The 144,179-nt window shown below is 39.3% G+C and overlaps 4 protein-coding genes across 5 annotated transcripts in view; all 4 read left to right on the top strand.

The window, feature by feature from the left end:
• The window catches only part of LOC127444715 (glucagon receptor-like), a 46,873-nt gene extending 26,845 nt beyond the window's left edge, over positions 1-20,028 (top strand). Inside the window, exons 2-14 of one of the 2 annotated variants that reach the window (XM_051704267.1) lie at positions 16-106; positions 302-398; positions 672-779; positions 2,171-2,265; positions 2,357-2,463; positions 2,633-2,780; positions 10,845-11,004; positions 11,293-11,353; positions 12,839-12,908; positions 13,420-13,508; positions 13,621-13,765; positions 13,987-14,028; positions 15,522-20,028. In XM_051704267.1, coding sequence (XP_051560227.1) covers positions 56-106; positions 302-398; positions 672-779; positions 2,171-2,265; positions 2,357-2,463; positions 2,633-2,780; positions 10,845-11,004; positions 11,293-11,353; positions 12,839-12,908; positions 13,420-13,508; positions 13,621-13,765; positions 13,987-14,028; positions 15,522-15,887 — 1,539 coding nt within the window. In that variant the 5' untranslated portion in view covers positions 16-55 and the 3' untranslated portion in view covers positions 15,888-20,028. Of the gene's footprint in view, positions 1-15; positions 107-301; positions 399-671; positions 780-2,170; positions 2,266-2,356; positions 2,464-2,632; positions 2,793-10,844; positions 11,005-11,292; positions 11,354-12,838; positions 12,909-13,419; positions 13,509-13,620; positions 13,766-13,986; positions 14,029-15,521 lie in introns of both variants that reach the window. The other variant, XM_051704266.1, reaches the window with a different exon arrangement.
• A 51,601-nt stretch (positions 20,029-71,629) lies between these two features.
• LOC127444716 (tubulin beta-4B chain-like) lies at positions 71,630-75,284 on the top strand. Its single transcript, XM_051704268.1, has 4 exons — positions 71,630-71,826; positions 72,647-72,755; positions 73,121-73,231; positions 73,946-75,284. Exons 1-4 carry the CDS (start codon positions 71,770-71,772, stop codon positions 75,001-75,003), a joined length of 1,335 nt encoding a protein of 444 aa, XP_051560228.1. The 5' UTR covers positions 71,630-71,769; the 3' UTR covers positions 75,004-75,284.
• Positions 75,285-75,435: 151 nt separating this feature from the next.
• On the top strand, positions 75,436-100,331 carry LOC127444709 (DENN domain-containing protein 1B-like). The gene is made up of 22 exons (XM_051704256.1): positions 75,436-76,740; positions 79,549-79,613; positions 80,011-80,054; positions 82,696-82,745; positions 82,828-82,947; positions 83,046-83,115; positions 83,208-83,288; positions 83,839-83,892; positions 84,315-84,425; positions 88,164-88,264; positions 89,183-89,228; positions 89,316-89,417; positions 89,513-89,638; positions 89,726-89,827; positions 90,244-90,334; positions 93,085-93,122; positions 93,204-93,254; positions 93,395-93,442; positions 93,551-93,670; positions 95,184-95,278; positions 95,424-95,646; positions 97,724-100,331. The coding sequence occupies exons 1-22, from the start codon at positions 76,724-76,726 to the stop codon at positions 98,588-98,590; spliced, it is 2,622 nt and encodes an 873-aa protein (XP_051560216.1). The 5' UTR covers positions 75,436-76,723; the 3' UTR covers positions 98,591-100,331.
• A 13,391-nt stretch (positions 100,332-113,722) lies between these two features.
• On the top strand, positions 113,723-143,784 carry LOC127444706 (complement C3-like). The gene is made up of 41 exons (XM_051704253.1): positions 113,723-113,875; positions 114,018-114,213; positions 114,358-114,526; positions 114,874-114,947; positions 115,030-115,118; positions 115,359-115,441; positions 115,559-115,646; positions 117,311-117,413; positions 117,558-117,678; positions 117,803-117,918; positions 118,050-118,196; positions 118,359-118,562; positions 118,784-118,972; positions 119,141-119,293; positions 119,403-119,532; positions 119,716-119,787; positions 123,948-124,142; positions 124,751-124,865; positions 126,932-127,023; positions 127,135-127,274; positions 127,654-127,866; positions 128,005-128,065; positions 128,372-128,464; positions 130,537-130,740; positions 131,187-131,262; positions 131,400-131,559; positions 131,685-131,780; positions 131,870-132,026; positions 132,264-132,424; positions 134,412-134,570; positions 134,657-134,716; positions 134,805-134,895; positions 135,034-135,082; positions 137,637-137,727; positions 138,325-138,414; positions 139,146-139,251; positions 139,406-139,498; positions 140,944-141,024; positions 141,179-141,262; positions 143,203-143,338; positions 143,483-143,784. Exons 1-41 carry the CDS (start codon positions 113,805-113,807, stop codon positions 143,622-143,624), a joined length of 4,950 nt encoding a protein of 1,649 aa, XP_051560213.1. The 5' UTR covers positions 113,723-113,804; the 3' UTR covers positions 143,625-143,784.
• The last annotated feature ends 395 nt before the right edge of the window (positions 143,785-144,179 follow it).

Below are 144,179 nucleotides of genomic sequence, written 5' to 3'. Positions count from 1 at the left end.
GTCTCTCTGTTGTAGGTGGTGTGATGAAGAGTGAGTAATGAGCTGCCTGTGAGGAATGTCCTTCTGTCTGCTACTGGCCCTCTTCACACTGACCACGCACACACAGGTGATGCAACCTATAAACACTTGATATCACCAGAAGGTTTGATCAGGTTTTGCTTGTATTCTGGGGACATAAACTCTCTGCTTTGCCCCTGTTGAAGTATCATAAACAAACTGCTTTTTTGTTTAAGGAAACCTAATAAAATGAATCATTGTCAATGTTTAGTATGAGAATATGTTTTTTGTGTAATATTTGTAGGTGACCTCTGGAAAATCTCTGAAACTGCTTCAGGAACAATGGAGGACATACACCAATGACTGCATTCAGAGCTTCATCAGCACACCACCAGCATCAGGTAACACACATTTTCTGTTTGCATAGAGTATGTGGATGACCTATTACATTTGCAAAAATGTGCATTATGCAACAGAGCACACTACACTGGGTACTATATCCCACAATACAATGCTCTTGATATTTTTTTTAATTTTTTTTTTTTTAGTTTCTAGTGTGACAGTTCTGGCCCAGAATTGATATCAACTGCAATATATACTGTGCATAACTGTATGCAGTAAGTAGTAGTATTCTAGGATTGCATTGCAAACATCCCCCCCTCTCTCTCTTTCAGGTTTGGTGTGTAACAGGACGTTTGATCAGTATGTGTGCTGGACCGATGGATCCCCAGGCACCACAGTTAATGTGTCCTGCCCGTGGTATCTGCCCTGGTACCAGAAAGGTAGTCGACTCATTGACAATATTTTCCTCTTACTGAACATACTCAGTATGTGAAGTTGTAAAACACAGCTGCCTGACAGTTCAAGACCTGAAGCCATTAAACTCATGTCAGTGCAAAGATTTTTGTACAATAATAGTAAATGTATGGTTATTCTTTGGAAATGGTGCCAATTGTGTGCTATATGTGTACCAGTGATTTACTACTGATATAATTACCATTATAATGAACTCAGTCACATTATTTAGAAAAATAAATAAATATACAAAAAGTGTATTCTGTATAATGCAAAACACATTAATTTTGTTATCAAATGTTTATTTGGTAACACTTTACAATAAGATTGTATTTGTTAACATAAGTAAATGCATTAAGTATCATGAACTAAAAATGAACAGTACATTTTGTTTACAATTTATGTGATTCATCATATTATTCTGCTTCTACTTTTGAAGTCTGTGGCAACCCATGGAACCATTTAGCGCCACCAACAGTTCAAAGTTTCACTTACGTTTTGGCTTACAACTTTTGAACCGTTTGTCCTATAAACAAAATTATTTTCCACTGATTCCTTGGGTCATGCTAAGTCCCAATAGTTTGAATTGTTTTAAAGTGCCGTCCACTAGATTTTCTGACAATTTTTAATTTTCCGAAAAGGCTATTTTTTTAAACTACTCCTAGACCCATTGAGATCGAGAACCACTAATCGCGACCGCAAGGAGGTTACCCCATGTGACTCTACGCTCCCTAGCAACTGGGCAAATTTGGTTGCTTAGGAGACCAGTCTGGAGTCACTCAGCACACCCTGGATTCGAACTCACGACTCCAGGGGTGGTAGTCAGCGTCAGTTCTCGCTGAATGCCACATAGTTGAATGATACCCAGTTTGCCATGGTCGGCCATACTTTCTGTCCGGCATTTTGAATTTCATTGAAAACATTCTTTTTCAAACTTCTCCTAGGCCGTAAGTCCATTTTGGATGCAATTTGGCATGTATCATCTAGGGACAATCATGACAAAAAGTTAAGAAAAGATTTTTGATTGACCAAACCGTTCTCGTGTAATGCATAAACTAATTATACGGCAAGATGCCAATAAGGATCTGAGGCTGTATCTCATTAACGCATTGACGTATTGACATGAAACTTCAAATGTGGCATTGTGACCAAGCCCTGACAATACCATATTCTTTTGGTGACAGCGCCACCTATTGGCCAAAAGTTCTAAGCATTTATTACACTATAAGTCATTAAAAGTCTTTTTTCACTACTCTGCTCAATATCATCACCGGAATTCTGAATTCAATCAAACTGTTTGCCATTGGTGTGCTTGGCCCCGTAATTGCTGCTTGCTAACTTCATAATTACTAACTGTCATTTCTGTGTTTTTGAGCAGTTCAGCAGGGGTTGGTGTATCGTGTTTGTGGTGCTGATGGTAAATGGGCTCAAAGTAAAAACACCAGCGAGTGTGAACAGGACGAGCCTGGACAGGTGAGAGCATTTCATTTGTTGTGTTTAATGGCTGGTTTTTGAACACTGATATGCTAATGGAACACTAAACGTCCTCTCTCTGTTTCTATAGAAGCAATATGGTCAGATCCTCAGTAAATTCAGAGCCATGTACACCATCGGTTACTCCCTCTCTCTCGGAGCACTAATTCTTGCCCTGGGCATTCTAGTGACCTTCCGGTAACTAGCTACTAGTCTTAACACACATGTTCCAGCTCACACACACATAATGGGCGAATTCCAAATGTCATTTTAGTGCCCTTAAACGGAACGCTATTCATTGGTTGAATGCTTACTTTGTAGGGCATATTGTTGCTCACTTAACAATAAAAGTAATGTGCCTCTGCAGGAAGTTGCATTGCATGAGGAACAACATCCACATGAATTTGTTCGGCTCCTTCATCCTGCGAGCGCTCTTCATCCTCATCAAAGACGCACTGTTGGACAAAATGAACAGCGCTCAAACCGGATCGCATCACTTTCAGGGTCAGCACTGGGTCAGTGTGCAGGTACACACACTCACTAATGTGTTTCAGATGACTGTGATCACACTAGGTTAAACAGCCTTGTCTAGAGTTCTCTCGGAATTCTGAACTGAAGCAACATATTTGCTAGATGTTTGATTATCATCATAAAGACTGGCCCACTTTGCACCTTATTTTGGCAAAGAGCTGCCCATTTAGGCAGGAAAGGTCCATTTGAACAAAATAAAAAGTACAATAGCATGATAACGAGTGGGATATTGCTTTTTTACAATAAAAAGTAGGTTAATATCGAGTAATTTACATTTCAGAAACAATGCTGCATGGTCAGTTATTTTGTTTATTTTTGCCCCGACTTTGGTTACAATGTTGCAAACCGTAGAATTGAAATTCTATATAAAAAAATAGTTCCCTATCTGTCACTCACTCGACGTTGTGTCGATGTAGTGACACTAGGGGTCACTCTTGGGAGCCCGAGACACCTCTGGTCATTGATAAAAGGCCAATGAAAATTGGTGAGTGGTATTTGCATGCCACTCCCCCGGACATACGGTTATAAAAGGAGCTGGTATGCAACCACTCATTCAGATTTTCTCTTCAGAGCCGAACGGTCATGCTCACTGAGCTGAATTCCCACGACTGTTCATTCACCTCTGCTGGATCTGACGGCACATTTCAGCGGCTTCTCCCTCCTCTGCACTGGTGCACTGCAGAGAATGCCCCTGGGCGCTTCGGCAGAAATAAGAGCATATTTCTCTAAAAGAATATATTTCTCTAAAAGAGCGGCACACACGGAACGTCTTTTTAAAGACGCGTCTTTTAAAAGATGCCTTTCCGATTGTGTGTTATTCCTGGTTGCACTCGTTATCTCTCGCCTTCTGTCGGTCAGATCACTGTCTTTCGTGTCTGGGCACTGCTCACGTGGAGACAGCGTTCGTGGATGGTCATGTACTCATTGCGAGGACATGTCCATGGAAACTATGCAGTCGCAGCTCGCCTTCATAAGAAAGCAAGCCACCCCAGAGGCTCCCTGCCTGGTTCTTTTACCCACGGGTTTGAGGCCAGCGCGGCTAGCACTGGGGGTGATTTAGGGACCCCAATGGGACCGCCTCCGCCGGGTATCCCCCCGTGGACCTCCCATTCCCAACACGCTCGTCTGCCCCGATCGGGCTTCCGGATGAGTCTGCCGGCTCGTCTCACGGCGAGTTCAACCTCTTATTAGGAGCCCGCGAAAGTGATGAGCTCTCGAGCGCAGCATCGGAGAGCGGGCTCGTCCAGTCGGACGCGGAAGCCTCAGCTGGGCTCCTCCCTTCAGGGACGATTGCCCAGTCCCAGGCTGACACGGAGATGACGACATGCTTTCCCAGACAGCCGCGAACGTCGGCTAGAGTGGAACCCTCCACCCTGCCCCCGTTCCTTTCTTCCCAGAAGTGCACGAAGAGCGTACAAGGTCGTGGAAGGCACTTTTTACTGCCCAGTCCCGATCTTTTCAGCTTCCCCGCCCTCACTACCCTCGATGGTGGGGCGGCCAAGGGCTATTCGGCAATCCCCCAGTGGATAAAGGTGCTCGCGATGCACCTATGCCCGCAGAGCGCCGCCACCTGGCACGGGTGCCCAAAGCCCCCATCCAAGGCCTGTAGGTTTACGTCGTCTCTGACGGCCAAGGCCTACGGTGCCGCTGGACAAGCCACCTCCGCCCTGCACACCATGGCTCTCCTGCAAGTCTGCCAAGGCGCTAAAGGAACTGCACGAGGGTAGTTCTTCCCCAGGATTGATGCAGGAACTGCGCTCGGCGACCGACCACGCTCTCCGAGCAACGGAGGTCAAGGCGCGGTCTCTCGGATGGACGATGTCCACATTAGTGGTCCAGGAGCGCCACCTTTGGCTAAACCTGATCGAGATGGGCGAGGCCGACAGGACACGGTTCCTTGCTGCCCCATCTCCCAGGCTGGCCTATTCGGCGACACTGTCAAGGACTTTGCCCAGCAATTCTCGATGGTGGAGCAGTAGACGGAGGCTATCCGGCATATCCTGCCCCGGCACGCTCAAGATCCCACCAAGGGCGTCCCCCTGTGGTGACTGCACCAGCTCCACCGCAGCCCGCCCCTTCGGCCCGGCCCCAGCGTGGAGCCCACCGCAGGAAGCAGATGCCACCCATCTTGCGGCCGCCCAGAACCCATGAAAGGCTTCAAAGCGCCCTTGAGACAGGCAACCCAGGGATGACGAAACCAGCTGCTCTGGAGCTGGTAAGCAGACATCTCCATCTTTTTGTTACCTTTGCATTTAATTGTGCTGCATGCCCAAGTGGCTGCATTACTCAAGAGTTCAGCAAGAGCGGTTTCCTTGTTCCCTGGGTCACGTATCCGGTGTGCACGGCCGTCATCACGACCACCGTCCACCACCCTATTGGCAGGTTTGCCCACCCCTGAGCACCCAGCTGTGGCACAAATCTGCCCCCAATGTGACAGTCTCCAAGGGTCATGAGGACAGGCCTCTTCCTCCCCCATCCCATGCTGTTTCAGGGGTGGTCACAAGGAACCAGTTAAGTGCTTCGATGTCCCTAGACTCAGCACGGCTACGACATGGTGTGGCAGCTTGAGCTCCACCCTGCCGCGAGGCCCCACCTGCCGGTACGTCCAATGACATTGTCCCTTTGGTCCCCCTGCGCAGAACTTGGACGCGTGGCTTGCGCTTTCCAATTCGTCGCGATGGCTAGTCCGGACCGTCCGACTCGGCTACGCGATTCAGTTTGCCAGGCATCTGCCCAGGTTCAGCGGTGTCCACTTCACCTTGGTGAAGGACAAAAACGCTGCTACCTTGCACGCGGAGATCGCTACCCTCCTATGAAAGGGTGCGATAGAATCTGTCCCTCCGGCCGAGATGAAGAAGGGGTTTTACAGCCCCTACTTCATCGTACCGAAAAAAGGCGGTGGGTTGTGGCCAATCTTGGACCTGCGAGTACTGAACCGGGCTTTACACAGACTCCCGTTCAAGATGCGGATGCAAAAAGATGCGTCCGGTTGGTTCGTGGCGGTAGACCTGAAGGATGCGTACTTCCACGTCTCGATCCTTCCTCGACACAGACCCTTCCTTTGGAGTTGGACTCAGTCTCTTTGACAGCGCGCCTCACGAACGAGCGCGCCCAGTCAGTGTTGGCCTGTTTGAAGGCGTTCAAACAGGAAACAGCGGTTCCACTGAAATTTTTTCAGAGGCTCCTGGGGCATATGGCATCCTCAGCGGTGGCCACCCTGCTCGGGTTGATGCATATGAGACCGCTTCAGCACTGGCTTCAGACTCCAGTCTCGAGATGGGCATGGCACCGCGGGACACATCGTGTGGTCATCACGCCGGTCTGTCACCGTCTTTTCAGCCCTTGGACCTACCTCTCGTTTCTACGGGCAGATGTTCCCCTAGAACTGTTCTCCAGGTGCGTTGTGGTCACGATGGACGCCTCCAAAATGGGCTGGGGCGCTGTTTGCAACGGGCACACAGCCGCCGGCTTGTGGATGGGCCCATGACTGCATTGGCACATCAACTGCCTTGAGTTGTTGGCAATTCTGCTCGCCCTGCGGAGGTTTCGGCCGGTGATCCAGGGCAAGCACGTGTTAGTTCAGACAGACAACACGGCAATGGTAGCATATGTCAACCGCCAAGGCGGTCTGCGCTCTCATTGTATGTCACAACTCACCTCCTCTGGAGTCAGCAGCACTTCAAGTCGCTGCAAGCCACTCACATCCCGGGCAACACGATCACTCAGGCTAGGGCCCCCTCTACGAGGTGCCTGTATGCCTTTTAAGTGGCGTCTGTTCGCTAAGTGGTGGTCTTCCCGATGGGAAAAGATGCACAGTTGGATCAGTGCTTTCCTTCCTGCAGGAGAGGTTGGAAGGGAGACTGTCCCCTTCCACCTTGAAGGTGTATGTTGCCGCCATAGCAGCACACCACAACGCAGTCGACGGTAAGTCCTTAGGGAAGCACGACCTGATCATCAGGTTCCTAAGAGGCGACAGGAGGCTGAATCCCCCCAGACCGCACCTCGTTCCCTCATTGGACCTCTCTGTAGTTCTTCAGGGTCTATAGAGAGCCCCCTTTGAGCCTTTGCAGTCAGCCGAGCTTAAGACACTCTCCTTGAAGACTGCCCTCCTGACTGCGCTCACTTCCATCAAGAGGGTAGGAGACCTGCAAGTGTTCTCTGTCAGCAAAACGTGCCTGGAGTTCGGTCCGGGTTACTCTCACGTGATCCTGAGATCCCGACCGGGCAATGTGCCCAAGGTTCCCACGACCCCTTTTAGGGACCAGGTGGTGAACCTGCAAGCGCTGCCCCAGAAGGAGGCAGACCCAGCCCTGTCATTGCTGTGCCCGGTGCGTGCTTTACGCATCTATTTGGATCACACACAGAGCTTTAGGATCTCTGAGCAGCTCTTTGTCTGCTTTGGTGCACAGCGGAAAGGAAGCGCTGTCTCAAAGCAGAGGATCGCCCACTGGCTCATTGATGCCATAACTATGGCATATCACGTGCAGGACATGCCACCCCCGGTAGGGCTACAAGCCCATTCTACCAGGGGTGTAGCGGCCTCCTGGGCCCTGGCCAGGGGTGCCTCTCTAACAGACATTTGCAGAGCAGCAGGCTGGACAACACCCAACACCTTTGCAAGGTTCTACAACCTCCGGGTGGAACCGGTTTCGTCCCAAGTAGTGGCACGCAATACAAGTGGATAAGCCCAGGATAGCCGGCCGGGAGTATCACTTGCACATAGCGCCTTCCACCTCCTTTTGAGCTGAAGACGTGCACCATTAATTCCCAGTAGTGTTCACAAGCTTTGTTCCCTGGTTGACCTCCTCCGAGCCCTGTGGCAATCGAGTTGTCGGAGAGACTCGCTGCCGGCCCAGTACACATGCTAACTAAGAGTCCTGTTCTGGGGTAGGTGCTCTGCATGTGGCAGTTCCCTGTAAGGCTAACCCCATGCGATATACACTATATTGCCAAAAGTATTCGCTCACCCATCCAAATAATTGAATTCAGGTGTTCCAATCACTTCCATGGCCACAGGTGTATAAAATGAAGCACCTAGGCATGCAGACTGCTTCTACAAACATTTGTGAAAGAATGGGCCGCTCTCAGGAGCTCAGTGAATTCCAGCGTGGTACTGTGATAGGATGCCACCTGTGCAACAAGTCCAGTCGTGAAATTTCCTCGCTACTAAATATTCCATAGTTAACTGTCAGTGGTATTATAACAAAGTGGAAGCGATTGGGAATGACAGCAACTCAGCCACGAAGTGGTAGGCCACGTAAAATGACAGAGTGGGGTCAGCGGATGCTGAGGCGCATAGTGCGCAGAGGTCGCCAACTTTCTGCAGAGTCAATCGCTACAGACCTCCAAAGTTCATGTGGCCTTCAGATTAGCTCAAGAACAGTGCGTAGAGAGCTTCATGGAATGGGTTTCCATGGCCGAGCAGCTGCATCCAAGCCATACATCACCAAGTGCAATGCAAAGCGTCGGATGCAGTGGTGTAAAGCACGCCGCCACTGGACTCTAGAGCAGTGGAGACGCGTTCTCTGGAGTGACGAATCACGCTTCTCCATCTGGCAATCTGATGGACGAGTCTGGGTTTGGCGGTTGCCAGGAGAACGGTACTTGTCTGACTGCATTGTGCCAACTGTGAAGTTTGGTGGAGGGGGGGATTATGGTGTGGTGTTGTTTTTCAGGAGCTGGGCTTGGCCCCTTAGTTCCAGTGAAAGGAACTCTGAATGCCTCAGCATACCAAGAGATTTTGGACAATTCCATGCTCCCAAATTTGTGGGAACAGTTTGGGGAAGGCCCCTTCCTGTTCCAACATGACTGCGCACCAGTGCACAAAGCAAGGTCCATAAAGACAAGGATGAGCGAGTTTGGTGTGGAAGAACTTGACTGGCCTACACAGAGTCCTGACCTCAACCCGATAGAGCACCTTTGGGATGAATTAGAGCGAAGACTGCGAGCCAGGCCTTCTCGTCCAACATCAGTGTCTGACCTCACAAATGCACTTCTGGAAGAATGGTCAAAAATTCCCATAAACACACTCCTAAACCTTGTGGAAAGCCTTCCCATAAGAGTTGAAGCTGTTATAGCTGCAAAGGGTGGGCCGACGTCATATTAAACCCTATGGATTAAGAATGGGATGTCACTTAACTTCATATGCGTCTAAAGGCAGATGAGCGAATACTTTTGGCAATATAGTGTATATCTTCCTCTAGTTCATTTCCCTGTTGGCAAACTGCGTCTTCCTTGGGCAGAGCCCCTCTGCCCCAGTCTCTATGTTTGTAGCAACTCCTCCCCCGTTGGGTAAGATCTACCTTGAAAACTCTCCACATGGTCGGAAAGACCTGGCGGCCCAGTCAGATAATCCCCCTTCTTTTTTCGGGAGTGGAAAAAAAGAAGGGGAAAAGAAGCCACGACGGGGTTAGCCTGTCTCTATCTTTTGGGTAGTCGACTTGTCCCCAAAGGCCGTTCGACACTCATAACTATGTTGGGGGAGGTTACGTGTCAACCTGGTGTGCTGGCTATAAGGCACACAGTAGTCTGCCCACCACACACCACCAGTTCATGTAACACAGTTCAGCCAGTTGTGGCGTTTCGTATAGGGACCCCTAGTGTCACTACATCGACACCAACGTCGAGTGAGTGACAGATAGGGAACGTCATGGTTACTTGTGTAACCTCCGTTCCCTGATGGAGGGAACGAGACGTCATGTCCCTCCTGCCACAACGCTGAACTATCCGCTGAAATGGCCGGACCTTATATTGGCTCCTCAGCATAAAACCTGAATGAGTGGTTGCATACCAGCTCCTTTTATACCCGTATGTCCAGGGGAGTGGCATGCAAATACCACTTGCCAATTTTCATTGGCCTTTTATCAAAGACCAGAGGTGTCTCGGGCTCCCAAGAGTGACCCCTAGCGTCACTACATCGACACAATGTCTCGTTCCCTCCATCAGGGAACGGAGGTTACACAAGTAACCATGACATTTAGTTCAGTGATACAAACAGTAAAACTTTCAAGTTAAACAAGAAATCAGCTATCGACATAGTTTTCCATGAACTTACTGTTGTATGCAGTTTACTTGCGAGTAAGTGTTTAAAATAAAACTCTAAAATAACTTTTAAAGATTCAATGAGTGTGTTTACGCTTAATTAAATTAATAAAATGTAAAATATTTACTTTAAAATTACTCATTTAAATTTAGTGGAATTTTGTCATGAAACTGAAAAACGTACGTTTTTCAGTGTACATGGACGTTCTTACACCGATTATGCATAAAAACCTGACAACGTGTGTGATCATGTAAACAAGATTTCTTTTATCATGGTAAGGTTGCAAATAATTTAAGAATAAACCAACTGGGGGGCCTGGGTAGCTCAGCAAGTATTGACGCTAACTACCACCCCTGGAGTCACGAGTTCGAATCCCAGGGTGTGCTGAGTGACTCCAGCCAGGTCTCCTAAGCAACCAAATTGGCCCGGTTGCTAGGGAGGGTAGAGTCACATGGAGTAACCTCCTCGTGGTCACGATTAGTGGTTCTCGCTCTCAGTGGGGTGCATGGTGAGTTGTGCGTGGATCGCAGAGTGTAGCATGAGCCTCCACATGCTGTGAGTCCCCACGGTGTCATGCACAACGAGCCACATGAAAAAATGCACGGACTGATGGTCTCAGAAGCAGGGGCAACTGTGACTTGTCTTCCATCAACCGGATTGAGGTGAGTAACCACGCCACCACGAGGACCTAGCAGTTAGTGTGAATTAGGCATTCCAAAAAAAAAAGAAGAAACCGACTGGCACACGACTATTTTTGCACAATACCCAGCTGTCGCGTTGTATGTAAACACCTTTACTGGCGTTCTTACCTGCTCTCATCCACTGTGCGCAAGTGCTGTACTCATGACTGGTTGTGTTTTGACGTCAAAAGAATGTCAAAGAATAATCCGATGATTTCAAGTCTCATATTTTTAAATTTTTTGTGAAATATGCATCAGACTGTCCATAATTGAGTCTTTTGAGTCTCAAACTACATAGTTGCCATCTATTTGTTGTACCTGTTCAGACTACCGCTGGATGCCGTGCTGCCATGGTGATGATGCAGTACAGCGTCATGGCAAACAACTATTGGCTGCTGGTAGAGGGCTTGTATCTGCACAGTCTCCTGGTCACCACCGTCTTCTCTGAGAGGAATTACTTCTACATTTACCTGTTCATCGGCTGGGGTGTGTGAGCGAGAGAGAGAGAGTATCAGACTTAACATTCACTTTTTACTGACAGTTGTTTGAGAATTTTGCAGCTTAACTTGAGCTGAGCTACTGTATTTCTGAAGTTGCATTTCAGAGGTACAAAGTGGCTGACTTTTGAAGAAGTTATAAGTGGTTTAATCAGGAGAACAAGCTTGTCAAAAGCCAGACAACAAGGGCACATCAGACTAGTAATTGGCTGACGGATGAAGTGTTTGATTGGTTCAGACTGAAAGTGATGTAACTTTGTGTCTCTTTATATTGCAGGTGCACCGCTGATATTTGTGCTGCCTTGGGTCACAGTCAAATACCTGTATGAAAATGAAGAGTACGTCTACTTGAGTTTAGGTTTTACGTAAGGTGGCCTTCAGAAGTATTTGGACACTGAAGTCACACTTAAAAATATTTGCTTTGACATTCTGTCATAATGACAGTGGCATCTGCAAAACAAAGGCTGCTCAAGCTTTTCTCATAACTAATTTCACTTTTCTGAGGCATTTTGCTCAATGGCTTTTAATCAACTGGTGTCAATGTGATTTTTTTTATTTTGAATATATATATATATATATTTTTTTTTCTCCCCTTTTCTCCCCAATTTGGAATGCCCAATTCCCAATGCGCTCTAAGTCCTCGTGGTGGCGTAGTTACTCCCCGTGGGTGGCGGAGGACGAATCTCAGCTGCCTCCGTGTCTGAGACGGTCAATCCGTGCATCTTATCACGTGGCTTGTTGAGCGCATTACCGCAGAGACCTAGCGCTTGTGGAGACTTCACACTATTCTCTGCGGAATCCACGCACAACTCACCACGCGCCCCACCAAGAGCGAACCACATTATAGCGACCACGAGGAGTTTAACCCAATGTGACTCTACCCGTCATGTTAACATGCATATTGTTTGTCATGTGGCTTTACTTTTAAAATAATGAGTATTTTAATGGTAATGGATTGGCCCCATTCACGTCCATTGAAAGTGTCTCACTGCAACACAGATTTTTTTTCTGGTAATCAACATTATGCCACAAATGCTGTTGATTGAGCTCAACTTGTATTGAACAAGGAATACTCCTTTAAGAAACCTCCTATGCATTAAATTCCCGCCTGTCATTTTATTGTACATCAAAGCTCTCTAAAACAGATATGGTACATTAAATCCTGATACAGCTGTAGAGTAAATCCTAAAACCGTGAAGTATATGGAATGAGATTGTGTGGGAGACAGAGACAGTGTGTAATATCTACTAAGTCTTTATGACCCGTTCACTTGATTGATCTCCCCAAACAATCATGTTCCCATTTCGTTTGAAAGCAGGTGAAAATACTCAGACAGGCCCAATCCACTTAAATACAGTAGACACAGATATGAGAATGTCCTCACATGTGTTTGAACAGATTTCAGTCTTTCTCTTTTGTTTAGTGTCTCACTGAAATAATTAATTTAGAAAAACCCACTCTATTACAATAAGAATGAATCTGATCATTGCCATGTTAACATTGATACCACATTCACACCTCATACGTTTTGCATTAACCCTCTCATCCGCACTAGAGCGGCGTTTCCCTCCACTGAAACGTAACATTTTGAAAACTCTCTCTAGTATCGCATACTTTGATAAACGATGAAGTTAGGAAACTGAAAATGGATTTGATTTACATGCAAGCCTTTCAATTTCTGTTGGTCACATTTTTATTGACTTTACACTGGTTTGCATGTCAATTCAATCCGTTTGATTTAGAATCAGTTTCATGTGAAGTGTTTATATGGTTTCTAACTCATTAGGATTATGATTTTTCTCTGTACTTTGCACCACATGCAGATGCTGGGAAAGGAATATCAACATGGGCTACTGGTGGATAATCCGTTCCCCCATTCTATTTGCATATCTGGTAAGACTTATCTCTCACAAAGACTCAAAACTGATCTCATTCAGCCTGTTTGAAGCAAAATGAGTCACAGTCTCGCATGACAAGAACATCATCCATTCTACATCATTCACTTATCTATGCAGATGTGTTGTACATGGATTGGCTGAATTATTGCATTTTGAAATAGTCTCTAGCATCGTTTCATGGTCACACACACATACACTCATCCTGATTTGATCTGAGGACAGATTCTGTGAACGCCTCGAGGACAAGAATGCTTTATGAACTCTTATCAAGAGATATAATTATAGCACTGGAGCTTTACAGAGTAATACATTTTTTTCAAAAATATATTCAGTATATATATTGGTATACATTTAAACTAAATTATGTCATTTCTGCAAATATGTCCCATTTGTGTCGATAACGACAATAATTAAATTATATATATATATATATATATATATTGAACTGAGTCACTAAAGAACAGCTTTGCACATTAATGGACTTTCTTTTTCTCTCTCTGCAATAGATTAATTTCTTTATATTCATTCGCATAATAAAGATTCTGATGTCCAAACTAAAGGCCCATCAGATGAGATACACGGACTATAAATTCAGGTAAAACCTTTCATCTTAATGTCCCTGTGCTTCTTATTTCATACAAGAAAGACAGTGTGCATAAAATAATGAAATAAATAAATCAATCTTTAAATATCTTTCCTCTTTATAGATTGGCTAAGTCAACTCTCACACTGATCCCGTTGTTGGGAATTCATGCTATCCTCTTCACCTTCGTCATCGATGAGTCCGTGCCTAAACAATCTCTTCTGAGGCTCATCCGCCTCTTCTATGACCTCCTCTTCAGCTCCTTCCAGGTCAGAGAGCAAAGGTCACCCGCCCACCGACTCTGCATTAGCATTCAGATTATTTTACATATTCTAACTTGTTCACTGCTGTAAGAGTGACTCTGTGTGATTGATTTTAAGAGGTTTCATTGGCTAGTACCTTTATAATCTGATGGGAGATTGTAGCAAATGGATCAGGCTAGCATTGCTAGCATTCTTAAAGTCTTGTGTTTTGTTGTTTGTAATTGTAGGGTCTGCTTGTTGCCATTCTGTACTGCTTTGTGAACAAAGAGGTGAGATATTTGTCTTTTTCCAGCCTGCATTATAAGAAAACCAATTTGTTACTTAAAATCACCACTACAATGCTCTAAAGACCTGTTCACACTGAGTGCGGATTTTCGCTGCAAATCTTTGGCGGTACAAGTCTACACACACTAACACCTTGTCTAAAGTGACTGTTGCTGCAATGCGTTGCTCTGTGACAGCTCGAGTCAGTCAGCTTACATCACCTCAATGGAGCTACCAGCTGTGAGCTCAAGCCTAGACTTCATCCACTGTTAAATGATAATAAAATAATCCAACTTCTATAGAAATCCATTGGGATTGAAAGGGACTCTGTGTAACCAGTCCTGCTCGACCCGCTCTGAGCGGGATTCGAACCGGCGTCAGCCGGCATGGGAGGCAGGTGCTAACGAGGAGGCTAAAGGCTACAGCCTCTAACGTCGGTTGCTAGTGCACCTCTTGAGGCCTGGGGAGTGAGGTTTACACATACTGCACAGCCATCACGGACCAGCTGGCTCCTGTTACACTCACCCCCTTAAACCTCACTCCCATCTGGGTCATGGCACCTTTGTAACCCGTCCTGCTCGACCCGCTTAGAGCAGGATTTGAACCGGCGTCAGCCGGCATGGGAAGCGGGCATGCTAACAAGGAGGCTAAAGGATACAGCCTCTAGCGTCAGTCGCTAGTGCACCTCTTGAGGCCAGGGGAGTGAGGTTTACACATATCGCACAGCCATCACGTACCAGCTGGCTCCCGATACATCTGCATGGGTAGAAAATTGAAACTGTCTATCGGGCTGTCAATCGATTAAAAACATTAATACAATAAATAACAAGATGTGCTGATTAATTAATCGCATATTTCAATATTTACTGAAAAGTTGTGCTTACTTCCCCCTGCTTACTGTCACTTGCAAAAATATTAAAGTTGGTACTTCAAGCTGGGACAGGGTGGTAGGAAAATTCCTTTTTAGGGAATTTATGCAAGGACATGGGGCATGATTAATTGCATAATTTGTAATTATTCACACTAAATTATCACGATTAAAAATCAACAGGCCTAAATTATACTTCTATATATAATGGTAGTAATTGTTATAAATTCATTGCTGTGTGACAAAATGAGGCTTCCAGTGAATAAAGCTCTGTTTGTTTATAATGGGAGTGATCGGTTTGTTGCGTCGTGACGAGCTAGCAAGCATGTAGTGCAAGAATGGTGTAGGTGCAAACATTTACGCTGCAACGAAGCGATGTTTATTTGTTCACCATACTGCTTAAAAATACTTATTTGAGCTTTTGGATTTTGCTTCTAGAACTTGTTGTTTTTGCTTGTGATTTGCGCTGCTTGATCACACAGCTCTTGATGTAAATAGGACTTTTTCCTGTAGTGTTTCTGTAGCTCAGCTGGTAACTGGTAATAATGAACATATTGATTAAATGTAAAGTTTGAAGTTGCATATAAAATTGTCTGCCAAATGCATAGATGTAAATCTCTGTCTCTGTAGGTCCAAAGCGAGATGTTCAAGAAGTGGAAGAGGTGGAAACTTGGGAAGGACATTGACGAGGAATACCGTCACACCTACAGCCAAACGGCCCATGCCAAGAGTGCTAGTATCGCCTTGGTGATGACCCACGAATGCCCTGAGACCCCCGAACCGCCGGACTCAGCCCCACCCTCTGTAGAATCCCGCCATCTGGTGAGTGGCTTTCAGAATGGTGTGAGCCGAAACAGGGGCAAAGCGAGGCTGCAGTTGACTTCCGAGCCACAAGAAGGCGCCAGTAACTGCAGCTCCCTGACAGAAGACATTTGTTTCGAGGAGCGGCAGCTAAGCAGTGAGTGTTCAGCAGTGGTAACAGAAAGCAACGTTTGAGAGAACTCCCACTTATAGGCGTCTTCAAGTGTCTTGAAGATAAAGGATGACTATTCTGTTCAAGAGACTGAAGTTGTAGAATTGACAGCATAAAAATAAATGCTAACTAGTGGAGACAACATGACATTCCAAATTCAGTCATCTCATTGCCAAACATGGACTCAATTATGACAAAGCAGGGAGCTGCACCGAGGATCTAGTAACCTTTAAGCCCGAGTCATACTCTATGCAAGTATGTGAATGCAGCTACTCAAGCTCAGTTTCATGCATCGTTGCATTCCATGTGTCAGACCGCAATTTATAACATAGTGCACGTTGCATTCTCAACATTGCCACAAGAGGTGCTACAGTGGACATTAGTGTGAACTGTCCGCTTCTATGCGACTTTATGAAGTCAGCTACTGTCATGGTGGAGCAACGGTTTGAAGAGAATATCACTGAGAAAGTATGTTAAAATAAATATATTTATAGATTAATGGTGCAGATTACCTGAATAATAACATATCCAGTTTAATGGCACAGATTTTTGAAGGTAACTCTATCGCCCCCTTGAGTACAGAGATTCTTTACCACCATAGTAACACAAGGATGCATGTTTAGGATGTTCAACCAGACTGCACATTGACCAAGTGCTCCCATCTGCGTCCGCGTACTTGCGTAAAGTATGCTTCTGGCCTTAAAGACGTTAAAGTCTCCTGAGTTGGTAAATTCCCAGTAGTATTATTAATTATTGGTGAGGTTTCTTCTAAACCCTGAACCCTAAGTATTAAACTGTAACTCGTCCCGTGCGCCATTTGTGCTGCAGACATGAATGATACCTCAAATCGTACGGCTTGTTGAGGAGAGGTGCACTATTACTTTTTGAAGCATCCAGACTTTAAATTTACACTGTTGGATGATTAAATTAATGAACAAAATGCATAGAATTACATTGAAGGAAGGATCCAAGCCTTACCTAGAGACCATTATATCATAGAACTTTGAGGTGAGCTCTTTTGAATTGGGGAAACGTCAATATTTTGGCAGTGATTTTTATAGCCTGATCTCATGAAAATTACGTAACCGTGGTGACATTTTTGCTAAATAATATTATGTGGTTCCTTAAATGTATCACAGCAGTTCTGAGGTGAAATGTCCACTGTGTGGTGCTAAAAGAGAGTAAAATGCTCTCCCAAACAGATGAGGATTTTAAGGTTAATGCTGTATTGAATTTTAAATCAACAAAACTGACCTCCCTACCCCAAACCTTAAACCTAAACCTAAGGTGTCAGAAAAAGCTAATATGAGATGAAAAACACAATTGCTGAAGCAACCATGTCATATTGTTGTGCTTCTATGCCACTTTTTTTTTGCATGCACTTAATCCTTCGAGATCTCTTCGATCCTCAGATCAGAGGTTGGTGATGGTTCCTTGCTTTTGTGATAGCTGCCCCGAAACTGGAACAGTCTACCTATCTACATCAGAACTACTTTAAAATCTACGTTAAAAACGTACTTCTTCTCCATGGCTTTTAATCAACCTTAGAAGTTGTATTTTGTATTTGTGCTCTTAATTTTTATTTGATCGTATGTTTTTCAAATGTTTCTTTTTCTGTACATGTGTTACTGTACAGTACATTGGTCAACTTCTGATGTTTCTAATTATGCTTTATAAATTAATTGACATTGACTTTCGGTTCACGTGTCACGTGCACTTCAGGACTCGTACCCGGGTCCTTTGCATTGCAAATGCAATTCTTTATCAGCTGAGCTTCTGCACAATTTAATCACACTGGAATAAGCTCATAAATGGAACTGGTTATGTAATGCAAATCTTAAACTGTATCGCCGTGCAAGGCATGTCCTATAGTAAAAGGTTTTTGATGTCATAAGATAGCATCATTTGAGCAACAGGGCGAAAAGTAAATGTTTAAAAGCCTCTAGTGTTCATTTCACCAGGAAACTGCCATGATACGTACAACAAGCCACGTAAAAATAATTTATTAAAAATCTAGGTAGATTAACGTGATACTATGATTCATGTGTTATGCACTGGCAAATACCAGTCACATTTTCTTTACAAGAGACCTATCTAACATGCTGTCATAGTAAGGAGAATCTTTACAATTGATGTTTTGTATTTGAGCCAATCAGTTCCTCTAGAGGAAATGCCAATGGAATCACTTGGCTGTTTACCTGCTTAGGAGTTAAAGCAGCTTTCATTGAGTCACCCTTTAAGAAAATCTCACCAAAACAAATGCTGACAGACATATAAAAGAGGAGGAATGAACTCTGAGCCATCTGACTGTACATCCATAATTCAGGTCCAATTTCACGGAACACTCAACTGCATAAACTCTCCAAAACTCACCAAATCCAGCTGAGCTTGACATTTCATATGGGATGCTCAGTTTGTTTTATGATCACTTGAATGCATTTCTAAAGCATACAGTTTAAAGTTACTGGTTTTTTCACTATATGTCAATCCACAAATAGACAACAACTTCTCTGGAGTGCCGTTCCAACCCAAACACTACAACAAGTCATGGGGACAAAAACAGAACTCATCAGAGAGATCTTGGGAATGTTCCTTATGGTTCCCTTGTGAGACAAAGAGGCTTTTGGGATTGTAAAAGCACCTCAGCATTAAGAATGACTGTCAGACCCATTATTTATAACATGCCTAAGCATTCCATATTAGGGTGGAAATGGGTATATTTGGCTAAAAGTCATGTCATTTCAATTTTTAAGTCAAAGCAAAGCTGAAGAAACGACTGTCCTTGTTCATGATGCATTATCTGCAATCTGTTAGAAATGTTGCCAACCATTTGCAATTTTTATGCTTAGAGTGTGAAAAGAAGGTGCTGGAACCCTATTGTATTCATACCGATTTTTTATTTTCTGCTACTTCTTTTTCTGCCCTATTAGTGTCTGGGCAGCGAAAACCATAAGTCCTAGAGAAAACAAATTTGGCAGGATGGTGCCAAATCCAACCCACTACTCAGGTGTGCACACACACCCCCATCCGACCCTAAATAGCACTTTAATAGACACTTTTATGTTTTCGCAAACATATGGGCTATAATCTAAATTTTCTTCTGATTCCTTAAGTCAAGCAGGAACAAAATGTTTATGTCCAATTTCATTTCCATCTATAAAATGTTTCCATCGTTTTGAGTTTTCTGAAAAAAAAGACTTTTTAGAACTCATACAAGACTGTTGGGCCGATTTGGCAAATAGTTCAGAAGATATAGGTTGATAAGTGAATTATGCTCGCCAAAAAAATATTGGGTTATATCTTTGAAACGATTTGAAGAATTTTTTGTAATTTTTCAGGTCTGTATATGATACATGTAAAATTTAGGGCTAATTGGACTAACGGTCTAGGAGGTTTTTCAGAAAATTTAAATGGCGGACAGAATGCCAACAAAGTATTTAAAGTACTCAGTAATGAAATTGCTTTGCCCCAGACAGATGTGTTTCTTCAAATTTGGCAGTTATTGTAATTTTCTCCACTTTTCCAAATTGCTCAGACCCCGATAATTGTCGCTTGCGGCTTTATTTCTGTTATAATACTTTTTTTGCATTCCAGCTTAATACGCAAAGACAACTAAATGTTTATTCCCTCAATAAATTTAACAGTGTGATGCTTTTTAAAACATTGCTCTGTTTGAGCATCCTGACATTGGGTGCGGAGCTATCTATTTTTCACCAATGGAAAACATGCAGAATGTTTGGGAAATCTGTTTGAATACAGTCATTATTTTTGCAATTCTGTTTGGTGAAGCTAGCAGTGCAGAAATTTCACACTTCAGCTTTAAAAACTGACAGCTAAATGTGACTTGTGTAACATCTTACCAGGGATGTGTTGTGAAGCTTAAATAATGTATAATGCATCATAAACATGGAGCTTCGTATGGAGTCTAAAACGTCCTGTGATTTTAATTGAATGTTTCATTTGAATGTTTTTTCCCCCTGTTTTATGTGAAGAGTTTATATCAAAATGAATTTAATGTTCAGGTATGGTACATACTGTATTTGTGTAAATCACTTTTGCTATATTGCCGGTGAGAAGAACAGAAAGAGTAAAGAAAAAAACTAAAGCAAAAAAAAAAAAAATTCGCAAGAAATAAAAACTTATAGAAGAACTGTAAAAATTAAACTCCCAGACTCTGGTTGTATTTAGTCTGTTGTGGATCTGTTTAAGTCATGAAGACTTTTTCATATGGAGCTCTCTGGGAAATAGTTGAAGCCACTGTGGATTTCTGCTCCATAAATCAATGATCCCTAACACGCAGTCAAAACGGCTGCATTGTTACCAGAGCCACTGCAAACATCCAATATACATTCATCCTGCATACATATTTGCATAAATTAGTGCTGTATATGACCATATATGCACATATATAAATTTATAGTTCATATATTTGGAAATATTTGTACTGTTCATTTTCAAATTCCACTATGATTTGGGAAAATCAGACTGATGTCACATTAAAATCGGAAAAGAGTACTGCTCATTGAAACAGTAGGTTAACTTTTCTTTAACTAAAATAGGTCTGTGCTTACTGAAATGTGAAACACTGCTCCCAGTGGCCATAATGATTAGTGTTGTTGGGTGTACGGGCATGTAAGCACCATTTTGCAGGTGTAATGTCCACAGAGGGGTGCCAAAAGCGAGTCGTGGAGTGGGTTGTTTTCAGCTGTACAGGCTGTAATACAGGCAAGAGCGATACAAATTGTTTAAACTGAGCTCCAAACCACGGTGGCTCAGTGATTAGCACTGTTGCCTCACAGTAAGTAGATTCTGGGTTTGAGTCCCGGCTCAACTGGCCTTTTCTGTGTGGAGTTTCCACCAGGTGCTCTGCTTTCCCCCACATGTCCAAAAACATGTAGGTTAAGTGAATAGGAGGCTCTAAAGTTGGCTTGAGTGAGAGTCCCCCAGCCACTGGGGGTTGTGTCAGGAAGGGCATCCGGCGTAAAACCTGTGCCAAGTCAAATATGTGGATCACAGATGGTCTGCTGTGGCGACCCCTGACGGGAGCAGCCGAAAGAAGAAGTTTTGAAGTAAACCTGTCTGCTTGACAGCTGATAAAACTGCTCTAAAATAACTATGCGCTATTAAATTCAATGCAGGATTGATGATTGTAACAAGACTATTTGAAGGCAGCTGTGTTAATGTCAGGCAGTTTTAGCCCTAATTTAACATTGTAGAGTCTCAGCTCGTGTCTACAGTCTGACTGCATAAAAAAAAAAGAAAAACGAATATGATTTTTTTTTTAGTAACTGACACATAATTACAATCCCAAAGTCATTCACCGTCAAATTATCTAGTCTGCAGTGAATTAGAGCCATTAAAGAAGTCTTGTGGAAATTACGACAGCGGCCTGGTGAATTGTGTAGTTCAATTTGAGGATTGAGCTCTTTGATGGGAGAGGCCATATGCTCAAACATACATGTTCATCTCATTACGAGAAAATTACGGCATCATAAAAAAAAGAACAGGATGTGCTGCAGTAAATGACATGAACAGAACTAATGAAGTGGGAATTATAGATACAGCCCTCATGTACACATTCCTTTTTTACATATTATCTATCTGTCTGTCCTTATTAGTATTTGTAAGTATTTATATGTAAAGTGTACACATATTTTTATGTTGATATGTTGCATTGACAATATAATTTAATGGTAATTACTAATTGTATCTAATGTTTACGCAACAAGATGCAGCATACTGTTGAGCATCTAATTCAATAGTATTCTATACGTTTCTTGAGAAACCATAATAATTAGAACAAGATGGCAAAAGAGCGATTAATTGTCAAACAAATAATTGCGATTATGATGATGAATTGTCCCTTTAGGACTTTCACGACTAATTGTCATATAAATTGTCATATTTCTTAAGGTGCATGTGTGCTTCAAACATCTTAAGAAGTCATTTATTTATTTATTGTATTTATTTTCCCCCTTTTTCACCCAATTTGGAATGCCCAATTCCCAATGTGCTTTTAAGTCCTCGTGGTGGCATAGTGATTCGCCTCAATCAGGGTGGCGGAGGACGAATCCCAGTTGCCTCCATGTCTGAGACCATCAACCCGCACATCTTATCACGTGACATGTTGACTTTTCACGACATCCATGCTCAACTCACCACGCGCCCCACCGAGAACGAACCACATTATAGCGACTACGAGGAGGCACTCTAGCAACCGGACCAATTTGGTTGCTTAGGAGAGCTGGCTGGGTCACTCAGCACGCCCTGGGATTCAAACTAGCGAACTAGCGAACTCCAGGGGTGGTAGCCAGCGTCTTTACCACTGAACTACCCAGGCCCCCTAAGAAGTCATTTTTACATATTTAACATATTGATTTATAAATCAAATAATACAAACGGGTTATACGATTTCCTTTTAAGGCTTTAAAACAATATGAATGACATTAAAATATGTTTTTAGATATGCTGTGTGTGTCACTGTGTCATTAACAATGTGTGAATGAACCCACTTTGACCAGGAACATTTGCCATTACCCGATGGTTTAATTAAAGTGAAACCAGAGTGCTTTGCGTTCACTATCAGCGTTTATCTTTGTTCGTTTATATTTTCGTGGGAGTTTGGCGTGAGCCTCTGCTGACGGCACATTTGAGAAGCATTTCTCGAGCTCTTCCAGAACTGAACGACACACAAACACGCTGTGCATGGAATTTATATATTGGCTTAAAATTCATGTGATTGGAATTTAATTGCACAATAATCGTGATAACCGCGATCAAACGATTATTTAATAATCGCGACAGGCCTATTCTTGTTAAACATAATATTAATTTTCACCATTAGCTAAAAGGTAAATCATACTTTTTACTTTAAACATTTATTGTGAAATTAATAAATATAAAAATATTACATTTTTTCACCCTACATGGTACCAGTGAACCAATTAAAAGTTTTTTTGTTTTGTTTTTTTACGTGAACATTTTTAAATCCTTTTTTTATTCGTTAACTTTGCAAAAAATAAATATGTGTACTTTTAGACAGACAGCAATTCTGACGAAAGTCTAAGCACGTTGCCTTCTAATTTCACTGATTTTGTCAGCGCAACTATTTGAAAGTGCTATGACTGTGGTATCAACATTTTCTATGAGCCCAACCCAATACAGTGTGTAAAAAAATAAATAATAATTTTTGATAACGTTACATGCCATAAACACAGTCTCGTCCTGTCTAAGTGTACGGTTCATAGTCAGAATAAGCTGCAAAGTGAACCGGACTTTATACTGATATTTTAAAGAAAAGGAACAGAAACTAATAAACAAGGTAGAAAAAGGAAAAACTAAATTAAATGAGATTAAATTTACCAATAAAGAATGCAAAACACAATGAGAATGCCCATCATCTTTGATCTTCACAGGAAGTGTCATTCATGGCATTGTTTAGAAACACTGGAATATTATCTCAGAGACATTTCATAAATAATCATTTCAGTATGTCAGTAGAACAACAGACACACACACAGAGAGAGAGACAATAAACAGATTCATTTGTCTCACTTGATGACAGCACTGAAATAAACAAAATGAGTGGAAAAATGATTGATTTCTAATACAGTTCTCTCGGGGCTTTATTGACGTCACATCCTTGAGTGAGATGATTTATTCTCAATAAATAATGATCAATGCAATGAAGCAGACATCATGTTCCTTTAGCTCAACTGGCAGAGCATTGCTAACAACACCAAAGTCATGGCTTCAATTTCTAGGGAACACACATACTTATAAAATGTATTATAACATTACATTATAAGTTACTTAAATACATACAAGTAAATAAACCATTGATGTAGCACCAGTATTGGGTAGAAACAGATTACATGTAATCTGAATTACATAATTGGATTAAAAAATGGCAGAAGTACTTGTAATTGGATAACATTGCATTTTAAAATGAGCGCCATCCAATTAGTTACTTTTTATGGATTTTTTTGTTTTACACTACAAGTACTTTTTGTTTTATTCAGCGACTGACAAATAACAAGTTTCTTTTTAATTTTATATTTATTAATGTTTAATGAAAGGAGTGTTAAATGGTACTTAATACATTTAAAATGAATTCGCTTTAGTGAACCATGCAATAAGTAATCCAAAAGGAATCAGATTATATTACCTAAAAATCACTTTTGGATTACATTACATAAAAAATCTTCCCAGCACTCATCTGGTATCTATTAATTTATCAAAAAGAATTATTATTATGATTATTATTATTATAAACTATTAAAAATGTTGATTATTATTACTTAAATTACTATTTTATTATTATTATTATTAGTATTATTACTATTATGGATTTTTTTAACTATATCTACTTAATTTCATTTTGTGTGTGTCCATGCACATGTATTCAAGGTCTAAAAAAAATATTTACAGGTGCATCTCAATAAATTAGAATGTCGTGGAAAAGTTCATTTATTTCAGTAATTCAACTCAAATTGTGAAACTCGTGTATTAAATAAATTCAATGCACACAGACTGAAGTAGTTTAAGTCTTTGGTTCTTTTAATTGTGATGATTTTGGCTCACATTTAACAAAAACCCACCAATTCACTATCTCAAAAAATTAGAATACATCATAAGACCAATAAAAAAACATTTTTAGTGAATTGTTGGCCTTCTGGAAAGTATGTTCATTTACTGTATATGTACTCAATACTTGGTAGGGGCTCTTTTTGCTTTAATTACTGCCTCAATTCGGTGTGGCATGGAGGTGATCAGTTTGTGGCACTGCTGAGGTGGTATGGAAGCCCAGGTTTCTTTGACAGTGGCCTTCAGCTCATCTGCATTTTTTGGTCTCTTGTTTCTCATTTTCCTCTTGACAATACCCCATAGATTCTCTATGGGGTTCAGGTCTGGTGAGTTTGCTGGCCAGTCAAGCACACCAACACCATGGTCATTTAACCAACTTTTGGTGCTTTTGGCAGTGTGGGCAGGTGCCAAATCCTGCTGGAAAATGAAATCAGCATCTTTAAAAAGCTGGTCAGCAGAAGGAAGCATGAAGTGCTCCAAAATTTCTTGGTAAACGGGTGCAGTGACTTTGGTTTTCAAAAAACACAATGGACCAACACCAGCAGATGACATTGCACCCCAAATCATCACAGACTGTGGAAACTTAACACTGGACTTCAAGCAACTTGGGCTATGAGCTTCTCCACCCTTCCTCCAGACTCTAGGACCTTGGTTTCCAAATGAAATACAAAACTTGCTCTCATCTGAAAGGAGGACTTTGGACCACTGGGCAACAGTCCAGTTCTTCTTCTCCTCAGCCCAGGTAAGACGCCTCTGACGTTGTCTGTGGTTCAGGAGTGGCTTAACAAGAGGAATACGACAACTGTAGCCAAATTCCTTGACACGTCTGTGTGTGGTGGCTCTTGATGCCTTGACCCCAGCCTCAGTCCATTCCTTGTGAAGTTCACCCAAATTCTTGAATCGATTTTGCTTGACAATAGAAAGGCTGCGGTTCTCTCTGTTGGTTGTGCATCTTTTTCTTCCACACTTTTTCCTTCCACTCAACTTTTTGTTAACATGCTTGGATACAGCACTCTGTGAACAGCCAGCTTCTTTGGCAATGAATGTTTGTGGCTTACCCTCCTTGTGAAGGGTGTCAGTGATTGTCTTCTGGACAATTGTCAGATCAGCAGTCTTCCCCATGATTGTGTAGCCTAGTGAACCAAACTGAGAGACCATTTTGAAGGCTCAGGAAACCTTTTTCAGGTGTTTTGAGTTGATTAGCTGATTGGCATGTCACCATATTCTAATTTTTTGAGATAGTGAATTGGTGGGTTTTTGTTAAATGTGAGCCAAAATCATCACAATTAAAAGAAGCAAAGACTTAAACTACTTCAGTCTGTGTGCATTGAATTTATTTAATACACGAGTTTCACAATTTGAGTTGAATTACTGAAATAAATGAACTTTTCCACAACATTCTAATTTATTGAGATGCACCTGTATTACCTTTTACATGGTGGTTACACCACTTGACATTTAGACAGTCATTAAACTCAAAAACAAATGAAACCAACATGAATAGAAAGATAACATGTCTAAGAAATTTGTCCTTTTCATCATCTCAGAAATGTATGTAATTCACAATCAAAAGTAAGAAACAAATTGTTAGAAAAGAAGTCCATTCCAATGTTTCCATGGCACATACTGTAAATATGTGTGTGTGTGTGTGTGTGTGTGTGTGTGTGTGTGTTATGTTTTAAACCCACTCATTTGTCGACTGATTTGTTGCCCTGTTCTTATCTTCTCACACACACAGAACTGCATAAACAAACTCCAACTGATTCCCATTTCCTTTGTGCTTGCTCAACGCTGTGTCAATGTTTATATGGCGTTTAACTGAAGACAAACAGTTTTCTTGGCCTGTGGCTCCACATAATCAACCAAATGTGTGTGAGAGAATGCTTGTGTGTGAATGTGTGAATATGTGCACTTGTAAACTTAACAACACGGTCATGCACACAGATGTTTGTTTAGTAATGCTTTTTTTGTCAAAGGAAGCCAGCGGAATTCATAAATTCATAACTTTTAATTGACAGTATCTCTCTGTTTATCTCTTCAGCTTAGTAAATGAACTGAAGAGGACACACACTCTCTCTGGCCCTGTTCTAAGCTTAGTCAGCTGCCTTGCGGTCTGCTGTCTACATAGGCAGCATCCGAACTGTAATAGAACCTTGTAAGTGACTGACTTGGAACACTCTATATAGGCAGCAGTAGCAGTACACAAATAGGGCTCCACACAATTGAGGTCAAATGGAGAGAGTTAAGGATGCAAGCGATTCTGTGTTTTTTTTCTCCCCAATTTGGAATGTCCAATTCCTAATGCGCTCTAAGTCCTCGTGGTGGCGTAGTGACTCGCCACAATAAGATGCGTGGATTGACGGTCTCAGACATGGAGGCAATTGAGATTCGTCCTCCGCCACCCAGATTGAGGTGAGTCACTACGCCACCACAACTCACCACAACTCACCACGTGCCCCACCGAGAGCGAGAACCACATTATAGTGACCATGAGGAGGTTACCCCATGTGACTTTACCCACCCTAGTAACCGGGCCAATTTGGTTGCTTAGGAAGCCTGACTGGAGTCACTCATCATGTCCTGTATTCGAACTCGCGACTCCAGCGGTGGTAGTCAGCAACAAGCGATTCTGTTTAAGTGTCAGAACAAAGCAAGATATCTTTCGGAAGAGCATTTGCACTGGGAACCTATAATGCCTACATAGGCAGCACAGTAGGGTTTGCACCAGAGCCTCTCTCTGCCTCCTCTCATCCTCTGAGCTCAGATAAGAGAGGCTTTAGCACACATTTTCTCTCAGTGGATGTGTAATGGCTGTGATTTAGTAATTCTGACACTCTGCATCCCAGTTCACATTACACACTTCACCAACTCACACTCAGAGACAAAGAGAGGGAGAGAGAGAGAGAGAAAGAGAGAGAGACTGAGGAGGCAAAAAGAAAAACAGCTCAGATAATAAAGGATAGCTCACACTGTTAAAAGTGGATGTGTGCATGGTTGTACCATAATATTCTTTGAAGTCCTGTATCATGGAGCGCCATGTGTAATTACCCTGGATTGCAATATGGTAATCATTCAGTACAGTGATGTGTCAAAGTACACTCTGAAAAGTGGAAATGTGCAGTTGTTACCTGAAAGAGCCATTTCTACCTGATAATATTGTATAGAACAGTGGTGTTTAATATAGTATTGTTTAGTAGAGTACAATACAATAGAGTATAGTGTAGTATAGTTTTTATGGCGGAGTATAGTATAGGAATTTAGAGTTTGTTAGAGTGTAGTAAAGTAGGGTAGAGTATAGTAAAAAATAGTAGAATATAATAGAATAGAGTATAGTACAGTATAACAGTAGTGAACAGTAAAGTGTATTAGGGTATTGTAGAGTATTATATGGTAGAGTATAGCACAGTATGGTAGTGTATTGCACATTAGTAGAGTATATCAAAGTATAGTATGCTATAGTAGAATGTGGAAGATTACAGTAAAATACTGTAGAGTATAAATCATTGTGTATAGTACGAGTGTAGTTGTATAATATAGAAAAGTTTAGTATAGTGTGGCAGAGTGTGATAGAATACAGTATAGTAGAGTATATTGCAGTAGAGTACAGTATAGTATGGTAGAGTACAGTATAGTACACTATAATATAGTATACTGTAGCATATGGTACAGAAGAGTGTAGTATAGTATGGTATGGTATAGTAGAACATTGTAGAGTACAATATTAGGGTATGGCGTAGTGCTAATTATAGTGGAGTACACTATATTATAGTATGGTAGAGTATAATAGACGAGTATAGTACTGTATATTGTGGTAGAGTTCAGTATAGTAGAGGATAATATAGTATAGTATGGTAGAGTACAGTATAGTGCACTGTAGTATAGCATTGTATATTATAGTGTAGAAGAGTGTAAAAGATTATAGTAGAATATAGAAGAGTACATTATAGTATTGCAGAGTATACACTGTTGTGTATAGTAAGAGTGCAGTTATATAATATAGTGAAATGTGGTTGAGTATGGTACAATACAGTAGAATATAATATACTAGAGTACAGTATAGTATGGTAGAGTACAGTGTAGTGCACTGTAATATAGTAAACTGTAGCATATAGTATAGTAGAGTGTAGTAGAGTATAGTTTGGGATGGTGTAGTAGAATATAGAAGAGTACAACGTAGTACGATAGAGTACAGTGTAGTGCACTGTAATATAGTATACTGTGGCATATTGTATAGTAGAGTGTAGTAGAGTATAGTATGGTATGGTATAGTAGAATATTGAAGAGTACAATAGTATGAGCTAATAACTTAATCTCTATAATTACTCTATAATTGGTAATGAAAGAGAGAGTAAGAAAGAGTGATACTGTTTGTGTGTGTGATTTATATTCCAGTGACATCAGTCTGTCAGGATTAATAACACAACTCACTGTCTGCGGCAGAAACACATCCACTCTTACACTGGCCGCTCACTGCAGTCTCTACAGCAGCTGTCTGTGTGTGTGTGTGTGTGTGTGTGTGTGTGTGTGTGTGTGTGTGATCAATCATTCTCAGGCTTCACAAGGGTTCAACTCTGCAGTGCCGCTTATCTTCACAGCACACAACACGAGCGCTCTGACACATGACAGAATGACAGATTTCTCCTCACTGAAACACATCAAACACACTGCATTTAGTACACTACATATTATATAATAATACAACATAAACACAATCAGTTCTGTACCGTAACAATATCATACTCACCATCACTGCATACATTTCTTATATGTTCATGCACGTGTCAATTGCACAGACCACATCTCAAAGACAGAACGATTGTGTAGATTTACGCTCTACAATATCAGGAAGATGAGACCCTTCCTCTCTGAACATGCCACTCAACTTCTTGTTCAGTCACTTGTCATAACTAGACTGGACTACTGCAACGCTCTCATTGCAGGCCTCACAATTAGGCCCCTGCAAATGATCCAGAATGCAGCAGCACATCTGGTCTATAATGAACCAAAGAGAGCGCATGTTACACCACTCCTTGTCTCTCTTCACTGGCTGCCGGTTGATGCCCGTATCAAATTCAAGGCTCTGATGCTGGCATACCAGCGTACCTAAAATCATTTCTGCAGAGCTATGTTCCCACCAGAATGAGCGGCGCTTTGTTGTACCAACACCAAGAGGCACCAAAACACTTTCACGGACTTTCGGTTTCACTGTACCTCGTTGGTGGAATGACCTTCCCAACTCCATCTGTGAAGCTGACTCACTTTCTGTCTTCAAAAAATGACTAAAACACACATCTTTTCCATGAGCATTTAACCATGCACTCATAAGAAAAAAAAATATATATATAATAATAATATTATTGTTGCACTCTAATCTGTCTTGGATACTACTATTCTGGTGATAGTGAAACTTTGTAATGCAGCACTTTTCGTACCACTGTCTCCTTAAGATGAATCGCTTATGATGTATTTGTAAGTCGCTTTGGATAAAAGCGTCTCCCAAATGAGTAAATGTACATGTAATGTGTACTGTATATACCAGAGCCTTTAGAACTGCTCACTGATTTCCTTAAAAGATCTCAGAACATGTTCTGGACTCACACAAATGTCAAAGGTCATAGACCATCATAGACCTTCAAGTGTTGCTTTTTAATTGTACAGCAAGAACCAACACTTCTACCACAATCCCTTCAGCCCTGATGCTTCTTAAGGTGAGTCACACGTCCTTCTGTTTTTCAAACAGACCAGCACATTTACAGAAGAAACTGGCTTTTATGTGACTTTAATCAATGATTCCTGTAAAAAGCACACTTTCATGAAACAAGCATTTATGAAATGTTTTGGTGTTCTGATGTTGACAATCATCAGTTGGGGCAGTGGTGGCTCAGCGGTTAAGGCTCTGGGTTACTGATCAGAAGGTCAGGGGTTCAAGCCCCAGCACTGCCAAGATGCCACTGTTGGGCCCTTGAGCAAGGCCCTTGACCTTATCTGCTCCAGGGGCACCATATCATGGCTGACCCTGCACTCTGACCCCAGCCTAGCTGGGATATGTGAAAAAGAAGAATTTCACTGTATATGTGCAAATGTATAATGTGTGGTAAAGAAAATTATTATTAATTATCAATGATTCAGTGGTTATTCAGTAATGTTCATTTATGAACATTTAGCTAATTATTTCTTTACATTTACAGGCTTATTTGCTTTAAACAAATAAAAAGGAAGGTTTTGTGTAAGAGAGGAGGGAATGGAATCGGGACATGATGCAGGCTGGATTTAAACCTGCGCCCCCCTCATGGGAGCATCACAAACACAGGTGCGACCTCTGTGCCACACACTTTATTAATTTATGTTGATCTTCTGTGCTCAGGATTTGCAAAACATTTCATAAGCCTAAATATTACAAGGATTATTTTCCAAAAGATCTGTATAAAAAAAGATTTGGTGAAATCTAAGAGAGCATATCAGATATTAGAGAACTAGAGGTCTGCTACTGGAGCCAAGCCCAATGAAACTCTACAGTGGCCTCAAAAAAAGAATTTGGACATGCATGCCACTTAAAAATTAATGAATGGCATTGCATTAGATGACATTCATAAATTATAATTTATTTATTTATTTATTTTTTTTAAAGAAAGATAGCAAAAAACATTTTAAAAAATGTAAATTTTTCAAAACAAAATGTACTTGATTGTAAATAAAAAAAAAAGTTAATCTCATCATCTGTAGAGCGTATTCGTCGGGTTCTGAAATTAAAAATCAAATATACTTTCTCCATAGACAAATAGATTTTAAATAATAACTTATAAACCCTTTAAAAACAGACCTACCGTGAGCTCAGAGGTTGTTTATTGATGTTATATGCTTCTGTTAAAGCAACCAGAATATCTTATTTCAACATCATATTTAATAATAAAGATTAAAACTAGAACTACACCACCCATGATCCTGAAGAGAAAGATCCACCAATCAGAGAATGATGTCCAACAAAGTGCACCAAAAGAGCTCTGCAGCGACCGCACACTCGCATGACATACTGTGAATGATGCAATCAAGTCGCTCTCCCTACACTGTCAAAATACTTATATATTTGTGTACAAATAAATATTTTGCAATAAACTTTAAATGAAATTCAAATCAGTAGTTTTATATTCGCAATGCATCATGGGATTGGAGTTCATTCCCTCACTAGAGATGTGAAGTACACAGTGTTGTACCTTTTTGTTTTTGTAAGATTTTTTTTTTATATATTTGTTTTTTGCTTCAAATCAAAGTTTGTAATGTTGTGATTCACCTCAGAGCTGGTTGGATTGGTTCATGGGCTACAACTCTTTTATGAAGGATTTTATGAAATCCTTACGAAAAGTATGAATAGGAAAAATACTTCCTAAACCAAGACAGCTTAAAAAGTGGATGGCCACTGTTATTCTCTAGTGAGCTGGGTCTGATCCTACATTAAACTTAAATTAAAATTCACTTTTATTCAAATTGCTGTCTGGCTCTGACACTGACTGACCATTTAATATTCCTCAGGTGTGTCTGTACAGTGAGGAGTGGTTTGGGGTTCATTATACATACAGTGGATCTTCAAATGCTGAACTTTAGTTCCAAGAGGGTTTCCATAGAATTAGATGCCATAGATGGAGTGTATATATGCCTGAGAAACAAGAAAGACACGTACAGAGATTGTGTGGTGTGTGTGTGTGTGTGGGAGAGAGAGAGACAGTGAAAGGCCACGGGACAGCGGAAAAATCACACTGGTGTTCCAGAGAGAAAAATCTCTTCCTCTTTTCATTCTCCTCACAGTTAGAAATCCACTCTTAAGGCCAAAGTAGGCCTAAATACTGTACTTCCGTGCCAGTACATCTCTTGCACAGTGGGCACGATGCACATTTCATCTTTAGCACAGTGCGCACAGACTGTCCGTATGCAGCCTAGTTTTCGTTTGTGCGTTGTTGGCGCATCCATATGGCCTCACAGTCAAAAAGGAATACTTTGAAAGACTGAGAGCTAGACTGCTCTAGATGGAACGGCACGCAGAAAAACTTAGTATAGAGTGCAATGGTGCCCGCCCACTTTTTCAGCCGTCTTGGTTCCGGAAATATTTTTCCATTCATTTTTGCTTGTATGGATTTCATAAAATCCTTCATAAATAAGTTCTGACCCATGAACCAAACCGACCGGCTCCAAAGTGAATCACAACATTACAGACTTTGTTCTGAAGCAAAAAAGGTTGAAAACAAAGGTTCAAGACGTACTTTGCAAATGACAGAATCATATAAAAAATGAAAAACGATTGATTTTATGTTGTCATAGGTAAAATTTGTATATTACTGCAAAATGTTCAGATATATACAATTAGTAGTAGTTTGACAGTGTAGGGAGAGTGACTCGTTTGCATCATGTGAGCGGGCGGTCACTGCAGAGCTCTTCTGGTGCACTTTGTTTGCCGCAGTTCTCTCATTGGTGGATCTTTCTCTTCAGGATCATGGGTATTGTAGTTCTTCAGCAAGAATTGCCCTTATAAACACATTACATTTTTTTATGATGAAATAACACGGACGGATGGCTTTAGCAGACACATGTACTATCGATTAACAACCTCAGAGCTTTGTCTTTAAAGGTTTATTAGTTATTGGTAAACGAATGAACCTTTGGAGAAAATGAATGGGATTTTTCCTTCCAGAACCCGATTGTTGCACTCTATACCAAAACAGCAAATAATTTCACCAGGAGTGTGAATCAGCAGAACTATGTGATAGATAGATTTTATATTAATATCCAAGTTGCTATATGATAATATTGTGATTCTTTATCTTCAGTGTACTGCGATTCAAAACTGTACTACATTGCAAACTTTTACTCACTTGTTTCTCATTCTTCGTCATTGGTCTACTGTGTTTTGCACAAGCAGCGCTGAACTTCCTGCTTTACTTCATCATAGAGCCGTAGAAGTAGCGTAGAGCATAGTGCATGACAGAGTAAGTCAAACAACGACGTGAGGGAATTGCCAACATTATGTCTAGAAACTGAGATATCGAACGGCTTTGTTCGGTTTTATTCCCATATAGAACAACCAATCAACAAACAAAACTGCAAATTGATACAATACACGCATCAAATATTAGTTAGCAATACAACTCCAACTACCCATTACATATTCATTAATGACTGATGTATGTCTTTAACCTGTAATACACTTCCCTCGTCTCATTCCAAACCCAATGTTTTATTTCTTCCGTGGTAAACAAAGGAAGGTATTTGTCTGTTTAAATAAAGGTTAGGTATAAGTTTGGGTTAGAGGTAAAACTGTTGTTTTGTTTATTTGTCTCTGTGTGATTGTATGGTTTTGTACAAGCCAACTCGTCCTATGTCTTACGATTTTGCCATCTCGTACAAATTATTACGAATTGTCATGAGTCCGGGTTGGAATAGTGTACTTTGTTTTCAGTGTGTTTATCATTACTGCAGCAGTATGTTTAGTCTTTTCTCTTTTCCCCCAAAATATTACTGTAGAAAATACAGCCTAAAAGATTCTTGCCATAATAGAATATTGTAACTGTATTGTGTGGTAAATTCTGCAATGCATTGAAATATACTTTTTATCTGTGACTTTTGTGGACTGTGGATGATACACATCTTTAAGTGTGTTTGTGAATGTGTGTGTGTGCAGGGGTGTTTTAGGTCGGCTCTGTGAATAAACACTAAAATATTAATGAGAGCATTTTCTCTGTTGATTGAATAATTATTTTCTCATTCCACCCCCTTAACTACACCCCACTCATCTTAATCACTCTGACACACACACACACACACACACACACACACACACACACACACACACACACACAATTATGCCTACATGTAGGTTTGGGAACTGAGAACTGGTTCTTATTCTGAGCTATTTTCATGTTTTTATACATACTGAACCGATTGGTGTTCTTGATGGTTCTTTAACTATAGCATGACTACTGTGTACTGATCCACCAGCTGAACCAACATTAAACCAGCACTAACCTGCATAAACCAGTCTGGGTCAGCCTGTATGCAGTAAATCATACAGGACATCCTTAAGCCTGTTTGAGAAACAATTTGAAAATAATTTATAGTCTGACCATTGAGGAACGAAGTAAATGAAGTAAGCTCTGCATAAATGTATTTGGCTTTGCCTTCAAAATAGATGTAAAGATCCATATATCCACAGTAGACTCGGTATAAAGCATGGCTCTTTTGCAATTTTGATGAAAATGGGAAACTCAGTTCTAACATATGCCACAGTGTAATACTTGTTTGAACAATACAAGATTTTCATGAATTTTACCAGTAACTTACACTGCCAAAACACAGATCTCCATTTCACTGTAAGAGGCCAGTTTCAGAATTCCACCCATGTTTGGGAACACTTTATAAAACTACTTGTTATAATGTATTTGTAAATAATTAGTTTATTAACTGATCATTTATAAATGATTGTTCCTACATTATTAATGCATTAAATTGCTACATACACATAGTATGTTATTCGTTTTTGTTAACTGTATCGAACGATTTATTATTGTTAAATTAGTTCACATATGAGCAGTCTGGTAATGGTTTTTCTTCCTTAGTGAACAACTTGTTAATCATGCCTAATTTACAGTATGTATTTCATTTGATGCAAACCAGTGGTAAAGAAGTGTTTGAGAACATTCATATAAATGATATATGCATTTAGATATCTAATGAATTGGATTCATGTATATTAATTAGATACATTCAAAGTTAATAAATAAATGTATCCATTTACATATGTAATGAACTGGATACTTGTATATTCATTGGATAATGTGAGTGAATGGGGCCAATTCTGGGAAATTTGAAAGGAAGAAATGTGTAGCTTCTGATTTTATCAAAGCATTTAGATATTTTAATGTAAATTTTTTTTTTTTTTTTTTTTTACTTTTTTATTATTTGAGCTGTAAAGTTGTGTAAATAATACATTTTTATGGTCATTTTAGGGTTTGCAGCTTTAAGTTCTTATTGCAATGATGTTGTAAAATTGGATATAACTTTACACAGTTAGTGAGTGATTTTAGCACTCTAAAACATGTTAACACACATATTGTTTCTGTCTTGTGGCTATACTTTTGAGACAGTGAGAATTTTAACATTTACGGAATAGCCCCATTCACTTCCTTTGTAAGTGCCTCATAGTAACCCTTTTTTTTTTTTTTTTTTTTTAAGATTTTATATTTAAGTAACATCACATGAGCAAGAATGCGATATGGCCCTCCATTAGCACTGCTGTGATTCAGCCGCAGATGCAGAGTGCAGATGAATGAAAACACTGACAGACTGATGCTGCCTTTCACATCACCTCAACTGGCTCATATTACTCACATAAATGGTCTTTTGTCTCCACCTATTGGCTAAAGTCTTTAATGTCACAGAGGAAAATGAAAAGACGCACATCTACCTCTTTTTATACATTTGCACTGCTCTTACACTTTAGTTTAAAACTGCACGAACACAAGCGGAGTGATACACACAGTGAAGCGTCCGAGTGCTGATGTGCTGAGACATCAGTACTCATGGAGCATCTCTTGTCCAATCAGATTCGAGGACTGGAACTAACTGTTGCGTAAAGAAGTGTTTATGGGGACATTAAGAAGGTATAAATACATATTATTTATACATTTATTTTAATGTTTAATTAAATGTATATTCTGAGTTCAATTCATGTTAAGCTCAGTTGACAGCATTTGTGGCACAATGTTGATTACCAAAAAAAAAAAAAAAAAAAAAAATATATATATATATATATATATATATATATATATATATATATATATATATATATATATATATATATAAAATTATTATTATTATTATTATTATTATTATTATTTTATTTTTTGGTAAGTTAGTTGACAGCATTTGTGACAATGTTGATTACCAAAAAAAATAAAAATAATATATATATATATATATATATATATATATATATATAATTTTTTTTGGTTGTTTTTTTTTTTTTTTTTTTTTTTTTTTTTGGTAATCAACATTGTGCCACAAATGCTGTCAACTGAGCTTAACATGAATTGAACTCAGAATATACATTTAATTAAACATTAAAATATGTTCAATTTATTACATACATGAATGTATAAATAATATCTTTATTAATTATGTATTTATACCTTCTTAATGTCCCCATAAACACTTCTTTACTACTGTTTTGCATTAAATTACATACATTAGTAAGGCATGGTTAACATGTTGTTTACTAAGTATGGAAAACCATTATCAAACTGCTTATGTATGAACTTATTATACAATAATAAATATTTTGCAACAGAAAATATAAATTAATAACACACTATTTGAATATACTCCATTAATGTATTAACAATGTAGTAACAATGATTTGTAAATAATTAATTAACTATTAACTAATGCTGTATAAAAACGCCATACCGTGTTGTTATTATACAGTGTTACTCATTCATAAGCCTCAGCTCATTCATGTAGGTCATCTTATGAATCATAATTGCTTCAATCCAAAAACATAATTCCTTTTTTTTTTTTTTTTTTTTACAGGTGGACAAAAAAACAAAAAACACATCAGACTACAATTTGAAAAGACCTTGAACTTTTACCGCAAGAAACCTCTGACACAACATCCATTTCATCACCTAGTCCCTTCTCCATCTTATTATTTCTTGAACTTGCCGTTATTTTATTGTCTGCATCACCGTCTCCATCATTTTCACTGCTACACACGAGATTTCCACTTATCCTTTGACATCAATCTCCATAATCTCCAACAATAACAACCACTCTAGTTATTGTTCATCATATCATTTTCTCCAGTTTGTTTAAGCACAGAGTGACTGGAAAAACTACATTCTAAGGCAGGTTTTTATCTTTTTAAAAAAATTCAAAACAGCCACAACAGTTTTAGCCTTTAATTTAAATTGTCGTTCATGCATTTGGCACACAACAGGAGCCATGGTGGGGTTTAACCAGCATTAACAGTGTGCAGGTCCCATGCTGGACTAGGCTGGTTAGTGCTGGTTTGGTGCCGGTCTATGTAGTGGACTATCATAGCCATGTTGTTCCAAACTTAACTGGTGAAGCTGGTTGACCAGTATGGTTATTCTGGTAATGCTGATTAAGCTAGTCAAAAAGCATTGTTGGATCACCAGCATCCGAGTTGTGAACCAGCATTTAAAATACATGACTATATATATATATATATATTAATATCTGCATCAACGTTTCTTTGAACAAATTTGTGAACTTTTCTTTGAACAAATTTTCCTCTCAAATTAGTGTGTAAAAAATACCATCAATGTGAGGAGATGAACAATTTGCTCTTGACATCAAATTCAGCCTTGTATAATAAAAGGCTTTTTGCATGGCTTTGCAACAACAGGGCCACTTTGACATTATGTATTTGTGTAAAACAAACCTATTAATTAATTAAATGTCAAAATTGAAACAAACTGGCAGGAAGACCCTACAGAATGACGAAGGAGGCAGTATTTCTGTGTGTGCACATTGCAATCGATTGAAGTTCTCCGACTGACCAGTTTTTTTGGGAAACGCAAAGATGGATTGATGCCTTTGTTCATTTATTAGCTCTCGTCCTACACGTATGAATTTTAAACAGGCTTTGATTTGAACTGCTTAATAAAGATGTAATTATTAATGAAGATGAAGATGTGTGAGTGCGAGAGAGAATAGAAATGAAATCAAACAATCAGTGCTCGGTTCATTTTTTAAGGCTTTAATAAATCCAAGTACTTGATCTTTATTGTTTAAATAGCTCATAAGATGCAGTAACTGGTGATTCTCTTTCAATATATATATATATATATATATATATATATATATATATATATATATATATATATTTCCTTTAAAAATAATTTGATATGTTCCTCTGACCTAATCAAAACCCAATGGGCAGATAATATTGAATCTATTTAATATTGTATTAATATAATGATTGTATTGGAATGCCTGCTTGTGTTTTACGCAATTATTATGCAAAAATAAATACTTTCATTAAAATTAAAAACACTCAATGGGTGAAATTAGCATTTGCGTTGTTTTGTGTTTGTGGTTCAGAAGCTTCAACTAGACTAAAAAAAACTCCTGCAGTTTGTTTGGCAACTGTTTTGACTCTCATGGTGCCCTTAAGAACAGATGTGCTTTCATAATGCCTGCAATTATCATAATGACTGGGAGACAAATCAAAGAGTCTTTCTATGCATGTGTTAGCAGGAAGGAGACTTTAGAGTTTTTGTTGTTGTTGTTTGTTTGCATCTGTTTTACTTGATTGATCTATAAGATTCCACATGAACAAAGTGTTTCTCAGTGTATTTGTGTTACGGCATATAAGTGAGTGAGTCTCATTTCATCTTTGCAGAGGGAAAAATCTACCATGGCAGTAACATTTGAGTGAACAACTATATGAGAAAACAGAAGTAATTCTCCAGAGAGTAAGAGTGAGAGTCCATATATTACATAGGGGGGTTGTGTTTGTTGCTTTTTTTTACACTCAAGAAATAATTTTATGATTTACGCATTTCAATTTCATAAAAATCATATATCACACACACACACACACACACATATATATATATATATATATATATATATATATATATATATATATATATATATGCATAATTACTTTCACTCTTCAAACCTCTTTACTATTATGTCCACAAATAATTATTTGATGTATAATTAATTATGTTGGCTTGATAAAGATAACATACTGGTATTGTAAAGACTTGGTTTAGTTTAGTTATTATTATTATTATTATTCCTAAACCAAAGACCACAAATTCTGACTGTAACTCCTTCAAGAGCTTTTAGGCTACATTCACCAAATTTGGCACAGACCTTTGGACTGTTCTGACACAGGTTGCTTTGTCTTTTCTAAATGATCAGTCTTACAGTTTTCTCATAGCGGACAATAAAAAAATCCACAAAATTCTTTGTCAGTCAGTCCCCTGTTGGCCATCTTTGGAACGCTCTCGGGAGACTTTTTCCAGTCATGACAGTGCAGCTCCTACAGTTGAAGGCAGAAGTTTACATACACCTTAGCAAAATACATTTAAACTCAGTTTTCACAATTCCTGACATTTAATCGTAGAAAACATTCCCTGTTTTAGGTCAGTTAGGATCACTACTTTATTTTAAGAATGTGAAATGTCAGAATAATAGTAGAGATAATGATTTATTTCAGCTTTTATTTCTTTCATCACATTCCCAGTGGGTCAGAAGTTTACATACACTTTGTTAGTATTTGGTAGAATTGCCTTTAAATTGTTTAACTTGGGTCAAACATTTTGGGTATCCTTCCACAAGCTTCTCACAATAAGTTGCTGGAATTTTGGCCCATTCCTCCAGACAGAACTGGTGTAACTGAGTCAGGTTTGTAGGCCTCCTTGCTCGCACATGCTTTTTCAGTTCTGCCCACAAATTTTCTATTAGACTGAGGTCAGGTCTTTGTGATGGTCACTCCAATACCTTAACTTTGTTTGGGGTCATTGTCCATTTGGAAGACCCATTTGTGACAGAGATTTAACTTCATGGCTGATGTCTTGAGATTTTGCTACAATAGATCCACATAATTTTCCTTCCTCATGATGCCATCTATTTTGTGAAGTGCACCAGTCCCTCCTGCAGCAAATCACCCCCACAACATGATGCTGCCACCCCCATGCTTCACGGTTGTGAGGGTGATCTTCAGCTTGCAAGCCTCACCCTTTTTCCTCCAAACATAACGATGGTCATTATGGCCAAACAGTTCAATTTTTGTTTCATCAGACCAGAGTAAATGTCTCCAAATGGTAAGATCTTTGTCCCCATGTGCACTTGCAAACTGTAGTCTGGCTTTTTTATGGCAGTTTTGGAGCAGTGGCTTCTTCCTTGCTGAGCAGCCTTTCAGGTTATGTTGATATAGGACTCGTTTTACTGTGGATATAGATACTTGTCTACCTGTTTCCTCCAGCATCTTCACAAGGTCCTTTGCTGTTGTTCTGCAACTTTTGATTTGCACTTTTCGCAACAAACTGTGTTCATCTCTAGGAGACAGAATGTGTCTCCTTCCTGAGCTTTATGATGGCTGCGTGGTCCCATGGTGTTTATACTTGCGTACTATTGTTTGTACAGATGAACGTGGTACTTTCAGGCATTTGGAAATTGCTCCCAAGGATGAACCAGACTTGTGGAGGTTCACAGTTTTTTTTTTCTTAGGTCTTGGCTGATTTCTATTGATTTTTCCATGATGTCAAGCAAAGAGGCACTGAGTTTGAAGTAAGGCCTTAAAATACATCCACAGGTACACCTCCAATTCAGCACACCTCCTATCAGAAGCTAACTGGCTAATTGCCTAAAGGCTTGACATCATTTTCTGAAATTTTGAAGCTGCTTAGAGGCACAGGTAACTTAATGTAAACTTCTGACCCACTGGAATTGTGATATACTCAATTAAAAGTGAAAAAACTGTCTGTAAACAATTGTTGGAAAAATTACTCACGTCATGCACAAAGTAGATGTCCTAAACGACTTGCCAAAACTATAGTTTGCTAATATGAAATCTGTGGAGTGGTTAAAAAATGAGTTTTAATGACTTCAGCCTAAGTGTATGTAAACTTCTGACTTCAACTGTATCTACTTGAATGGGGGAACACTGAAATCTCAGAAACATTAAAAAATTACCCACTTTGCTTTTACTGATAATATTATCTTTGCATTTGCTAACACTGACTCACACACACACACACACACACACACACACACACACACACACACACACACACACACACACACACACACACACACATTTACAGAAGCTATATTCAGCTTGTTCACATAGAATAGTTTGTATAAAATACATAAATGGTCAAGCTAGAAAGGTAAGCCATTATTGAGGAGGTCCAGATAAACAAAACCATTACACGTCTACATTATTTCCCTTACACCAAAAATAGACATCTAAACTCAGCAGTTCCATATAACACTGAATTCTGATTAGAAAAGAGGCTGTAAGTGCCATTATTGTGATAAATACAGTGATACCTTCTGTCTAGATCCAGCTGTTAAATACAGGGATGTTGACTAACTTTATTTATTCTATTTCGACGCTTTAAGGGGATAAATTCTTGGCCACACTGTGACCAAATTAGCACAGTTAGTGTAATGTTTAAAGAATGTTCCCCCAAAGTCCTCTGCATATAAGTTTAATACACATACAGTTTTTTGCACTTCACAATCATTGCATTTGGGTACACATACATGCAAGGTATCTAAATATATCAACAGGCAGTTCCTCATTTAATTCAGTTTGTGAATTTGGATGTATAAAGTTTTTACTGCAACGTGTGAATGTGCACACATGCAGAACCAGATATGCATAATCAAATTAATTCAATTTACTGGTGCACATTGTGCAAAACGTTTTAATCGTCTTAGAGAGAGAAATAGAGTGAATAAAGAAACAAATGGACTCCAGTAAGAGTGTGACTGACACTTTTCCATTTCTTTCTCTTCATCCTGCTGGCAATAATTTTACAGATCAGCAGCGTTTGTGTTCTGGCACCATAGGGGTATTAAATATATTTTGTGTGTGGCGGTGTGTGTGCAGATAAAGTCAGGATTTGATTGAGACAATGACAAAGAATATGAAAGTAACTTTGCCTTCATACACTCTTTACAACTGTTACAATGATGACATTTGCAGTAATCAGTTTAAAGTTTTACCATCATGTTCTGTTCTGATCGATTTTAATTTCTTTAGGTTTGGGGTTCCTGAAACCCCAGTGGTGTAAGTATAGAAATAGTAGTATTACTTGTATCTAAATTAATCAATTATTTCCCTGTAAAATTATTTTAACGGGGCACAACTAACTATTTCCAGGTGTTTATGCAAAATCATTGTTGGTGTCCCCTTACAACGTTTGCATTTTTAGCGCACGGTTCGGGGTTGATTTGCTTTGCATGTTTTGCGAATTATATTATATTTTGTCTTTTAATATATTCTTCTAACCTAATCTAAACTCTAGATATTACCAAAGCTCAAACTGTGATGTATCACAAAGTACACTGTAAAAAATGCTTTGTTGATTCAACTAAATGTATAAAGTTCCTTTTTTTGCATTGGCTTTTTTTTGTTTTTGTTTAACTGACTTAACTGGATACGTTTTTTTCACAAATTAAAAAGTAATTCGAACTGAATGTAAAAAAAAAAAAAAAAAAAACTTCAGTTAAGTTAGCTGAACTTAATCCATTTAGTTAGCTGAACTTAAATGTGATGTTGTTATAACAACTTCACTTTAGTTTACTGAACTTAAAGGCCTGCTGCTGTAAAGTTACACCGTGTCCTAACCAGATGCAATGCCGCGACACACGATAAAAGGTATCTTTTCCATGTTAATCAGAGTTTTTGTCCTAACCATCCATGACACACAACGAGCGATTTCTATTTCTGCGACGTCGTGCCGGACAGCACAATCACCAAATGGGTCTAAAATTATTCTTATTACAGTATATTAAAGCCGGCATCTCACTAGCGACTTCACAGCAACTTGATTTGGGCCGAGGGTGTCACATACCTCCTGAATGTTGTGCTTGAGGTCTCGCTATCTTCAGCCGGAGCTCTGTCACAAACACACACCGGTTCAGAATGGCAGAGGGGTGGCATACCGGCTCATTCTGACTTTCTCTCCACTTCCCTGTCACGTGGAGATTGAGGAAATAACAACAGAAGTACTGCTTGAACATAAACAATCATAACAGACTAAATAAGGATATGATTCATAAAGTAACTTTGCCCTGTGTATGTGTGTGATTGTGTATTTATCCCCTCCTGGTCAGCCGTAGAAAGTGAAAGCCCATACGGAGCTTCAGTGTGAAAATGAGCTGTGTTCAATAAACAGATTGTTTCATCTGTAACCGCTCTGTTTTCTACATTTTATTATTTATAATAAATAATTATCCTTATTTTAGTGTATGAATATCGCAGTGTCACGTCGCTTCTAATGTGGACAGACCGATTGAGTGTTGCTGGAATCTTATCGCATCGTGTCTGGTAAGGACGAGGTGTTGGTGATACTCAAAAAACCTCATTCAATAAAAGATGAGCTCTTAACACACCACACAACTATTAATCAACAAAGATGACAAAAGCAACAACAGAAACACAAATAAAGTCTGCAAAAAGCACAAAAAATAGCCTACAACACAAACCTCATTATTTATTCATGCTGGGGGCTGGGAAATCTTTGTTTGTTTAAAGAATTTTGTTAAGCGAGTTGAGATGACAAATACACTTGTTAATTCAACTTACGCACAAGAACACAGAATCACAACTTATTATGGTTAAGCTGACCGAACAATTTAGTTGTGTCAACTCAAAAAAGCACCTCGATGCAACTAAATGTAAAAAATATTTTTTACAGTGCACGTTTATTTTAGATCTTATAAAATATATAAAAAAACATGCTCAATACAAATAATAAAATGCAACTAACAAAAATAGGCTTATCAGTTTTTAAGGAGCACACACCTTCCATATCTTTGTTGTCAACATCAAAGGCTGTGTGTCCAACCTTGTATTAAGGTGCAAATTTAACACTTGGTAATATGGCTAATACTAATACCATATTTGCTCAGTGTTTGTTGTTTGTGTTAGTCCAGGGTGATAAATCACACTTGTGCTGTTGTTTATGCATTTGCATCTTTGTCAGTTTTCCTATTCAGATTATGTTGTGTTAATACGGTGTTTGGTCACCACTTCCAATGTAAAATCTGGATTCTGATGAAAACCCGGTTGAGAACCACTGCTGCATGTGCACCAATCAGAATATCTTAATGTTGAAATTCGTTGGTTCTTGGCGTTTCTGCGCCCCAAAACTCAATTTATAATTCGCTGTCATAAGATTACGATAAGTGTGAAAGGTAAACTTGATACATCGATGTTCAGTATGTTTTTGTGATTTATTAAAAGCGCTTCGGGGTCCCTCAAACGCCATACGAAACACAAGTTAACGTTTATCCTGTACAAGGCTTTACATCAAGTGTACGAGTAATTATAAAAAACACATGATGCCGGCTGGATGGCTGGAATGACATTCACTCATATCAACAGGAATGTTGACTGTTTCGCTCAATGCTCGACTTTTGGTTTTCAGTGAAAGGATTGCAATGGTTTCTAAGTGATAAACTGTTTGTTTACACTAGTGGAATGTAAAGATACAGCATTCCTCTATGTGTCTGGATGCCAAATGTGATACAGTAATTGTGAAGCGTGCTGAAATTCAATGCCAACAAGGATTAAACAAATTATTTTTGAATAGATTTTCATTGAATTATATTCGTTGGTGTCACTTGTTTAAGGAATGACATACTTCAGCTTGAAGTCCTTTTTTTAACTATCAAATTTCCTCCCTGCCCAGTAGGTGGCGATATGCGTAAAGAATGTGACTCGCCATAAACAAAAGAAGAAGAGCTCTTAGTGGAGATTTATTGTATTTTTATTTGTATTCAATGCATAGAGTCCATTTACACTGCAGCATTCTTATAAATTTGCTGTCCTTGTTTATATCGCTGGTGATTTCTATCGATGGTGCAATAACAGGAGAAGAACCTCAGAATTAAAATTCACTTGATACACGCCACACGCTACATGATGTTTGCCAGCAATACTTCACATATTGTTGTGCATGTATATTGTTCATTGTGAGACACCAGTATGGAAGCACTGCACAAAACTTGACACAAGCTGTGTCTGAAATACTGTTAGAGTATGTAGGCTACTGTATTTGATGAGGAATGCACTTTTTAGTTGATAAAAGAGTGCATTCTTTAGATATGCAGGTGAGTATGAATACATTTCAGACATACTGTACTTCATATGGGAATGTGGGCATTGTTCCATGACCCAAATATTTGATGTATTAACAACAACCGCGAAAAAAATCTATGGAATTTTTTTTTATTTTTTTTTGTAACAAACCCCATATAAGCACCAGGAACAACTTTGTATTATAGTGCACTTACAGAAAGTTAAGTTACACAAGTTTTTCTTGTTTCAAAGGGAGGTGTGACCCAAAAAAGAATGGAAAACCACTGATTTAAAGCAAATGCATTATTTAATTTGTAATTTGTCATGTTTACATTCTGCATTCAAGGCACCAACACAATATAATACAGTATGCAACGGTTGCCATCTGTTATTATATTTTATGATGACTTTGATTCTGCTGCATTAAATATAGGTGTATACGGTGTATATAAGGTGAGCGGGACTATTTCTTTGTTTGATTAATGGCAGATGAGATCTGTATCCAAAATGCTGTTTTAAAACATTGTTTATTTTTTCAATTCCATTTGGTGGCGCTTGTTTTGTAGAAATTACATACTTCAGCTTTGAAGGTATACTTCACCCCAAAATGTAAATTCTCTCATCATTTCTTCACCCTCATGCCAGCCCAGATGGGTATGACTTTCTATCTTCTGCAGAACACAAAAGAAGATTTTTAGAAGCGATATGATAGGTGTGGGTGAGAAACAGATCAATTATTAATTGTTTTTTACCATAAATTCTCCTCCCAACCCAGTATGTGGCGATATGCACGAAGAATGTAAATCACCAAAAACACAAGAAGATGAACTCTTCAGAGAGAAGAGCACTTGGGAAAGTGAAAGTGGAGATTTATAGTAAAAATGTACTTAAATATTGACCTGTTTCTTACCCACACCTATAATTTTGTTTCTGAAGACATGGATTAAACCACAGGAATCTTTTGGATACATTTTATGCTGCCTTTAAATACTTTTTGGAGGTTCAAAGTTCTAGTCACCATTCACTTGCATTATATGGTCCTACAGAGCTGAGATATTCTCTAAAAATCATTGTGTTCTGCTGAAGAAAGAAAGTCATACACATCTGGGATAGCATGAAGGTGAGTAAATGATGAGAGAAGTTTCATTTTTGGGTGAACTATCACTTTTAAACATGAACATTTAAATTGTTCTTTATCGCATACAACCCAAAATTCTTGCGAAACGCCTTGAAATAAATCTAGAAGCTGTAGGACATAAACCAGCTAGTCCAAAAAGCCCAACTGGTATATGCTGTAGAAATGGAAACTGAATCATCAACTAGCTTGTTGTGCTGTAGGTATGCACATTTGTTGTGCTTTCAGTCAATTCTCTGAAACAAGCCTGTGCAGTTATACAACATATGCATACATTTTCGGGAAATACATTTTTTTTAATGCAAATTCTAGTCCTGTGAGAGCCATCGATTGGCTGCATGACACCCCTGCCGCATATGTTCGATGCACTCCTCTCCTTAAAATCTCTATGTAGGATACATGTAAATCACATTCTGATCTCAAAGCCAACGCTGCTTTAGGATTCGAAAAGTTTTCCAAATTTTTTTGGAAACGTTTTTGCGATCTCCTTTTAATACACGATGGGTAGCGGAAGCAGCAAAGTAAAATGTCAGCTTTGCAAAAAGAAATGCAAAAAGAAATGCCAGTGCCGTTGTCATCAGGTGAAGAAAAGACAAAAGGAGAGAGAAATGCGCCAAATGTATCATATGTATGGTAACTTTTGTGAAATGATGGTAGACCAAGCAGATTTTGGTGCTCAGTTTGAAGACTGCACAGCAGACTGCACAGCAGACTATTCTGCAGATTTGTAAGTAACATATTTATTTTATAACTGATGTTTCTTTTAATCATTGCTTCATATAAACTATATTTTCCTGAATGTCTCTCCAGAAAGTGGAATTTAATTCCATATTTAATAATAATCAAAAATGACATATTTAGAAGCATGAACATGTTTTTATGTCAATATTACTTTTTTTTTGCTCCAAGTTGTGATTTTGGTGGCTAGTGAGTAAATGGATTTCTGGAGAAGACACACCAGTCAGGAGACATTGGAAAACATCACCTTCACAAGCCAAAAAAAAAAAAAAAAAACAGGAGGACAGCAATGCTCCAATTTAAAATGTCTAAAATAATAGTAATCTAAAATAATGAGATCTGTACATTATTATACATAATGTCTGGGCATGCAAATAATTTATGCAAATTTTAATCCCGTTACGCAGTTGATTGGCTGGACACCTTTTACAGTCATGGAAATTTTTCATTGAGAGCAAGAGATCATTGTGTCTTTGTTTCAGTTTCAGACTTTATTATTTCTTGGTCATATTCTCGTGTCTTTTAATTTGAAAAGTTGCTGTCTGCTTATAGTTGTATGTTTCCCATCCATATTGTGTCTTTTGTCTTGTTTTATCATGTTTGTGCCATTACATATCCTTCATCATGTTTTATTGTCTGCCATTGTTTTGTGTAATCCGGACATTAATGCTGCATTTTCTTACCATTTTTTGACTCGTTCGTGCTCTGTATTTGGCTAGTCATATATTGTATTGTATTTGTTATAATGTTGTCAAAATCAGGACTTCAAAATGCTCACCTTTTAGCATCTTACTGCGTGATTAAATACAGCAGCGGCCAATCACGTGCTTGGAATGGAGAGTTTACTCCATGAAGAAGTGGTACTTGTGACGTCTTGTTCTCAAACAACCTGAATGAACTGGTATATCATGTTTGTATATAAGAATCAGAATCAGAATCAGCTTTATTGCCAAGTATTCTTACACATACAAGGAATTTGTCTTGGTGACAGAAGCTTCCAGTGCACAACAATACAAAACAGCAACAAGACAGAGATAATAGTAAAAAATAATTAAAAAATAAAGAAAAATAGAATAAAATACAAATATATATACACATACATAGTGCAAATACAAATCTGTTATATACAGTTCAAGGGAATGTAATGGCAGAAGAGGTAGGATGTGTTTGATAAATATAAAAAGACTAAACTGTGAATCAACTGACTGACTGTTTTAAGAGGAGGAATATCGTTCACTCAGTTTGAAATCAGATTGCAAGTCAGTCTTGATCAACAAGGATAGAAAATCGCAGAAGAGTTATGCATGTATAATAGTGAGTAATATCTAACAATACAATTATTGAATCTCATAATTATAAATAATGGGCTTTTGTTGTATATTCTGATAAAAGTCATGCATAAGGAAAAAGTTTAGATCTACTTTGTTCTTATAATAATGCTTAAACACTCGACAGTCTCTTGGTAGATTTTTAGACACAGCTGTTTTTTTATTTTTTTTTTGAAGGAAAGACTTAAGAATCAGTTGAATAAAAATGATGTCATGAATCATAACACATTAGATGCTCTTAAAATGGTGTCGGAATTAATCAGGAAATTAATTTGGATAAAGAAAAAAAAACAATTGTCATAATTGTAATTGATTAAATTATTCTTTATTTAAAGACCTGTGCTCAGTCTTTTCTTTAAATACGAAATATACTGCATACAGTATATATACTGTATATAAATATATATATATATATATATATATATATATATATATATATATATATATATATATATATATATATATATATATTTATCAGGCTATTCATCTCATTAACAGTTAAAACTGCCCCAATTGAGCAATAATTATGTGTAATACACAGCTTAGTCTATTTATATTTATCCAACATACCATACATCTTCTGCCATACATGCCATTGCATCTGTATATAACAGATTTGTATTTGTCTGTATATTGTACACACACACACACACACACACACACACACACACACACACACACACACACACACACACATGTTGTCCTTGTTAAAGGGTGATCCACAGAAATTTAATTAAAAAAAGAAAAAAGAAAGAAAGAATGCAGTAATGCTCTTGTTCTCTAGATGGCGTTTGCCTTTTTCAGAGCACACCTGACCTGGTTTGTTCAGTTCATCATCATCTTTCAAAGAGAAAGACACTCCAAGCTGAAGAAAGTCAAAATTTTAAAGTGTGGAAACTGAAAAAAAGTGAAATCAATATTGAAGTCCATTGAGCTTTCTGCTTATTAACATAAACACATATGTAGGGCTGCACAATTTGGACAAAAAGTCATACTGTGATTATTTTGAAAAATATTGTGATTGCGATTTGAACTGCAATATGATAAACAACAACAACAACAACAACAACAACAATAAACTACTGTGATACATTTGGTTTGACGTTGGATATTAGACAGATATTCCACTGCAAAAAACTTAAATAGATCATTAGTGGTTTATAAATGTATAAAAATGGGCTTATCTGAAAAGTATTAGAATGTAGAATAGAACACAGATTGCTGTTTATTTGTTTTAATCTGCCTCAGTGTGTTGCAATGCAATAGCAGTGTTTTATATGTGCTTGCACAAGATAGGGACAAAAAAATACACAAAGAAGAAAAACAAATGGTCAATGGTTCCCTACCGGAGTTTTTGTGCTGAAATTGTGCAAACATCTTAGAAACGTACACACGTTAACACATACACATAACAGTCACCAGCAGAAGTAAATCATATACTGTATGAAATACTGTAAACAATAGTTAGTTATTATATTATTACTGTTCATGAAACATATAAATAATATAAAATAAAACAATATTAAAAATCTTCAACGGTCCATCCTGAATCCCAAAGTTATGCAGAATTCCAGGTCCCTAGAAGAACATTTTGATATTGGGTTTAGTTACAGAACTATAGCAGGAGAATATGCTCTTGAAATGCAAACATGTTAATAAATTCATTTAAAAAAAAATAAAGTCATCCATCTCAAATCCTAGAAGAAACAGTCAAATTCAAGGAAAATATATATTGTGTTCTCTCTCAGATCACAGAGTGATCCCCACTCCCATAGGAGGCTGTGTATCATACCTGCTCATACTTTGCCCATATCAAGTGAATTGTCAGAAGAAAAGCCTGAAGTTTTGTCCCACATGTCTCAAAGAATAGACACAAAATGGGAAGATATATATATATATATATATATAACTTCAAAATATAAATTAAGATAGGGAAAAAATCAAGCCATTGGCAGCTGCAAAACAGCTCATAAAAACATGGAAAGATGTATTATATCATCAATTTACAAAGATCAGTCCTTGCTGTGTGTTGTCCTTTAAATAGCAGCAAATAAAAGCAAAAAAGAGCTGAAAACGATTTATTCCTTATTTTACAGCATGCACCATCTGCAACTTTAAAGGTTGTGAAGCAATGTACAAATTCACAATTCGAAAGTTTTTATTTATTTATTTTTTAAATACTGAAGACAGTTACTTTGTTGTGAGAAATGGTGAGGTAACCCACAAAAATAAAATAAAATTAAAAAAAATAAAAAAAATGGATAAAAAATTCAGGCAAGAAAAACTAACTTTTCACCTGGATGCAACTGGTAGTGTCATCTCATGCATTCCCAGTCAGAACCACTCTGAGAACATTGTAATAATGCACTAACACAAACAGGACAGAGTAGGGTATAAAAACTTTGAAGATCTGTGCCCAAAGACTATTTATTTAATTAAATCACAGCCCTTTGCGGTTTAATTATCGCAATTTCGATTTTATTTCGATTAATCATGCGGCCCTACACTTGTGCTGGTATGAACGTGGTGATTTGATGTGTTAGAATGGAATCATTGAGGTAAAATTTTGTTAATTGTTAGAGGGAAACTTATCATCTGTTGATAAAATTAATGGATGCCATTTAAACACCACAGTGACTGTTTAAATCACATACAGTTTATGTGCTTATTCATTATTAAATGGCGAATTGCTAGTTGAGTCATTGTGCGTTCAAGGGGGTGCTTCAGCAACCCTCAGCACCCCCCTTCCTACGCCTTTGAGGGTTGGGCTACTGGGGCTTAAACCCCCAATGTTGTCATCTTGTGGTAATAGTACCAGTGCTTTGTATCAGTTCTATACTAAAATATAAATGTAATTTACTCAGAGGTGAAGTGAATAGCATTGATCATCTCCTAACAAGGCCACATGTCAAGGTCTGGGTAGATTTGATGGTAAGCGAACAATCAGTACTTATATTCCTGAGTGACTTCGACAAGGGCCAAAATGTTATGGCCGGACGACTGGATCAGGGCATCTCTGAAACGGCAAGGCTTGTGGGGTGCTCCTGTTCAGCAGTGGTGAGTACCTAACGACAGTGATCCGAGGAGGGACAAACCACAAACTGGCAACAGGGGTTGGGCACCCAAGGCTCATCGATGCACGAGGGCAACAAAGGCTATCCCATCTGGTCTGAACCAACAGAAGGTCTACTGTAGCACAAGTCACAGACATTTTTTATGATGGTTATGGGAGGAATGTGTCACAACACACAGTGCATCGCACCATGCTGTGTATGGGGCTGTGTAGCTGCAGACCTGTCAGAGTGCCCATGATGATCCCTGTCCACTGTCAAAAGTGCCTACAATGGGCACATGAGCATCAGAACTGGATCTTGGAGCAGTGGAAGAAGGTCTCCTAGTCCGATGAGTCCCGTTTTCTTTTACATCACGTGGACAGCTGCATGCGTGTGCACTATTTACATGGGGAAGTGATGGCACCAGGATGCACTGTGGGAAGACGACAAGCCGGTGGAGGGAATGTGAAGCTTTGGGCAATGTTCTGCAGGGGAATCCTGGGTCCGGCCATTCATATGGACGTCAATTTGACACGTGCCACCTACCTAAACATTGTTGCAGACCACCCCTTCATGGCAGTGGTATTCCCTGTTGGCATTGGCCTCTTTCAACAGGATAATACGCCCTGCCACACTGCACAGATTGTTAGGGAATAGTTTGAGGAACATGATGAAGAGTTCAAGGTGTTGCCCTGCCCTTAAAATTTCCCAGATCTCAATCTGATTGAGCATCTGTGGGATGAGCTGGACCAACAAGTCCATGGCTGCTCCACCTCGCAACTTACAGGACTTGAAAGATCTGTTGCTAATGTCTTGGTGCCAGATATCACAGGACACCTTCAGGGGTCTTTTAGACTCCATGCTTTGATGGCACGTGGAGGACCAACAGCATATTAGGCGGGTGGTCATAATGTTTTGGCTCATCAGTGTAAATATATATATATATATATATATATATATATATATATATATATATATATATATATATATATATATATATATATATTTATATATATATACTCTATATCTGTGTATATACATATAGTATAAGTATATATATATATAAGTTAATGATACCTGTCTTTCAACAGTATCGATAACACTAAATTCAGGATTGATTTCCAGCACTCATGTTCACGCATGCAAGAAGAGTGCTCTCGACACGCAATTGTGTCTGTGTGTGAACGGTCAAAATCCCTGTCTTGGTGAGATTTTAGAGTTCTTCCATCCAGATTCAGTAAGTACCAAATATTGTTTTTATATTTAAAAGCCCTAAAACAAGAATGATGAATACTGATGTGCTTGAGGAATTTTAAAACCTTAAGTCACGAGGCAGGACATTTGTGTTTTTTGCTAAACTTTTATTAAGATACAATGCCATGAACAGAGCAAACTTTGGCAAAACTAGCAACTATTTTTTTTTTGTCCTCATAAGTACCAATTTCAGACTGCTTACAGCCTGGTATCTTCTAAAGTAATGTAAAGGACCTGACAAATCATTAATAGGCTATAAAACTGTCAATTTAAACAATGTGCGTTGAACTATGGAAAGGCAAAAAGGACAAAATAGTATTTTTTTAATCACATTTTTAAGTAAAGCAAAACATTTTTTTTATTATTATTTTTTTTAGTTTTAAGCATGTCTGAGGCTGAGACAAAAGTGGGACCTTTTTGTTTCAGTACTATTTAAAGATTTACTATATAAATGGCACCTCACAGATGTAACATTTCAACTAAGGCACGTGCAAAGGGGGGTCTGGGGGCTCGAGCCCCTGCCCCCTTTTATGAGGTACACCTCCTAGGGAGATTTACTGCCTTTTTGCTGAGGTTGCAATGAGTTTGTCAGAATGCACATGCACACCCATTGACAGAGAAAACTGAAAAAGTACCATCTGCAATATCTCCCCCCACCTCCATCGACTGGGAATTCAGAAGCAACCGCCTCTCAACTAGGTTTGGAGCCACTGCCTTTCTGAATGTCTGTGCACATTCTTTTTTGTTTTTACTATTATTTTAAAGAGTATTATGTTCCAATTTTCATCAAAGGATGGCCCCTTACATATTCACAGAGGTCTCGGCTAAGCCCCGAACATCCACTGACCTTAGAACTGCCCCTGGATTTACGTAGCTAGTTGTTGCCCTTTACTTTGGTTGGTCATGTATTGCCTTGTTTTTTCCATCTTTGATGTCATGTCATATTTTGATCTCTTTTGGGTTTTTGTAATATTGTTGTCAAATGAATAGGGCTGCTTTTCACCATGTCATTCACATGCTTGGCTACCACACCGTGTGCACAATGATTCTGCATCTGACAATAATTAAGGGTTTACTCTAGGGCAGGGCGAAAAAACGATATCGATATTTATCATGATAAAAAAACTCCACGATATCGATGATAAGCTTTTGAATAATTTTCTATATTTAGCCTTTGTTCTACATCTAGACGTAGATGATCAGGTGCGTGTTGCTAAAAATGCAAGCAGTTCGGCTTTCTTATCGTACATTTCCACTGGTGTGTGGTCAGCAAAAGTGAGCGAGCGCTTTCAATTCTTTCCTATGAATGTCAAGCGCAACGCTCGCGAGGTGGATTGTAGAATTGACAGCAGCGCAGGGCACGTGGTTCCCTAGTGTTGGGAGTGGTTTTTGAGTGGATTTCTTCAGCGTCAGTGGAAACGCATCCTCAGACTGTATGAAGTTGCTAATGTTCCCGCTACGCCAGTCACCGCATTCTGGGTCCGGACCCCGGATTGATTCCATCCGGACAGCAAGACATCATGATGACGGCTGCACCCTCTCATCGTCTCTAGTGAACAGCATGACAAAACAACAGTGTTGGTTACATCTTATCTGATCTTTCTGCGCTGTATTCTTGAATATTTTTCTCTAGCACTGAAACACGCTTCACTGATGCCCTGTCCCACACTTCACATGTTTCCTCTTTTCCCCACATGTTAGTAGACATGAGGCACGTGTTTCCAGAGTGCCTTTAGACCATAAAATATTTTCTTTCTAAATTTAGTTTTATTAATCAGCATGTTACAAGCCTTTAATAATAAACAAATAGATTTCTGTTCTAATTTTGTGAAATTATTCAGACGTTATTATCTCTGACAAGGATAAAAGACAATAAAATTGCTAGTTTGTAGTCTAGTCTTTCTCACTTTAATGAAAATACAAAAATGGTCCATTCAGACTTTTATATTTTCTAAATTTTCTCTCAGAAGATACCCCTGAACCCCCATACAGTATCATTCCTCAGTCACAAGGGCTTTTATGCCCCCATACTTGGGTATCTGAATGTAATGAAATCATCCTGGTTACTTGCGTAACCTCCATTCCCTGATGGAGGGAACGAGACGTTGTGTCGATGTAGTGATACTAGGGGTCACTCTTGGGAGCCCGACACACCTCTGGTCTTTGATAAAAGGCCACTGAAAATTGGCGAGTGGTATTTGCATACCACTTCCACGAACATACAGGTATAAAAGGAGCTGGTATGCAACCACTCGTTCAGGTTTTATGCTGAGGAGCCGAGACAAGGTCCCGACAATTTCAGCGGGCAGTTCAGCATTGTGGCAGGAGGGACACAACATCTCGTTCCCTCCATCAGGGAACGGAGGTTACGCAAGTAACCAGGATGTTCCCTATCTGTCACTCACTCAACGTTGTGTCGATGTAGTGACACTAGGGGTCCCTATACAAAACGCCGCAACTGGCTGAACTGTGTTACGTGAACTGGCGGTGTGTGATGGCTAGACCACTGTGTGCCTCGTAGCCAGCGCACCAGGCCGACATGTTACCTCCCCCAACACTGTTATGAGTCTCAAACGGCCCTTTGGGACAAGTTGACTACCCAAAAGATAAAGACAGGCTAGCCCAGTCTTGGCCTCTTATCCCCTTTTTTTAACTCCCCAAAAAAAGGGGGATTAACCGACTGGGCTGACCAGGTCTAGCGGGGGGTGTTCCTCCCAAGGGGAGGACACCGCGGAGACCACACCCCACCCAGAAAGAGGGGGGGTATTTAAGTGGAAATATGTCACATGGTCTTGCCGAGCTATGTCGGAAGTATGCCATGTGGAGAAGTCCCATGGCAGATCCTACCCTATGGGGGAGGAGTTACTACAAGCATGGAGACTGGGGCAGAGGGGCCTCTGCCCAAGGAAGATGCAGTTTGCCAACAGGGAAAGGAATTAGCAGAAGATATACGTCGCATGGGGTTACCTATGGGGATCCGCCACATGCGGAACACCTACCCCAGTACAGGGCTTAGTTAGCACATGTACTGGGCTGGCAGCGAGTCTCTCCGAAAACTCATCTGCCACAGGGCTTGGAGGAAATCAACCAGGGAACACAGTTTGTGAATACTACTGGGAGTTAACGGCGCACGTCTTCTGCTCAGGGGAGGTGAAAGGCGTTATGTGCAAGCGATACATCCGGCCAGCTGTCCCGGACTTACCTGCTTGTGCGTGCCACTACACGGGATGAAACCAATTAAAGCACGCACCAGACACAGCAACGACAGGGCTGGGTCTGCCTCCTCCTGGGGCAGTGCTTGCAGGTTCACCACCTGGTCCCTAAAAGGGGTCGTGGGAACCTTGGGCACATTGCCCGGTCAGGGTCTCAGGATCATGTGAGAGTAGCCCGGACCGAACTCCAGGCACATTTCTCTGACAGAGAACGCTTGCAGGTCTCCTACCCTCTTGATGGAAGTGAGCGCAGTCAGGAGGGCAGTCAGGAGGGCAGTCTTCAAGGAGAGTGCCTTAAGCTCAGCTGACTGCAAATGCTCAAAGGGGGCTCTCTGTAGACCCTGAAGAACTACAGAGAGGTCCCATGAGGGAACGTGGTGCGGTCTGAAAGGATTCAGCCTCCTGACACCTCTCAGGAACTTGATGATCAGTCCACTGTGTCGTGGTGTGCCGCTATAGCGGCTACATACACCTTCAAGGTGGAAGTGGACAGCCGCCCTTCCAAACTCTCCTGCAGGAAGAAAAGCTCCGATCCGACTGCACATCTCTGGGGGTCTTCCCATCGGGAAGAACAGCACTTAGAGAACAGATGCCACTTAAAGGCATACAGGCACCTCATAGAGGGGGCCCTAGCCTGAGTGATCATGTCTACCACCGCGGGTGGAGTCTCCACTTTCCCCTGAGGGTAACCTGCCATGACAGCACGTCCGCTGCAGTGTTGAGGTCGCCCGGGATGTGAGTGGCTCACAGCGACTTGAGGTGCTGCTGACTCAAGAGGAGGAGATGGCAGGCAAGTTGCGACATACAATGGGAGCGCAGACTGCATTGACGGTTGACATATGCTACCGTTGCCGTGTTGTCTGTCCGATCTAACACGTGCTTACCCTGGATCAACGGCCAGAACCTCCACAGGGCAAGCAGAATTGCCAGCAACTCGAGGCAGTTGATGTTCCAACACAGCTGCGGGCCCGTCCATAAGCCGGTGGCTGCGTGCCCTTTGCAAACATTTCTCCAGCCTGTCTTGGAGGCATCTGTCATGACCGCGACGCACCTGGAGACCTGCTCTAGGGGAATGCCTGCCCGTAGAAATGCGAGGTCGGTCCAAGGGCTGAAGAGACAGTGACGGATTGGCATGATGACCACGCGATGTGTCCTGCGGTGCCATGCCCATCTCAGGACTCGAGTCTGAAGCCAGTGCTGAAGTGGTCTCATATGCATCAACCCGAGCAGAGTGGCCACCGCTGAGGATGCCATATGCCCCAGGAGCCTCTGAAAGAGTTTCAGTGGAACCGCTGTTTTGTGTTTGAACGCCTTCAAACAGATCAGCATCGACTGAGCACCGTCAACGAGACCAAGAAACCAAGAAATGAGATGCTCTGAACCAGGAGGAGCTTGCTCTTTTCCCAGTTGACCCGAAGCCCTAGTCGGCTGAGGTGCAAGCGCACCAGGTCCCTGTGTGCACACAACATATCCCGAGAGTGAGCTAGGATTAGCCAATCATCGAGATAGTTGAGAATGCGAATGCCTACCTCCCTTAACGGGGCAAGAGCTGCCTCTGCAACCTTTGTGAAGACGCAAGGGGACAAGGACGGACGAAAGGGAGGACCTTGTACTGGTATGCCGACCCTCGAATGCAAACCGCAGGAAGGGTCTGTGTCGAGGTAGAATCGAGACGTGGAAGTATGCGTCCTTCAGGTCTACCGCCACGAACCAATCTTGATGCCGGACGCTCGCCAGAATGCGTTTTTGCGTCAGCATCTTGAACGGGAGTCTGTGTAAAGCCCGGTTCAGTACTTGTAGGTCCAAGATTGGCTGCAACCTGCCACCTTTTTTCGGTACAATGAAGTAGGGGCTGTAAAACCCATTCTTCATCTCGGCCGCAGAGACAGGTTCTATCGCATCCTTCTGTTGGAGGGTAGCAATCTCCGCACGCAAGGTAGGTGAAGTGGATGCCGCTGAACCTGGGCGGATGCCTGGAGAACTGAATTGCGTAGCCGAGTCAGACGGTCCGGATCAGCCATCACAACGGATTGGAAAGTGCAAGCCACGCATCCAAGCTCCGAGCGAGGGGGACCAAAGGGACAATCTCGTCGGACGTACCGGCAGGTGGGGCCTCGTGGCGGGGCAGAGTCCGAGGTGCCACGCCATGTTGTGGCTGTGCTGAGTCCAGGGACATCGAAGCACTTACCTGGCTCCTTGTGACCACCCATGGAAAAGCCTGGGACAGAGAGGAAGAGGCCTGTCCTCATGACCTGTGGAGACTGTCACATCAGGGGTGGATTTGTGCCACAGCTGGGCATGCAGGGGTGGGGAGACCGCCGCTGGAGCGCCAACCCTGCAAGGATGAAAAGGTGGATGGTGGTCGTGATGACGGCCGTGCACACCGGTTATGTGACCCAGTGAACGAGGAAACCGCTCTTTTGCTGAACTGTTGGGTACCGCAGCCACTTGGGCATACAGTGAAATTAAATGAAAAAGCAACAAAAGATTCTCTTCCCAGCCCTCCACCAGGGGATGGAGTGGTCTACTTACCAGCTCCAAGGTGGGCTTCGTCATCCCTGGGTTGCCCGTCTCAGGGGCGCTTTGAAGCCTTCCATGGGTTCTTGGCGGCCGGCCATGAGACGGGTGGTGTCTGCTTCATGCGGTGGGCTCCACGCCGGGGCTGGGCCGAAGGGGTGACTGCGGTGGAGCCGGTGCAGTTACCGCATGGGGATGCCCTTGGAGATGAGCAGGAGGGGTGCGGGATCTTGATGTGCCGGATAGCCTCCGTCTTCTGCTTCACTGTGGAGAACTGCTGGGCAAAGTCCTCGACGGTGTCACTGAATAGGCCAACCTGGGAGATAGGGGCAGCAAGGAACCGTGCCTTGTCGGCCTCACCCATCTCGACCAGGTTGAGCCAAAGGTGGCGCTCCTGGACCACTAAGGTGGATATCGCCTGCCCGAGAGACCACGCTGTGACCTTCATCACCCGGAGAGCAAGGTTTGTCACCAAGCGCAGCTCCTGCATCAAATATGGGGCAGAACTACCCTCGTGCAGTTCTTTTAGCACCTTGGATTGGTGGACCTGCAGGAGAGCCATGGCGTGCAGGGCAGAGGTGGCTTGTCCAGCGGCATTGTAGTCTTTGGCCTTCAGGGACGATGTGAACCTACAGGTCTTAGACGGAAGCTTTGGGCGTCCGCACCAGGTGGTGAGATGAATCGCCGAATAGCCCCTGGCCGCCCCGCCATCGAGGGTAGTGAGAGCGGGGGAGCTGAAAGATTGGGACCAGGCAGTAAAAGGTGCCTCCCACGATTTTGTCAGCTCCTCGTGCACTTCCGGGAAGAAAGAGATGGCTGCTTTGAGTGGCTCCGCGAGCCCAGGAACCAATTATCGAGCGTTCAGGGAAGAGCGGAGGGTTCCACTCTAGCCTGATGCTCAGGGCCGCCCGTGAAAGCATGTCCGTCATTTCCACATCAGCCTGTGACTGCGCAACCGACCCAAGGGGGGGAGCCCAGCTGAGGTTTCTGTGTCCGACTGGACGAGCCCACTTTCCGATGTTTTGCTCAAGAGCTCATCAGCTTCGCGGGCTCTGAACAAGAGGTTGAACTCGCCGTGAGACGAGCCGGCAGACTCATCCGGAAGCCGAATCAGGGCAGACGAGCGTGCTGGGGAATGGGAGGTCCACGGGGGGATACCCGGCGGAGACGATCCCATTGGGGTCCCCAAATCGCCCCCAGCGCTAGCCGCGCTGGACTCATACCCGTAGGTAGAAGGACCGAGGTGGGGAGCCGCTGGGGTGGCTTTCTTATGAAAGCAAGCCGCAACCGCAACGTTGCCATGGTCATGTTCTCGCAATGAGAACATGAACCATCCACAAACGCTGCCTCCGTGTGGGTCGCACCCAGACACGAAAGACAGCCATCATGACCATCCGAAGTTGAGAGATAACGACCGCAACCAGGAATAACACACAATCGGAAAGGCATCTTTAAAAAGATGTGTCTTTAAAAAGACGTTCTGTGTGTGCCGCTCTTTTAGAGAAATATATACTCTTTTAGAGGAAAAAAAGCTCTTTCAGAAAATATACTCTCTTGTTTTTCTGCTGAAGCGCCCAGGGGCATTCTCTGCAGTGCACCATTTGCCTGACCATTTGGCTCCGAAGAGAAAATCTGAATGAGTGGTTGCATACCAGCTCCTTTTATACCCGTACGTCTGGGGGAGTGGCATGCAAATACCACTCGCCAATTTTCATTGGCCTTTTATCAAAGACCAGAGGTGTCTCGGGCTCCCAAGAGTGACCCCTAGTGTCACTACATCGACACAACGTCGAGTGAGTGACAGATAGGAAACTCCACAGCTTCATGCATCATGGTTAAAAAAAAAAAAAAAATTCTTAAATTAATGATGGACTAAAACTGAGCACTCTGTGCATGTAAAAATTGTGTTAATATGTCATCCGATCGTGCACCACGATCCAGGACTGCTTTAAAGACCTAGACCAGTATCCATTATGTGTATGTGTGTGTGTGTGGGCCCACATTCAAATTTATTAACGAATTTGCACTACCGTTTTGTGACATGCACCTCCGCTGTTGTTGTTCCCACCTTCGTCTCCTGATGTTTAGTGTCGATTACATTTTCTTCTAGCACTTCTTCATACCAGCAATGGCTCAACGTTGAGTGTTGCCACCTAGTGGACCTACTAATTAGTGCAAATAATTCCAGGTATATGTGCATTCTGCGCATTCAGAGTACACACAGTTAGTAAAATCGGGCCACACTCAAGCACTCATGTCTGTTTTCTGCAGATCTTTTTTTCTCCACAGAGCAGGTTTTCAAACAAGTCAGTGCAGTCTTCATTTGCATACAGTTTGGGCAGACACATAATTTAAGGAAATTTTAGTCCTGTAAGAGCAGTTGATTGGCTGGACACCCCTCCTGCACATGCTCAGTGCACTCCTCTCCTCACAAACACTTTGAAAGATCCTTGACCTTGTAAATGCGAATCACATTCTGATCTCAAAAACTGCTTTAAAATTTGAGAATATTTTCAAAGCTGTGATCAGCTTTTTAGACGACATACAAACGTAACTTACTTGACAAGTTAGGATAAGACTTTTCTTTTTTTTTATGTTTTTGCTATCTCATTTTAATACACAATGGGTTGTGGAAACAGCAAAGAAGATTGTGAGAACTGCAGGGAGAACTGCAATAACAAATGTAATTGCCATTGTCATCAGAGTACCGCACAGCAATGTGTGACATTTGTGAATTGTGTACGGACTGTATGCCTGGATGCTGTGATATTTTGGACATGTGATTAGACTGTTGTACAGACAGGTGAGTGGCGTTTTCTTTTAATCATTGCTCCCTAAAAATTGGATGTTTCCTTGATGTCTCTTCAGAATGTGAAACCATATTTAAGTAAAACTTTACAACAAAATATGTCCCAGCATGCTTTTAGGTTGAGATAAAGTGGTCACAAGTGACCTATATCAGCTTTCTTAGTTAGGAATAGTTTACCCAAAATTAATCAAAAAATAACTGTCTCATCATTTACTCCCCCTCATACCATCTCAAACTCGTATAACTTTCTTTCTTCAGCAGAACACAAACAAAGATATTTTGAATGAAGTCTGATGTGTTTTTGTCCATACATACAATACAAGTCAATTTGATCCACAACTTTCAAGCTCTAAAAATGACAAAGGATAAAGCATAAAAGTAATCCATACGTCTCGAGTGGTTTAATCCATGTCTTCTGAAGCAATACAAACAGACCAAAATGTAAGTCCTTAAGTCCACATTCATGTAGTAAGCTGGTTCACATACTTCCTTGCACTTGACACATGAGCTGTTCAAGAACCAGATGCGGTGTTGGCAGTCGCAAGTTTTTTTTTGTTGGGTGGGGGGGGGGTGCTTTTAAAATGTAGGTGGTTTCGAAAAGGTTGATGATAAACACTAGAAAATGAAAACCCTGCGTCAGTGTGGAGTGGCATGAAACAGCTTATGAATTACAAGACTCCTGCCCCCAACCCTATGGTGGACCAACGACTGGCTGACAACATGAATGTCTTCTACTGTAGATTTGAAAGACCCAGTCTCACACCCAACACCCGCTCTGACCTTCACTTCACACAAACACCAACACCTCCTGCAACACTCCCCCCCCCCGCTACTCAACCTGCACTTAAGATCTGTGAAGAGGAGGTGTGTCATACCTTCCAAAAACAAAAGACAAGGAAAGCACAGGGCCCAGATGGTGTTTCACCTGCATGTCTTAGATCCTGTGCTAACTAGCTGGCCCCCATCTTCACACTGATTTTCAATAGATCACTGGAGCAGTGTGAAGTCCCATGCTGCTTCAAATGCTCAATCATCATTCCTGTCCCAAAGAAACCAAAAATCACAGGACTTAATGACTACAGACCTGCGCCCTGACGTCTGTGGTCATGAAATAATTTGAGAGACTGGTGTTGGCCCACCTGAAGGACATCACTGGACCCTTTCTAGATCCCCTTCAATTTGCTTATCGAGCAAACAGGTCTGTGGAGGATGCAGTCAACATGGGATTGCATCATATCCTGCAACATCTGGATAGACCAGGGACATATGCAAGGATCCTTTTTGTGGATTTCAGTTCTGCTTTCAACACCATCATCCCAGCTACACTCCAGAATAAATTACACCAACTCTCTGTTCCCATGTCTATCTGTCAGTGAATTACCAGCTTTCTGAAGGACAGGCAGCAGCTTGTGAGACTGGGTAAATTCACTTCCAGCACCTGTACAATCAGCACTGGTACCCCCCAGGGATGTGTGCTCTCTCCATTACTCTTCTCCCTGTATACAAATGACTGCACCACCAAGGACCCATCTGTCAAGCTCCTGAAGTTTGCAGATGACACCACTGTCATCGGCCTCATCCATGATGACAATGAGTCTGCATACAGAAGGGAGGATAAACAGCTGGCTGTCTGGTGCAATCAAAACAACATGGAAATGAACACGCTCGAAACAGTGGAGATGATTGTGGACTTTAGGAGGAACACCCCAACACTGACCCCCATCACCATTCTAAACAGCACTGTGGCAGCAGTGGAGTCATTCAGGTTCCTAGGCACTACCATCTCACAGGACCTGAAGTGGGAGACCCACATTGACTCCACTGTGAAAAAGGCCCAGCAGAGGTTGTACTCCCTTTACCAGCTGAGGAAGTTGAAACTGCCACAGGTGCTGCTGATACAGTTCTACTCAGCAGTCATTGAGTCTGTCCTCTGCACTTCAATAACTGTCTTGTTTGGTTCAGCTATGAAATGGGATATCAGACGACTACAAAGGACATTTCGGACTGCTGAGAGGATTATTGGTTGCCCCCTGCCCTCCCTTCAAGAACTATAGACTTCCAGATTGAGGAAAAAGGCTGGAAAAATCACTCTGGACTCCACTCACCCTGCCCACTTCCTTTTTGAACTGTTGCCTTCTGGCCGACACTTCAGAGCTCTGAGCACCAGAACCATCAGGCACAGAAACAGTTTTTTCCTTCAGGCTATCCATCTCATGAACAGTTAAAACTGCCCCATTGAGCAATAATTATGTGCAATTCACAGTCTAGTCTTTTTATATTTATCCAACACATCCAACCTCTTCTGTCATTACATTCCCTTGCACTGTATATAACAGATATGTTTTTAGATTTGCACTATGTATGTGTATGTGTGTATGTATGTATGTATGTGTGTGTGTGTATATGTGTGTGTATATATATATATATATATATATATATATATATATATATATATATGTACAGTACTGTGCAAAAGTTTTAGGCACTTGGGAAAAAATGTTGCATAGTGAGGATGCCTTCAGAAATAAAGCCAAAAATAGTTTTCATTTATCACTTAATGTCATACAAAGTCCAGTAAACATCAATCATATTAACTAATTCAATATTTGGTGTGACCACCTTTGCCTTTAAAACAGCACCAATTCTCCTAGGTACACCTGGATACCATTTTTATTGGCTGTTGGCAGATAGGATGTTCCAAGCTTCTTGGAGAATCTATTTAGGCTGTCTCAATTGCTTCTGTCTCTTCTTGTAATCCCAGACAGACTCAATATTCAGTGGGGAGCTTTGTGGGAACCATGTCATCTGTTGCAGGGCTCCCTGTTATTCTATTCTATTTGCAAAAGAAATGTTTGGGAGTCTAAAATGTATATTTCTTATTGACACACTAAAGCTGAAGATATAAATAACCATCTTAAGACAAATGTTTTTGTGAAACATCTTATATGCCTAAGACTTTTGCACAGTACTGTATACATATATATATATATATATATATATATATATATATATATATATATACACATTTTCCATTAAGAAAATGTATATATAGTAGTCACGATTAATCACAGATTTTGAAAGTGCTGAAATTTGACTCTAAACATAATTCTTTTTCTGTCAAAATGAATTTATTTCCTTCTTAGGAAAGAAAACAAAACAATATATAACAATATAATGCTTTATTAACATTTTCCAAACAAAGACTTCCACAATATAAAGATAAAAATGCACTAAAATAGCACTATTTCAAGTAACATTGAACATTTCCCAAAGTCTAAGTGCGAGTTTGACTAACTGAAAGAACTTATCCCCATATAGTTTAGCATACTAATTGCAATGGGCATTAAATCTCTTAAACTCTCATCCTCCACAATATTAATCTGCTGGTAGACTGTGGCTATCCACTTTCCTACAGCAGTTGTGATGCCGCATTTATGATTCATGTCAGGGTGCCAGCGCCAGCGTCAAGCAGCGCTTTGAACTCAACATGAAAAGTGTTTGCCAACCAAAATGTCTCATTCATTTTGCTGATAGTTTAGACTTCATGTGCTTCTGTGGTAATTTAAATGTGCCTTTCTTAGGCTGTAAAATACTTAATGTCTGTCACAAGTTCCATCTAGGCTTGTTTTGTTTAACAAATAGTGTTAAGAGTTCCTTTCTCCGTCACTGCTCCGTCCTATCATTGACACTGAATCAGTGCTGTGTGTGTTTGTGGTGTGTGCATCAGTGTAATGCGTTATTATTATTATTATTTTTTATTAATTGCATGTGTTCATGCGTTAATTTTGACAGCTCTTATATATACTGTTTATATATATATATATATGACTATCACAATCATATTCTGATCTCAAGGCAAACACTGCTTTAGGATTCGAGAATATTTCCAAATCTGTGTATCAGCTTTTTAAACAACATTCAAACTGAACTTGGTTGACAAGATAGAATAAGATCGCAAAACTCAAGCGTTGTTTTCATTTCACAATGGGTTGTGGACAGAGCAAAGAAGAATGTAAGAACTGAGAGAAGAACTGCAGTAATGAATGCAAATTTCATTGTCATCAGAGTAAGAAAAGCTCAGCAAAGGAGAAGTGGGGAAAATGTGAATCGAGTTTGGAGTGTTGTTCTGCATGTTGTGAAATTTTGGGAATGTGTACAGAAATGTTTTTCAGACTGGTGAGTGGCATTTTTACTTTTGTTTCTTTTAATTCATCGAGTCATAAAAACAAAAGTGAAACTATTCCATCTTCAAAAATAATAATCAATAATAAAAATAATATATTGGAACCACAGAGCAATTTTTTTTATGTAAATATTGTTTGTATGTGTTTTGTCCCAAGTACTGCTCTGTCTTGAGTGAATGGGATTTCTGGAGAAGAAACACTACCATCAGTAATGGTAACTACACTGGAAAACATCACCCAACACAAAGCCAACAAATAAACAAAGGACAGAAATACTACAATATCTCACATTTTCAAAATTATGTTTGGGTAATAATTTAGCAATAATATCTGTACATTATTTTTCATTTTTTTAAAGTTTGGTCACTGGACACATAATTTATGCAGATTTTAGTCCTGTGAGAGCAGTCGATTGGCTGGACACCTGTGATTGTCATGGACATGTTTCCAGGTGACCACTAGATGCAACTGAGTCTTTCTTTCAGTTTTTTGAATCTTTCATGTTGAACTTCTTGATGTCATTTCGGGTCTTGTTTTTTGAAAAGTTGCAGCTCGTTTGCTTGATTATTGTATATTTGGACTTTGATATCTGCCCCTTTTTGTAATGTCTGTTTTTTCTCTCTTTATTTTCACTTGTTTATTGTGATGTATTCATTACTAATGCCAATTTTGTATTATTTGTTTTTCTTTTTTCTTTATTATTATTATTATTATTATTATTCATGATTGTATTTTTTATTATGATAACTATTATCTGCAGTTGGAAAATAGTTTGACTGTATGTCCAGGTGCATTGTACATCTAAGTATATTGGAGATTAATTGGGATGCTTGTTGTTAATCGATGTCTAGTCATGTGACTAGGGGTTCTGGGGTAATCCTTTTCGGTGGGCAGAGGAAGCTGTAGGGTACGCAATGCCCACCCTAGCCCACCCGCAGATACGCACCTGGTGGTTGAAGTTAACTTATGCTAATATGTATTTATTTTTAATGAATACTCACATTTTCTTCACAAAAGTGAGACTATTCTTCTACAGAGCACTCAAACCCAGCCGGTAATAAGCTACATGTGCTAAAAAAATAAAAATAAAAAATAATAAAAAAAATTCCAACTCCTTCAGCACAATGCCAACAATCAGATCCATTAAATTGATAATTATTTGAAATTTGAGGAAAAGGAAATACAGAAAAGAGGTGTTACATTACAGATTATCAAACCATCCCTCTTCTAAAAATCCCACCCCTAGAGCTTGTAAAAGTAAAAGAAAGCACTTCCTCCATTTCTCTATATGGCTGACATCACTTTATACACAAGGTACACTATGTTATTAAATGTTGCTTTGGAATGCTTTTTTGATCCATGTTTGTGTTTATGCAATCATAAAATGATCATCTATTGCTTTATGGTTTATCTTTTCAGAACTGTGTATGAGCATTTTAGAGTACATGCGTAATTTTCCACTCATCATTGTCTCATTTTTGAATACAGAATGTGTTGAGTGTGCAGCAGTGAAGGGTGTGAGAACTGCAAGGAGAGTTGTAATTATGAATGTGCATGCCGTTGTCTTCAGAAATAGCAGTGTACTGCTCCATCAAAGAAGATGAGTGGTCGTGTGTGGAATGTTGTGTGGAATGCTGCACTGGCGAAACTTGCGCAACTTTTTGCTGTGATGTGTGCATACCAAATTGTATAGATTGCTTCTGTGGGTAGGTAATATATATATATATATATATATATATATATATATATATATATATATATATATATATCTATGCAACACATTTCTTTTGACTATTACTTTGATTAATGGTTTTATAACAAAAATTAAATAATGAAATTAAATATATACATAATTTTTTGCTGAGATAAAATAAAAATGAAATAAATTAATAAATGATTAGTGACTCAACAAAATTGAAAATGACAAATATGTATTTTGTCTCAAAATAAATGTGATGATTTCCAGGATGTTCATTAGCTACATAAATGTACAACCAGTGTTGGGGTTAACGTGATACAAGTAATGTGCATTACGTAATCAGATTACTTTCCGAGTAACGAGTAAAATAACACAATATGTTTTAGACCATAATATCGCAGTTACTTTTTAAATAAAGTAACACGTTGCTTTTGTTCACCTCTACTGTCCCTGTATTGTGAGAAATCAGGAGTAAAAGTGTGCAAACTCCGGGGAGGAGACGTAGTGCCTGATGGACATTGTAGTTCTATAGAGTGTGAGGCCAGAAACTATTTAGCAGAGACGAGTTGCTTCTATTTAAATGAATTTGAGAAACTGGAATACCCAACCAAGAAGCTCTAGCACCCAACAGTCAATGGAAGTCCTGCCTTGCTGGTAAAAGAGCCAGTCACCTTTTAGATACAGATCACCTGTCAATCAACTCGCTAAAGGGCATTTCGTGTTTTAGCATAATATGAGGTCAAAAAATGATCAAAACGTCATTGATTCACGTGTAAATACACACTGCATTAAAACAATCAGTAAACACGTTTAGGCAGAGGGATTATAAGACTAGTCTTCCACTGGCCACGACATGATACACAGGGTGAAATACTCACTCAATTCACGGACTTATGCAGCTGAACTGCTCCGTATTACAGCTCCCCTGTAACTGGGAGAATGAGATGAGAAAAGCTGACTATGGATCAGTGGCTCCGAGCAAAGTTCTACATCGACTGTGTATGAAAAGAAAATGTCTTAGTTTCTAAAAAAGATTCTACATATTTGTTTAATAATAAACAAGTAGTTTGATTCATGAAACAAACCATTTTTATGACATTTGGTACCATTAAAAATGACCAAGTTGTATCAACATGCGCCTTTGAAGTTGTGACGTCTGTACTCACCATGGATCAACTCAAAACAAGTGTGCACTGAGATGACTTAAGTGAAAAATATTATTTTATTATCAGACACATTACTTGAACATGTGAGGTTGGCATTCCCCACTGAATTGTATCCTGACTTCAGAAGATCATCTCAGGTTTACTCTGGCATTGTTGATGGGCACCGTACATGATGACATATATGATGCAGGTTCAAGTGTTGGACTTTGCTGCTTTTGGTAAGACAGTGGTTACTCTTCATTATTCCTGTTGGCTGCCATGTTGATGGAAAAACAAATCATGCATATTCATGTTATTGATTCTTTATTATAAATATGACATGAAGACCTACTTTCTGAATATCTGTTTGTTTACTGTGCTGTTTTGACATGAGTGTTGTACAGTAAATAGCATGACCTGTAATGTTTCTCGTATGCAATGCATGGCTAATTTGAATGGAATGCATAGCATTGCAGAAGAGAAAGTGGTTGTGAGAAAAAAGTAATGCAAAAATAATGCTTTACTTTCCATTAAAAAGAAAAAAAAAAAAAAAGAAACTTTTTATTTAACGCAATATTCTAACGAGTTACTTTTAAAAGTAATGTTACCCAACACTGTGTACATTTTAAAATACAGTATATATATATTAGATCAAACTGCCTCAAAATCAGCCTTTAGATGTTACATGCAATGATCTCATGGAAGAGAAAATTGTACAGTTCATAGTGTCAAACAGGTGTTTAGGAAAGTACTGTGGTAGTTTTTAATGCTATTTATTGTTTTGGCTGAAAATCAAATCAAAGGAGCCTTTTACATTGGTACCCCTTTGTACCCTATAAGCAGCCACATACAGCCCTGGGCCACCTGGGAGCCCCGCAGAGCAAGGCCATTTTTTATATACAGTTGAAGTCAGAAGTTTACATACACTTAGGTTGTCATTAAAAATCTTTTTTTAACCACTCTACAGATTTTGCAGACTAGCTTTGGCAAGTCATTTAGGACATCTGCTTTGTGCATGACATGAGTAATTTTTCCAACAATTGTTTACAGACAGGCTGCTTCACTTTTAATTGTTCTCACAATTCTAGTGGGTCAGAAGTTTACATACACTAAGTTAACTGTGCCTTTAAGCAGCTTGGAAAATTCCAGAATATTATGTCAAACCTTTAGAAAATTAGCCAATTAGCTTCCGATAGGAGGTGTACTGAATTGGAGGCGTACCTGTAGATGTATTTTAAGGACTACCTTCAAACTCAGTGCCTCTTTGCTTGACATCATGGGAAAATCAAAAGAAATCAGCCAAGACCTCATAAAAAAAACTATGGATCTCCACAAGTCAGGTTCATCCTTGGGAACAAATGCCTTAAGGTGCCACGTTCATCTGTACAAACAATAGTATGCAAGTATAAACACCATGGGACCACACAGCCATCATACCGCTCAGGAAGGAGATGCATTCTGTCTCCTAGAGATGAATGTAGTTTGGTGCAAAAAGTGCAAATCAATCCCAGAACAACAGCAAAGGTCCTTGTGAAGATGCTGCAGGAAACAGGTAGACAAGTATCTATATCCACAGTAAAACGAGTCCTATATCAAAATAACCTGAAAGGCTGCTCAGCAAGGAAGAAGCCACTGCTCCAAAACCTCCATAAAACACCAGACTACAGTTTGCAAGTGCACATGGGGACAAAGATCTTACTTTTTGGAGAAATGTCCTCTGGTCTGATGAAACAAAAATTGAACTGTTTGGCCATAATGACCATCGTTATGTTTGGAGGAAAAAGGGTGAGGCTTGCAAGCCGAAGAACACCATCCCAACCGTGAAGCATGGGGGTGGCAGCATCATGTTGTGGGGGTGATTTGCTGCAGGAGGGACTGGTGCACTTCACAAAATAGATGACATCATGAGGAAGGAAAATTATGTGGATATACTGAAGCAACATCTCAAAACATCAGCCAGAAAGTTAAAGCTTGGTTGCAAATGGGTCTTCCAAATGGACAATGATCCCAAGCATACCTCCAAAGTTGTGGCAAAATGGCTTAAGAACAACAAAGTCAAGGTATTGGAGTGGCCATCACAAAGCCCTGACCTCAATCTGATAGAACATATGTGGGCAGAACTGAAAAAGCGTGTGCGAGCAAGGAGGCCTACAAACCTGACTCAGTTACACCAGTTCTGTCTGGAGGAATGGGCCAAAATTCCAGCAACTTATTGAGAGAAGCTTGTGGAAGACTACCCAAAAAGTTTGACCCAAGTTAAACAATTTAATGGCAATTCTACCAAATACTAACAAAGTGTATGTAAACTTCTGACCCACTGGGAATGTGATGAAAGAAAAGCTGAAATAAATCATTCTCTCTACTGTTATTCTGACATTTCACATTCTTAAAATAAAATAATGATCCTAAATTACCTAAGAGAGGGAACGTTTTCTATGAATAAATGTCAGGAATTGTGAAAACCTGAGTTTAAATGTATTTGGCTAAGGTGTATGTAAACTTCTGACTTCAACTGTATATATACTAAAAGCTTTGAGCAAGACTCAAGCAGCTGCCATGGCTCAATTAGACAGTTATAGGAGCCCCCCTTGTGGCCCGAGGGGGAAGGGAGAAATTCTGTTGAGCAATAATACACACAAGCTGTTTTATTGGTTGGATGTTGAAGTTGCTATTTCAGTTGTATAAAGTTTTTTATTGTTATTTGTGGTCATTTATTGCAAATTTTTATATTTTTATAATGTATTGTTATTTTTTTATTTCATTTTATTTTATTTATTTACTTTTATTTATTATTATTGCTTTTAGTGTAGTTTATACATTCCAATTTTAAGTTAATAAAGGCTATTAAACGTTGTTGAAGACTGTACTGTGGTGTCATTCTTGGGTGGGCCTGCCCTGGATCCGAGGGGCCTCCAAGTAGTATTTCGCTTGTGGCCCCCATATGGTCAGAAACGGCCCTGATGTTAGACTTTTGCTTATTTTGTCATTTTTTTATGTATACTGTGTAGATACCAACACAGAACACATGTGACACACAAACAAGCATGCATTAAACATATAGGCTATATTTCACTAGGTTGAATGACAAACGTACAGTAATTGCATGTATAGTTGGGCAATTTTTGCTATTCCTCTCTCTTAGGGGGTTTGAAGTAACCCGACCCGACCTGCGTCTCTAATGAGAAAGATGTGGGAAATCTGGACCGTCTCATCCGCTCCGTTGCCATGGAGATGACGTCATTCTGCAGTACAGTCGGAGGCAGGCGGAGCTGTCGGGAGCGCGCATCAGTCTTTGCGAGACAGTCGACCAGAGAGGGTGTGAGAACGGACAACCGAGACGACCGAACCTTACCGTTAATTCACCGTATTTTCGCCGTCTTGAAGTCCCTCCACATCCGAAGTCATCATGCGTGAGATAGTGCACCTGCAAGCGGGACAGTGCGGGAATCAGATCGGAGCAAAGGTAGGTGATGAATTAAAATATTACATAATGAAACAAACCTCGATTATCTGCGATGTTTATAATAAAGATATAAAATAAATTACAGCATAACAATACACTCTCCGCTTTTATTTGCACGTTTCTCTATTTCCAAAAAGAAATATATATCTATATAGGCTATATAGGCCTATATATACATATTGTGTCTATTTTTGGAATAGCTTTAATAGTGCAGAAATAGCATGTTAACGATTTGCATCGCTTTTTAATAGTCTACGAATGACGGCGTTCTATCTAAAAAAAACAATGTTATTTTGATTGCATTATTATGTCGTCATAATTGTCTCGCACCGTCTGTCAGAGAGGGGTGTGGCCGGCCGGTTTGCGCTGTAAATCTATTTCCAGGCGTGATTTGTAGTTCAAAAATTGCAATATTATTATGAACGATCATTTAAAGAAGTATTCGAATAATATATATATTTTTAAATGACACGTGTAATAGACAATGTCATTATCTCTTTGTGTCTCATTGTTTCTATGTATTCCTACATACCAGGGCGACGCCCTCAGACAATTGCTATTGTGTGTGTGTGTGTGGGGGGGGGGGGGGGGGGGGGGGGGGGTCTATATTACTGTTATCTCCACATATTTAGGCTCATAAATTACCTCCTTTCCGCTAATATTACAATAAGCAACTAATTCCTTGTGAATGCAATATTAAATTGCCTTTTTTTTTTTTAGAGGTTTAGCTGGAATATTACAGATTGAAGAAATCTGCATTATACAAGTAATGAGAGATAAACCAGTGTTTTTCTCATTCTTATTTTGCTCTTTATTTCAGTTCTGGGAGGTGATCAGTGATGAACATGGTATCGACCCCACTGGCACCTACCATGGAGACAGCGACCTGCAGCTGGATCGCATCAGTGTTTACTACAATGAGGCCAGTGGTAGGCATATCACAATGGTAACATCCAGGGACAGTCAAATGTGTGAATTTAGGGAGCATTATATATCACACTCATGCACCCTCCCATCTCAAGGAAGTTATGGTGGGCCCTGGCCCCCTGGTTCAAGAACCACTGATTTAGGCTTTTGCTATCATGAGAAACCAGCTGCAGTATGTGTTACCCTCATGAACATTAACTATGCTTTTACTAGTTTATCCATGGTATTTGTAGTAAAATCACAGTTATACTACCTGTAGTTAAGGGACAAATGTCCAGCCTCTCAAATATACTTACAAACATCTCCACATGTCACTGAAATAGCTAAAGTCATGTTTTATACGTGTTCTCTGATTCTGTTTACTCAGGGGGAAAGTACGTCCCTCGTGCCATCCTTGTGGATCTAGAACCCGGAACCATGGACTCTGTCCGCTCTGGTCCTTTTGGACAGATATTCAGACCTGACAACTTTGTTTTTGGTAAATGAAAACCCTTCACTCATTTCACATTGCAGGCAGATATCTTTGATTAGTGTGTATCATTAATTAATTACAGCTAGAACAAATCTACAGTAAATAGTGAATGCTGAAGATAAAGGTACATCTGATGTAAAAAAGAATAAAAAAGTTTGTTAGTGAGTCCTTATAACAGAATTAGGGGTTTGTGGAAAACATGTAAATGTCCTGAGTTGTGTCTTAAAGTTAGCAAATTCTTCGAGCTCATCTGTATATTAGCCACTTATTGTTTTCAGGGTTATGTATCTAAACATTTAGTACTTATTAAACATGGATGAACTAAGTCAACACAGTTTGCAATACCTCACCAAGACAGGAATTTTGACTGTTCACATACAGCTGCAATCGCAAATTGCGAGCTCTCTACTTGTGTGGTGAAAAGCAGCTGCCTGCGGCGCACATGGGTACCTAACTGAGCATTTGGTATTTCCGTTACTGTAGAAAAATGGTATAATTAAGTGATATGTTACGTTAATTAAGTTAATAATCGACTTGGTAGTGAAGTACTGGTGCTTTAGACATCCCTACATAATGCTAAAAACAATCAGGGATTAAGCCACAGAAGCCCACCCCTAGACCAGCCCATGTTTAGTAAAATATATATATTTTTTAAAACATGCAGTATTTTTAGCACTATACACTTTCAGAAGCATCATTTTTAGATTTTGTGTCATATAGGTCAGAGCGGAGCTGGTAATAACTGGGCTAAAGGTCATTACACGGAAGGAGCAGAACTGGTGGACTCGGTGTTGGATGTGGTCCGTAAGGAAGCGGAGAGCTGCGACTGCCTGCAGGGCTTCCAGCTCACCCACTCTCTGGGTGGAGGAACAGGGTCTGGTATGGGCACCCTCCTCATCAGCAAGATCCGTGAGGAGTATCCAGACCGTATCATGAACACCTTCAGCGTGGTGCCCTCTCCCAAAGTGTCCGACACTGTTGTGGAGCCCTACAACGCCACACTGTCCGTCCATCAGCTGGTGGAGAACACGGACGAGACGTACTGCATCGACAATGAAGCGCTGTACGACATCTGCTTCCGTACTCTCAAACTCACAACACCCACTTATGGCGATCTTAACCACCTCGTTTCCGCCACCATGAGCGGAGTCACGACCTGCCTGAGGTTCCCCGGCCAGTTGAATGCAGATCTTCGCAAACTGGCAGTCAACATGGTGCCCTTCCCGCGTCTGCACTTCTTCATGCCCGGGTTCGCACCTCTGACCAGCAGGGGGAGCCAGCAGTATCGTGCCCTCTCCGTCCCCGAGCTTACCCAACAGATGTTCGACGCCAAGAACATGATGGCCGCCTGCGACCCGCGTCACGGCCGCTACCTGACCGTGGCCGCTGTGTTCCGTGGACGCATGTCCATGAAGGAGGTGGATGAGCAGATGCTCAATGTTCAGAACAAGAACAGCAGCTACTTCGTGGAGTGGATCCCCAACAACGTGAAGACAGCCGTTTGCGACATCCCTCCACGTGGGCTCAAAATGTCTGCCACCTTCATCGGCAACAGCACGGCCATCCAGGAGTTGTTCAAGCGAATTTCAGAGCAGTTCACCGCCATGTTCCGTCGCAAGGCTTTCCTGCACTGGTACACTGGCGAAGGCATGGATGAGATGGAGTTCACGGAGGCAGAGAGCAACATGAATGACCTGGTTTCTGAGTACCAGCAGTACCAGGACGCCACCGCTGAGGAAGGAGAGTTCGAGGAGGAAGGCGAAGAGGAGGCCGCCTGATCTCCACCTGTCACCTCATTTTCTTCTATTTGACCATAAGCTTGCTCCATCAACTGATTCAGATCATGCCATGTTATTTCTGTGTACACCTTCTTACCTCCCTTTCTTAACCTCCGTTCAGTCCACTTGTGTTAAACAGAGAGTTCATTCAATTCTTGTGTGATTTTTACATTTTCAGCAGTAGCATTTCCACATTCTCCCATCGCCAGCATATTAGCTCATTCATAATCCTCTCTTAAAATTACCTTGGATTCACCAAATAAAGACATGAGAATACTTACCCTCAAGAGTTGTTGTGGCTTTTAGAGTATTTAAGTTCTTGTAGTTTGAACCCAAGAACAAGAGTATGTTACAATAACTTTGGCTAACTTTATGTAACTGCTGTGTAACTGTTAGGAACAAACATTCTTAAAATGACATTAACAGAATGCTGTTATGATATTAGTATTCAAAAAAGTAAAAATGTTAGGAAAAAGTATTCTTGGTGCAACATTGTTTGAACGTACAGTACATCTTTAGATGTTCTTTAAATTTTAAGCTGATAGCAAATTAAGTTGAGGAATGAAGTTGAAAAAACATATTCGGGAATGCCATCTCACATTAAGAAAACTGGACATTTTTACCTTTCCCACAACCAAAATACAATGTTTGAAAAACATTGTAAGAACAAAAGTGCAAAATAATGTTTAGAAATTAAGTTGAAAGATTTTTTGCAGAAATGTTATGCTAATCTTAACATTTCCTTACATTAATTAAATTATTATAATAATTATAATAATTATAAAAAATACAGTTCCCACAACCAAAATGTTATATTTGGAAATCATTTTAAGAACAAAAAGCTAATAGTAAGGTTCACATACTAAGCAGAGAGATTTCCGGAAAATTTTGCTAACCTTAACATTCTCCCCAGTCCTCACAATAAGAAAACTGGAAATTTTTACTTTTGATTGACTTTTCTTTTCTTTTATTTATTTATTTATTTTTTTTTTTCTTTTTTACAAGCATCAAAATGTTAGCAGGGCTAGCTAATGCCAACATGATGTTCCTCCACTGAACACTCGAAGGCACTAATTTGTGAAGCATAATTGGTACCAAGAACAATTTGGATGTCCTTTCATTCCAATCACATAATAAATCAGAAAGAGCATGGTGTGTGGGAATGGTGCATGTGTAAGAAAGTGTGTCTTGGTAAATAACAAAACAGCAACTAGCTCATTAAGTAGCCTATGGTTCAGCCTGTACGGGCACATCCATGATGACTGCCCTTTAATGCTAGATTCAGAAAGAGAGAAATAGATGGCAAACAGATGGAATTAAGAATAATGAAAGAATAAAAACAGAGTGAAAGCAGTCATGCAACAGAGGAAGTCCATTCCTGTATTTCCTCTTGCGTGTGTTTGTTGGCATCCATTGCTTATTTGCATGTGATTGTTGGCATATGGAGTTTTTTATGATTAATTTGCAATCATTAAATTGTGAAAAAAAGAATCATGTCAAGAAGAAACGTACCGGCAAACGTCATGTAGGCCACACACACACACACATGCACACACACACTCAAATCAGGAAGTGCTGTCTTAAGCCGTGTGCTTGTCAGCAGAACTGACTGTATGATGTGAGGATGTGTGTGTGTTGATGTGTGTTATTAAGGGATGTATTGACTCTGACTAACTGAGGCCCTGAACTTCACGAATGGACCCCAGTATACAAGTGCAACATGGGCTCCAGGATCAAGTAAGACTCTGTCCCTTAGTGTCTCTTTCTGTCTCTGTTGTTCTCTGTTTGTTCATATTGTGGCATCATGCGCACTTCCTCTTCCTCGCTCTGTCGTTCTTGGATGTGAGAACTTTCTATCATGTCACATTTTAACAAATGCAATAAACTCTGAAAATACTGATATATCTGATATACAGTATATCTGCAAGACAATTTACACAGTTGACTGTCTCAGTCAAATTCCTCCGTTATTCAGTGGGGAGATTTCCATTCAGTAGCATCATCACATCTTGATCTTTCATCACTTGGATGGCCTGTACAGAAGTACAGTGGCTCCAAAAGTATTATTTGGACACTTAAAGCCACAGTTAACAATGTCTGAGTTCATTGTATTAGATCATGGGGATTTTTAGTGTATGTATGATGTCAGTTCTCCTCAAGTTCACACAGGTGTCCTTGCAGAGTAACCACAAGTGGAGTTCAACACATTAACTATGAAATGTCTCACTAACATTTGACAACCACAAAGTGTCACAATACTTTTTTTCTTTTTTTGAATGGTACATTAAATCTATTTAATACGTCAATTGTTTCTCCTAGAAAACAATGAGATTAAATGAAGAATGAATGGGGACATTTGCTGAAGTTTGTCTCCTCTAGAGTTTCAAAAGAGATCTCAGTGTTTGTCTCAGACTTGCCAGGATTCTAAAGTCAGCATGTATCAATTAAATATCACATTAAGTTTTGTGTTGCAAAGCAAAGACACACCATAAACACAATCCATTAGGCTCAGGAATAAGACATTTAGAATTAGACACTGAATTCATTGGAAATAGTAGCCCAGAATTACTTTCAGTAGACAATTCCGTTGCAGTGCTCCTCCTAATTCGAACAGTGACCACATCCTGTGTCACTTATGAAGCATTTTGTTAAGAGACAAAGACGAGAAACTTGCAAATGATCATTTTCACATTCACAGTCACAGTGTTCATCATTCAGATTTGCTGGTCATTTGTATTTTAGGATGTCAGTAGTATGCAGTGTGCAGATAAAATATGCTGCCCTATTGCTATTTTGGATTGTGCTTCTTCATGCAAATCATGCAGATATGGGTCTGGAGCTAAAGTTAATGTTCACATCAACCATCAGAATGGGGAAAAAATTTGATCTCATTGATTTTGACCATGGCACGATTATTGGTGCCAGACAGGCTGGTTTGAGTATTTCTGTAACTGCTGATCTCCTGGGATTTTCACACACAGCAGTCTCTAGAATTTACTCCGAATGGTGCCAAAAACAAAAAACATCCAGTGAGCAGCAGTTCTGTGGATGGAAACACCTTGTTGATGAGAGAGGTCAACAGAGAATGGCCAGACTGGTTTGAGCTGACAGAAAGGCTATGATAACTCAGATAACCCCTCTGTACAATTGTAATGAGAAGAATATCATCTCTGAATGCACAACACATCGAAAAATGAGGCAGATGGTCTACAACAGCAGAAGACCACGTCAGGTTCCACTTCTGTCAGCCAAGAGCAGAAACAGAGGCTGCAGTGGACCTACCATCTGCATGTCGCAGCAGAAATTGAGATTTAGCAGACCAGGCAATGTTTTTCCAATCAGCTACTGTCCAGTTTTGGTGAGCCTGTGCCCAGTGCAGCAGTTTCCTTTTCTTAGCTGACAGTAGTGGTACCCAGAGGGGTCTTATGCTGCTGTAGCCCATCTGCCTCAATGTTGTATGTTCAGAAATGCTTTTCTGCATAGAACTGTTGTAACGCGTGTTTATTTGGGTTACTGTCACCTTCCTGTCAGCTTGGATCAGTCTGGCCATTCTTCTCTGACTTCTGTCATTAACAAGCCGTTTTCGCCCACAGAACTGCCACTCGCTGGATGTTTTTTGTTTTTCGACCATTCTCTTTACACTTGATACTGTTGTGCGTGAAAATCCCAGGAGATCAGCAGTTACAGAAACACTCAAACCGGCCCATCTGGCACCAACAATCATGCCACAGACTAAATCACTGAGATCACATTTTTTCCCAATTCTGATGGTTGATGTGAAGGATAACTGAAGCTCCTGACCCGTATCTGCATGATTTTATACATTACACTGCTGCCACACGGTTGGCTGATTAAATAATCGCATTAATAAGTAGATGTACAGGTGTACCTAATAAAGTGGTCAGTGAGTGTATGTACTGTATATATATTCAGGCTATAAATGTTGCATTAGCAAACGAGTACAACATTGTTCATACATTTCCAGAGAAAGGCCCCCAAATAAGGATAATTTAAAATATATAAATACAATATAAATATGCTATAAACAATCTGTTATTTTATAAAGACATAAAATAACAGAGGAGTAAAGAATTTGTTAAGCAATACAAAAATGTGTCTTTAGAAGTCGGTATATTTGTTTTATTTTCATATCATTGAACATACATTGAACATAAGCCTTTCACTGGCATACATGATTAATTGTTAATATATATATATATATATATATATATATATATATATATATATATATATATATATATATATATATATATATCATATATATGTATGTATGTATGTATGTATGTATATGGCTGTTGATTTAATGCATTATTTCAGTTTGATTAGTTATGTGAAAAATAAGCTGTCAAAAATAATGTATCAGAATATTATGTTATTACGTTAATATGCATATAATATAATATAATATAATATAATATAATATAATATAATATAATATAATATAATATAATATTTTGTGTGAGGATGGTGTATTTAGTGTGATTTTTATGATAACTATTTTGCTCATGATTTTATCATTCTCAGAGAAAACCCTGACAAAACCTTCTACTGGTTCTTTCAAGCTTCATGTCCAATTGCCAGAGATAAAGGTGGGTACATGCACACAGCAGTCTCTTCTAAGGATGGCTCTTCCTGTCATGTGACTGAACCAGAAAAACCACACGCCAGGACTGATACACGCTCATCAAATAGAGCAAAAGCAGGGGAACTAGTTACTGTAATCTGCTCACATGGTGGAGAGAGGAAATACTTATAGGCTAGAGAGAGATACATATGTGATTAAGCCAGATCTTAAAGATGAAATTGGTCTAGATTATGGCCATATGCAGGAAACAGGTTGAACTAGACTGGTAACCCTGGTTCCCCTATATGTGGACAACTTTGACCTCCCTTTAACCACATCCTCTATAGAGTTAAGAAATTAACTGATGAGAATGTGAATTATCTGTGTGTTTTCAATTGTGTGTGTTCTCTCTATTTGAGTAGATCCTGGAGTACTGTTTCAGTTCCCTGAAGACTTCAGTGATCAGGTCAGTACTCAGGGCTCAGTGTGGTCTGTGTTCATTTTTTCTGTGTGTGCATTTTTCATACAAATAAATTGGTGTGGTGGTGGTGTAGTGGACTAAAGTACTGAACTGGTAAGCAAAAGGTTGTTGGTTCAATCCCCACAGCCACCACCACTGTATCCTTGAGCAAGACACTTAATTTGTTTTAACTCCAGGTTGCTCCAGGGGGACTGTCCCTGTAATAAGGGCACTGTAAGTCACTTTGGATAAAAGCATCTGCCAAATGGATAAATGTAAATTTCCTTGGTGGGCCTGGGTAGCTCAACAAGTAAAGATACTGACTACCATACCTGGAGTTCGAATCCAGGGCATGCTGAGTGACTCCAGTCAGGCTTCCTAAGCAACCAGTTGGCCCGGTTGCTAGGGTGGGTAGAGTCACTTGGGTTAACCTCCTTGTGGTCGCTATAGGTTTGACTTTGAACTTGGCATCTGGATGCGTGAAATCACTCCATCAAACTGTGATGTCTCCTGGCAAAGCTCTGGAAATGTTATGGACAGGTGCCAGGTCTCAAAGATGAAGTTGGTCTAGATTATGGCCATAGGCAGGAAACAGGCTGAACTAGACTGGTAACCCTGGTTACATACAATGCCAAATCGTGGTAATGGGCAAAAATCTACCTGTGTTGATCGGTTTATGCTTAAACCATTTATGACTTAACCTCGATAATGGAAAGGCGTTTCCATGACCGCACAGTTTTTGGCTTATTAAGGTTAATTAGTGTAAGATCGTATATAAATACACACTTTTTGGTTACCTGACATTTAAAATCATCAGCTTATTCTCTGCATCTGATGTTAAAACATAAATAGATGCACGCATGCACCCAACACTTGCACATGTTGGAAAAGCTGGTACGAACACCAGTAAAGGTGTTTACCCCAATAAAGGGAAACCATTTAAGGCATTTACATTAGAGGTTGACTGTCTAACTGTTTAGCCGATTAATCTCAACCGATGGCTAATTTTGGAACTGCTGTTGGAGCAGTAACGTATACGAAAACTTCAAGACATTCGTGTAAATGAATCCTCTTATTACTGTGCGTTGAATGTATCTCTTCTAAGTCTAAATACAAGTTTTCAATGTTTACTATGCATACTTCCCGCTTTCATGCAGAGCGAATTTGTAAAATTGCGTTTCCTTGACGCTATCTGCAACACTTCTCGTGTGGAGGTCAAAGCAGCACTTAACGCTGGTATATATTTAACATTAGTGATGTTTTGTTCTTGAAATTATTCGTTTTTTTTTACGTATCTTTTAAGTTAACAGATCGTTCTTTACCACCTCCATACACTAACTCATATATCTCATTCACTGACGTCTCTTCCTTTCGATGCCAGTGCACTCTACTTTGAAGCGCGAGACTGCTTTGTTGGCTTTGTGTGCCTGTAATGACTGACTGCAGCATGAGCCAATAGCATTTGAGTACAGGCTGTGAAGGAGCACATCATGGTTTGACCTGCTGACCAAATACGCCCTTTACTGAACCAGTCGAGTTGGACATTTGAATATGAATGAGATGAGATGCCTCGTTTATGAACAAACTGAATGTACTGGTACACTTGTTCACAAAGAAATGAATGACTGAAGATGTAAAGTTAAAATTGCATGAATTACAGATGGAAATGTGCTTTGGTGCACAGTGTAAGATATTATTAGGCTTTTCTTGAACTTTTAATATGCCTTGATAAAAGTTAAGCCCAGCATTTGACAAAATATAGGAAAAATAAGACCTGCCATTTGTAGACATGCAAATTCCATTTGTGTTGCTTTGTGCTGCTTTTAAAGACTGACTAAAGCGTGAGCAAATAGGATGCGACAGCGAGCTGTGAAAGACCACATCACTGGTTTGACCCACTGAACGAATACACCCTTCTCTGAACTATTGCCCACTTCATTCATGAACAAACTGAATGTACTGATTCGAACAAAATGCATGGTGAATCAGTCATCTCGTTCGTGAAAGTCGAGGATCTGCTGACTGGCTGATTGAGAGGAGGCATGTCTTTCCTTCAGTTCGTCGATCTCGTTCAACAAGAAAAATGGCCGGATGAATTATGAATAAAAGTGAGTGATGACCACGCATTACGAAGACATACCGATGTTACTGAAACTCGTAATTATTCAGAATATGAAGATATGCTTTGTTGTCATTTGACGGTCTTTGCTGAGCTGAAGATCCTGAGCCCCTCAACGTCCCCCGTCGATGTTCGTGGGAACACGTGTCTGTAAATGCGTTCAGCAGGAGACACTGTTATTAACATGGAGATTGTGTGCAACAGCGAAAACTGTCCATGTAGCGCATGGTCAAAGAGTAACCATGTTAATGAACGAATCAATGACTGAATCTGAACTAATCTTACTGTACTCAAGTCACTATCACCACCACGGAGTAACATTCAATAAATACATTTTAAAAACTATCGGCCAATTAAATGGTTACCTGTCTTTTCCACCACTTTTGTTTTCTGTATCTGCAAAATCCAATATCTGTAAATCTCTAGTTTACATCACACGTTGTCGGCTTATGAAGCATAATCAGTGTTAGAATGTGCATGTAAAAGCTTTCAGTGGGTGATAATGAAAATTCTAATGTTCTTATACAGGAGTCCCAGCAGTCCCTGCCTCACTTCTGTTTTCCTTATGACATAGAGAGGTGATTCATTCATTCTTTCATTTATTAAATATGGTAAAGAATACTCCAGTATTTTGAACTTTTATGATTAATTGATTGACAGGGCAAAGGACACAGTGGCTGTGCAGCACTTCACATTCGTTTTGACAGATCTGGAGGGATGTCAGCGCTTTGGTTTCTGCAGACTCACGTCCAGCTCTCAGACGTGCATGTGTATACTCAGGTGTCATTTTAACTCGCAATAAGACTTAGAATATACTTTGTAGCTGCTCTAAAAACATGATTTGACCTTAACAAAGTGCAAATCTTTGTCTACCACAGTTATTTGCCATGGTTTGAGGTATTTTACAAGCTTCTGAATAACTTAGCTGACTACTTGACTAAAGGGCAGGTAAGGTTTTAACTCACTGTTATAGATTATACTGTCATTGATCTCTATATTACACAAGCCATTTAAACACTATTCATTTAATACCCTGACAGACCAATGAGATGAAAGAACTGCTAACAGTTCTCTACAAGCACCCTGTAACACCTGCTAATGGCTCGATTACTCTGCAGATGGTAAGTGCTCAATGGCTAGCGAAAGTACCATATATGACATCACATGTGACATCACAATCAGGTTAATGTGTTCTTCACTGAGGGAGGGAACTTCAAATCAGAAGTGTGATGCCTGGTATCTTTGGACACACCCCTGCTACAGGGGAGGAGTCAGAGGGGGTAAACCCCTGATCCGGACTAAACCTGAAACCCAGCTAAACCATACTTTTACAATACTAATACAGGCCACAGAACTAAATCCATAATTCAAAAATATTGATTCAACTAATCATGGTTGTACAGAAACTTTCTGCTTGAAACTAACCCTCATGAGAATGGACTACAGACAAAAGTGACACTAAAACATTAGTAAGTCTGAGAGCTTGTTCTCTTTAAAAATAATCGCTAAACTTTGGTTCATCTAATCTAAAAAACCATAGAGTCAGACTAACACAATGGCATTTTTTTATATGGTTTCTTATGTATCAAAGCCACTAGTCCAAAAATGCTATCTTATTTGGCATTTTGACTATTTTTAAAGTAATTCTGGAATATTGTTTCTCACTATTAGATACCATACTTTATTGCTCCAGATCTCAAAGTCTTGCCTTCCATTCCAGAGAGTGTAAGTCCATCCATCCTTCCTTCCATCCATCCATCCCTTTATTTGTCTGTCACAGCTTGCCTTTTGTTCACTTGTTTTCACTCTATGATTTATTTTTTTGTGTATTTATCTGCCAGTTTATTTATTGGGTCATTTGAATAACAGATTTGTTATTTTAATTTTAAATAGATAACAGATTTGTATTAGATTGCACTATGTATGTGTATCTGTGTATGTATGTATGTGTGTGTCTGTGTGTGTATGTAGGTATGTGTATAACAGTTTTTAATTTTTAATTATTATCTATGTCTTGCTGCTGTTTTTGCATTGTTTTTGTATTGTTGTACACTGCAAGCTCCTGTCACCAAGACAAATTCCTTGTATGTATAAGCATACTTAGCAATAAAGCTGATTCTGATTCTGAATGTGTGTGGTTGTATCAGAGGAACCTGACAGAGCTAGTGGTGGCTGTGGATGTGGGTAACCTACTGCTGCTGTACGCCAGCATGCTGTTTGAAAGACGCATCCTCATCTACTGCAGCAAACTGAGCACAGTGAGTTTAATTTCAGGTTTTCAGCTGTTCAGATCACTGTGTTCTAACCAGGTGAGATTTGTCTTACTTACTGGCAGAGTTTTTATAGTCAAAACAAGTGAAAAAATCTACCAGTGCTGAAGAAGTAATCCAAAGTATTTAGAATACGTTACTGACCTTGAGTAATCTAACGGAATACATTACAAATGACATTTTACAGCATGTATTCTGTAATCTGTAGTGGAATACATCTCAAAAGTAACCCTCACAAACCTGTATATATATATATATATATATATATATATATATATATATATATATATATATATATATATATATATATATATATATATATATATATATATATATATACACACACAGAGACACAGACACACACATACATACATACACACATACACATACGTAGTGCAAATTTAAATACAAATCTGTTATATACAGTGCAAGGGAATGTAATGACAGAAGAGGTTGGATGTGTTGGATAAATATAAGAAGACTAGACTGTGAATTGCACATAATTATTGCTCAATGGGGCAGTTTTAACTGTTCATGAGATGGATAGCCTGAAGGAAAAAACTGTTCCTGTGCCTGACGGTTCTGGTGCTCAGAGCTCTGAAGCATCGGCTAGAAGGCAACAGTTCAAAAAGGTAGTGGGCAGGGTGAGTGGGGTCCAGAGTGATTTTTCCAGCCTTTTTCCTCACTCTGGAAGTGAATAGTTCTTGAAGGGATGGCAGGGGGCAACCAATAATCCTCTCAGCAGTCCGAACTGTCCTTTGTAGTCTTCTGATATCCGATTTCGTAGCTGAACCAAACCAGACAGTTATTGAAGTGCAGAGGACTGACTCAATGACTGCTGAGTGGAACTGTATCAGCATCGCCTGTGGCAGGTTGAACTTCCACAGCTGGCAAAGGAAGTACAACCTCTGCTGGGCCTTTTTCACAGTGGAGTCAATGTGGGTCTCCCATTTCAGGTCCTGTGAGATGGTAGTGCTCAGGAACCTGAATGACTCCACTGATGCCACAGTGTTGTTTAGAATGGTGAGGGGGGTCAGTGTTGGGGTGTTTCCCCTAAAGTCCACAGTCATCTCCACCGTTTTGAGCATGTTCAACTCCAGGTTGTTTTGACAGCACCAGACAGCCAGCTGTTTATCTTCCCTTCTGTATGCAGACTCATCATCATCTTGGATGAGGCCGATGACAGTGGTGTCGTCTGCAAACTTCAGGAGCTTGACAGAGGGGTCCTTAGCGATGCAGTCTTTGGTGTAGAGGGAGAAGAGTAGTGGGGAGAGCATACATCCCTAGGGGGCACCAATGCTGATTGTACAGGTGCTAGAAGTGAATTTCCCCTGTCTCACAAGCTGCTGCCTGTCTGTCAGAAAGCTTGTAATCCACTGACAGATAGACGTGGGAACAGAGAGCTGGTGTAGTTTAGTCTGGAGTATTGCTGGGATGATGGTGTTGAATGCCGAAATGAAGTCCACAAAAAGGATCCTTGCATATGTGCCTGGTCTGTCCAGATGTTGCAGGATATGATGCAATCCCATGTTGACTGCATCCTCCAAAGACCTGTTTGCTTGATAAGCAAATTGAAGGGGATCTAGAAAGAGTCCAGTGATGTCCTTCAGGTGGGCCAACACCAGTCTCTCAAATTATTTCATGACCACAGATGTCAGGGCGACAGGTCTGTAGCCATTAAGTCCTGTGATTTTTGGTTTCTTTGGGACAGGAACACACTGTTTCACACTGCTCCAGTGATCTACTGAAAATCAGTGTGAAGATGGGGGCCAGCTGGTTAGCACAGGATCTAAGACATACAGGTGAAACACCATCTAGGCCCTGTGCTTTCCTTGTCTTTTGTTTCCGGAAGACATGACACACCTCCTCTTCACAGATCTGTGCAGGTTGAGTAGCAGGAGGGGGGAGGAGGGGAGTTGCAGGAGGTGATGGTGTTTGTGTGAAGTGAAGGTCAGAGTGGGTGTGGGGTGTGAGATTGGGCCTTTCAAATCTACAGTAGAACAGGTCGTCAGCCAGTTATTGGTCCACCACAGGGTTGGGGGCAGGAGTCCTGTAATTCGTAAGTTGTTTCATGCCACTCCACACTGATGCAGGGTCATTAGCTGAAAACGTGTTTTTCTGATTTCATTTAATCTGATGCCGTTTAGTCTGAGACTGTTTAGTGTGAAACTTTTTTTGTCTGAGGCTGTTTCATCTCATGCTGTTTAGTCTGAGACCATGTTGTCTGAGGCTGTTTCATGCGATGCCTCTTGGTCTGATGCCATTTAGTATGAGGCTGTTTCGTCTGAGGCTGATCCATCTCATGCTGTTTAGTCTGAGGGTGTGTAGTCTGAGGTTGTTTCATCCGATGCCTTTTGGTCTGATTCAGTTTAATCTGATGCTGTTTAGTCTGAGGCTGTTAAATCTGACGTTGTTTCCTCTCAGAATGTTTCATGTCATGCTGTTAAGTCTGAGATCAGGTTGTATGAGCATGTTTCATCTAATGTCTTTTGTTCTGATGCTGTTTTGTCTGATGCTGTTTGGTCTGAGGCTGTTTTGTATGAGGCTGTTTATACTCATGCTGTTTGAGACCATGCTGTCTCAGCCTTTTACATCCATATCTTTTGGTCTGATGCTGTTTAGTCTAATGCTGTATAGTCTGAGGCCGTGTAGTCTGAGGCTGTTTCACCTGATGCCTTTTGGTCCGATTTCATTTAATCTGATGCCATTTAGTCTGATGCCGTTTAGTCTGATGCTGTTTCATCTGAGGCTGTTTAGTCTGAAATTGTGTAGTCTGAGGCTGTTTCATCTGTTGCCTTTTGGTCTGATGCCATTTAGTCTGATGTTGTTTCATCTGATGCCATATACCGTAGTATGAGTCTGTTTCATCCAATACCTTTTGGTCTGAGGCTGTTTGATCTGATACTGTTTTGTCTGATGGATGAGAACTGATGCTGATGTATGTGTCAGGATCCTGTCACTTTGGTCAAGTTTATTGTGTGATGACAGGATCCTGAAACCCATGTTTTATGTTTGTGTTTGAGCACGTGGCTTTGTGTTTCATTCCTGACCATGTGCTCTCTGTCAAATTTTTTTTTAGCATATGGCTTATGATGGTGTTCATTTGACATGTGCTCTTCTGTCATTCTCATGTCTAGGCCATGCCCCTTGTTACCTTGTTATTAGTTAATTTGCCTCACCTGCCTTCCCTCATTATCCTTCTCATTTCCTTCCCCATTTAACCTCCCTCTGTTCTCTGTCCTGTGCCAGTTCATTGTGGAAAGTCCCTGTTAAGGTGTTGTGTCTGTTTGCTCCTGCTCCGGAAGCCTCATTCCTGTTCCCTTGCTTGTCCTGGCCTATTTGGCTCTGGAATGCATGGCCTGTGGGGCTTTCTCTCTCCAGCCCAGCCAGTCTTATCGACTCCCTGCCCTGAGACTGTGATTTTTCCCTTCGGGGTAGTTTTTGTTAATTTTTTCTATTAATAAAGCCCATTCACTTTTACTCTGTGCTTGAGTCCTCACCTTTCTACTAATACACCTGACAGTATGAGCATATCCTAAAATGGATACCATACGATGTGAAAAATGAGTGGAGAGTTTAAGTTTGCTCAAATGAGCAGTGATACAAAGTGGCGAATAAGGATGCAAGTAAAGATAGCATAGCTCACGTGATCCAGAACCCATGACTTCGGTGTTGCTAGCACCATATTCAATTACAAAATTATCAGTGTTGTGTTTGTGTGTTCAGCTCACGGCCTGCATACACGCATGTAACGGAATGCTCTTCCCCATGTATTGGCAACATATCTTCATTCCTGTGCTGCCACCACACCTGCTCGACTACTGCTGGTGAGAACTTACACACAACATACTGTGTAGTACATACTTACACACTGTCCACCCTGAGCGTGAGGGGGCGTTCATACAAGATGCATTTTAAAAATAGCTAGAACAAACGCTACAGAATGGAACAGATTGTAGGTGTCTCGAGGCATTTTTTTTTTACACCTAGGTATGTCATGAGTCACCAAAGATTTTCAGTCAAAGAGATATTTCTAGGTCTTTTTTATGGTTGTTTCAATCAAATAGCTGCAAAGATGGAATAGGTGGACAATTAAGGGCCCAAAGTTGTTCTAGACTGTATTTGGGCATTTCTTCAACAACAGGCACTTTGTCTCATGGTCTACTTTTTAAATAAAACTAACAGATTTCAACTTTTTTTTTTTTTTTAAATGAAGGTCACCTTAATATATTTATAAATTTGTACTATGCTTTCATTTATTTGTGCTACTTTCAAATGTCTTTTATCGATTTTATAAACTATGAAAATCCACAATAAAAATATTCTAGTTGCAATTTTAAATCTAGAAAAATCTAACCAATGTAAAATCATAAAATAAACATAAAACAATTCAATATGTATTGTGAATGTGTTATCACAACATCACAGTGTCCATAGTTTCAATACAGTAAGTCCAATCCTTATGTGCTAGTTAAGCTAAAGCATTTTTTTTTCTTCTAAATAATATCACTAAACAATATCACTCTATATAGCATTACCTTTTCTGCTTTGTTGGCTGTTGGTATTGATGCTGTACTATAAGCTACTCCGATACTGTAGCAGACAAATGTCTGTCTAAAATGCAACACTTTTGGGGCATTTGCAATGCACATGTGCACATTAAACAAGGATTAAAAAATAGCACAGACAGAACATAATTGGTCAAATTGATCTTAAGCTCACTGAGTCTTGTTTACTTTCCATAGTGCACCGATGCCATACCTCATTGGAGTTCACACAAGCCTGGCAGAGGTACATGTCTCTTTCTTTCTGATACACACTTTGCCACACAAACACACTTATACTTTTTTGTAACGTGTTTCTTTTTTGGTGTTGTAGAGAGTGAGAAGTCGAGCCCTAGAGGATGTGGTCATTCTAAATGTGGACACGAACACCTTAGAGTCACCACACGACGACCTGAAAAAGATCCCTGCTGACGTGGTGACGGATTTACTCGTATATCTCTGACTCAATCCAGAGTCTCACTGCATTATAATAGACACTGAAGGCTGTGTTTTTTCTGTATATGTATAAAGGTGGCAGGTCTTAAGGTCAGGTTGAAGAGACAGGCCGCTTTGGCTGGGTCAGGGGTCGCTCATGCTTTTCTAAGAGCTCAGGCTCTGCTGTTCGGAGGCTACAGAGATGCCTTACAGTCTCCTGCTGTGAGTGACACACATTTACGGAAAAACATTACCTCCAGTTTTATATTCTTTATGCTCACACCAATGTCTCTCTCTCTCACTTTGAAGGAGGGGCCGGTTGTTTTCTGTAAGGAGTTATTTCTGAGTCAAAAGTCTCAAAGTATGAGGACATTTTTGGAAAGCGCTGTTCACTTGCAGTGTTTCAAAGAGGTCAGTGCCAACACAGACACACACACTTAACATGTTTCACCTTGGTTTCGTTTTTAAATCCATATGACTTTCTTCTTCTATGGAACACAAAATGAGATGTTTAGCAGAATGTTCATGCTGATTGTTTTCCCCCTACAATGGAAGTAAATGGGGATGGACATTGTCAAAGTCCAAAAGTGACTAGAATAGCACTATTAAAGAAGTCCATATGGCTCTAGCGTTATATTCTTTTGAAGACATACTTTTTTGTGAGGTCACTACTTTTTTGTTGTCACTGAAAAACTTCCCAAACTCCTTTAGTGTTTCACGGCAGAAAGAAAGTAAAAAAACAATCTTCATTTTTGGATGAACTATTTCTTACAGAAGCCATTTAAATAGGCAGTCACTTGCCACTATAACATTGTATTTGATCTCAGTTTATTGACGGGCGTCTGGAAATGTTGAACCGGGGCAAAGAGCCTGATGATATGTTTGAGGAAGAGCTGCTAAAGTGTGGAGCTTCAGCAGGTGTGTGTTTACATTTAGGCTATACAGGAGATGGTTGTTTCTTCAACTTCAGGCCATGGTTGATTTTTGATAAACAGATTTCAACTTTATTTTTCAAATCGCATGCCTTCTATGCATAGCTTTCACAATTTTAGCCTTGTCCTATACCCAGACTTTCAAAGTCCACCATAAAACTAGAATAATCAAAACAAAGAGTGAACAAAACAAACATAAACCATAAAAAAAAAAATGCATTGTTAAAATGATTTTGAAATATGATGTGACGTTAGAAGAAAAAAAAAAAAGAAAACTCAAAGTAAATATCACTTGTGAGCAGAATATTTGGTCCCTTTTTATATTAGGTGTCTCTAACTACTATGTAATCACATTAAAATACATGCATTACAATGTACTTATTGTGTAACTACATGTTGTTTTGCAAAATTCTCACAAGATTCACGTTTGATGTTCCTGAGGTTGAATTACGGGAAGGTTTAGAGTTAAGGTTTAGATTAGGTTTAGGGTAAGGGTAGGGGTAGGTTTAGGGTTAAGGGTAAGGTTAACAGTGTAATTGACAGTTTTTTTTTTTCTCGTTGGACCTTGACAGCAGTGGTCAATATGAACTGTTTTTGAATGGAAAAGAGCAGCGTTAGGATTCTTGAAGAAACTATTTTGTTAAGATTCTACTGGGAGGAAAAAACAATGAGGGACAACTTGAGGGCAGTAAATAATGTTGTGTATTTTCTTTTTGCTAGCCAGCTGACAAAGTCATGTCATTATACAGATACATCAGTGATGAAAAGAAATTCAAATTATATTCGTCTTTTCTTTGAGACAGCACAAAAAAGAAATAAAAGATGACTGAAACAGGCAAATTGCTAGCAATGCAGACACAGTGTTTGTCTTGTACTGTGTGAACTTTAAAAATACATGTATCTTTAAAACAAAAAATTATAAAGTTTTGGGCCTTTATCGCATTTCAAGCCTTTATTCAGAAAATTATTGCATTCAGTGCCTTTACTATATTAAAGGACCAAAGAGGACCATTATATTTGACATTACATTAACACCCGTGACCTCCCACCCCCCAAATGGTTTGGTTCCCCCCAATGTTCAAGACATGGTTACGGCCTTGCAACAAACTAAACAACAGAAGTCGCTGTAGTGGTGTGGGGTGTAAAGATGATGTGAATGTGTACTGTTGTCCTAGCGACCGCAGTTCCAATCCATGTTTTGCCCCACTCTTTTTCCCATTTGATTTCCTGTTTCCACTCTTAATATTTCCTTTAATACTCTTCATTGCAGTGATTTGGTCACGGTGAATGTCGGGGAGTACAGAGAAGGGTTTGATCCGGAGGCAGGTTCTGTCGATCGCACTCGTTCCCACAGCTCGGGATTGCTTGTGTGTAGATTGCATCACTGTATTGCTACTATTGTAGTAAGCATGTTTTTTTGGCAGAAACCATATTTTTAATGCAATTAACAATAATATGGTGGTAATATAGTAACCATGGTTAATTGTGCGGTTACTGTAAATTTGCAAAAAATACCATGGTGAAACTATGGTTACAATAGTAAAACCAAAGTTATTTTAAAAATAATTTGATATGTGCTGGAAATGACACTGTGGTGGAAACTTAAAACAAAATAATATAAATCTCCTGTTGGATATCAGAATTGGGAAAAAATGTGATCTCAGTGATTTAGTCTGTGGCATGATTGTTGGTGCCAGATGGGCCGGTTTGAGTGTTTCTGTAACTGCTGATCTCCTGGGATTTTCACGCACAACAGTATCAAGTGTAAAGAGAATGGTCGAAAAACAAAAAACATCCAGCGAGTGGCAGTTCTGTGGGCGAAAACGGCTTGTTAATGACAGAAGTCAGAGAAGAATGGCCAGACTGGTCCAAGCTGACAGGAAGGTGACAGTAACCCAAATAAACACGCGTTACAACAGTTCTATGCAGAAAAGCATTTCTGAACATACAATACGTTGAACATTGAGGCAGATGGGCTACAGCAGCATAAGACCCCTCTGGGTACCACTACTGTCAGCTAAGAAAAGGAAACTGCTGCACTGGGCACAGGCTCACCAAAACTGGACAGTAGCTGAATGGAAAAACATTGCCTGGTCTGCTAAATCTCAATTTCTGCTGCGACATGCAGATGGTAGGTCCACTGCAGCCTCTGTTTCTGTTCTTGGCTGACAGAAGTGGAACCTGACGCGGTCTTCTGTTGTAGCCCATCTGCCTCATTGTTCGATGTGTTGTGCATTCTGAGATGCTGCTCACAACAATTGTACAGAGTGGTTATATGAGTTACCGTAGCCTTTCTGTCAGTTCAAACTAGTCCGGCCCTTCTCTGTGGATGGAAATGCCTTGTTGATGAGGGAGGTCAACAGAGAATGGCCAGACTGGTTTGAACTGACAAAATCTACAGTAACTCAGATAACCGCTCTGTACAATTGTGGTGAGAAGAATAGCATCTCTGAATGCTATTCTGAGATGCAGGTTGGCGCTGTTTTGGCGGCATGAGGGGAACCTACACAATATTAGACAGGTGGTTTTAATGTTGTGGCTGATCGGTATATTTATATAATTTTGTAAATAGTGAGTGTGAAAAAGTCTTAATGCAACATCTAGAAATCCACATTGCTAAAAGTGCCCGAAGTTGAAGAAACACCCATATATGTGTGAACAGAGATGAATGAATTTCATAAATGAATCAAATTAATTTAGCTCTTTTGAACATCCCTTCTGCTTTTCATCTCTCAGGTTCTAAAATGTGTCGGCAATGGGTGGGGAATTTGAAGGCAAGTTGAAGTCAAACAAACAAACAAACAAAGAGTATGCTAGTATTCCTTTCCTAACATACCATCTTTCTTAATTCACAGAAAGGGGGTGGGGCCCTGAATGTGACATGGAAGTCTACAGCCAATAAAGCAGTGAGTATTTATATATTCAACAATTAATTAATTTATAATGCATTATTATTAAACATTGCTTTTTCAGTACAAACATTTTTTCCATTCTGAAAGGTTTTGATTGTTCTTAAATTATGTAAATCTCTTAATATCTCATTAAGTCCAAATATCACAGCAAATTTGGATTGAAAAACCTCCTGTCATCAAAGGTGAGTTAATAATTTTATATTGTCTCTTCAGCCACCTCTGTATGCAATATAAGTGAGTTGATATGAATTTGTGCATGTTTATATCACATATCTGGATTTCGCTTTCAGGATCAATCTGAGTCTCACATGCTGCAGAGGGGCGGGTCTGTCTGTGATACGCACACGTATCGACTCATCCAATCAGATTGCCTTCAGAACCGTATACCAATCACACAGCACTTTGGGAGGGTGAGTGACACGTGAAGGGCAGAACTGTCCAAAAATTATGTCATAAAGCAGATTATTAAAACATTTGAAAATGGTCTGCTAATACAATATGTGTGGCACAAATGCAAAACACCCCATTTTTCAATTATTTCTCTTGAAATGTGCAGATGAATGGACATGATGTTTTTTTTTTGATGGTTTGGCGCCAGAGTATTTAGAGTATTAAAACCTTATGAACAGTTTGATCTCTTAGATCTTCTTGTCTTGAACTATTGGCTGTTCCAAGATTCTGATGCAAAACTGAAGGTGATAAAGCTTTTGTAGTGAAGGACCCTCGATTATGGAACAGCCTGCCCTGGGACACTATATCTGCTGAATCTGTGTCTGTTTTTAAGTCTCATTTAAAAACTCATTTGTTTAGACTTGCTTTTATTATTTATGAATTTCTGTTTTTACGTTGTGTTTTATTGTGTGTTTTGATTTTATGTTTTATGAAGCACTTTGTGCTAAATTTCTAAAAGGTACTATAAAAATAAAGTTATTATTATGTTATTATTATATGCGTTGTACGAGTCTATGTGGGCTTGCGTGGAAAAGAGCGCTCGAACTGTGTGCGAGATGGAACAGCACATGGAAAAATTATCTTTCTAGCAAGTCAGTCCACTGTCGGCCATCTTTGGAATGCTCTCAGGAGGCTATTTCCAGTCATGCCAGTGCAGCTCCTATCTACTTGAATGGGGAAAGACCAAAATCTCAAAAATGGTTGGTCAAGATTACGGTCAAAGAACACATTTCAAATCAGCAATAAAATCTGACAATACTGGAATCATAAATTGTGATCCTTTACCTCATATTACGCTAAAACACACAATTTTCCCGGCCTGTAAAGCTAATGCGCATGCACGTTCTAGAGTTGATTGACAAGTGATGTCTGTATCTAAAAGGTGATTGGCTCTTTTACCTGTAAGGTGGGACTTCCTTTCTACATCCATTGACCGTTGGGTGCTCAGAGCTCCTTGGTTGAGTGTTCTAATTTCTCCCATTAATTTTAATAAAAGTGACCCATCTCTGCAAAATAATCTCTGGTATACCCTAGCCTTTACACGTGGGCTCTCTGGAATACTTGATTGTATTTTGGTCAGTTGTGGCATTCTGTGTTCAAATATTTTTTCTAAAATGAGCCTAAACTGTATAATTGACTGTTGTAACACGCAAGCTATTTCTAACATTGCTATGCTATTTTCATGTCTCTTTCTTATTCAACAATGAACTAGGCCTTATTTCAACTTAAATATATGTTGCACATCCATTTATTTATTTATTAAGTCGCTGTTTAATAAGTGGGATGTGCAGTTGAGCAACTGGACATTATCTCTGCTTGATATTTTTACTGTAAAACTGCTAATACGTTTGAATGAGGCAATTAAGTTTGAATGAGTTTTGCTCGACCTTGTGTTTAATGACTGTACTGCACATTTTTTTAAATTCACTTTATGGATATTTTTCCTGCACTCTCTGTGCTGCTGTTTTTCAGTCTCGACCACGTCGGCTATCACACAGGCACCCTATTAACCAGAGGTATGAACGACAGAATGAGACACAAGACGAAAACAACACCTGTGAGGACAGGTGAGAAGAAACAAAGAAATAGATGAGGTTCTCATCAGAAGCATCATCCCCCCTCAGAAGTTTTTTTTGGTTCAGTCATGTCTTATCTTTGTAAAAAACAATTTGTGCATGATTCCCTCATTTGTTATTATGTGTGTGTTTGTAGTGGGTTAACTAGTGAGTTAACGGAGGGTCTTGAGCTGTGTTCTGGCTCCAGTGAGCTGCAGGACGATGATGAGCTTTCTCTCTTGGCTGACCCAGAGGAGATGGACCTGCTGGGGGAGATCTTTGACACTTTGAGTGCTCAGAGCTCCAGAGAGCCGGGATTACTGTACGGCACACGCAGTCTCGACCTCTTCAGCTCCGACAGCAGTGAATTCATCTCACATGTAAGATATGGGGCCTTTAATTATATATCACATACACTCAGCCGGGGATCTGCAGAGCGCTCTCAGAACCGACCTGCGTTTCCACTGATTTAAAGGTCGAAAAATGACATATGTTACTACGAAAACTGCCCACAAACAAACATGTTGCATTCTTTACGAGTCACACTACTAGCCTTGATAACATATTATAACTTTCAGAGAATTAAATTCAACATCTTTATCCCCTCACAAGTTGGATCTAGTATGAACGATCAGAATAGCTTTCAATAAATTGTTTCTTCAACTTCGGGCACTTTCAGCCCTGTGGATTTCTAGAAAGTAAAGTTTAAACAAAATGTTCACACTCTCAATAGTTTTTATTGTATACTGTATATACACTGATCAGCCACAACACTAAAACCACTGACAGAAGAAGTGAATAACATCGATTATCTCATTAAAGTGGCATCTGTCAAGGGTTGGGATATTTTAAGCAGCAAGTGAACAGTCAGTTCTTGAATTTCATGTGTTGGAGTTCACTTTCGAATGCGATTTTGATAAGGGCCAAATTGTGATAACTAGACGACTGGGTCAGAGCATCTCCAAAATGGCAGGTCTTGTGGGGTGTTCCCGGTATGCAGTGGTTAGTACCTACCAAAAGTGGTCCAAGGAAGGATGACCAGTGAACCGGCGACAGGGTCATGAACGCCCAAGGCTCGCTGATGCGTGTGGGGAGCGAAGGCTAGCCAGTCTGGTTTGATTCCACAGACGAGCTACTGTAGCACAAATTGCTGAAAAACTTAATGCTGGCCATGATAGAAAGGTGTCAGAACACACAGTGCATCGCAGCTAGCTATGTATGGGGCTGCGTAGCCGCAGACTGGTCAGAGTGCCCATGCTGATCCCTGTCCACCGCTGAAATCGCCTACAATGGGCATGTGAGCTTCAGAACTAGACCAAGGAGTAATGGAGTAAGGTGGCCTGGTCTGACGAATCACATTTTCTTTAAGATCATGTGGATGACCAGGTGTGTGTGCATCATTTACCTGGGGAAGAGATGGCACCAGGATGCTTTATGGGAAGAAGGCAGGCTCGTGGGGGCAGTGTGATGCTCTGGGCAATGTTCTGCTGGGAAACCTTGGGTCCTGGCATTCATGTGGATGTTACTTTGACATGTACCACCTACCTAAAGATTGTTGCAGACCATGTACACCCCTTCATGGCAACGGTATTCCCTGATGGCAGTGGCCTCTTTCAGCAGGATCATGCGCCCTACCACGCTGCAAAAAATGTTCAGGAATGGTTTGAGGAACATGATAAAGAGTTCAAGGTGTTGACTTGGCCTACAAATTCCCCAGATCTCAATCCAACTGAGCATCTATGGGATGTGCTGGACCAACAAGTCCGATCCATGGAGGCCCCACCTCGCAACTTACAGGACTTAAAGGATCTGCTGCTAACGTCTTGGTGCCAGATCCCACAGGACACCTTCAGAGGTCTTGTGGAGTCCATGCCTCGACGGGTCAGAGCTGTTTTTGTGGCACGAGGGGGGCCTACACAATATTAGGCAGGTGGTTTTAATGTTGTGGCTGATTGGTGTATATATACAGTATATACACAGTACTGGATATACACACAAATAAATTTACATTTCCACCATTTCCAGCATCTCAAGTCCTGTATTGTGTTTAATAGCATTCAGTAATATAATCCTATTGTCACGGTGCAGAGAATGATGAGGCTCAGGACCCAAGTGCAGAGTAGAAAAATAAGGGAATTTATTTATACAAAAATAAGGGCACAAACTCAAACAACCCCGAAGGGGAAAAGACTATGGAAATAATCCAGGCTGGTGCAGAACATAAACGGGGAACCAGGACCGGCCGGACTGAGTAGAATGGGATCAGGAAAAGGGAACAGGGCTGACACAGACATTAAAGTTTGAGTAGTTCTGCAGCACAACAACATGAACATTCTATTAATTGAATGTACAGTTCTTTATATAGTTATAATTTGTTTTGCATCAGTCTAGCCAGACTAAGTCAGTGATGTTGTTTTGAAAACTTTACATTGTTACACCATTTCATTTCTCTTTCAGAGGAGTTTAACCACACCCAGTCAGGAGAGTCTAAGTCCCTCTGTTGGAAACAGTGGAAGTCTCATGAGCTGGGAGGAGGGGCTAGAGGCGGGACCATGTGGAGAGAGGGAGGAGTCTGTTTTCCTGATTGACAGACCAGAAAAGGAGCTTAATGAATTAGAGAAAGGCTTCGAGAAGTTAGGGGACAATCTGTGTTTTGAAGTACAAAGTTCAGGAGACACTTCTCTGGACTTGGAGGTGGGTTCTAAAGAGGAAAAAGAGGATCACTGGTTGACTCAAGATGGACAAGTCAACGGAACAATGGATGAGCTTGAGGAAAGTTTGGATCTTGAGACAGTGGTTGAAAAGACACAACATGGCAGTGAAGAACAACCAATAATTGAGGCTGTAGAACAAAAGCAGACAGAAGATAAGATGTCAAGTGACTTGGGATCTCCAGACCAGAGGGAGAGACCCTTGTTCAGGTCTGGAACATTTCTTGGACCTACAAATGGGGGAGTCATCTCCCCTATCTCTGTCAATGTAGAAGACAAGATGGACAAAGGAGAGGAGGCAGAAGATGAGACTGTGGAGTCCCCATCACAGACAGTATCTTCTACCATAGCTCTGCTCCAGTTGCAAGTCTCACAGACCAGGTGCTTGATGGACTCTGCCGTGCCCAATACTAGTCCAAGAGGGCGGGATACCTCTCTGAGCACTCCTCTCAGGACCTACAATATCTACACAGCATCCAGCAGGCCAGTAATGGGGACACAGACAGATGAACAGAGTATGAAATCGCCTGTTACATCAACTCCAAAACAGTCTGAAGAGCAACAGCAAGTTCCCATTAAGGTCTCTGAGCTGAAGAAGAGATTTGAACATTAACTGGTCATGGATAGTGTATCAGAATATACCTATTTCAAATTATCTGTTTTAAAGAACTAATACTTTTTTCAGCTTGATCTCATGGAAATGACACATCTGTGATAACATTCTGTGGTGCGTGGCAGTTCCGAGGTGAAATGTCCACTGTGTGGCACTAAAAGCGAATTCCAAACAGAGGAGGTTTTTAAGGTTAATGTTTTATCAAGCTTTAAAATCAACAAAACTGACCTCCCTATACTAAACCTTAACTTAGACCTAACCGATAGTGTTGTTATAGCAAATGTGAGATGAAAAACATGATTGCTGAAGCAACCACATCATTTTGTGGTGCTTCTATGACACTTTTGGCTCACGTATAGGCTCACGTGCTCTTTAGGACTCGTACTCTGGTCCTTTACATCGCTAGTGCAATACTCTAGCAATCACGCAGTTTGAACGCACTCAAACAAACTCATAAATGAAGTTTGTTATGTAATACAAACACCTTACAAGTCATGCATTAAGTGTTTAGATGTCATAAGATAGCATTGTGTGAAGAACAGGGCGAAAAGTGTGCCGTTTTAAGGCCCGTTCACATGAAGAATGATAAGTATAACAATAAATACTGTATAATGATAACTATATTAGTGTCCACACCAACAGATGCTAAATTTCTTTATTCCAAGCATGTACTGCGGTCATATTCACAGTCAAGAAAATGGATGTATATGATCTGCTACTGCTTCGCAAAGAAACCAAAAGAAAAACAGACGGATACAACTTCAAAGGAAACAAGACAACGTTGTCTATAATAGCGCTGGACACCTGAGGTAATTTTATGCCACCAGCTTGCCTTAGCTTTTCATTATCTCATCTCAGTTAAAACTGAAGAAGAATGCAGAAGAAACATTGCCAGTTCTTGAGCAGGAGTTTCCATTTATAATAAAGTGGCGATCCGGTGCTGGAATGTGTTATTTTGAAGATGAGTGCACGTTACATCTTGAGCCCTTTAAAGTTGGATGGATTTTGATTGGCTGTCAATATTTTTATCATTCATCAGCTAAAAAAAAAAAGAAAATGCTCTGAAAGTGGTCCCAACGAAATCATTCCTCGGTGTCTTATAATTGTGGTGTGGACTCCACTATTTTCTTAGAGTTCGAGCGATGTTTAAAACTGTATGGTTATAGTTATCGTTATAGTTTTCGTTCTTGGTGTGAACGGGCCTTAAAGGGTCAATTCACCCAGAAATGAAAATTCTCTCATCAGTTACTCACCTTCATGCCATCCCAGATGTGTATGACTTTCTTTCATCTGCAGAACACAAATTAAGATTTTTAGAAGAATATTTCAGCTCTGTAGGTCCATACAATGCAAGTGAATGGGTGCCAAATTTTTGAAACTATAAAATCCTCATAAGAGCAACATAAAAGTAATCCAGACAACTCTGGTGGTTAAATACATGTCTTCAGAAGTGATATGATAGGTGTGGGTGAGAAACAGATCAATAATTAAGTCCTTTTTCCTTCACTTTCACATTTTCCTTTTTGGTGGTTCACATTCTTCGTGCATATTGCCCTCTGCTGGGCAGGGAGTTGAATTTATGCTAAAAAATGACTTAAATACTGATCTGTTTCTCACCCACACCTATCATAATCGCATTAGAAGTTATGGATTAAACCACTGGAGTCATATGGATCACTTTTTATGTTTACTTTTATTGTATGGACCTACAGAGCTGAAATATTCTTCTAAAAATCTTAATTTGTGTTCTGCAGAAGAAAGAAAGTCATACACACCTGGGATACCAGGAAGGTGAGTAAATCATGAGATAATTTTCATTTGTTTTGGGTGAACTATACCTTTAACTCGTGATTTGTGTGAATGCAAATAAGTCATCGTTGTAACGCCTCTAGTGTTCATTTCACCAAGAAATTGCCGTGATATATACATAACGAGCCACGAAAAAAATTTAGCTAAACTTTAAATATAGTAATGTGATTGCATGAGACCAGGTTGTTTTTTTCTGATTGTTCAAATTATTTTCTGCATTTGAAGTCAACATGAAACAATAGTTGCAACACGTTTTTACTTCCGTAAACAGGAAGTATTGAGAGATAAACTTATTTTAACCTTCAAGGACCGATTGGATTTTGAAAAATGGGCATAAGTTGGGAAGGACTACAAAGCTACTGCAACATTGCCACCAGCCACTGGTTGAAACCCGAGTGTTTTTTTTTTTTTTGTGATGTCAGCCATAAAGGAAAGTCATTTTATAGGCGTAGCAAGTTTTTAGATTTTGCTAAAGTAATCAAATATGTGCACTGATGAATCATCCACAGCAACATGTATGAGGCAAGTAAACTGAATTTCAGTTTCATATTGACTTTACTTGCCAAGTAAACTACACATCATTAAAATAAACTGATAAATGGACCAATTTTGACATATATAAAATGTGTCCAACCCCATGTGACCAAATATCTTTAATCAGTTATAGAAGGCTCATTATAGAGGGCAAAGCGCTGGCTGCTGAAAGTCTGAAGACATGAAGCAAACATTGACATAGCCAAATCATTCGTTAAAAGCTCCAAACCATCCGCAAAATTGAGGACAAGGTCATTGACTCAAAGATACATTTTAATAATTACACATCCATTTCATCACATTCTTATGATCAACATCATTTTAAGTTAAGTCACATGAAAAGGTGTTAAACATTACAAAAAGAGTCAACAATATTTGGCAAAGTGCAATGTACATAATTTTCTTTGTGAAACTTTTTATTTCTGTGAGAAACTTGAAAAACTGAAAATCAGTTCTTCAGTTTGGAAATCTGAAGCATTCAGTAAGATAAGGGTAAACTCTGTAGATAATGTGCCATAGTGTGGCACACTAGTGAAGTGCAGACTCGTTCGAAATGCCTCTCAGCTGAGTACACTTTTAAGTATATGTACAGATAAAGTAAACAGAAAAATGTCAAACTGGTTCTTCTTTTGTATTGCATCGTTTGGCTTCTGTATTTCTATAAATGTATTTCCCAATGGCTTCAGGTATCTCCAGTGTGTAAGCAAACCTCTTTAATGTCACACTTAAACTTGTCAATTGTAACTGAAAATATGAAAGTAATCAGTCACAATTGCCAAATAAATACCCCCCACCGTTTTAAGTGTTCTCCATATAAGATATTCAGCCATAATCTGTGATCGCATCATCTTGGGGCATCTAGCCCAGGTATGACCAAGACTTGGAAGAGTGATCATGGTTCAAATCGTGGTGCTGAACCTGTGCACTCATTCAAAACAGTGAGTTTAGGTTCAGTTGAAAACTTCTAAACCTAAACCGGTCTCAGACCAGTCTCTCCTCTAAGTGGCATGGATTAGCGTCAGCATCGTTTGTCATAGAGCTGCATTCAGATCAGTCTTTCCTCTTTGGGTAGTGGCAGGGAGAGTGTGTGTTTCTCAGGACCATGGCTCTTGGCTTGTTTCTGCTCCTCTGCGCTGGGCTGGTAACTCCCCTCCATCTGCCTCCTCTTACGGAACACACAAGACAACAGGACCACGACCAGAACAAAAAGAACAGAGACTGCCAGGGGCGGGCCCGAAACACTCACCGAAGTCATCATACTCCGTACATACACACCCCTAAAACACACAAACAAACATAGGCTGAGAAAATGTGTTGCTCTGTGTTCTAAGGGTGTGTTTGTAAATGAGGACACAAGATGTGCATCCATGCATGTGTGTGTACCTGATTATTAGCACATACACTGGTCACGGTTTTTGCATGGTCATTCTTTTACATTTCGAAGAAGACTTTCAGCTATAGTGGAAAGAAGTGAGAGAAGTGAGATGTGCATTTCCTAAACACACACGTTTACATCTAAATATAGACATACCATAGACTTTTTGGAATGCAGAAGTAAACTACAGTAGGGTAAACTATAGTGCCGTAAGGGAGACCAGAGCAAATATTAGTATATATATATATACATACATATTTTTAAGATTTACACATTTCAATTTCATGACAAAATTCCATCAGATTGAATCGTGTAATTTTTAATCAAATTAAATTAATAAAGCTTAATATATTAAGGATTTTATTTATTTTATTTTGTTAAAGATTGCTCAATTCAGTTTGATGGAATTTTGCCATGAATGCATAAACTGTATTTATAATTCATTTTGTCTTATAATTTCCATGACTTTCCAAGTGGATTACAACAGTCAGAAGACAGAAATATGTCAAATTTACATTAACATTTACATAGCGAACGTACCTCTCCGAGATGTCTGTTTAAGATCTTTTCATCTGGAAAGCATCACAATCTAAAACATCTGCTTATGTCAACAAGTACTGTATGTCTCGGATGTCAATAAGACATTCAGCGGGTGTCTTTGGGACATTTATGATTTGAAGTGTTTGTAAATCTGATCTTTTTAAGATGTTTAGCAGATGTTAAATAGATTGTGATGCTTTCCAGATGCACCGGAGATGTACGTGTGCTGTCTGGGTGAGTGGGTGGAAATGCATCATCACAGTCTGTGAAAAGAATCTGTTGTTTTTATATAAAGCTATTTATAATTACTGTAGACTATTCAAAATACTAACTGAAAGGTTTACGCATTTCAATTTCATAAAACTTCCATAAAAACAAACATGTCTTCCAGATGTAAACACACATCCAATAGACATCTGGGTGATGCACGCGTGCTATCAGGGAAACTTTTAGCATATTAAAAGTAAAAAAAAAATTAAAATAAATAAATAAATAAAACAAAAACCAATAACATTTTAAATCAGGGCGTCACCAAATGTCCCTAAAGGGAGGTCTTGTCAGATCTGGCAAACTTCTGAGGACCTTTGTCCCCAAACTATAGCTAAGTGTTAACACAATCACACATGTATTCACAAATGAGAGGATAAACTAAATAGGTCTTCTGTTTCGGCTGTGGACTGAGAGGGTTAATGATTAGTTTGGGAAAACACCACTGAGCCAGGACTACAAGGACATCCACAAAAATGCACTAAAGCAAAAATACACTAAATACTTTGGTCTCCTTTTATAAAAAGTACCATGGAAAAGAGTATGGTAGAAAAAGATGGTACTATCACAGTATTTTTTAAGTACAACAGTCAAACATCTGGCCACACCACTCACTTTTCCACTATGAAAACACACAAATAGATGAATGGGGATTATGCAGTGGCCAGAAAAACTCTCTTATATTTGATCTTCTTTAAGGTCTCCACCCTTTGTCTAGATCTCAGCTCTGTGTACTCTGTTCATTCTCTTAACTTACTTCATGTGGAGCATCCTGGTAAAAATATACAATAGTTTGTAATGAAATTCATATGCAGGCACAATTTATATTGATCTACCAAACTAATGAGGCAATTAAGCATCAACTTTTAGATCAATTTTGTTTTTTAACCCTTGTGTGTCAATAAAAAAGTTACTCAGAGGTCCTTCGAGGACAAAAATGTCCATGTCAAAAAACTGCCATAATAATATTATATATTAATCTTATTTTCCACTTTCATTGAGTTATTTTTTTAACCAACATCTGTCCTGATCATAACTACCAAATATTCATTCATTTTCAGGATTTTAACCCTTTAAATTTCAGTTTGTTTACATAATGCCACTGTTGTTTTACACACACACACACACACACACACATTTCTCAATACACACATACAAAACACACTGTGACATCCATATCAACACACCCACACAATTTTAGTTGCATCATTTATTCAATTGGCCTGCAGTGCTCTAGAACATCATGAGACAGGTGAGTTTTACCCTACTGATGATGTGTTGTTGCAATAGTAATCCTACTCAGTACGAGAGGAACCGCAGGTTCAGACATTTGGTGCGTGTGCTTGGCTGAAGAGCCACTGGTGCGAAGCTACCATCTGTGGGATTATGATTGAAGGCCTCTAAGTCAGATTACCCCCTAAACGTAACGATACCGCAGTGCCGCGGGACTCCGATTGGCCCGGGATAGATGGCCCACAATCGCCCGGCGAGGAGAGCCATTCTTGATGGGGCCAGGGCGCGGCCGGATGAGTGCTGCCCCTCTCCCATCACGTACCGCACGTTTGTGGAGAACCTGGTGCTAAATGACTCATAAACGACCTGATACACTAGCAAACAGAAAATAGGAAAAAAGCATGTATTTGCTCCATAGACTAAACATGAGAAAAATGGCGCCATCTGTTGGAAAATATTTACAAAAACAATTTTGAAGCCAGAGCTCCGGAATGAAAGCCTAATATCATAGAATTCATGATTTGATGCTTTAATGGCACTGGGATCAAATATTGCCGTTTTAATGGGTTTCAATGGGGACATTTTTGTCCTGAAGGTCCTGAGTGTGACTGTTTTGTGTACACAGTGTATTATAGATGTGTTATAGGAACTGAGGTTGAAATATCAAAATCCCCCCAAAAATACACACCAAAATTTATGCCGTTGGCATTAACACAGCCAAAATGAATAAAAAAATAAAATACAAATAAAAATGTCTTAGGTCGCACAAGGGTTAAAGTCATAAGAAAGATAAATTCAATCAAGTGTGTCCAAACCTTTGACTATAATGCACCTTCAACACCATGAAAGAATGAATATGGCTAGGAAAAAAAGAAGGGAGGCACATTAATTCGGTTCAATGCAAGGGGCCCTATAATCAATCTGATATAAATCTGATTTTTGTTAATAATTCAATTCAATTCAGTTATCTATTCTATACAAATTTCAAATGTAGATTTGAAAAGTAGATTTCAAATGTAAGGATGTCTCTAAAAATGATATACTGTGACGCAGACCATTGTTATCACAGGCGTTCAGTCTGTGATGAGAGTCGGTGAGTTTTGGAATGCAGGTGTCGCGCAGCCGGTTTGGTGAGTTGTTCTCTCAAAGCACCTCGCGAATAATCCTGTACAAAGAGAATGAAACACCACACCAGCGTCAACTCACCTGAGAAACTGCTCCAAGATCTGATTGTTGTTATTAATATTATTATTCCCCAAAGATCGCGACCTCAGCGTCCATGCGAAGAGCGCGACTCAGCCTCGTTCATGACAGCGACTCTCACCTGCGTCCGGAAGCGCGTGAACTCCCAGTAGCCTACCTGTTCCACTGGCACGCACACGAGATCAGAAAAAAAAAAAAAAAATCACGTGAGACACGCGCGGAATCTCAACGCCCCTTTAATTTAAAAGTTTGCGTTCACGGAGAGGCCGTTGTTTGTAAATGTTCACATGCGTCAAGCGGACGTCTTCGGCTGTTGCGTCGCGTCCTTAGCGTTGCGTTTCTAATGTGAAGTTAAAAGTACGCGTTTGCGTTCTGTTCCATTCTGTTGAACTCGCTTAAGAGGCAGTTCACATCGAAGGTGTCCGTCCTTGCGCTAAAAAAGAAAGAAAGAAAGAAGAAGAAGAAGAAGAAGAAGAAGAAAATAAAAGAAAAGGAAAAGAAAGGAAAAGAAAAAAAGGAAGACGCAGCGCCAAGAATAGAACAGAACGCAGATATCTCGAGTCGCGTTTTAAAAGCTGAAGTTCTCTTTAGTCTTAATGAAAGAATTGCTACATTTCTACATAAATGTTTTATCGACGTGAACAAAGAATAAACAATGGCATTTTAATAAATAAACATTAAACCAAGATTATAAATGTATACACACACACACACACACACAATTTTTATTGATCACCACAATAGACAATTATTAGTTATATCCATTACAAAAAAGTTGTAATATTGAACTTTATTAACTTTACACAGAAAAGGCTAGTAAGTTATTTTATCACTCTATAATCATGTTGACATGTATCATGTTTACATCTTGTGGCTATACTTTGGAAAAGTGTGTATTTTAATGTTAATGGATTGGCCCCATTCACTTCCATTGTATGTTCCTTACTGTAACTTACACGACCGGTCAAAAGTTTTGAAACACTTGACTGAAATGTTTCTCATGATCTTAAAAATCTTTTGATCTGAAGACGTATGTTTAAATGTTTGAAATTAGTTTTGTAGACAAACATATAATTGTGCCACCATATTAATTTATTTCATTATAAAACTAACATTTAATTAAAAAAAAAAAAAAAAAAAGTTTTTGAAATTGATGACTTGGACCAAATAATAAAGAAAAGCAGCCAATAAGTGCCCAACATAGATGGGAACTCCTTCAATACTGTTTAAAAAGCATCCCAGGGTGATACCTCAAGAAGTTGGTTGAGAAAATGTCAAGAGTACATGTCTGCAAATTCTAGGCAAAGGGTGACTACTTTGAAGATGCTAAAATATAACACAGTTTTGATTTATTTTGGATTTTGTTTAGTCACAACATAATTCCCATAGTTCCATTTGTTATTCCATAGTTTTGATGACTTTACTATTATTCTAAAATGTGAAAAAAAAAAAAAAAAAAAAAAAAATATATATATATATATATATATATAATAATAAAAAATGAGTAAGTGTTTCAAAACTTTTGACCGTTAGTGTATATTTGTACTTTTTTTAAATAAAGGAGGGACGAGTCAAAAATCATATTTTGTAGTAATCAACATTATGCCACAATTCCTGTTAGCTTAACTTGTATTAAACCCGGAATATTACTTTAATTAATGCTGTCTGTTACATTGTTAAACAATCGATCCTGCTCTGAACCCAGATAGCAACCAGATGTGGGCCAGATCTGGCTTACTTGTGGCACTTCTGGTTGTTCATAACATTCTAAAACAAATGTCTAACTTATATTAAACCCAGAATATTTAATTTATTTGTATAGCACGTTTCACAATACATACAGTATTTACATGCCATCTCAGATGTGTATGACATTTCAGCTTCTGTAGAACACAAATGAAGATTTTTAGAAGAATATTTCAGCTCTGTAGGTCCATACAATACAAGTATATGGTGGCCAGAACTCTGAAGGTCCAAAAATGACATAAAGGCAGCATAAACGTAATCCATACGACTCCAGTAGTTTAATCAATGTCTTCTGAAATGATCCAATCAGTTTTGGGTGAGAACAGAGCAAAATATAACTCCTTTTTCACTGTAAATCTTGCCATTGCTGTGTCTTGACATGATCATGATTTCAAGCTCGATTACACTTCCTAGTGCTTGACACATGCACAGAGCACTAGATGGCACTACAGGGAATGTAGTAGAACTTGAAATCATGATCAACAGGGAGAATGCTTTCAAGATTTACAGTGATAAAGGAGTTATGATTTGGTCAGAAAGAAGAGTGAAAAGAAATGTTTGCAAGTTTTATCTACACAAATCTACCTTGTTAAATATTGCAGTAAAAAATCAACCGATCAAAATAAAGATCGAACGAAACCGGAGTTTCAGCATTGGGAGGAGATGTAAACATTCAACATGGCGGAGGAGAGAACGGTTTCTATAGTGAATGACTCTTGTGTACCGGCTACCACAAAATACTCAAAGGGGACTCTCTACTTGGATGGCTATTTTTATGCAGAGAAAATAGGATGTATTTGACCAAAATTCCATTGTCTTCACTACACTACAGCTGAGGAATAGAGTTAAACAGCTATAAAGTTAATGCTCATCTCTGCTTGCAAGTCGCGACAAACGCAGGTAATCACGCATATTCAATTGCTCTCTCTCTCTCTCTCTCTCTCTCTCTCTCTCTCTCTCTCTCTCTCAAACACACACACACACACACATACACACACACACACACATTTTTGTTTCTCCAATAACATGTTAGAAACAGCCCAAGCCATCATTACTAGTTCTAAAGTGACATTTTCGAATTAGTAACGAAGGTTTGGGTGCATCTTTTGAACTAGAAATGGCTTTGAACTGTTGTATAAAAGCAATATCACACTCACAATCGTGCTCTATTTGGCTCCTCCCAAATAAGCAGGCAATTTGAGATTTCAAACTTGAGGTAACCTGATTATACAGTGCATCCGGAAAGTATTCACAGCGCTTCACTTTTTCCACATTTTGTTATGTTACAGCCTTATTCCAAAATGGATTAAATTCATTATTTTCCTCAAAATTCTACAAATAATACCCCATAATGACAATGTGAAAGAAGTTTGTGTGAAATCTTTGCAAATTTATTAAAAATAAAAAACGAAAAAATTACATGTACATAAGTATTCACAGCCTTTGCCATGACACTCAAAATTGAGCTCAGGTGCATCCTGTTTCCACTGATCATCCTTGAGATGTTTCTAGAACTTGATTGGAGTCCACCTGTGGTAAATTCAGTTGATTGGACATGATTTGGAAAGGCACACACCTGTCTATATAAGGTCCCACAGTTAACAGTGCATGTCAGAGCACAAACCAAGCCATGAAGTCCAAGGAATTGTCTGTAGATCTCCGAGACAGGATTGTATCGAGGCACAGATCTGGGGAAGGGTACAGAAAAATTTCTGCAGCACTGAAGGTCCCAATGAGCACAGTGGCCTCAATCATCCGTAAACGGAAGAAGTTTGGGACCACCAGGTCTCTTCCTAGAGCTGGCCGCCCGGCCAAACTGAGCGATCGGGGGAGAAGGGCCTTAGTCAGGGAGGTGACCAAGAACCCGATGGTCACTCTGACAGAGCTCCAGGATTTCTCTGTGGAGAGAGGAGAACCTTCCAGAAGAACAACCATCTCTGCAGCACTCCACCACTCAGGCCTGTATGGTAGAGTGGCCAGTCAGAAGCCACTCCTCCGTAAAAGGCACATGACAGCCTGCCTTGAGTTTGCCAAAAGGCACCTGAAGGACTGTCAGACCATGAGAAACAAAGATTGAACTCTCTGGCCTGAATGGCAAGCGTCATGCCTGGAGAAAACCAGGCACCGCTCATCACCTGGCCAATGCCATCTCTACAGTGAAGCATGGTGGTGGCAGCATTATGCTGTGGGGATGTTTTTCAGCGGCAGGAACTGGGAGACTAGTCAGGATCGAGGGAAAGATGAATGCAGCAATGTACAGAGACATCCTTGATGAAAACCTGCTTCAGAGCACTCTGGACCTCAGACTGGGGCAAAGGTTCATCTTCCAACAGGACAACGACCCTAAGCACACAGCCAAGATAACAAAGGAGTGGCTCTGGGACAACTCTGTGAATGTCCTTGAGTGGCCCAGCCAGAGCCCAGACTTGAACCTGATTGAACATCTCTGGAGAGATATGAAAATGGCTGTGCACCAACGATCCCCATCCAACCTGATGGAGCTTGAGAGGTCCTGCAAAGAAGAATGGGAGAAACTGCCCAAAAATAGGTGTGCCAAGCTTGTAGCATCATACTCAAAAAACTTGAGGCTGTAATTGGTGCCAAAGGTGTTTCAACAAAGTATTGAGCAAAGGCTGTGAATACTTATGTACATGTGATTTTTTTTCGTTTTTTATTTTTAATAAATTTGTAAAGATTTCAAACAAACTTCTTTCACATTGTCATTATGGGGTACTGTTTGTAGAATTTTGAGGAAAATAATTAATTTAATCAATTTTGGAATAAGACTGTAACATAGCAAAATGTGGAAAAAGTGAAGCGCTGTGAATACTTTCCGCATGCACTGTACATCTGAAGATTGGGAAATTGAATAAAGCAATATCACATGAGCAAGAAAGCTGTATGTCCATCGATCAGCATGGCTGTGATTCGACCATAGGCATGATGGTGCAATAGATGGAAATTCAGCACTATTGCGAGTGTGATCTTGCTTTTATACAACAGTTTAGTGTATGGAATTTAGCTCAATAAAGGAATTAATAAGTGATTTAGGGAATATTGAAAGAATTAATGTTCACATCTGCTCAACCTATTTGGCCAGTGATTAGTTGAAGTGCACGTAAATCACGAGATTCTAGTCGTGGCCACTGACAAAATCTTAAATATAGTGAAAACACAGTTTATAAGCATGTTGCTAAGGATTAAGGATTAAGGATTAAATCTGTGAACAGATTTTAAGTGACCAATAAGTATAATCATACACCACAGTCAACTTCTCTTTGAATACAAATGAGACTTTGTTCAATCTACAAGTACTAAAACAAACTAAAGCACACATAGACACACATAACACAGGTTAGTAAATGAGCTTATGGAGCTCTACTTTTGAAAGCTCCAAAGCTCTAAAATCAACATTAGGGCAAAATAAAAGTACTTCAGATGACTCTGGTGGCTAAATCCATATCTTCTGAAGTGATACAATAGGTGTGGGTGAGAAACAGATCAATATTTAAATTCTTTTTCCTTCACTTTCACGATTCACATTCTTCGTGCATATCACCCCCTACTGTGCAGAGAGGAGAATTTACGACACAAAATTACTTAAATATTTATCTGTTTCTTACCCACACCTATCATATCGTGTCTGAACACATGGATTTAATCACTGGAGTCATATGGATTACTTTTATGCTCCCTTTTCGAAGCTTCATAATTTTGGCACCCATTCACTTGCATTGAATGGACCAAAAGAGTTGAGAAATTCTTCTAAAAATCTTCATTTGTGTTCTCCAGAAGAAAGAAAGTCATACACATCTGGGATGCCAAAAGGGTGAGTAAATCATGACAGAATTGTCATTTTTGGGTGAACTATCCCTTTAAGGGCCCTATTTTAAGAGTGCTAGCGCACAGAGCAGCACTATGCTTTAAGTCATAAGAGCAAAAATTCATAAAAAGTTTTTTAATAGGTAAAAATCCTTTTGCAGGGGCTAAATCGAGATTCTCGAATCGTGACTCATGTTCTGTTTCATTCTGTTGTGCTGTTTTGAACGTGCCTATGGGCTATTCATCATCCTTGTGCTAAAAAAAGTCTAGATGCATTTGGCAGATGCTTTTATCCAGAGTGACTTACAGTGCCCATCCCCCTGGAGCAAAGAGCCTTGCTCAAGGACACAATGTTGATGGCTGTGGGGATTGAACCAACAACCTTCTGGTTACTAGTTTAGTGCTTTAGTCCACTACACCACCACCACTCCATCTATGCAGCACCACAAAGATGCATTTTTAAAAGTAGAAGTTCTGTTTCTTCAAAAAAGAGCTGTGCTCCTACACAAGACGCATCACAGCAGTCAAAGTTGTCAGTCTAGCATGTTTACATAAAATAAAAACTGAAAAACAGTGAGTACGGACCCAAAAATTTGTTCGCTGTGTACGGCCCCAAAGCAATTAAAGAAGTGGTAACATAAAAACTGATTACCAATCTTTGAGTTACAGTGCTTATATTGAAATCACTGATCAGTTTATTTGCATAACACACTTTTCTACAATTCATTCATCTCTAACTGCTTGATGTACAGAAATACATTTGTTTTGAGTGTAATTTCAGCCTGTGCTATTTGTGGTTTTAAATTTTACGACTTTAAAGAATAATAAAAAATAAAAATAAAAAGTAATTTAATGTAATGTGCTATTTTGTATTTGAAAATAATAAAACAATAAAATACAGAGGCACAAGCCCGTATAGATGGGTTAGTCATCAAAGACGTTGAGGAATTCTGTTTTCTCGGCTGCAAAGTGATAAAAAACGGTGGAACTGATGTTGATGCAATCACATCAACAGAGATCGCCAAGCCTATTTCACGCTGAGCAAGGTGTGGAAGTCATCTACCTGAAGCTTCGCATCTCTGGTGCTTATGTAGAGAGCGTGCTCCTGTATGGCTGTGAAACTTGGGATATCACACAGCAGAACATCAAACATTTGCAAGTGTTTGCCATTAAATGCCTTCATCGTATTCCTACATATCTTTTGACCTAACCGTACCTCAAACCAAGATCTGCTTGAGCTCACAGGTAGAAATGCAATGGCCAATGAAATCAAGAAACGTAGGTGGCGATGGATTGGTCATGCCCTCCGTCGGCCTCTACAGTCGTAGACCTGGACGGCCAAACAACACATGGCGCAGAACGGTAGCAAAAGTAACTGAAGGCAATGGCAAAACGTGGCGGCAATTCAAGATGCTGGCGAACATCCGTGAGGCATGGAGATGTTGGATTGAAGCTCCATACTCCTCATAGGAGCCACAGCAAGCAAGCAAGCAAGCATACCATGCATAAAATATTTCTGAAATCACTGAAATAGATGCCCTGAGAAATCAGCGCTCTATGTGATATAGGATGACCGAATTGATCTTGCAGTATTGACTCTTTCTATTTATGCTGTATATCAAGGGGATCGATCCTCACATAAAAATATTGATTCAACGTGTTTTTAAACTAGCGATTTAATTAATTATTTAGCGATTTTAGGGAAATTTAGGCCTATTAAATTATTGAAATCACACATTTAATAACCCCCCACCCCCCTTTGGAACATGAAATACTCCATTGCACAAAAACAATCAAATGTTGAGCAAAGCAAACTAATCAGCTCTGTCAACACACCTCACTGAAGAGCTGCAGTTTACATGCACATTATCATGGAAATGTACCAATCAATATTCTCTGAACCCAAAAAAATCAACAGAGAAGCTGCCAATTTATCAAAGGTTGAATGTGCAGGCAATTTACGGGAAATCTGAATTTGACTGCAGTTAACTCTTCACATTCTCATGTGCTCTTGAAAAACAGTTTATTAGCTATGCAGAATGGCAAATCTAAAGACTTATAAACGCAAAATGACTTAAAGTTGACATCTTTTAATTAATGATAATAATAATAATAATAATAATAATAATAATACAATTTTGCCTTGGAGTACTGTTATATTCAAACTTACTGTGTTGTGATCACTGCCATCAATTATGTCAACCCTGGTGCAACGCATCTAAATGTGCCACTTTTCAATTAAACACAAGAATGAATAAGATTTGATAATAATAGATTACAATAGAAGGTAATAAACTGTGAATGATGATTTCAATTACCATCTGTTCCTCACATAAAGCTTTTGTATGGCTTGAAAACTTGGAATATAAGTCTAAATTTGTACTAAAACTGCCTAAAATTGTATTTTGTATTTCATGGAGGAAAGAAAATAATTTGGATCAACAGTGCGTAAATGAGGACAGAATTGTTATGTTTGGGGGAACTATTTCTTTAAGCACACTAATGGGGCTTATTACCCAATTTTGGATATTTTGCAGAAAATCCAAGATCCTCCCCTTTCCCAGTGTTTTACGTAATCTCTATGATAGGAGGGAGATGAAATCTGACTGACAGTGAAGGGGAGTATAAATCTGAGGTGCTGCATGTCAACAGACGCTCACAGCAAGACACACACAGACAGACAGGATGGATGTGAAGCTGCTGTGGCTCACTGTAGTTCTTCTCTCTTCACCCCTGCTGACACTGTGTGACCCACTGTGAGTATTTTAAAAAAAACAACTATGTATGGATAGATTTATGCATAGGGGAGTCCAGGCTACAGTATACTGCCACTGCCTACTCTGGTCTCCTGTATGTCTGATTTTAAGCATTCATACTACTTGACTGTTATTTTCTCAGCTATGCTCTGTCAGCTCCCAATTTGCTGAGGGTGGGTTCATCCGAGAATGTGTTTGTGGAGGCTCAGGACTACACCGGAGGACCCCTGAACGTGAAGATCTCAGTGAAGAACCACCCACGCAAAAACATAGAGATGGTGTCAAAACAAGTGACGCTGACTGCAGAAAACAATTACCAGATCCTTACAGATATAAAGGTGACACCACCATTCTTATGTGTTAAGCATATCTTATATGTATGCTATGATGAATTTTAATGCAAAGCAAAAGTGCATTTAGGCCTCTGAAACTTTGTGCTGTAAATTCTTTGATGTATATGACTTTAATTTTCTGTTGTTCAGATTCCTGATGATAAAAACTATTTCACTGACGATCCTCTGGAAAAGCAGTACGTGTATCTACAAGCTCAATTTCCAGCCAACCTTCTAGAGAAAGTGGTCATGGTCTCATTCCAGTCTGGATTTATATTTGTACAAACCGACAAGCCCATCTACACACCTGCTAGCACAGGTAAGATAGTGTTAAAGAGAATGCATTAACACAGACTGTAATCTTGTGTTATCTGTGCAAATAATACTGGGCTGCATTTCCCAAAAGCATTGTAAGCTTAAGTTGATCGTAGAGAGTATTGGCGCCAATGGTTTCTACGATCTACTTAGGCTTACAATGCTTTTGGGAAACGCAGCCCTGTTCTATTCATGGTCCTAAAAAAATCAGCAATAGTTCTCCAAGCTTAAGAATTACTGGACATATAACTCAGTTTTGTCATTCTGGATGATTTCATGTTTCCATTGTTTGTCAACAAATAGATAAATAGAGAAAACCAACCATTAAAAATCATATTTCTTTTTTTGTAGTTCAATACAGGATTTTCTCTCTGACTCCCAATCTGACACCTCTCAGTCAGTCTGGAATCTCCTTGGAAATCATGGTACACACTTGTCATTTCAGCTATAATGACCATCTTTATCAGGCTCTGTTTAATAATCTTTTCTATTTCTATGTCTGCTAAGAATCCACAAGGCATCACTCTTGCACCAGAGAAGATATTTCCAGCTAATGGGATGAAGTCCGGAAAATACACCATACCTGAGGTTGCCAGGTGTGTTAAGTATATGTGTGAAGTGCAATCAAGACTGAATTTATTGTACTGGAATGAACCAACTAAAATTCATTTTAAATTTTGCTGTCTGCTTCAAGACAAAAGCCATATAAGTTATCAATAAACAAGGCTTGAAAATAGCTGTAGGTAGGATCTCTGTTTGTTGTCAGATTCATCTCTATTAATGGTCTATTATCATCAGTCTTATTGCCATGAATTCTGACATGTTTATGTTTTAAGCCCTGGGATCTGGAAGGTGATCACACGGTACGCAAACACTCCACAGAAGACATTTACTGCCGAATTTGAGGTCAAAGAATACGGTAAGATGTTCGTCGACAAACCAGTGTGTTGTAGAAGAATGAGATCACAACTTTTAAAAAAACGAAAAGAATGTATTTATCTATCTATGTGTGTCTTTTGTTTGGTTTGGTTTCTAGTGCTACCAACATTTGAAGTCACATTAACACCCAGTGAGTCATTCTTCTATGTGCGTGCTGATAGTCTGACAGTCGACATTACTGCAGAGTAAGATATATTCTTATCTGTTTCATTTTCTGAGTGTGTGATTTGAAACCAGTCTGGAGGGACAGGGCTTCTTAAGGTCGGGGTCAGAGTTAAAACAAAAGCAAATGGTATTGCAAAGAAACGTTTACTCTGGGGATCAATGTGAAACCTGCCATCTCACCTACAATTTTCAGAATTCTCTCCTCTTCTACAACCATACTGAGCAACGACAACTCTTTCAACTTGTCTTGTCATTCCTGTTTATTTGAGATGCCATAAGGACCTCCTGTAGTAACAATGATACAAAAACGTTTATCAGCCTCAGAAGACACATTTTATATTCTGAGTGTTGGTTATTTTTAGAGCTGTTAATTAGGGCTGTAAAATGTTTGATTAATCAATTACATGATATGCCAATTAATTATTTGAATTAATGGCAATTAATCACATATATCAATATTTGATGAAAAAGGTCCACAAATGTAGATAATTCAATATATAATAATATAAATAGGCCAAATTCTAAATATATTATAAATATAATAATATACTAACATGTTGAATGGACAATACAAAAAGTGTAGAAGTCAATATATTGTTTGGTTTATTTCCATATCATTGAACATAAACCTATCACTGGCCTACAATCCACTCCTCGTTCATCAATCTGTCCGTGCATTATTGCGTTCCGTCTCGACATGTGTCCGACGAATGCTTTTGGTGCATCTCACTGTGGCTGCATCCCGTTTCACTGATCTCTAACCATTAACTCCACGTTTTTGGATGTGTTTCATATTAAATGTAGTTTAAACTTTAAACAACTTGTCTTGAGCTCCTTTCACTCTGCTATGTCTTGCTGTTTGTTACCTGAACAGCTGGAGTTGTTCTTACTGCCCACTGCTGACTTGATTAAACATGGTGGTGGCATTTCAGTCTTAAAAATGTAGTGTAACTTTTTCTGTGTTCAAATACTTTCTCCAACTTTAGGTTAATTTTCTCAAAAACTCGTAAACACTATGGGGGGGTTTAACTAAAAATGAACTGCGGCCAGTAAAATTGCTAGTTATTTGCATGTGCTGTCTGCGCTGGTTTACCACCCAGTTGACTAAAGAAATTATTCAAATCAGCCAACAGCGCAAATGCACCAACAAAATGTGTGCAGAACGCAATTTGCATGTGCAATTCCGATCTTGCGGGCCATTTCTGAGTGCTGTAAAGTAATGACACACTCTACCAGGACTGTACAGCATCACTGCACTACTATGATCCAGACACCTAAATCATCTCTTCAACATGACGAAAATGCTCTATATGATGGTCTTCCCCATTATTTAATAGTTTGATCAAATACTGCTTATAAGATCGATAAAAAATGACAAACTATCTATTTATTCTATCAACATCAGACTGGGGGTGCATTCAGAAAGCTGTTTGAAAACAAAATTTTATTCCGTTCGATGGTGATAGTGTCGCAGAAATTACACACTTCGACTTTAAATTGGAAAATTATTTATTGTGGTGGCATCATTAATTGCATTTTGTGTGTGTGTGTGTGTGTGTGTGTGTTTTATATAATTAATCACACTGAATTACCACCCTAAATCAACAGCCTTAGTATCTATTGTCATCTTGCATTTTCAATTTTGGCTAATCAACAGTCATTTATAAATTGTATTTGTTTTTAGCTACCTGTTTGGACAGAAGGTGGAAGGATATGGATTTGTGGTGTTTGGTGTGATGAAAGATGAGAGTAAAACAAGTATTGCTGCCTCTCTGCAAAGGGTTCGGGTGAGCTCTACAGACCTGAGCTGAAATATTAAACTTGGGATCACTTTCACACATATTCCAAATCAAACACATGCACAATGACACAATAACACAATCGTACACTTCTGGTATACTGAGGCCGTTCTCTGTCTTATTTCTAAATAGATATTTCAAGGAAAGAGCACTGCACGGCTGACCAGGGATATGATACTTAAGACCTTTCCAAACATTGAACAGCTGGTTGGACACTCAATCTATGTTTCAGTCAGTGTTTTAACAGAAACTGGTAAGATTGGTACTGTATATCTATGCTGATTCACTGTACAGTATGTGTGTGAGTGTAAACTGTTGATAAGGGTGAGTAATTGTGTGTGTGTGTGTGTGTGTGTGTGTGTGTGTGTGTGTTTCAGGCAGTGAAATGGTAGAAGCTCACAGGAGAGGTATTCAGATTGTGACATCACCGTACACCATCCACTTCAAAAGAACGCCACAATTCTTTAAACCTGGAATGCCCTTTGATATCTCGGTAGAAAACATTGAGAAGAAAGCAACAATTTTGAAAGCTAGCCAATGTAATGGGTTATATTATAAATTTGCTCTATAAACCACAATTATTTGTATTTTTTTTTTTTTTTTGGTCTTTGCTTTTCCAAAAAGATTTATGTGACAAATCCTGACGAGACACCTGCTAAAAATGTGGAAGTGGAGGTCAACCCTGGAGCGGTCAGAGGTCGAACCAAAGCCAATGGCATTGCGAAGGTTACCATCAATTCTCAGGGAGGATCTGCTACACTGGAGATCACTGTAAGACCTGCCATCTCTACTGCACTGACGCTCAGCCAGTTTTACTGGTGAACTTGTGAGAGATGATTCAAATCAGATCTGAGCTTTAGTCAACAATCAGATTAGTGTTGTTGAAATAGCTCTTTGTTGGTTGTGTTGGTTCAAATCAATATATATTTTTAGGCAAAAACCAAAGATCCAATGTTAATTGAAGAACAGCAAGCGGTGAATAAGATGACCGCTCAAGCCTACCTACCCAAAGATGGCTCCAAAAACTACCTGCACATTGGCATTGATGCTGCAGAGCTTGAGATTGGTGGTCAAATGAAAGTCAACCTGAACACGGGAAACAGTCCAGGAGCCAAAAATCAAGATTATACATACATGGTGAGAGATGGTATTTGTAATTTAGATGTACCATTAATATGACAGGGTTTCACCAAATATGGTGAAGGGGTTATTTCATGCATACTAAAACACATTGTCTCCCTCAATTATTGTTTAAATATCAGTTTAAAGAAAAGAATACAGCTTGTGTTGGAGATTGCATGAATGTTCTAAATGCTTAACTGTCTTTTTACTCACCTCTGTTTCTCGTATATTTACAGATCTTAAGTAAAGGGCAGATTGTGCAAGCCGACAGGTTTAAGAGGAAAGAACAAGCTCTAGTGACTTTGTCTCTACCTGTGACCAAAAACATGCTGCCTTCCTTCCGCTTTGTGGCTTATTACCATGTGGGCTCTGAGGTGGTGTCTGACTCAGTCTGGGTTGATGTGAAGGACACGTGCATGGGAACGGTGGGTAAACAATCAGAAGAAATGGTCAACATGATCTAAGCATGTCACATATTAACTGATTCAGCTCCTTTTAAAGGAAAGGCATTAACTTGGACAAGCTATCAGTGCCCTGCTGAAAAAAGAAAAAAAAAACTTCTTAAACCAGCCTATCTCTCATTTTAAAAATAGCTCAAACTTGAGGTGAAGGACAAGGCAAAGTCCTATAGCCCAGGAGATGAGTTCAGCTTGCAAATAACTGGAGACCCTGGAGCTAAAGTTGGACTGGTGGTGGTTGACAAGGCTGTGCACGTCCTTAACAAGAACAGACTCACTCAGACTAAGGTGATGAATCTTCATCAGACTACATAGAGTGGTCAAACAGCTCATGACTCTTTCTGGTATAAAACATACTTCACTGGTCTCAATGCTGCTTTCTTGATGTCACTTCTAGATCTGGGATATCATAGAGAAACATGACACTGGCTGTACAGCAGGTAGTGGAAAGGACAGTATGGGGGTTTTCTATGACGCAGGTCTGATGTTTGAGTCCAACAGTGCAGGAGGCACCAACACCAGAACAGGTACATTTTTCAATCTTTCTTCACTAAGGAAAGTGATGTTAGTGTCACTGATGACAGAACTTGAAAGACTCTATTAAGTTTACTAAATAAGTCTTCTCCGCTTGGAATCTTTTACATCTCTGCATTGTAGTCATCTGAGTTTTAGTACAATATGCTAATTCATTCTGATTAAATGTCCTCTAGCACTTGACTGTCCCATCCCCCCAAAGAGAAGACGGAGAGCTGAGAGTCTTTTGCAGGTCACAACTACACTGGGTGAGAAGCTGGATTTTTCACACCGATTTATTCTGATTAAATCAAACCATTCAAATCAGACAAGAATCTTTGGTCATGTACTTTCACTGTGTTAAAGATCTTGAACCATTCTCATATTTTACTTTTAAGTCACTATTTAGTCCTCAAACACAAAAATTAATGTTTCCTTATAGAACTTTGGTTCTATCAGAAAGACTCAAGATTATTTTAATAATGTGAACAAAAAGATACTTATATCATTTGGCGCAAGCCCAGTCCTACTGTTCAGCGCGCCAATGCTGCTTGAACTGTCAGATCCTACTGGAGTCGATGACGGCAGGGGAGCAGAGCTTACCCCCACCCAGGATGGGACCTAAACTTGTGGAGATGGGGTGGGATGGGGGTAAAAACATGGAAGTATGCAAACAATGAAAGGCAGCTAGTAGCCTTATAAACCAGAGGCTGTATTGTGATGGGATGTGATGCCTGATGAATGAATCCCAAATTCTTCCTGCTAGAACTACGCTTACGCTTACAATTCCACAGTAGTTGCCAATATACCATTACTCATTTCCATTTTTGGAGTAGCTACTTTGAAACTGTAGCTTCCCAAGCTCTTTACCACTTTTAAAATGTAGAAAGCTTCACTGCAAGCTTAAACAAAAAGTAGTTAAAAACACTGAAGCTATTTAAGAAAGACTATCAAATTAAATTTAATTCTAATATCAGAAAAGTTGGCACAAAAACAATGATGTCAATTAAGGTGACATTAAACAATTAGCCAGTTGAAGGAAGGAGAGCACAGCTCTTAGACCCTTAACACCAAAAAAACAGAAGCTGCAGCACAGCTATGCAGCATCTCGTTCCCTCCTTTCAGGGAACCAAGGTTGTGTAGAAACTGAGACGTTCCCTTTCAAGAAGGTAACTTTGACACTGCGTGAGAAGCTGATGTAAAAGAGCCGTATACTGTAATGCCAAAGAACTGATATGCAATGCTTACTACCCATTACAGGGTAGTCAAAAGCATTGCTGTAGCCACCCCTTCGTATTGAGAAACAGGAAAGAAGTGGTGACAATAAACCGATGGCTCGATGTCAAGACAGGGTAGTTATAACTGGTAGTGGAATAATGTCTTAACACAGCAGTTGTCTTGACAAGGGCTTTGTAGAATGACACTAGCCAACAGGGTAGTGATATATTGCACACCTGCACTAATTCACACCAGTATGAATGGAGACACCATAGTTTATAACACCAATACTAACCAACTGGTCAGTGATCAACCTTCTTTCTCTGTCAAGATCTGGGAAGAGAGGGAAGATACATGCAAGTTGTAAAACCTGACAAAGGTATTAGGGGAAGCCCAACCTGCAGCCACACATACAGTATGTCTTCTAGAGACACACCATTTGCACATGCCCAAGAGGAGACCATACTCTTAAAATGATAGAATGAGCTTTTATGCCCATGGGACACTGTATGCCTTGGAAGTGAACGCAATAACATCCACGACCCAGTGGGAATTACTTTGCTTGGACATGGCCAAAACCTTTGAGAGTCTCTGAAGAAACAAATAATTGTTCCAATACCCTGAATTGACCTGTTCGGTCAGTGCACATGCGTAATGCCCTTTCAGGGCAGAGCATGTGCAGTCCCTTAACTTCATCCGACTCCAAGGGAGGAGGTTCTTAGAGAACACCTACAGGGTAACAACTTGAGCCCTAAAGGGGTTGACAACACATTTGGCAGAGTGGGCTTGAGAATGACATTTGACAAGCTCGGTCCAAACTGTAACAATATTTGCTGACCAAAAGGGCCTGAAGGTCTCCAACACATTTGACTGATGCCAAAATTATTAGCAGCACAGTCTCCAAAGAGAGTATGCAAATGCTTACCACCTCTGGTGGCCCAAACATGGAACCAGTAAGCTTATTTAAAATCAGTGTCAAGTCCCAAACTGAATGGTAGCAGGGCAAAAAAGGGGTCCAAGCCATCTGACACAATGCAGAAATCTGCTGACCAGAGGGTGTTTGCTGATAGACAAGCCTTCAAAGGACATGAGTGGTCGCTTTGGTATTGACATAAACCTTGAGTGTGGATTTAGTGAGTCTGCACAGGGCAATGTTTTGGGTCCTCACCCCGGAAGGAGTACCAATCTGCAAATGTTACCACTTTTAGGCATGCAGACACCTTGTTGATGGGGCCTAGACCCATAGTATGGTGTTTTACACCAGTTGCGACAACCCAATTGTGTCAGATGAGCCCTGTTTAGAGGCCAGACATGCAGTCTCCATAGCTTTGGATGAGGATGCCAAATCGTACCTCAAGCTTGTGAGAGCAGATCTGAGCTCAAATGAATTTCGCATTGGGGAGCATCCACAGCTCTACCACATCTGGAAACAGTGGCTGTTGGGCAATTTGGCACATATTATCACTGTTTACTTGTTTTCCCTTATCTTATACAATACTTGATGCAGCAAGCTGAAGGGGGAAGGGCATATTCACGTTTCACTGGCCATCTGTGTGCTAAGCCTGGTGGAGCTTGCTGTCATGGAGTACCAAAGGCAATGATGTATGGTCTCTGGGATGGCAAACAGGTTCATCTTGGCTTTCCAAATATTTCCCAATTCCTCTAAACTGATTGTGCGTCACACGTAGAAGACAAGACTCACTTCAGAGGAGAATTCGACTCACCAGGTTCAACAATGGATGTGACCGTACTCAATTTTAATGTGCCACAGCCCACCATCGTACTTGGTGACCAGAAATTGTACTGTTGTAGAAGCCATTATGTGCCCCGCATCCTGTTATTATTACATATTTGGCAAGGAGGTATTGTGCCTCTGAGCGTAAAATCAGTGAGTCTCGCACTGTAGAGTGAGGCAGTCTCCTTACGAACTGAAGCACATAGCCATGCTCAGTGTGTGGCCGCTGTTGGCTGAACGCCACCCAGCCTTTGGCTTTCTTGTTTATTTATTGCCTTTATTGTGTATTTATTGTACATTGTGTTTTATCCCTGACAGTTTTTTAAAAAATTGTGTGGGATGTCATTTTATATATCAATCTTATACATTCTTTAAAAACTTGTCAGATAAATTCAATCAATCAACCACAGGGCCGTGGTCGCTCAGCGCAACCAAGTTGACTCAGCTGGATTTTTGCTCACTTTTGTGAACATGCTTGTGCCTTGTGCAGCTGCCACGAGTTCTGTCAGTCTGGGGCAATGAAGAGTTCTGGCATTCCGAACAGCAAAGACTGAAAATAGTGTTCTCAATCTAGTCACACATTGGTGGAGAAAGCAAGAGCGTTGTCCTGAGAATACAGGAGAAACCACTCCACAGGGTCTTTTTAGTAGCATACATGCCTTGCATTGAGGATTAAAGTTTGTGTTGTGACTGTTCTCTGGCATGGCAACAACACAGTAAAACAGGCATCAAAATGACCTTTGTCATTCTACAAACTTTTTCCTAAGCCTACAAGAAACCCTTCTAAAATGTCTTCACTCTCCATACCCTCATCTCTCGTCTTACTCACACGGCCCCTTGGAAGTCGCAGAGGAGCAAGCGGGAAGAGTGTGGAGCGGCTTCGGAACCGCTAGAGCTAATCATCATGAGTTTCATATGTGCAATAAGTCTCAATAAGCACTGTTAGAGAACAGTAAACCATTGAGAGTGGGGAGGGGGGGGGTGGTACAAGTGTTATGTAATCTGAGGGGGGTGGGGTTGGAGGAGGTGTGCGACTGTTATATTGTCTGACCGAGTTGGGGGGGGGGGGGGGGGTTCTGTGAGTGGAGGGGCCAATGAGGGGCAAGGCTTCTGTCTGGGGGGGGCTGTGGCCACCCCATGCCCCCCCTCTAGCACCGCCCCTGCTCTAGAGGCCAGAGGAATGTATCGCTCGCAATTGGAAAAAACTTGTGAAACATTTCCGTCTTTAAAAAGATGTACTTTTCAGCAAGTGACTCTTTTAGTTGTTTTCAGTTAACTCCTGACGTCAGCATAGATGGAGCACCAAGCTTTACTAGCCAATAAAATTGGTGTGGTATAGCGTCTCAAGATGCAGAGTAGAAGTTACCTTCTAGAAAAGGGAACCACTGTGATGCTACTAAAAATGTAAGTCACTATTTTTAGTTGGTTAATCCCTAACTCTTCCCTAATTTTTTTACCATAATGTTGTGTTCTCAGCTGGTAAATACACGGGTGATCTGAAGGTGTGCTGTTTTGATGGAATGAAGGAGAATAAACTTGGCTACACCTGTGAAAAACGAGCCACATACATCATAGATGGACAAGAATGTGCCAAAGCCTTCCTGCACTGCTGCAATGAGATGAAAAACCGTGCAGCTACAGCCGGAGATGAGGAGCTGCTTCTGGCTCGCAGTGAGTTTCTTAAATAAAATTCACTGTATGAATCACACTGCCCCACTCAGAACACATTTTGACTACAGTATATCACACAGATTTTGAAAAAGATTATGCCAAATAACCAATAACTTCAACAAAATGTAGGGTTTTTGAAATCAGAAAAGTACTGTTCTTGTAATTGTTGTACAATGTAGACATGTGACAGATGGACATTTTGCTGTTTTTTGAACGTCTTGTGGTACAAGCAATGCCTTTTTAAGATGTTAATAGTGGTAAATAATTTTGGATAATGGTCACTGTGGATAGCGATGACTGTGAAAAGTAGTAGGCCAATTGTATGTAGTGGTAACAGTGAATAGTAGTAGCTGTGAAATGTTATAATTGTGAATAGTAGTGTAAATATTAGGAATTGTTATTAAAAGTAACTTTATAGTAGCCATTTTTGATGGTAGAAACAGATAATTGATGACTGTAGTAATTGTGAGTAGTAGAAAGTGTGGAGAGTAGTAATTGTGGATACATGAAACTGTAAATGGTAGTGACTGTGGATTGCAGTAATAGTGGACAGTCGCCAGCTTAGATTGTCTGATTTGCTCTGAATTGTATGTTGTAATCTGTTACAGGTGAAGATGATGATGACTACTACATACAGTCTGACGAGATCGTATCACGGACACAGTTCCCTGAGACTTGGCTTTGGGAGGAGATAGATCTACCCCCTTGCAAAGATAAGAACTGGTGAGTGAACATCACCTGTTAGACAAAAGCTGTGACTTAATCTACGTCCGTGGTTCTCACGTTCAGTGCTAAGGGGCACAGCACTGCACATTTTGTATAACTTTTGTAGTATTTACATTTTGTGAACTTTGAATCTGAATGTGCAAATGAGATGTTCAGTGTAATTTTAATATACATTTCAACTCAGCCACAGCCTACCCACAACGAAAGCGTACAATCTTCATTTGAAATCTGAATTAAATGTAGAAATACCTAACTGCTGTCTGTGATTTGTGATTTACAAAATGTTAGCTTTAGAAGTCAATATATTGTTCTATTTCCACATCATTGAACATAAGCCTATCACTGGTCTAGATATCTATCAATATCTTTGGTCATTGTGTGAAGAATTGCTGTTTTACAGCAACTTGCTATTGGCATCTTGTGCCATGAAAAGTGCATTTTTTAGATGCCTCATCAAGTTTAAAAAGCGCTTCTTGAAACACCTCTATGGAAGTATTTTAATGACAAATGTCTTAGGGAAAAATAGCATGCTAAATTGCACAAATTAATAAATAAACACATTGTATTAACAGTGCTTGCATTGTTTTGAGATGCAATTTCACTGGGTTGTATATATAAAGAGATAGTTCACCCAAAATGAAAATTCTCTCGTCATTTCCTCACCCACATGCTATCCCAGATGTGTATGACGTTCTTTCTTCTGCAGAGCACATATGAAGATTTTTAGAAGAATTTCTCAGCTCTTTTGGTCCATACAATACAAGTGAATGGGTGCCAAATTTGAAGCTCCAAAAACCACATTAGTCAGCATAAATGTATCCATAAGACTAAATAAAATCAATGTCTTCAGAAGCGATATGATAGGTGTGGGTGAAAAACAGATCAATATTTAAGTCCATTTTTATTATAAAATCTCCTCCCTGCTCAGTCAGACTGAACTTTAACTTTCACATTCTTCTTCTTGTGTTTTTGGTGATTCACATTCTTCATGCATACCGCCCCCTACTAGGCAGGGAGAAGAATTTCTTGCAAAAATGACTTAAATATTGATCTGTTTCTCACCCACACTTATCATATCACTTCTGAAGATATGGATTTAACCACTGGAGTTTTATGGATTACTTTTATGATTCCTTTATGTGCTTTTTGGTGCGTCAAAACTTTGGCACCCATTCACTTGTATTGTATGGACCTACAGAGCTGAGATATTCTTCTAAAATTCTTAATTTGTGTTCTGCAGAAGAAAGAAAAGTCATGCACATCTGAGATGACATGAGGGTGAGTAAATGATGAGAGAATTTTCATTTTTGGGTGAATTGTTCCTTTAGGCTGTGACTATTTCAACTGAAAACATTTCACACAAAATTTCACGATTAAAAATTCAATAATAAATATTCACTTTCCAAAATGAACCCAAATGCACCACCTAGTGATGAAATGTAGTAGCAGCATATAAAGATTGTGCATTGGCACTCTACTTCTTTTCCTGCAATCCCAGGATGTACAAGGTTGAATTTCCAACCAAATTTTAACCTCTGAAATTTTAGAGGTGAATTTGCAAAGCAAAATATACTGGACAGAATATTACCTGTTGAATAATTAAGATGATCTTTTAAATAACTTAATTTTATGGAACTGAATTTTGGAAGGTAAATATTTGTTATAGATTTTTTTTATGATGGAAATTTTTTTGCGACATGTTTTCAGTTGAAATATTCACAGCTTAAATATGCATCCATGTGAAATTGCATCCCCCAAAAATGCAAGCACTGTAAATGCAATGCATTTATTTTTCAATTAGTGCAATTCAGTGTGCTTTTTTGTTTCAAAGACATTTGTTATTAATATACTCACATACCCCTCCATTATGTTCCATTCTGTTGCACTGCATCTAAATATTTTGAACACGCAAGCTGAGGCTTCATTGGGTTTGTGATTTTTTTTTTTTTTTTTTATGAGCTATTTTTTATGTAATAGTGAGGTATTAGAAATGGGCACCTTCAATATGAGTGCTGGGAATGCAGTTTGCTCTAATCTTTACTTGTGCTTTCCTCATATTCCAGTCTAACAACATCATATACAAGAAACAAAATCTACCTGAAAGAATCGATCACTACCTGGCAAATCTTAGCCATCAGCCTGTCACAAACAAACAGTAAGAGTGAAGCTACAAACATGCAGAACCTTTGACATTCATGATCATTCAAAAAACAGAAATAATTGTGCCAGTTTAAAACATTCTCTGTAACTGTCTTCTTCTCCAAAGGTATCTGTGTGGCAGATCCTGAGGAGATGATCACTTACAAGAACTTTTTCATTGATCTGAAGATGCCTTATTCAGCTGTGCGCAACGAACAAGTAGAAATCAGAGCCATTATTCACAACTACAACAAAGCGAAGACGAAGGTCAGTCTGTCTGTAAAATATCAGATGAGGCATACAGATTTTGATAATTTATAATCATTTATGCTTGAGTGAAGTAATTTACCAAAAATTGGGATAAATGAATTCCGTGAGTCATATCACAGAGTAATATACGTTTTTGAGCTGGTCATGACTCAAACTAAGGCAAATTTTTGGATATTGTTTTTTGTTTTGTTTTTGGGCAAACTTTTTTTTTTTTTTTTTTTTTTTGGCAATGGGAATGGGACACGAATGAGGTCAAACTCAAACTGGAGTCCTCTGGGCTTTGTGCAGGCTAGACAAGTTCTTCCACAGCTGAGTTCTTCTACAAGACTCCTCACAGATTTTGACAAGATCCTCCCCACTGTCTGATTTTCACCAGGTGCGTGTGGAGTTTATGGAGACAGAACATGTTTGCAGCGCTGCCAGTAAGAAGAACAAATACAGAACAGTGGTAGAAGTCCAGGGCCAATCCACCAGAGCTGTTTCATTTGTGATTATTCCCATGACGGTGGGCAATCATGTGATTGAAGTGAAAGCTGCAGCGTATGACTCTGTCAGCACTGATGGAGTGAAGAAGACTCTGAAGGTGGTGGTAAGTCTGATGTGAAATCTGTCCTCCTATTACAGTTGTTTTGATTGTAACATAAGACTAAATACATATGATTTAACTAGGCTAACTGTCATTTTGAATAGGATGCTGAAAAACTCTCTCTCTCTCTTTCTCTTTCAGTCGGAGGGTGTGCTAGTTCCATTAGAGGTGAAAAATGTGGAGCTCAATCCTGTTAAGAACGGTGAGATTTCACTTCTTAGATTATACTTCCAACCAGTAAAGGTCACACTTGCCTTGGCTCTCCATTCACTTCCATTCATACGCATGCAAATGCAGGAAAGCAGAAATGCAAGCTAATGCAAAGAAGTTTTGTCTTTCACTGCGCACAAAATTTTATGTTTGGTGAACTCTGACCAGTGAATTAGCGTAGCCAAAAGACGTTTGTCCAACAGAGTTTCTTAACATCCCACATTGTCCTTCCAATGATGAAGATGCCTCATTACACTTTCGGCATCATCCTGTTCCTGTTTTTTTTTCATCCAATAAGGAGAAAATGGAGAGCAACATATATCTGTAAGAACAGACATACCAGTGGATTGGGTCCCAGATACACCTGCTAGCACGCACATCACAGTGACTGGTAAGGGGAAATTCAATGTAATATGTTGTGTTTCCATGAACATTCAGGAGGAAATTTGCACAAAAAATTTTTTTGCCTGCTGAAAGCTTTTTATTTATTATTATTATTATTATAATTATTTATGTATTTATTTATTTTTTTTTTTTGCATAGGCTGCACAATTAATCGAAAAAGTAATTACATTTAGAGATTACAGTTACAGCTAGCACGATTCACTAATCGTGAAAACTGATAATGATGACGAAGCATTCCATTTAAGTCAACTCCTGTTTCCATATGAGGTCGGATGAGATATCAGTTTTACTGATTATTCGAAGCCAGTATTTGCTGTTTGGAACTGTCGGTCACCTGCAAAATTCAATGATAGATAGTTTTGTTTGTTTGTTTGTTTTATTCCTCCATGTTCCTCCATGGCCGGCACTAGAAGGTTCTACAGAAAAACAGCGGCCTCTAGAGGTGAAATAAAAACTATCAATGGACTCTTAAGAAGCTGATTTAAAACATAGGTGGCGAAAAACCAAGGCAGTACACGTTAAATCTAGAATTTAACACAACCAAAGTGTAATAACAGGTGGTTACATACTTCTTCTTTTTTCGGCTGCTCCCGTTAGGGGTCACCACAGCGGACCATCCGTAATCCACATATTTGACTTGGCACAGGTTTTACGACGGATTCCCTTCCTGACGCAACCCCCAGTGGCTGGGGGACTCTCACTCACACCTATGGGGCAATTTTAGAGTCTCCAATTAGGTGGATACATAATTAATTTGTTTAAAACTAATGGTTGCATGGGAGAACTCCATGTTCGCCAACAAGGTGGAAAGGAAGCTAACGTTAGCTGTGCGAATGGTTAGAACAATGTTACTAAGTCAAGAATCGAAACTGCTCACCTTTCATCCTAATTTGCCACTTTGAATGAAAAATGCACTTACTGTTTGTGCATCCGATGTGTTTATATTTTTCTGGGGTTTAGGGTGATCCAATTTGTTACTTAAAAAAGTCCAGCTTTTATGTTCTGGATTTTGGTTGCATTATAAACTACACCTGGATTTTTATTCATTTTTCACAGTAAGGAAAGACTAAGAAATGCTTTAACATTTTCAGATCACCAGTAATCTGGGAGTAAATCACATGGATATGCAACTAAATTTTGGGCTATGCCTCTAAATGTGTCGGTGATTAGCCACTTGCTGGTAAATGTTCAGATTTCACTCACCAGTGACACCGTCTAAATCTTGTCTAATAATCTTTCTTCTAATAGCCTTTATGTTTTTACAATCAGTCGTTGATCAAAAATGTTATTGTATTCTAATCACACATAGCACGGATGTGTTAATAAGCACTCAACAAAATAACATCTGTGAGATGCTCGCTAAGCTGCCACTATTCTTAAAGAGACAGTACCATTTTAGCACTTGTTCTACATGTCAATATAAATGCGTGTAAATAGTACAAATTATGAGTGTAACATGCAATATAATACATGCAAATTTAAGATATTATAGTTATGATGGATGACGTGGAATTTGTACACATTTAAAAAGCCAAAATGTGACCAAAATAACAAAAAACGAACTAAAAGAGAAAATGTGTAAAATTAATAATTTCGTAATGTACCAACTAAGAAGGTCCCCTGTATAATTAACAGCATACACTGAAAGATACATTCTTTCATAGTTAAAAAAAATGGACATTACAATGGAAATGTACCCAAAAGAATTGGAATTAAATGGAATCGAAATCAAATTGTGAGCTTGTGGATCAGATTTGAATGGAGAAATCTGCATCCATGCTCAGCCCTCTGTGTTTGCACTGAAAAGAATGACAGTGACTAGTGCATGGTGCGACACTAGTTTTTGTATCTACAGTACTTAAACTGGATTTGTGGTTCGTGAGTAAGACGTATGGTTTTGCATTTGTGTTCAGAAATGTTTGCTTGTTTTGTTTTAAGGAGAGGCGAATTCTATACATCCATTTACATGTAAACTACCTCCATGACAAATTGTGTAATACTTGTTCAAATATAAAGGAACTGAACTGAAATCATTGCATCACTCTTTCATGCCTCCAGGTGAAGAAATCACACAGACAGTTGAGCAGGCCATCAGTGGAGATTTCATGGGTCGGCTTATCGTCCAGCCTCATGGATGTGGAGAGCAGACCATGATCTATATGACACTGCCCCTCATTGCAACTCATTACCTGGACAGCACCAAACAGTGGGAGGCTGTTGGGATGAACCGCCGTGATGAAGCCATTAAACATATCAACACAGGTCAGCAGAATACAACAAATTAAAAGGATAGTTCCCCCAAAAATGACAATTTGGTCATTATTTGCTCACCCTTACTGGATGTTGTTCCAACCCTAGATGGCTTTCTTTCTTCTGTGGAACACAAAAGGGCAGGATGTTACTCACCATTCACTTTCATTGCATCTTTTCCTATACAGTGACAATGAATGGTGACTGATACTGTCATTCTGCCTAAAAATTTCCTTTTGTGTTTCACGGAAAAAAAATAATTTGGGTTTGGAACAACATCAGGATGAGCAAATTATGTAGATATTTAGATATTTATAAAATATGTAGGATTTTCATTTTTGAGTGAACTATCCTGTAAGATAAAGAATCAGAAGTGGGATTGAAATAAAATCAAAAGCATTTTCAATGAAACAGAATGAGCCCTAAAGTTTTATGGGGGTTATTATTTTTTGGTTTAGGTTATCAAGGGGAGCTGGCCTACCGTAAACCCGATGGCTCATACGCTGCCTGGTTACACAGACCAAGCAGCACATGGTAAAATAGATTTCATTTCAATAAATGCTATTGAGGGATAATCCTTCTGTTGTTTATGACCATCTTCTCCCATTATCCATATGTAACATTAACAGGCTTTTGTTTCTGTTTTGTGTGTGTGTGTGTGTCTGTTAAAGGCTAACAGCGTATGTGGCTAAAGTGTTTGCTATGGCTAATAACCTCATTGCTATAAAGGAGGATGTGATCTGCAGCGCTCTCAAGTGGCTGGTTCTCAACAAACAACTGCCAGATGGCTCCTTTAAAGAAGAATCACCTGTAGTTCATGGAGAGATGGTTGTAAGTTGAATTTTGCTGTGATTAGCCACTTTTACACACAAAACAAGTAAAATAAACAACACTCTCTGGTGGTCACATCCATAATCTGGTTTCTTTTCTGATAGTGTGTTTATTTGTTCTTTCAGGGTGATGTACAGGGTAAAGATGCTGATGCCTCTCTCACTGCATTTGTCCTGATTGCCATGCAAGAGGGCGTCGAGATTTGTGCCGGTTCAGTTGGTGTAAGTAACAGGAGTTAGCATGTTGTCCTGCTACTGTTTGTACTGATCTCTCACTCTTGGTTTTAACCTCACTTACACACACTTTATAGAGTCTTCATGACAGTATGAGGAAGGCAGTTGACTATTTGGAAGCCAGACTTCCAAAAATGACCAATCCTTATGCTGTTGCGATGGCGTCCTACGGCATGGCCAATGCGGACAGACTCAATAAAGACCTGCTGATGAAGCATTCCACCAAAATGCAAGGTCAGTATCATCATAATCAGATCCAAAAAGTCAGAATGTTTTATACATCATGAAGCAATTCAATAAGTTTGGCAATAAGTAATCATTATGGAAGAGAAGGCTTTCCTAGTTCTAGCCTGAAAGACATTTTGTGCTGACTTGCTCAGAAATCATTAGTAATCATCACTGTAATAGTATGAATGGAGAGTGAAAAAGCAACACCATCTTGTATATATTGTTATTGTGTCTCTTAAACAGATGGAATTGCTTGGAATGCCAATGCAAAACATCACTCTCTAGAAGCTACAGCCTATGCAGTGCTCGCACTCGTAAGGGCAAGAGATTATGACAGAGCTGGAGAGGCCGTGCACTGGCTGGCCAGACAACAGACTCACTATGGCGGAGGTGGAACCACACAGGTACAGTAACAAATTGTCATTTGAGTTTGATAGATATGGATCAGCTCCTACCCTAAACCATGGCTTTGTCAAGCCAACATAAATAGGCAAAAACGGCTATAAACACATTTATATTTAAAGGAATAGTTTAGCCAAAAGTTAAAATTCTGTAAAATTTTGAAGAATATACTGTCTGCTCTTTTCTATATACTGAAACTGAACGAGGACTGTGACTGTCAAGCTTTAAAGTGTTCCAAAAACATGTGCGTTAGGTTTCAAGTCTTTTGAAGCCATAAGACTGTGTGCCTTGCGTGAAAAACAGACCGAAATTGAAGTAGTTGTTTACTGAAAATCTTGACATCCGCCATGAGAGTTCATGCTAGTTGCAACAAGGTCCGATTTGTGAATGATTCATTCTTTTGAGTCACATAATCAGTACGATCTACAAAACTAAATGATTTGTTCATTAATTGGACTGATCCATTTCTACACTGTAAAGCCTAATATTGTCATTACAGGAAAATCAATTTGTCTTAAACATGACTTGAAATGTTAAGTTTTGAGCTCATAACTCATTGAATTTATTTATCCTAAAATATATATAGTACACAATTTAAGATACTATGTGGAATACCCATAATCCCTTGCGCTTGAATTATTGAATTGTTTCTTTGGTCAAAGGGAACTTATGGGGGTATTTCAATTTTTAGCTCTTTTATAGCATAATTTATGTTGTTTTGTTGCAAATAGATGTTTCGTGTGATGTCACCTTAAAGATGATTTGTGCCCTCTTTGGTCAGGCTTGACCCTGTTAGCTCTATTTCACTTTACCTTGTGCATGTTCAACTGAAGTACATGTATATCAGTGGAGAATTAAGATTATTTAATGATTGATTAAATTGGTTATAATCTTCTTTTTTTAAGCTGTTATTGTATGATGTAAATTTAAGTCAATTCAATAAAAAATATGGTAATGCTTCACAATGAGGTTCTATTTGTTAACATTAGTTAACTACATTAGTTAACATTACCTAAAAATGAACAACACTTTTACAGCATTTTTAAAATCAAAGGTTTTTATTAACGTAAGTTAATGCACTATGAGCTAACATGAATTAACAATGAACAATTGTATTTTTTATTAACTAACATTAACAAAGATTTATAAATGCTGTAATAAATACTATATTGATCATTGTTAGTACATGATACCTAATGCATTAACTAATGTTAACGAATGGAACCTTACTTTATTGTGTTACCAAAATTATCAGTTAGAAACAACAATATTTAAATAGCAAATCTGAGTTAAGTCTAGTGCATCTAGTTACCTTAATTTAAGCAGTTTAGTTCATTCTATATGAACACCAAGTTAAGTGAACTTAATTACCCAAGTTTTGGAGACGCCACTACTCAATACAGTTGCGGGAACAAGTTTAACCAATCAACTGAGTAAAGTCAACTTATTACGTTTTTAGAGTTGAACTCGCTTACTGGAGTAGATGAATGGATGGCTGGATGGATAGATAAGCAGACAGACAGACAGACGATAGATAGATAGATAGATAGATAGATAGATAGATAGATAGATAGACAGAGATAGATAGATAGATAGAGAGCAACTAAAATCAGATTAAAGGTCATCTTTGGGTTTGTTTATTTGATTATTTGCCAGTTGGAGTTTGAAATAACGAGCATTCCGTTGACCTGTTTGAACATTCCGTCAATGTAAGTTTATGGAATTTTACCTTTTGCGAAAACCGCAGGTCTGATCAGTTAGAAAAGACAGGGCACGCTATTCCAGAACAGTCTGAAGGTCTGTGCCAAATTTGGTGGATGTAGCTTGAAAGCTCTAGGAGGAGTTAATATTAGAAATTTTGGTCTTGGTTTAGTGATTTTGAAAAAACCCTTTGGGCGTGAACTATCCCTTAAAAAAAAAAAATAAAAAAATGAAAAGCAAAATCGGTTGAATTAATAAGCCAATATTTTACACACCCTTCTCTTCTAGGCAACCATCATGGTGTTCCAGGCAGTGGCTGAATACCGCACACAGGTGAAGAACCAACAGAATTTTGATCTGGACGTCGAGCTGTCTGTTGCAGGAAGAAGCAAACCAGTCAAATGGAGTTTCAGAAAGGATACTATGCATGTCACACGATCAGACAAGGTGAGGAGACAGATAAAGGAAATGAATAATGTTCATGCTGTATCATGCATGTTTCATGCTGATATTTGTCTGTGTTCACTCAACAGGTCGAGTTGAAAAAGAGCTTCAATGTAACTGCTAGAGGAACTGGAACAGCCACTCTATCCGTGAGTGTTCATTTACACAGTAGTCAAGAGCAAGATTCCTTTAAAAAATGTTGAAACATCTAACCCAAGTGTTATTTGTTTATTTCAGGTGTTTACCCTGTACTACGCCAAGCCTGTTGTGAAGGAGACTGACTGTAAACATTTTAATCTACGTGTTGCAATGGAACCAGACCGCAATGGTAGGACTGACAGAGAATTGTTGTGCTTTCTGTAACTCTTTCCATAATTTTAGTCCTAAACCAAAACCCCCAGTGTACCTCTTTATTCTTTGCATTCATTGCTTTATTCTCTTTTCTGATGTGTTTTTTTCACTTCAGCAAAATACCAAGGAGCCATTGAAAGTTACAAGCTTATTGTTGAATTCTTGTAAGTAAACAATTAAATATAAAGTTTTATATATACTGTGTGTGTGTGTGTGTGTGTGTGTGTATATATATATATATATATATATATATATATATATATATATATATATATATATATATATATATATATATAGTAAATAAACCATTTTATTATTATAACATATTGTTATTCTAAAAAGTTTGTTTAGTGCTTGTTTCGAAATCTCTAAACCAAGACACAAATGTGTAAAACAACTCCTCATAGAGCTTTCTAGATTGGTCTGGAATAGTGTGCCAAGTCTTTTCTAGCTGATCAAACTGTCGGTGTTCATGCAGCGGACGACCAAATATTGAAAATATCCCATAGACTTACAGATACATTGATGGAATGCTCATTAATTTAAACTCCAACTGTCAAAAATTTAAATGTAAACAAACCCACAAAAGCCCTTTAATCTTGACCTTTTGTGGGTTTGTTTACATTTACATTTTTGACAGTTGGACTTTTAAAAGTGCAATATGTAAAATCTTTCATGTAATATTCGGCTTGTAACGCAACTTAAAAAATGAGCCCTTCCCGGATTTCCTATGTTGACTATTAAAGCCTGTAGACTGATTTTCATGCGAAGGGAGCGGGTCGCTTTTGCCAGGAAAATCCAAAGGATGTGACTTTTATGCGTGCTCCCGAGAGCCTTGCCTTAGTGCTTCCACTATTTAACACTGTCAACAGACAGTCTGCAACACTAGGTAACGTCATCTTAGAGATGGAATCCGGCTCCAAACACAACAAAATCAAAACCGACCCTGAATTGGCGTTCTTCTTATTGGACAGGTAAGCTTACATAACTGCAAAGCGTGTGAAATATAGTGCCATAAGGATTGACCTGTGTAATTTTAGCTAACTTGATCTTGCCTGCTAACGCTGACGAATTGCAAACTACCTTGCTTCGTAACTTTCAAATAATTTCAACGATCTTCTCTTTATACTAAAGTCAGGTATGCTGATTCATAGTAACTGACATAAACAATGTTAATCTGTAATTATTCAGCAAGGTAAACTACAATAACACATGAAATGAATGCTAGGCAATGTTCAAGATAATGCAAAAAGCTCCATTCATTAGTGTAACGTAACTTGGTTATACATAAAATATATTCATTCTATTATTATAAAACAATAGCGCATCGATATGTCAAAATGACAGTTGTGATGAAATCACATCAATACTGAATTGTGTCAACATATTTATAATGTACAGTCTATTTTATAAACAGCTACTGTCATTATCCACCAAATTTAGCTATTGATAAAGCTGGCTAGCTAGCTAATGCCGACATAGGCTATTGTATAAATGCAGTCAATGTATCATGCAAAGAAAAGTGATTACTTCAAACTACAATCTCGCATAGTCAGACCTATATCCACCCTTTGTTTTAGCTGGTTTAGCGAGGCATTTTAATTATGCTACCTCATCTGTCAGCATGATGCCGGTGAATCACGTTCAATCTCTTTGTTTTGGTCGATGCTCGCGTCCCTATGGAGTGTGTGTGCGCGATCACGAGCAACAGGCTGCAATTCACTTAACGGCCACAGGTGTCATTAATAACAAGGGTTTCTGAATCTTACATACTGCACTTTTAATTAATGAACAAAGCTAGCTAGCTAGCAAGCTGTTTGTCTACCTGTAATGTCAATATAACCACCAAACAAAACACTTTTTAAACTACATTAAACTTGGCTTCAAATCCACCATTTGTCAACCTTTTCAGTTGCCTCTCGAAATCATCAAAAACATGATTTATGTTGTGGTGAAAAAAGTAAAAGTAATTAATTAAAATACTACTTAAGTAAAAGTAAGTACCTTCGTTTGGATTACTTTTATGTTTCCTTGATGTAATTTTTGGAGCTAAAGGTCATATATCTTTCTAAAAATCTTTGTGTTCTGCTGAAAAAAACAAACAAACTCATACACATCTGGGATGGCATGAGGGTGAGTAAATGATAAGGGAATTTTTTTTTTTGGGTGAACTGTCCCTTTAGGCTGTCACAGAAACACAAACGCAAACAGACGTACAAAAGAACATATTCCATATTTTAAATGTGTAAGGAAATAGTATTTTAGAAATGTGTAACCCAAACAAATTTACATAAAATTACAGCACCTAATTTAATTGGAAGTCAGTAACTGTAATCTGATTACAAGAATTTAAATTGTAATGTGTTACACATCTTTTTGTAATTAGAGTACAGTAACTGATTACTTTGTAATCAGATCACATCCAACACTGGTCTAGACGGGTATTTTGACCAAAAATTGCATTTGACCATTCACACCCGCAGCCGCATTTACCACGTGACATGATCGCTGTTCACAGAACATGTAGACTTATGCATGTAAGTGTTTGAAAGTCTCCAAATTATTCCAGGCTATCCAGAAAAGTGTTTGCACACATTGCATGCTGGTACATGCTTCACTCTGTCTTTTAGAAAATAATGACACAAATGCAGACTGAGTAGATGGAGCGAAACTATTATAAACCTGTAAAGAACATTTGCCATTGATTTGTCTTTACAGCTACATCAGCAAAACAAATGATGCCACCATGACTATTGTGGATATCGGCTTACTGACCGGGTATAAAGTGGATGAAGGAGATCTTGCAGAGGTACTGTGATGATAAACTGATGCAATGATGCCTCAAGTCTGAATAGCAACGAATCAATTGCTCTAGATTCCAGTTTTCTTGAAACAAAACCTCATGAACCCTGTCATTGTGGAACAGCCTACACTGTATGTACAGTAAGGTTCAAAAGTCCACACTGAACACCTGGAGTACAAGATACCACTTAAACATGGAAATAAGCAAAGTTTGAGGATTTTGAAAAATGTAGGTCTCTAATCAAATAAGCAAATTTGTGACACTGACCATGTTAACTCTTTGTAAAAAAGGTCAGATTTTCATACTGATTTCCTTTTCCTTCCAAAGCAAAAGAGGGACATTCCAAACACTAAGAAATTATAAAATCCATGCTATTTTTTCAATTCAACTTTTCACTCAAATGTTTATATTGATAAGATAATGTAGTGGAAAGAAAAACTGTAATAGTTCTGTAGAAATGGGAAAAAAATAATTGCATTAATAATTCAAACCTCACTGTATATTCAAAAGGAATTATGCAAAATATAAGACATAAAGATAAGACATAAAAATGAGCAACATTGGATCATAAAATTAATTGACTTTTCTTTTTTGCACTTTCAGTTAGCCACAGGGAAGGATCGATACATTCAGAAATTTGAGATGGACAAAGAGCTCTCGGAGCGAGGATCCCTCATCATCTACTTAGATAAGGTATTTCAGAAGCTACACTTAAAGAGAATTTAAAAGAAAATATGCACTTTGGTTTATAGCGCAGCATTGTTGAATTCATGATTCTGATTGAGTAATTCTCCATAACTGCATGGCTTTGAAGTAGTTTCAGGTTGAACACAGTCTTTCCGATTGGCTTAAAAGTTTCAAATGAATGAAATTTCCATGAGACATACAGCTTACTATAGCAACAATGGTAATGGCGGCTTGGGCTGTTTCTAAGCAAGACAATTTATTGGTGGCGTTTTAGGGACGAAAACCTAAAATTGTCTCAAGAAACATGTACATATGTTAACCATGTTATTAGCGATATAATTAAGTCAGAACCATTGAATTACTGAAAAGTAAAGAAAAGTAAAGTGTGCTGTAGCCGCATTACCACCTCTGGTATGATCCATAGTCAGTTATTCCTTGCTTACTAGAAAATAAAAGACTTTTGATGGAGTGATGAGCTTAATCAGGGATTTGGCTTCATATAAAAGGACGACTTGGTGTTTGACTATTTCTGACCAGAAATAATTTAATTATCTATGTTTTTCATGAATTGATTTATATTTAATGCATAAAGAGTATTGTGAGTACACTCAATCTTCAGAAGCAAATACAGTAAGATAAACTTCTATTTTAGATTACAAGATATTAAAAGGTTTCCACATTTGTATTTTGGATAGTATTGGAAATAATTTGCTACTGTTACAAATTTGTGTTATTAGGTTTCTCATAAAGAGTTTGAAAGGCTTTCCTTCAAAATACACAAGATGAATAATGTGGGTTTACTTCAACCTGCTGCAGTGACTGTGTATGAATATTACTCTCCAGGTAAGCCGCTGGCACATACATTATAAATGATAATAAATTATGTTATTTTACGTTATGTTATATTATATTACAGAGTACAGTACATTGTTTTTAGATGATCCAATGCTATATTCTATACCCACCTCTCTTTCATGAAACCCGTGTGTTTTCTTAGATGCACGCTGTACAAAGTTCTACCACCCTGAAAAGAAAGATGGCGCTCTAAACCGACTGTGCTTAAACAAGGACATATGCCAGTGCGCAGAAGGTATTGTCACCCAGAAGCAAAAGTTTAAAGGGGTCATGTATTTTTGTAGCATTTAGTCAGTGTCTCTGCAAAAAGAGTTTAATGACTATTTTCCATTTGGGTTTCGATATAGTTTGCTCTAGAGTTAGACCGATATATCGGTTTTACTGATTAATCTGTGCCGATAGTTGCTTTTTGGCAATTATAGGTTATTGGAAAAAATCCATGCAGATAGTTTTTTTTTTTCTGTCTTCCACTGTGTTCCGCAGTGTTCCTCTGTAACCAACACTAGATCATTCTACAGTTAGAACCGGTAGGGTTGGTGGGTCCTAGAAGTCCACCTAGTTCACCTATGCCTAGAAACCCTGCATATTTTTATACTCACTTTAATGCATATTTATTTATTTATTTATTAAAAAAAACTCATCTGGTAAAAAATATAAAAGCTATATAAAGCTAGGGGGCCTGGGTAGCTCAGCGAATAAAGACACTGACTTCCACCCCTAGAGTCATGAGTTTGAATCCAGGGTGTGCTGAGTGACTCCAGCCAGGTCTCCTAAATAATTAAATTGGCCCGGTTGCTAGGGAGAGTAGTCACATGGGGTAACCTCCTCATGGTCGCTATAATGCGGTTTGCTCTCAGTGGGGTGTGTGGTGAGTTGTGCGTGAATGCCGTGGAGAGTAGCGTGAAGCCTCCACATATGCTATGTCTCTGCGGTAACACTCAACAAGCTATGTGATAAGATGCGCAGACTGACACAGCGCAACGAATAGAGCAGAACGCAGGTGTCTCAGAATGCATTTTTAACAGTTGAAAATCTGTTTAACCTGACACGCCATCTAAAAATGCAATGGTCCTGTACAAGAGATGCTGTAAACACAGCGAAACGTGACACAGTGGTCAAAGACATCCATCTAGCAAATGTATACATAGAAGACAAGTAAAAAAAAACAGCACGGGCGGATGCAAAATCACACTTTATATGGTAAATATTCACTTCATCCAGCGAGCTGTTGGTTCTCACTCCAAATGTTTCAGTGATAGAGCATTCAGAACGAATCGGACTGAATCGTGAATTATTCTGACCGTTTGCAAACCCATTGGCCAATTCACTGAAAAGACACATAAGAATGATTCATTGGTGAATCGGGCATCGCTAGTTCTGAATATTTTAATCAGCCAACTATAACATGGGACCCACTTTATCATAGCAGAAATATTCTGAGAGAAAATGTTTTTTCATCAGTCAGAGCACTCATGGTTCGCATGGTGCGTACAGCCGTACAGCTGCTGGTGCCACTGCTTAGAGTATTTCTACATAATATGTCAAACGCTTTTTAGCATTATTATTTAAAAAGAGCATGGAAAAACATGTTTTCTGTTATATGGCCCCTTTAAATGGTAAAAGTGCTATTGATTTTTGGTGGTGATTATTACAAGTGTGTATCATCATCTCTTAACATAGAAAACTGCAGTTACCAGAAAAAAAACAATGTCGACGAAGATTTGCGTTTGGATAAAGCCTGTGAAGCTGGCATGGATTATGGTAAACACATTCAAATTTTACATACATACAAACATACGTCACTTATAACTGTTTTTCATGACAGTCAAGCAATAAATGGTTTAGCTGAGTCCTTTCAATTCCGCATTACAGATCTGGTGTAGATATTGAAATAGCACATTATATTGTTTTACAGTTTATAAAGTCAAAGTGGTGAAATTTGATCCGTCACAACACTCAGACATCTATAACATGAAGGTGGAGAAAGTCCTGAAAGAAGGTAAGGTTCATTTTTCTCTTGTGTTCACAAAGGTATGTGGAATGTCTCTTTGTTGAGCATGTTACGCATCTTGACCGGATTCCATAAAATGCAAGAAATGACACGAAGATCCTCTTGGTCAGTCTTCCTCAGTCCTATTTGTCTTAAAGGGATAGTTCACCCACCAATGGTGTCATTTAATCACCCACATGTTGTTCCCAAAAACATTTTTGTTATGTGGAGCACAAAGCAAAATGTTAGGCAGAATGACATCCTCAGTTATTCACTTTCAAAAGGATGCATTGAATGTGAACGGTGACCAGTGTTGTGTGTAATCCGATTACAAAGTAACTACTTACTGTAATGAATTAACTGAAAGGAATATTCTGGGTTCAATACAAAAGCACTTACATTATTTTCTCTGTTAAAACCTGTGTATTATTTGAGCTGAAACATTGTTTTTAAGCTGTTTTAGGGTTTTAGGGTTTATGGCATAACATCGTCATGGCAACAAAATTTTAAAATTGGCTATAACCTCAAACAGAAAAGGCTAGTAAGTGATTTTATCACACAAAAAATCATGTCTTATGGCTATATGTTTGTAACAGCGATTATTTTAACATTTACATATTGGCCAAATGCACTTCCACTGTAAGTGTCTCCAGATTTTTGCTTTTTTTTTAAAGAATAGAAGGGACGAATTTTTTTTTTTTTTGTGGTTATCAGCATTATGCCACAAATGCTGTTGACTGAGCATAACTTGTATTGAACCCAGAATTTTTCTTTAATTATTATAATGTTTTTTTTTTTTTTATAATATAATGCATTACATTTTAAATTTACAGTTTACAGTTTACAGTTACTGAGTTTCAGTTAAAGAAGTTACTTTTAAGAACAATACTTGGGTTAAACATATTCCTAAAATAATATTATATATGTAGAATACATTTAAAAAAGGAATTTTGGGGGGCCTGTGTAGCGCAGCAAGTAAAGATGCTGATTATCACACCTGGAGTCATGAGTTCAAATCCAGGGCATGCTGAGTGATCCAGCGAGGTCTCCTAAGCAACCAAATTGGCCCGGTTGCTAGGGAGAGTAGTCACATGGGGTAACCTCCTCATGGTTGCTATAATGCGGTTTGCTCTCAGTGGGGTGTGTGGTGAGTTGTGCGTGAATGCCGCGGAGAGTAGCGTGAAGCCTCCACATATGCTATGTCTCTGTGGTAACACGCTCAACAAGTTATGTGATAAGATGCGCAGACTGACAGTCACAGATGCAGAGGCAACTGAGATTCGTCCTTCACCACCCGGATTGAGGTGTGTCACTATGCCACCACAAGGATTTAGAGCGCATTGGGAATTGGGCATTCCAAATTGGGGAGAAAAAAAAAATATTAAAAAAGGAATTCTCTCCATATGTATGTATGTTTGCATCATACATCTCTGTGACAACTGAAGAGTCACTAATGAGTCATTGTAAAGGAAAAATATGTTTGATTTGCATGCAACGATGATCAAGGAGGAATTATAGCCTTTATTGAATTTGTTGTGTGGAAAAACAAAATCTTTGCTGTGAAAAGTGTTTTCACAAAATAACTTAAAGCTAAAGTATTTAATAATGTGATTACTTTTCCCACGAAAAGTGAAATCTGATAACAGTTGTATACAAGTCATTTGCAGTGGATTACTTTTTAAGCAACTTGCATAACACTGATGGTGCCTAACATTCTGCTTGAAATCTCCTCCTGCATTCATATAGGTTTCATGATATTTCTTAAGTTGAAAGAACTGTATGTCCGCAAAGCGGGGACTTTTTTATTTACTTATTGTTTTATTTACAAATGTATTGCTTGCTGTTTATAGCTTAGTTGAATAGTGATATTGCTGGATGCTAATGTTCTGCATAGGAGGCTAAATTACTTTACAACAGAATTGTTTCTTAAGTACTGTTCTGTCCTCTAGGCACTGATGAAGGTGTGGAAGGACAGGAAAGAGCCTTTTTGGGTCATCCTAACTGCAGAGAATTTTTGTTATTACAACCAAGCAAGTCGTACCTCATCATGGGCAAATCCACTGATCTGCCAAAGCTAGGAGGAAGGTAGGTGTCCACTGTGTGTCTCTTTTATGTGTTTTATAAATTATGGTTTATTTATTGAAAATGCTTAGATGGTTGTTTATACCCAAGTGTAGCCAGCCAACTAATTCAAGTTTTGTGTTTGTCTTCTATTTCTGTTGTTTTTAGACTACAGTACATCTTGGGTGAGCAGACCTGGATTGAATACTGGCCCACAAAACAGGAAAGTCAAACTCCAGAGTACAAGAATTCATACATTGGCATCAGTGCTCTCGAGAATAAGCTACAAAAAGAAGGATGCTCTACATAAATATATAACAAATGATTATATTACAGAAGATCACAAATATTCTCTCTTGCATACTATTCTTCAGTTGACTCTAAATAAAGCTTTTTTTAATAATAATAATAATATTGTTTTGGCAAAAATAATTTATTATAATTTCATAATAAAAGTTAATTGAACAAAAGTTTAAAATGTTGGTGTTTGACTCTTACTAGATAAAAGTGGTGTAATACCGTTCATTGTAAATATGAACACAAATTCCTGCAGAATATCTGCAGACCACAAACATTTTTTTATAGAAGAATATCACAACTCTCTTCATCCATTCAATTCAGATAAAGCATGGCCAGAACTTTGAAAGTTCAAAGTTCTGGCCACCATTGACTTGCATTGTGAGGACCAACAGAAGTGAGATATTCTTCTAAAAAATGCCAAATGAAAAAGTCATACACATCTGGGATGGCATGAGGATGAGTAAATGATGAGAGAACTGTTCCTTTAATGACACAGTTGTGAATCTCAAGGACAGCTGTGTAAATGAAAGCTTAAGAGTTTTCCATTGAGGTCAAAGATAAATAG

This window comes from Myxocyprinus asiaticus, chromosome 8 (assembly GCF_019703515.2).
Source record: "Myxocyprinus asiaticus isolate MX2 ecotype Aquarium Trade chromosome 8, UBuf_Myxa_2, whole genome shotgun sequence".
Lineage (NCBI taxonomy): Eukaryota > Metazoa > Chordata > Actinopteri > Cypriniformes > Catostomidae > Myxocyprinus > Myxocyprinus asiaticus.
This window is presented reverse-complemented; position numbering and strand designations above follow the sequence as displayed.

Coding starts and splice junctions, on each gene's coding strand:
- LOC127444709 (XM_051704256.1), top strand. Junction 80,055..82,695: donor CTGAAGACTTCAGTGATCAG/GTCAGTACTCAG, acceptor GTTCTTATACAG/GAGTCCCAGCAGTCCCTGCC. Junction 89,418..89,512: donor AAAAGATCCCTGCTGACGTG/GTGACGGATTTA, acceptor ATATGTATAAAG/GTGGCAGGTCTTAAGGTCAG.
- LOC127444716 (XM_051704268.1), top strand. CDS start 71,770: ATGCGTGAGATAGTGCACCTGCAAGCGGGACAGTGCGGGAATCAGATC. Junction 71,827..72,646: donor GGAATCAGATCGGAGCAAAG/GTAGGTGATGAA, acceptor TCTTTATTTCAG/TTCTGGGAGGTGATCAGTGA. Junction 72,756..73,120: donor TTACTACAATGAGGCCAGTG/GTAGGCATATCA, acceptor CTGTTTACTCAG/GGGGAAAGTACGTCCCTCGT.
- LOC127444706 (XM_051704253.1), top strand. CDS start 113,805: ATGGATGTGAAGCTGCTGTGGCTCACTGTAGTTCTTCTCTCTTCACCC. Junction 114,214..114,357: donor AGATCCTTACAGATATAAAG/GTGACACCACCA, acceptor TCTGTTGTTCAG/ATTCCTGATGATAAAAACTA. Junction 139,252..139,405: donor GTATGAATATTACTCTCCAG/GTAAGCCGCTGG, acceptor GTGTTTTCTTAG/ATGCACGCTGTACAAAGTTC.